At 41.7% G+C, this 109292-nt stretch overlaps 1 protein-coding gene across 8 annotated transcripts; it reads right to left on the minus strand.

Annotated features, from left to right (window-relative positions):
* Positions 1-1124: 1124 nt before the first annotated feature.
* Positions 1125-96469, minus strand: DUSP16 (dual specificity phosphatase 16). 8 transcript variants are annotated; one of them, XM_023643141.2, is made up of 9 exons: positions 95688-96469; positions 95368-95486; positions 73011-73115; positions 41781-42374; positions 40666-40804; positions 23902-24065; positions 12292-12451; positions 6772-6895; positions 1125-4880 (listed from the first exon to the last, which is right to left on the minus strand). In XM_023643141.2, exons 4-9 carry the CDS (start codon positions 42006-42008, stop codon positions 3704-3706), a joined length of 1992 nt encoding a protein of 663 aa, XP_023498909.1. In that variant the 5' UTR covers positions 42009-42374; positions 73011-73115; positions 95368-95486; positions 95688-96469; the 3' UTR covers positions 1125-3703. The 8 variants fall into 8 exon arrangements, with proteins under 8 accessions (XP_023498909.1, XP_023498906.1, XP_023498907.1 ...); XM_023643138.2 differs by lacking the exons at positions 95368-95486; positions 95688-96469 and adding an exon at positions 79905-80676; XM_023643139.2 differs by lacking the exons at positions 95368-95486; positions 95688-96469 and adding an exon at positions 78795-79007.
* Positions 96470-109292: the final 12823 nt, after the last annotated feature.

The raw sequence follows: 109292 nt of genomic DNA on the forward strand, positions 1-109292 counted from the left end.
AGGATGTGCCTCTCCCCCTTCACATCCACACCTTCCCTCCCTGCCCTTACTCTAAGCCTGGTCTGATTGTAGTCGTGCAACCCAAACTAGTCCTCCAGCACCATGTGCTCAGCTGGCCTCTGCGCTAAGTAGTAACTGGCTCGACCCACAGCCCTTCCCAAGACCCGCCCCTTCTCCGAAGCCGCTCCTGCCGCTCCCGCCGCCTCTGCTCCCTTCGTTCTCCCACGCCCACCTCCAGATTTTTGCAAGGCGCTGGCCAACACAGCTCTCCTCGTCTTCGCTCACCCAGTCCAGTCCTGCTTGGACTGACTGCAACTCAGAAGCCTTTCCCAACCAACTTACATGCTATCACCTGTGATTCTTTTTATCGCCGTTATTCCATCTGCTTGCCCTGGAGGTAAATCCTTTATTCCTTTAACGCATAATTCTTTATTAACAAACTGACAAGTTCTAGTCTCACAAATCGTCATGTCCAATGTTACTTATAAGCAGAGAAGTCATGAAGATGTACATGGCAAGGATGGGGAACAGATCTTTAATAACTTTCCCTTGTTTTCCCTACAAGAATTATAAAACCATTTACATATTATATTAAAATGTACCACGAATATGTATCTGGTCTTTTTTCTTCTTACTCTGGACTTATTCTGGATTCAGTCACCAAATATTCACCAAGTGCCTTAAGTTTCTACAGCGTAGTGTGCATCTGGTAGACACAGGAAAGAATGAAGGCTGGCACTGAATTGTTAGCTAATGATCCCACGTTTCATGTGAATAACGGAGCACAATCTGATGACCTCAACACTTCTTTATTTTTTGTGAGGAAGACTGGCCCTAACATCTGTGCCAGTCTTCCTCTATTTTCTGTGTGGGACACCACCACAGCATGGCTTCATGAGCGGTGTGTAGGTCCATGCCTGGGATCCAAACCTGTGAACTCTGGGCCCCCAAAGCAGAGCATGTGAACTTAAGCACTACGCCACTGGGGCGGCCCTACACTTTATTTTGAGCTAAACTCTTTGCTGTGAGAGGAGCAGAACAGGTCCCACTACGGCCTCCTTTCACAACTTGGATGCTGCTGTTCCCAAGAAGTTTACAGCTGCAAAGAGAGGTCCTTTCTCATATTTATGTATAAACAGGTACCAGTTTTGATTTTATTTCATCATATTAACATACATGACACATCAAAATGAGAAATGCACAATTTAACCATTCAACAGCTTGCCTTATTCCCAAGGAACACTATATTCATATTAAACATTTGTACAGTCTTTCCACCTAACTTTACAAATGTCCTAAACCATTTTCCAGCATTTCTCACATAGAAGTCTAGTTTGCTCTTTAAAATCACCATTCTGTATCCTCCTAGCAGACTGCAGGGCCTCCCCTACGATTACGCGCCGAAGCGAGCTGCCCCACGTGGCCTGCGACGCCCGTCAGCTCCAGGCCGCTCTGAGGCCACCCCTTCCGCAGGTTGGTCTTCATTCTGAGAACTGATTGTTGGACGTTAGCAATCAAGGACTAAAGGCTGTAGTGTATGACTACATCACAGTCACAGGAAGGAAGGGGAGCGTGGCCGAGAGAAATCCCAAATGATGGGAGGCAAATTCCTGCCCAAAGATCTCGTGAAAACCACGTCCCCAACCCTCCCGAAACATACTAACATTGGAGCTATTGCTTTCACTTCTGAAACGTGTCTGACAGTTGTGACCAGACTCTGCAAACAGAGAGCTGTTAGCCATTTGGTGTGTGTACACATAACACATCAAAAATTGCTGTGTGAAACCGTGAGAATGTCTGATTACATCCAAAATTTAAATGTACACAGAAAAACCAACTCAGATCATTTAACAGTTTTTTCAGTAAGGTAACGATGCACTCAGTTACCCTTTTTCTGCCCCCCCTCACAGCATGTCACTTGTGCATAACCAGTTCAGTGAAGGTCATCGTCATGATCAAGTCAGTTTTGAATCACGTCATTCTGTGCTGGTTTTAGCAGTCACCATAGGAAACATTAAGTCACATCCTAGTCAAAGGACTGTCCATTTCTCAAACATAGAAAAACCTGAGATATGAGTCAGCAACTAGCTACACTTACAGTAAAGAACAAAGATAACCCCCCCCCACCCCCAAAGCTGCTGACGTGAGTGAAGGTTTCAGAAGAGGACCACACTGTTGAGAGAACTCAAGCCAGGAAGTTTAAAAGCAGATCTGTCCTGTCACTTGTGTACTGGTTCTAATCACCTCCTCTTTCAGCTGCCAGGACTGGTTCTGTACAGTGATTGTAGGTCAAGGGCTGAGCGGCCGTGGGCCCACTCCATTTTGCTATGTCCTTTCTACTAAGAAAGTGCTGGGGACGATTTCTGAGAATAGCTCAGCTGTGGCTTCCCACTCCGCTCACAGCGAAACACAGTCCAGCCGCTCTCTCCTTGCCTCCCACGCCGTTTGATTCTGCCCAGTCCCTGCTCACTCGGGCCCCCAGCCCCACCAGCGAGTCTGCAACTCTAAGGGAATCACAGGCACGCCACCCTCCTCGCGTGCTGAGGGGAAAGGAAACATCCAGAAAACAACAGCTCCCTGCTGCTCCTCAGCAATTTTACTTTCTTCAATCTTTCCTTCGTTTTTCTCCCTCTGGTAGTTTCCTATAAAATTCTACCTTATTGTCACATTTTTACAAAATGTATCTGTGCAGGGAAACAGAAATGGAAAACACCTACTGTGGCTGGGAACCTGGAGGTGCTGCTGTTCTGCTACCAAAAACTCACATCTGGCTTGAAACCAAGTTAATCTCTATTTAAAGGATTAACAATCCCATTTTGAACAATTCTCTGATTTATAAAGAGGGAAGTAAGACTTGTTTAGCCTCCCAACCTTAGCTTAAATCATTGCACTGCCAGATTCCTGGCTGTTAAACTGAATCCCAGATGGCTTCCCTTCTCTTTCTTCATAAAGCTGAGAAGAAGAAAGAAAAAGTGGACTCCCTCCATCCGGGCCCAGCTGGACATCTGTGCATGGACAGTTTAAATTGGTCTGACAAGCGGGACTAGCTCCCTACTGGTCACAATGCCTAGAACATGGGCTACCAGACGTGCGGTGGGAACGCCCCGACTTTCACTCTGAGGTACTGGTTTGCTCTAAACGCGACCTTGGCAAGGCCCCGCACGGTCCGTCCAGCAGAATGATGCTCGCGTCACTCGGCCGTCAGGTGAGCGGGAATTCGTTAGCTTTGGAATTGATCATTTCTCTTGGATTTACCATTAGGTTCTGTCCCTAAAAGGGTCTACCCACCTGACCCTCAAGCTGGCTCAGTCTCAGCGCTAAGGTGCACGATGGAAGGGACTGGACGAGGGCTAGCATTTGAGATTTCTTTGTAGCACAACAACTGGTAGGGGATTCTGTCTCCAACACCAAATAAAACTCGATTCACTAAGAACAAGAGGATGTGCAATTCACTGCATAAAATCGTTTCATCTATCTAGGGGAGAACCTGCCACGTGCCCTTCCACTTTGTTGAGAGAAATATGAGCGGATCTCTCAAATGCGGATGTTAAGAGAAAAACTGTTGATCCATCTTTTGCTTTTACACCATAGCTCCATTTTCCAAAAATATATATGTATGTACATATATATATTTCAGATTTACAGGGAATATTTTTTGTGAACAAGAAAAAAGCTGTCCATGGAAGTCACAGAGGCCGTCCTCTCAGGAGACCTCGATGATCTCCATGCTGCCTGAGAAGCTGGACTGGCTGCCCACCTTCCCCAGCTCTTCCCGCGACCTGTTCTCCGACATGAGGCTCTCTCCAAACTCCATCTGGCAGCTTCTGCGTTTAAACTGCTTTTCAAAGGGGCTCTCTTCGTGCCAGCTCCGCCGTGAGTCAGCTCGGTCGCTTGGCTTCTGCCGCCTGCGCACGGAATAGACCTGGTCGCTGCAGGTGGGCAGCTGGCTGCAGCTGTAGGCGGAGTAACTGGCGCTGCCCCCGTAGATGGCGGAGGCGGAGTAGAAGTGAGAGGACTCCGTGGCAAAATACCAACTGTTGGCCAGGGACGGGGTGGAGGTCTGGGGAGCCAGGATGTCCGAGTGCCAGCCCTTGAGGCCCAGCCCGGCGGCGGACTTTGCGAGGTGCTGCTGGCTGGTGGAAAGGCCGAAGAGGAAGTTAGTATGGTAGTTGTCCTCCACACTCCCGCTTCGATGCAGCGGAGACAAGAGGGACCTCTGGGTGGCACCACTGTTGCTGGTTCTTACTGAATGTGAGCGCTTGCTCTGGCTGTCTGAAGGCCTGGCGGTCTGAGGTTTCTTCGGGACGTTGGCTTCCTCCTTATCTGGGCTGGTTTCCGGAGTCTGCTCCGACACTTCCTCGACCGGAGAGAACTGGCATAGCTTGTTGGTCCCATCCAGAGTGGTGGAAGGTTTGTAGTATTCCAGAGCATCTTCTGATGAGGAGAAACCATGCAAGGATGCTGCCATACTGGCTGAGTACGACACGGATTTGATATCCAGAGAGAAGGAACGCTTGAGCTTATTGCTGTCTTCCAGCTTGTCTGAGGCCAGGTGGAGCCCGTTGAGCGCCTGTACCAGCGGGCTGTCCTCTAGCAGTGATGGCGGCACGCTGGGCACACTGGCAGGATGCACAGGCCGTTGCCCTGCTGCCTCTGAGGTAGCAGAGTTGGCACAGGGTGGACTGAGGGACAGGTCGCTTTTCGGTCCACCCTCTGAGGCTGCAGGGGCAGGGTCATTCGGCTTCTCCAGGTGCAGCAGCTTGAGTTTACTCTTTGGCCCTGATGCTCCAGTCTGGTTCTTAATCTTCTTCTCATAGTCCAGGAGTTGGCCCAGAAAATTGAAGTTTGGAGATATAGTAGGTCTTTTTTCTTTCACAAATCTATGAAGAGAGGAAAAAACAAAACAGTTCGAGTTTTACAACCATACTTTACCTGAACATTAAGTGAATAACTGAGACGAGGAATTATCAGCCCCTCCGCAGTACCTCTGGAAGCTGACTGGTTTACTCAGGGAGACAGCTCAAGGGGGAGAATACAGGGGCCTCTTCCTTGGGGGAGCTTTATAACATGTACCTAGGAAGAGGGGCCAGGTCCCCAAAAGCTCTCGTTTTAGCCCCCTTATTTTCAAGGACCCAAGGCTTCCAAAGCAATTGATAAGACATGATTCTTTCCTCACCAACAGGGACCGCCCCCACATTCCCACGGTGCCACCATCAGAAGCACAGCCTCACAGCCACTCTCCAGCTTCAACTTTCCAATACCATAACTCTCAAAGTCCCACAGTCACTTCCTCAAAACATTTCACATTCTTCATTAACGACCAGAAAACAGGGTATCGAGGGTCAGAGCATCAAAGCATACATTTCCAAGCTCCTTCTCTTTGTGACAGGACAGCCACAGCATGGTCTCCATGTGCTCAGCACTACGCCAACGCGTCAGAAACAGCAGTAGCTCATTCACTCCTCAACACTGCTCTACAGCAGGTGGGCAGAATTATCCCCGTCATCTAGGTACCCAAAGTCCTCAAGTGACTTGCCCCAAATCACACGGCTACTAAGTGATGGTGCTGAGATTCAAAACCAGGTCTAATGTCTGGGTCCATTTTTGTAACCACCATGTTAAAGCAGATTCATCAAGCGATCAAAACTTGTTACAAATGGCTTTTATGTTTCACTGCAGAAATAAAAACTGTTAGAGGCAGTAAATTCTTTAGTGGCCTCCGACCCTCGTGGATACTTCTCAGAAGATGCAGGAGTGAAACAACACTGGAAGTTTCTATTTGAATACAGAAAGAGAAAAATCAAAAATAAACTCTTTGGCAATCGAGTAACCTAAAGCAAATTAACAAAAACAGAAATAACGGGCTCAGCCATCACAAGTGTAAAGTAGGAAGGACCCTGCCCTATAAGAGGACGGCATAACACGACAGGAAGGTGCCTTCTCCTCTGGCTTCTACATGGTGCAAGAGGGCTTTAGAGAGGACAAGAGAACTGGTGCAGACAAACGGAGGACTCATCTCCTCAGTCTCCTTCCTCAAATGAGAGGCTGTTCAGGCAGCTCGTCCTTTTTCCACATTTTCCAATTTGAGAAAAAGTGCAGTAGTTACAACAGGCCTGCTGCATGAGCCTCCATTTAGCGATCCTTTAGCACACGAAAACTAACCACCTCTATCCAACAAGACGCGCAGAGGACTCACATCCACCAGTCACTAAACAGAACCCCAGTCCTTGGTGCTCTGGTCATCTGCCTCCCATCTTGAGAGGGAGGGCAACCCCGTCAAAACCACACGTGGCAACTGCAGAACGCAGGAAATTTTACTCGATGAATGGAGTTTGACGATTATTTGGTTTTAGACTTGCCTCTATTAGCTTCTTTCCTCCCAGTGAAAGAGACACCAGTTTGAGGCAAAGTAGAAACCCTATAAGGAGCATCCTCCAGGAGTTTTTTTCTCATGTAAATTAGAAGAAATGGTACTTCCTCAATTAGGGAAACATACAAACTCACGTAACAGGATAGAGATCTCTGTTTGGATTTGTTGTTCCTTAAACTTAATAAGGAGCTGAGGATGAATTTGACACACGTTAGGGTAGAATTAATGCTAAATTATAAAAATGCCTTCTCCGCTCTTTGAAAGACCATTTAAAAACCCACAGTTACAAGAGTATAACAAAAATCATCACCATCTGCTTTAATTTGGTTTGTCACCGTCATAGCGCTTCAGGTTTCAGGTGAAATGAAAAGCCAACCACAGAAGCATGTTCGCGTCCTCACCTGTAAGCTTCATCTAAGGACATGTCCATCCTCTTCATGATGTAGGCGATGGCGATGGTGGCGGAGCGGGAGATGCCAGCCAAGCAGTGCACGAGGACACACCCATTGGAGGCCTTTGCTTTCTCTGCACGAGTCAAATCCAAGAAGGGTCAGTAGTAAGGACTCTGTTCAGCAGTGAAATCTTGTTTCCATTTACTTACACAATGCCTTTCACCTGCCACCTCAAAGTAAATCTCACGTATTTACATCTTTTTCCTTTCAATATTCTTTTGCGGAGAGGAGGTAGTGGAAGATAATTCCCCCACTGTTTACATACAGGACAACGAGGGTCAAAATGTTAATAAGCCGTCTGTCCCTGACTCAGATCGCCTGACTCTTAGTCGGTACTTTTCATGTATTTTTTACATTATTTACTATTTTAGTAACTTCCCTGAGTATAAATCTTACATTGTGATTACATGATTCTACTTGTTTAGTGTAGAAAATTTCAGAAACACAGAAAAGTATAACGAAAATAACATCCCAAATCCTAAGATTTAGCTAATATTTCGTTTACCCATCACACTTCAACTTTTTTTAGTTATGTAGGAGATACTAGATTTTCCCGTTTTGAGCTATAATTGACACATAACATTGTATTATTTAGGTGTACAACATGATTTGATACATACAAGAGATATTAAATTTCCAAAAATATTTTTCCATTTCAAACATATGTGACATCCATTACTATTTAGAAAGCAGGGAGGTGGGGAGAGGGAGAGACAATCACAATGATACCACATCACGACACACAAAGATGCCAGATGCCAGGTCAAGCTCCTTTAAAATGCTGGCTCAGGGGCCGCCTGGTGGCGCAATGATTAAGTTCGCACGTTCCGCTTCAGCAGCCTGGGGTTCGCCAGTTCAGATCCTGGGTGCAGACCTATACACCACTTGTCAGGCCATGCTGTGACAGGTGTCCCACATATAAAGTAGAGGAAGATGGGCACGGATCTTAGCTCAGGGCCAGTCTTCCTCAGGAAACAGAGGAGGATTGGTGGCAGATGTTAGCTCAGGGCTAATCTTCCTCAAAAAAACAATAAAAAATAAATAAATAAAATTTTAAAAAATACTGGCTCGGGGCCAGCCCCATGGCATAGTGGTTAAGTTCAGTGCACTCTGCTTCAGTGGCCCAGGTTCGCAGATTCAGATCCCAGGCACAGACCTATAACACTCGTCAGCCATGCTGTGGCAGCAACCCACATATAAAGTGGAGAAAGACTTGCACAGTTGTTAGCTCAGGGCTAATCTTCCTCAGCAAAAAGGAAAAAAAAAAAGCCGGCTTAAAGAACCTATCTTCCTATAGTTTCCCTATTTTTCTTAGGAGACTTTTCTGTATGTCATAAACTGGCTCAACTGTATTTGCTGAATTTATGGAGAAAACCACGCATCTACCAAGAGTCAGGTTTAGTGGGTCACTTTCATGAAGACCAAGGAATCTGATCCCTTCCTTTATATCCAGGAGTTACTGTCTGATGGCAGCATGTTAATTCTCCAAAATGGTGGAAGGACTCATGGACGCTTTGTCAGAACCAAGAACCAAGGAAATGCAATCAGACAGGGCTGCCATCTCACTGCTGAGGAGCTTCCAAAGCTTTCTGGTGAGAGTGGATGAAGCTCTCTCACCAGCCTGGAAGCAACTCACATCGTAGCCAGTGCCGCCTGCCTCAGTTCTAAACAGTGATGTGTGCTCACCATGAGCTGCTGCCAGGGAGCTAACGTCTTCCGTTTCCATTCTTGTCTCAGTTGATATGACCACACCTTACGTCAAAATTCTTGTAATTAACGGATACCCAGGGAATCTGCTCCAGCTGCTGAATAATACAAAGCTACTCTAATCTCACCACCTCTGCTGTAAGTGCCACAAATTTCGAATGTATATGATTTATTAGTCACTATGTACAAAACACCTAGAGCTTTCAGACAGTATAGGAACAATCAAGCAGCTTCCTTTTAGATAGGGAAATGTAACACAGTAAAACAATAACAAACGAATACACAGTGACACTGAAACAAAGAAGTACGTACCATACACTATGATGTTACATAAACCTGTGTACACAGTCCCCTCCTTCCTTCCTGGGCCTACACAGTTCTCTTCCTTCTCTCAACTCTATAGTATTTAGCCTCTACTACTCTTGAGTATTTCCCCTTTTGCGTTGGCTGCTAAGAAGCTCAAAGCTATGGTTTTCACGCAATTTCACTAGGTAACTGTCATTCACAGATTTTACCGTATCTTTCCTAGCCCCATATTACTTGGTTCTTGCCCTTTTATCCCATTTTAATGTGTATGTGTGTGAATGTGTCTATCTTCTGATCCCCATCTCTTACTGTAAGCTGCTTCAAATTCTTATTGGAAGGAGGCTGGGTTTAATTTTTTTTAAATGTTGACAATATTCTCTATCTTTAGTAATTATCTCAAAACTTGACTATGAGGACTTGGAAGGGTCCTGCGTGTAAGCCCCCCACTGTGGGTGCACACTGGGTGCACGGTGAGTACCCAGTCAATACTGGCTGGCTGACCAATACCTATTTAAAAAAGCAAGCTTTATAAAAAAATTTAACAGAGGTTGGAGGAAATAAAATGATGATAACGGATGTGTTAGGATGTTCAGGCTATAGGTTTCTTTTTCTCTGTTTTTCAAATTTGCTGCCTCATACTTACACTGTTTTTACCATTAGAACTCTTTTGATGATGTGTTTTTAAAAATCTGATTAAAAAGCGCTTACACTGGAGTGGGGTTCATCAGAACAGACATCTTGGCAGAAGTGAGAGCTAAAGTGAGTCTTAAAGCAAAGGCAGCAACACCCAGAGACCTGGCGAGGGGAGAAGGGGACCGTGTGCAGGAGGGCCCTATGCTGGGACAGGACCAGGTGCACAGAGCAGCCTGCGGGGCTTGAGCTCGTGCCTGTGCGGCCAGGAACCCCTGAGAAGGCGGTGGGGGGTGGGCACGCAGGAGCTGGAGAGTCTGGGGATGTTGGGCTAAGGTCGCGTGGGCAATTAAGGAGCCTCTGCGGGGTCCTGAATAGAGGACAGCGAGGAGGCACTGACAGCGAAAACTGGACATCAGACAAGCAGGTTGCCACCGCAGCAATTCAGGGACAAAATCTAGGTTTCAAAAAAGGGAGAGAGGGCAACAAATGAAAAGGTAAGGGGAGCCAGCGTGGATGAGAAGTTACAAAGGCCGGAAGGAAGGGAGTCGTAACTGAGGGGGCAGTACAGCTCTAAGAAAAAGAAAAGGAACTTCTCAGATAATCTGTCAAACAGCTACTATTTAAGAACCAATGATGAGTCAGGCACTTGGCAAGGTGTTTTACGTATATTATCTATTTTAATCCTCACAATATCCCTACCAGGTAGACAGATTATCTTCAGTTCCCAAATCAGGAAACTGAGGCACGGAGACGTTTTAAGTAACTTACCCCAAATCACTTAACTAATAGCCAAGGAAGGTGGGACTCAAATACAGTTTGGCTCCAAAGTACACACTCTTAATGACCTCCCCATATGGCCCACACATGTGCACAGTCATGAGTGAGGGGTAGGTGAGGCGGGGCAGGAGCCAGGGGGACGGCAGGAGGGAGGAAAGCCCATATAGGTGGCCACCTGGGGCTGGGGGCACCTCGGGAGTGTCCTGTAGCACAAATAGGCAAACCGTGCTGACCACTGGCTACAGTGACTAAAAACAAAGATAAACGTCCAGGACAACCTGAGTCCTTCCAACAAACCCAGCAACTTATTTAAATTTAAGTAACAACAAAAATCACCCCCACAAGCCTCTAAGTTATTAGGTCCTGGTATGAGGGTCCGTCTTCACATGACATACTCTGCTGTGACCAACTGTGGCTTAAAACGCCCCGGAGGAGACTAGCAGCTACAGTGAGCATGGGCTGGATGCCACAAGTGGGCTGGGGATTTTGCCTGGAATTATTTGTGTGGGATAAAGACGGTGGTCCTAGTAAATAGGGCCAAGCAAGTGAAATATTTTCAGATGTTACAAATAAATCACAGTGTGTTTATGTGTGTGTATTTAACCAACTTGGAACATGGTAAAATTCCTTTTGTATGAATTAAAAGTGGCAGGGTGACCCCAATATCTCCCAAGAAAGAAGAACTTAAGTGGGGGGCAAAGTTATTCATATTCTCTCTTTTCACTAACCCTCCTAAAGCTTAGACATTGTCACGATTCAACAGAATCATGTTCTCTTCTAAATAGATTCTGAAAACGCACCTTCAGCTGAAATTAGAGCCACATGTCTGTACTGATGTGACACACAATGGGAACACTAACCATAATTGTTATCTTTTGAAGAGGCAAAAACTGAATGAGATGCTGAATATTTCCTAGAAGTACAATGGTGGGGGGATTAATTTGGGGAGGGTCGTGTGTGATTATTTTAATGTGAATTATCTAAGCCATTTATCTTCAGATGTTTCACAGAAAGCATCTTAACTAAAGATGAAAACTCTTGGCAATCTGGAATCTTGGGGAAAAAAAGAACTGTTTCAGAATGACCCAAAGTTCCAAAAATATCATCTAGAAAATTCCTCTCACAGATGAAAGAATATAGGGAGAGGCTTAATTTACATAACTTCACTTTTTAAAAGGAATTAATTCTTTTTTTTTAATTACAGTAACCAATTCAGAGTCTTTAATTATGGATTTGTGTGTTCACACTTATGTGACTAGGGGACAAAAACAACAAAAACCCCTCCCATGGAGCCCCAGGAGCCACACCTTGGTATGTTGCTCAGGGGCTAGAGAGGATTCTCCTCGGGAACCATGTTTCAAACGCGTGACCAAATCACTACCAGCAGACCTGATCCTGCGGCACCACAATGTCACAACAGCATCTGAAGCTAAAAGTTGGGGAGGCTCAAGGAAATGAGCCTCTGTGTGTGTGGGGTGTGCGTGTGTGTGTGTGTGTGTGTGTGTGAGTGTGTGAGTGTTGGAATTTTATTAGATCCAATAACTACTTGAAATTATTGGCACATGGACTGAGGCTTAGAAATCTTGTGACATAAAGACTTGAAATGTAATGCGATTTGTTTTCACAGGCTTTGACTTTTCTCTGGGGAAAACATAGCAGCAAGGCAAAAACCATTTAAGGAATGCCACCAAAGTTCCCAAAGTCTTTCACAGAATTTGAACAAGTGGGTAAAAAATTCAACCCCAAAAGTTTAACTGATTTTCAAACACTTGCAGATAACATAATCACAGACCCCCTCAGGCTTAACCTTGAGAGTGTTCAGTGAGCTAGAATGTCACATGGCCAGGCCCTTAGGACGGCACGGCACACACACACGTCACCTTGGCAACTAACTGAGATAAGCAGCATCATGTGCTGTTTTCAGACTTCTGAAATCTCTGGGATAGGCTCCTTTTCTCTAAAGAGAAAGAAAGGGGAGGCAGGAAGGGGTGCACCTACACATGAGACCATAACCCAAAGGACCGTGGTATTACTTGAGCGACTTACCGATGAAATCTACGGATTTGTCCAACCACGGCAGGATCTTCTCACAGAAGCTGTCATTCACAGGCACTCGCAGGAAGTGCGACTCGGGGATGAAGTCGGGCTTGGGACAGGTGTTGCTGGCATTCAGCACATAGCCAATCCCATTCTGCTGCATCAGCTCCTACGGAGGGAACGAGCCAGGAAAGTGACTCACAGTCGACACTCTCCTCATAAAATACACGATCGTTGTGAAAGAATAAAGTTGGAACGTAATGATAAAAATTACTAGTTTCCTTGAAATAATCCGAGTTCATTCAATCAGTCAAGTCCAAAAGCCTAGCAGGCACGGCAACATTTAGAGACTTAAGTTCACAGCAATTTCTTTTAAGGGTAAAAAAGGGCTGTTTTAAAATGGTATGTGTGAAGATCACACATCATTAGTATAGTCAACTCTCTAGTATCTTCATGACTAGAGAAGTGGAATGAAGAACACAAAATAAAACCACAACTCTTTACGATGACTTTAGAATATAAGCAGACACAAGAACATTTTCTTCCCAAACTGAACACGCGGGTTGCTCTCTAAGACACAGTCCTGGGCAGTCTTCTCTCTCTCAGTACCCTCTCTGAAGGCTGAATCTACTTCCCCAGCTTCAGTTATCAGTTCTACATGCTGATGACTCTTACAAATACATGCACATCTCCTCTTCCATTTCCAACCCCTCTTTCCAACTGCCTACTGGATGTCTCTATTTGGATGGTCCTCAGGCCCTTCAAACTCAAAATGTCATAAACTCAACATGTTAGCTTTCTCCTTTCACTGCCCCAGATTCCTGTTTCCAAAACTGGTTTATGGTAATAACATCCACTCAGACACCTGAGCTAGAAAATAGGATCATTTCATTTCTTTTTTCTCACAAGCCCCATGCAAAGAGCTGCCCACCCCCTTTGGCGTCGCCTGTCCTATTTCTCTTCTCTCTGCTCCCAGTTGCTGCTTGGTGGTCAGCTCTCACCATGACGACAAAAAAGCCACCACAGAACTCTTGAAGTCTGTGGTGTTTTCCTCTCCAAACTATATCTGAACAAAAACTAGAGTAATCTTACCTAGAAACACACGGGCTAAGTGCTTTATCCATTGTGTCTCATCGCCTGCTCCTGTCACGGACAAGCTCCCACTCCCTGAACGTCACATGTACACCCACCCTTCCATGCTGCTGTTCACACTGTTCCTGCGCTTTGCAGGCGCTGGTCCTCTTCCTGGTGATTCTCTCCCACTTTTCCAACTTTGTTTAAATTAATCTTACTATGAGCTCCTTCCCCCAATGCATAATTAACCAGCCGTCCTCTGTCCTTCCAAAGTACTTTCTCCCCCCTACAGAGAGGCACCCGGCAGACCGTGTTATAATCAGCAGAGAATTCCTGTCTCTCCCATTAGGTGGTGAAGTAGTGAGATCTTGGACTGATTCTTGCTTCTTTGTCTACCGTCAGCACCAGGTGCACAGCTGCGTTCTGCACATGTTTGTGCACCTGTCACCCCGGCCACCCCTCCCAGGCAGGCCTGCCCAGCCCCACATCGTTTAGTCATCCACTGCTGCCCCTCAGGGAGTGTCTAAGCCTGAGCAGATTCTCTTCTAGGCAACCCTGGTCACTTCTTCCTTTTCTTGGAACACCTACCTCCTCTACAAATCTTTTCCAACCACCTGAAGGACAGTGGGTAATTTCCTTCCTATTTTACCCTCCTGAAACACCAATTTCCTAATCCCTTCATTTACCACATTTGACACAATAAACATACTTTATTTTACATAAAGGTAGACAACAAATCCAGATCATGGATGCAGCCCTCTCTCAACTGACATGATAACGTCAAGAAGGGGCTTTTGGACCCAGGCGAGCTTCCGAGTGAGCGACCCTCCAGTCTTCGGACGCCTCGTGTGCTCCTGTAGGTTAATCATCAGGTTGTGAAGATGGTAACAGTGTTTACTGCTACAGCTTTCAGACTTCTGTACACGTAGCAAAGGTCACATCTGTTTTTCTGTGCTGAGGTTGTCTACTACCGTCTGATCGACCCGCGTCTCCCACGTAGGAAGAGCAGGGGGTTAACGGGAGCAAAGGCCTTTCTCACCAATGGACCTTAAAAAAAGGAACCACTTTATAGTTCCTTCCCCTTTCCACCAACACTACTACAAAGACTGATTAAATTAAAAGTAAAAGGAAGTAGTGACATTGCTTTCCACCCAATTCAAAAAGGAAGATAGAAGTTTCTGAGAAAATGGGCTGAGACTAACAGTGTTACCTACCACACGAGAGGTAGTTCTCACTCAGGACGAAACATGTCACAAGTCAATAGTGACTGTCAAATTTCATTTCCCCATAGAAAGACCATAACGATGGACACTTCCAACAAGTAGCCTAATAACATACATTTTGTAGAAATGACCACTTAACCTTAATTCAATAAAAACGTATTTGTTGGGCACCTTTGCTAGAGGCCTATTGATAATATACTATTACAGCACATGGTACATGTTAACAAAATAGTATCTAACAATTTATTTTTTAGGTCAAAATCCACATCCAAGCATAGTCATCTCCAGCATCTCTCCTCTGAATCAGCACACTCGACTGAAGTCCTTTCTAAGGCCAATTAGGTGAAGCAATGAAGTACCTAGCCTACATAGAGACCTTTTTTTTTTTTCAACTAAATTAAGTATTAGAATATCAAGTTTCAATTTCATCCTTGTTTACCCTTTTTAACTATAACAAACTAGAAAGTAAAGGAACACCACTCTGGGCAAGGACTCTAGCAGGAGACTCAGGATGCTAGACGGCTATTAGGGGGCTTATCCAAGTCTTATTTTGCCCCTTTCTCCCCTTACTGGAGCCTCAACTGCAGTCAGAGGCAGTACAGAGCTGGTCTCACTGCCACGTCTGCCCTGGTGTCTGCTTGGGCTGAGGACTGGTTGCCCACAGGCACGTCCACTGCCCACACACTGACAGCCGCACGCGGGCAACTGCAACGGCACAGCCATGGCCGGACAGGAAGGAATCATGGAAAAGGCGCAGCTCTGACCTGCTTTCAGCAACACCAATAATCCAAGCTTACAACGCTGCTCATATCTCAAAAGTATTCGCCACTTAGAAAACAATGCACCACAAAAGATGCATTTAAACAGTAGCTTTATTTTAGATAACTGGCAAAAGGGGGAGGGGGAAAAAAGACAATGTGTTGAAATTAAGTGATAATAATTTAAACACAAAATGAGAAATAAATGGAATAATTTCAATAGTAAATATAACTTGATTTATAAAAATTTTACTTAAAAAAATCTACTTAGTAAATTGATTATCCAGCTGCTACCAGAAATTCTTTTTGTAGTAAGATGGGACTTGATAAATAAAACATGGTCAATTTTAGACACAAAAAAGCAGACGCACATCCTAAAATGTCATCATATAAAATTTAAATGTAATTTAGCTACTAAATTAAATACCATAAATAAGTACCCTCTTCTCATCTGGAAAAAGTCAGTTGAAGAAGGAAATCATTAAAAATGATACATATATACTTGAAACATTTTATTTTTAACTCAAAACAAATATATGTACATTAATTCGCTCATTTCGGATGCAGGACCATGGCTTTTTCTTTTTTAAAATAATTAGCTGATTGGAGTTCTTAAGAAAATCACAACCAAATGCACTGACCACTTATAGTTCCATTTCTTTAAAGACCAGGGACCTGTGAAATGGCATCAGTACGGAATCCTAGATGCTGACTGTCTCCTGAGTATTTTATAGTTGCCTTCCCCACCCCCAGTTTAGAAAGAAAAAAGCATAAAGCAATTTGTCTTTTCCTGAATCTTTCGACAACATTTAACTTTGGTCACAGAAAAACAATTCTCTTCCCTCATTCATATTTCATTGGTGTATGTAATAGTCTGATGAATGTCCACAATTATAGTAACAAGTACACTGGCCTAAACAGGTTTGAGAACAAATACAGCTGCCTCCTGGTGAGCATACCATTCAAATGGCAAAAAGTAGGCCAGCTAGAGCGAGGAGCCTACTGCCAGCCGTGGGGCAGGGGTCACCTGCTGGGGGCATCAGCGTGGAGACATCAGTGAATCTCTGAAGTCAAAGTTTCTGCTGGCGTTTCCTGCAACTATCCATTAACCTGCTCTCCTGGTTATTTTTATCAATGTACGTATAAGCGGTGGAGAGGGCAACCGTGTCAGTGTTTCTGACTGGGATGGAGCTACAATGATGAACAATGGGTCTGTTTTACAGAATAATGATTGCTTTTATTGCTTTTATTCATAGAAGGATGTCAATGACTCTTACTAAATTATAAAGACACTTACGTAATTCATTCAGCTTTGTTTGAGTATGCTGTGTGAAACACCAAGGCTGAGTACTACTCTGTCCCATAATTAAACATCATACTCTGTAAGCTTCCAGAGAGCAGTCATCTTCTACTGTTCAATATTTAGAACAACTTTGTGCTAAGTCTGCTAATACATGCTTTCTACTGATAAAGTAATCTTTCTTCTCTGGCCTTCAAACGTCCTTCCAACACCTTGGCCTCTCAGTTCTTTCAACGACTCACCTTAACCCCTCCCTCCCATGAGACCTAGTGTGGTCTCTGCCATTACCAACAACCACACCCCTCCTTAGTCACCACCTCACACAACCCACTCTTGGACTCCTCCTCCTCTCCTTCCAGGTTCCTCTCTCTCACGCCTCCACTCCTGGAATCCTTCAGCCCCCCGAGCACCCACAATCTGTTATCCTACCTCCTTTTCTCTGTCCTTCATCCTTATGATGTCTGTCTGCCTTCCTTGCCCAACTTAAATTCTGTGGTCAATCATTATAATCACTCCCTTGCTTTCACCCTCAATTCCCCTGTCCCACTATCGCTTCTCCACACTCACTTGCTGAGATTACAACCCTGGTGAAATGGAGTTCTCTGCCTCACCTACCTCTGCACCCACACGGCCAGAGAAAACCACTCTGCCACGGTGCCGATCTCACTCTCAATCCACACGCCTCGGCAATCTTCTTATTCCCCTAGTCCACTCACTTTCCATCTCTCTCAGGTGCCATTCCAACCATGCCCCTTTTCCTTCAAACTTTCTGTATGTCCCCGCTCAGGCTCAGCTGATGGATGATCTTGTTTCCTATTACACTGGAAAAGTTGAAACCGAAGCAAATGTTGATAAACTTCTGCCACCACACTTACCCTCCACCAGGCACAGGCACCTATATACTCTCCCTTCCCGCCTGTTACTATGGATGAACTCAGTATGGAACAGAATAATGAAAAGTATATGGGTCCTCGCCTCAGAAAAACTAAAATTAGAACTACCAGATGATCCATCAATTTCACTTCTGGGTATTTATCTGAAGGAAATGAAAACCCTGACTTGAAGAGACATCTGCACCCCACGCGCACTGCAGTGTTATTCACAACAGCCGGGACGCGGAAGCAGCCTAAGTGTCCATCAATGGGTGACAGATAAAGAAGATGTGGTACATATACAATGGAGTATTATTCAGCCATGAGAAAGAAGGACATCCTGCCATTTGCAACAACATGGATGGACACTGAGAGCATTATGCTAAGTGAAATAAGACAGAAAAAGACAAATACCGTATGATCTCATTTATACATGGAATCTTTAAAAAAGCAAACAAAAACCAAACTCACAGATACAGAGAACAAATGGATGGTTGCCAGAGGCAAGGGGGTGGAGGGAGGGGAAGAGATGAAGGGGGTCAAAAGGTACAAACTTACAGTTATAAAAGAACTAAGTCACGGGGACGAAACATACAGCATGGTGACTATAGTTAATCATACTGTATTGTTTAAGTGGCTAAGAGACTACATCTTAAAAGTTCTTATCACAAGAAAAAAGAATTCTGTGTGTTGACAGATGTTAACTAGACTTATAGACTTAGTGTCGTGATCATTTCACAATACACACAAATGTTGAATCATTATGTTGTATACTTGAAAGTAATGTGAATTATACTTCAATTACAAAATAGCTTGTAAATCATATGATATACAAATCATATTTCAATAAAGCTATTGTCCCCCTCCCGCCAAAAAAACCTGTAATGTGTATTTTTCACTAATTCAAGTTGTCCTTTCTCCTAATTGGCCTTAAGCAGGGAAATCACACTGAACAGAGCAGACTGGATATAAAAAGGGTTCATCTGCAAAGCAGAAGAGATCGCCCCCTAAGAACTTAGAAAACGGATTCAAGTTTCAATATACAATTAAGAAACTTTCAAAAGTAATATTTGTGATTTTTTAAAATCTTAATTTTATTATTGATTATGATTTCCACTATTTTTTCCCTTTAAAAGTTTCTCTCTCCGAAACCATGAAATAAACTTCCCCCTGTGGTTGGACTAATTTCTAAACACAGGCTCTATCATCTGTTGATGTGGACTGTCGAGTAATACGTGGAGTACAGCTTAACACATGGTGTCAATAAAACTATTCTATTTGTTCAGCTAGGCTGAGGACAGAGATCTCATTAAATCACTGTGGGCCCTGCAATTCTAGGTAACAGAATTGTAATTTTTCAATTCAGTGAATAATTTCGCACTTGCCACTGCTCCTGCCTTCACAGCCGCCCTTGAGTCCTACTTCCTCCCTCCAGCATTCCTCAGCCCACCGCACCCACTGTGTCTACTGCTCACGCCAGCATCTGGTACATGCCACCTCGTTAGGACAGTAACGAGGGTCCCTACTAACCAGGGACCGTACTCAGTGCTTGGCATACGTCATTTCATCGGAACCTTACGTGAACACTAGGAGGCAGGAATCATTAGTTTGTAGGGGAAGAAACTGAGATTCAGTAACTTGGCTAAAGTGATACGGCTAGTAAGGTGGGGACCTGGGACGAAAAACTGCCCAGCTCCGAAGCTGCCTCTCAACTGTGACGCAGAGCTGCCTCAGGATCGGGGGTGACACTCTGAGTCCGTCACCTTGTCTTGTGAATTACTGTTCAATGAACAGGCCTCGTCTAACCAACTTGCACCCTGTGTGGTGTTCTACACACAGTGGACAGTGAATAAATATTTTTACTGATAACTGTGATGACCTTTTGTCTTCCTAGGTCTTATGGAAAACCTGAAAGCGGTATTTGGCTATCCAGTGTCTAGGCCATTGCCTAACTCTCCTAAAAGAACAAGAGACAAAGTAGCAGCAGTCCTAGTGGGAGCACAACAATAAGGTCGCACCGGAAAACCAAGTTGCGTGTTAAAAAGACTGAAATAAGAAGCTACATAAAGAAGGCTGACAGCACACGGTTAAAATGGGGACGAGGGGGCGACGGGCCTGCTTTAGCGAAAGAGCTGACGGGTCTCACCGCACACACAGCTCCGCGTTGGTCGCGACTCGCAGCAGGTGATCCGTCACACAGTATGTGTATTCAAGTGTGGGACAGAAGTCCCTACTTGACACTTTCAGTGATACAGGAGAAAAACGATCAAGAACTTTTGTCTTTCACAAAGTAACTAGAGATTCTCGCTCAAATCCCACTCAGTTCAGATGTGAACGGGCACCAAGTATAACAAGTGCTCCTGTTCCGACTCTAGTACAAAGACTAGAGGATCAAAGAGCAGACTGTGCGAAACAAAAGGACAGCTGTAAGGGAAAAGGAAAATAAAAGTATTCTTTTTGCTACCAATGACTTCTCATGGTCTTTCACAGAACAGCCACATCTTTGAAATCTAAAAATTAGGACCCGCTGAGGGGCCAGCCCCGTGGCTGAGTGGTTAAGTTCGCATGCTCCAGTTCGGCGGCCCAGGGTTTTGCCAGTTCGGATCCTGGGCGCAGACATGGCACCGCTCATCAAGTCATGCTGAGGCGGCATCCCACATGACACAACTAAAAGAACCCACAACTAGAATATACAACTATGTACCGGTAGGGGCTTTGGGGAGAAGAAGGAAAAAAAAAAAAAAGAAGCTTGGCAACAGATGTTAGCTGAGGTGTCAATCTTTAAGAAAAAAAAAGAGACACTCTGAGAATGTTGACCTGCACTGTCCAACATGGCAGCCGCAAGCCACAGTGGGTACTGAGCACCTGAAATGCGGCTAGTCCCCACTGGGATGTGCAGCGACTACACAACACACATGAGATTTCAAAGACTTAGTCCAAAAAAAGTAAAAATAGTGATCATTTTTTATATTGATTGCATGTTGAAAGTATAATATTCAGATATATTGTGATAAATAAAATGTCCTTGAAATTAATTTCACCTGTTTCTTTTCATTTTTTTGTAGTGAGACTATTGGAACATTTTAACGTATGCATGGGGCCCACATTACATTTCTATTGGACAGTGATGGTATAGAATATGCTGTGGAAAACCAGGGAAAGAAAATCTCAGTTGTGATCAACATACTGTTAAGATTTGTCAGTCCTTCCTAACAGCCTGTTACAGAGAGTTCCCTTTTCCAGAAGATGAGTATTTCTGGTGTTATATAAACACAGGGCTTAAAGCCAGAGTGGCTTGGGTTTGAGTGTGATCCCTGCCACTGACCAGCTTTGAAGTCAGTGACTTCCCAGCCAAGAGATCTTGGGTGCATGACTTGACGGACGGCTCAGGGCCAACCTGCTCCTACGCTATCCTGAGAGTTAAAGGCAGTAACATAAAGAACCCAGCACTTTAAATGGTAAGTATTATGATCTTCCTCAGGAAATATCTGTGACCTGCTTTCAAGATATTTTGGTGGCACTTTATTAAAAAAAAAAGTAATAAAATTAGTGGCTTTGTGGTTGCCGTTTTTAAAGACTTCGGCTTTTAAATTTTAATAAAAAGGAATGTACTATTAGAAAGGTTACAAAATCTTCATCTTTGGATATCTTTAAGAAAAACAAGATGCATGTTATTTCTTCTAGAAAGCGTAAATCAGAGTGTGGGACAGGAACTGCAGTCTATACTATCTGTGAAATGGAGGCAAACCTGGGTCTGAAACTCACCATCCCCTGGGAGATGCTGCAGAATTCACTTAACATTTCTGGAATATCGATTTCCTCATTCATTGAATATAAGAGGCTGACTAAGTGCCCTCTAACATCCCCTTCAGCACTGAGACTCTCTTCAACCATGAATCTAGAGATTAAATATAAATTGCTACTCTCTGCTTTCAAAGCCGCCAGCCTATGGGTGCCTTCCTATCTCACTGTCCCATCACCGCACCTGTTTGACAGAAGCTTTCTGACTGTGTTCTGTAACAACTCCTCGTCCAAGTTGTCTTCCCCATGAACTTCCATAAACCCTACAACCATTTCCTCTCAATGCATCTATGGATGTATCCTGTTTAATATAATTTAAAAGCCAATTAAAAATAGACAACTATCCTCCCCTCACTCAACTCCAGGTTCCGGTTGAACTGCTCTCACCTTGCAGGCGCCTAGGGAGTTGTTAATTGACACATTTGCTAAACCTGGAAAAAGTATATACCAAATGAACGTGCCATTTAACTTAATGTCAAAAGTAACAGAAATGGGGGGCCGGCCCCATGGCCAAGTGGTTAAGTTCACGCGCTCCACTTCGGCGGCCTAGGGTTTCGCCGGTTCAGATCCTGGGCATGGACACGGCACCCCTCGTCAAGCCATGCTGAGGCGGCATCCCACATGCCACAACCAGAAGAACCGACAACTGAAAAAAATATAGAACTATGGGGCCGGCCTGGTGGCGCAGCAGTTAAGTGAGCACGTTCCCCTCCGGGGGCCCGGGGTTCACTGGTTCAGATCCTGGGTGTGGACATGGCACCTCTTGGCAAAAGCCATGCTGTGGTAGGCGTCCCACATATAAAGTAGAGGAAGATGGGCATGGATGTGAGCTCAGGGCCAGTCTTCCTCAGCAAAAAGAGGAGGATTGGCAGCAGTTAGCTCAGGGCTAATCTTCTTCTTCAAAAAAAAAATTACAACTATGTACCGGGGGCACTTTGGGGAGAAAAAGGAAAAATAAAATCTTTAAAAGAAAAAGTAACAGAAATGATCTGTAACATAATTATTTGTAAAATCACCTGCTAACTAGTTAAGTTTGACTGGGGGTAATTCTGAACAGGATCCTTAACTAAGAATTTGATTTCATTTTATTTATTTTTCTGATATGAGGATTAAATGAAGCAGCTCCAAGGGCTGGCCCCGTGGCCGAGTGGTTAAGTTCGCGCGCTCCACTGCAGGCGGCCCAGTGTTTCGTTGGTTCGAATCCTGGGCGCGGACATGGCACTGCTCATCAGACCACGCTGAGGCAGCGTCCCACATGCCACAACTAGAAGAACCCACAACGAAGAATACACAACTATGTACCGGGGGGCTTTGGGGAGAAAAAGGAAAAAATAAAATCTTTAAATGAAGCAGCTCCAGCTTTGTCCCAGGGATGCATGTGACTTTAGGAAATTAATTTTGCTTTCTGTGACACAGTTTGCTTATCTCTAAAAGAGAATTAATCATCATCACATGCTTGAGGCATTGGACCCCACCACAGGCTCAGCACAGCCATAAGCTCTCAGATGTCAAACCTGACAGTGAGAGCAGACGTGGCAACAACAGCGTCGAGGCAAAACTCTGAAGAGGCAGGAGTTCTGAGAACAAAAAAGAGGGAAAAAATGCCTCATTGCTACCCAATGATAGGGTACTTTTGCTTTCTGTGTGCTCAAACCAGCCAATCTGGCAGCTTATTTTACAGTCAGCCCAATTTTTTCGGTGACTCAAGGAGAAAATGTTAAGGTACTGCCCTTCACACAGGAAAGAAAGCAGCACTTGTAAATCATCAATAGCTGAATTAAGATCTACAATTGCTTTTCCAATTAGAGGCTTTAGAGAAAAATCACTTTTCCAGGCAGTGAGAGCACTGTTCTCCAGCACTGCTGGTTAAGAGCATGACAGCGCGGAGGCAGACGGATTTCAGCTCTCCTGTTACGCTGGTACCGTTATACACACGGGCCTCCATCAGTATTGGTCCTGCACTGGGCACACCTTATTTAATATAGCCCACGTCCTTTCAAGCAAGAACCCATGCTCTTCCCTCTTCTTTCTCCACTAAACTGCTCTGACAAGCTTCAGACAGGGCGGCCTGCAGTAACGACTCAGCCCCTGTCCTAACCATCTTCTTACCGCCTCCCCCTGCCCCGCCGCCCCAGCCAATGGTCATCATGAGGTCCTCCTCAATCCAAGCCCAATGTGAGTCCGTTCCTAGTGCGCTGCAGTAAATAAATACATTTCTAAGTGTGAAATAACCTGGGAAGTATCAGCCTCGGCAAGTGTGCCGACTACTATAATAGAACAATTAATACCCTAAGAAGATAAGGCTAAACTTCTGAAGAATCCTGTCCTACTCCAGGTGTCCTGGACCTATGAGGAACAAGCAAATACGACGGCAGTTTAGGTTTCCGATGGCAATCAACAGCAGCAAACAAAACAGACTCCAAAGGATGATGCAACTGCCCACTGGGGAGTCACACTGAGGAGTCACACTGAGGACGGTGTACTTTCTCTCTGTGAGCCAGTGTGTTTGCAATGACAGCTAATGGGCAAGCGCCGTTTCTCCAGCTGCTAACAATAAACCTTGCAACGAAGGATATTTTCAAAGCACCCACCTTGTTGAGGACATCTCGCTGGCAGCCAAGATAGAGATTGGGAAGAATTCGGGTTGGCCCAATGTTGGCAACAGGTAAGCAAGGCTGAGAGATGCAGGTGGGGACTAGAGTGGACTTTCCTTCACAGAGGCCAGGGAAACAACGGGAGAACTCGGCAAACCCACCTAAGAACAAACATTATAGAATTATGCCATGCACAAAGATAAGCGTCACCCTTCTGTAACTACTCAAATACAACTATTTAAAAAGAAAAGCCAAAACCCACAGATGCAAGTGGACACCACTGCACACGTACTCCTGTCTATGGCTGCCAGCTGCCAAGTGTGACGTATAATCCAGCGCCGAGTCCTGGTGGCAGGGCCACGACAGGAGTACGCAAGCCCTGAACGCACTTAAAATGACTCCCTGCCTCCTCGCTCTCTTCATCTTCCCACATCCTACACTTTCTCCCTGCTCCCCAGCCCCCATGTGAATGCTTGCTCATGGAACTTAGGATTTAAAGTAAGTGGCAAATAACCAAGTCAAGACAACCAGGCATAGAAGCAAAATGGGGATATAAAAAAATGTGAACTGAGACCAGATGTTATTTTTTCAAAATAACATTGAGCAAGTTAAAAATTCTCTCTAGGAGCTGGCCCCGTGGCCGAGTGGTTAAGTTCACGTGCTCTGCTTCGGCAGCCCAGGGTTTCGCTGGGTTCAGATCCTGGGTGCAGACATGGCACCGCTCGTCAGGCCACGCTGAGGCAGCATCCCGCATGCCACAACTAGAAGGACCCACAACTCAAATACACAACAATGTCCTGGGGGGCTTTGGGGAGAAGAAGGAAAAATAAAATCTTAAAAAAAAATTCTTTCTAGTATTAACCTTAAATGTTGCTACTATATAGGTTTTTTTATTTCAAAGGTATCACACACAAACTCACCCCTATTGTATAAATATCCTCTATATCAGAGTTCCCGCAATTACCACTGATTCCTGGGGTCTCCTGCTCATTGTGCTGAGCACTACAAAGAAGTGTCAACACACCCTAATTGCTCCGGGTGTGTGAAGCCCTAGTGGCCAGATTCCTAGACTCGGAAGAATTCCGTTTTTTCTAGTCCTGTCCTTGTAATGATCTGCTCTACGACTTTCATGAAGTCACCATCTTGTCACTTCTAAATGAACTGGCCACTCACCTCCTTTGGGGAAAGAAAAGATGAATAAGGTCTTTGCTGGGTTTTCCAATCTAAATATCCCTTGCTATCCAAACCCAGGAACTAAGCAGATGCTGATAAGTTTTCAGATAAATCCCTTGCAGTCCACACCCTCACTACTCACTAAGTTCAAACTCAGAAAGCAAAGAGATTTGGGTCAGAGAGAATACTTGTATATTTTTAATACTATTTCATTAAAAAACAATTAACACGTTGTCATATCAGAAGACAGGGCAGCCCAAATTTTACCTCTTCAATCAAGCCTTAAACAAGACCCTAAAATCTCATTAAATATTTATCTCCATCTCCTTGAGTTACATTCTATTAGCCTTTAGGCCACTTCCAGAAGCACACAAAATAAATACGCCCTCAAAAACTGCAGGGGTGCAGGGAGTCGAGGGGGAGAATATCATCCCTTATCATCCTGTGTTATGTGCAACTCAAGCATAAGCCGCTAGACCCTGTGTCTATCGTCTATGCTCAGTACAGGTTCCGCAACGCAGCAGGCTGCGATGGCAGGAAGTGGGTGACAACTGTGCCACCTCTGAAATGTACAAGTGTGCATCCTAGCCTCCAACCTGACCAAGCGTCTGCATTGTCTATTCATCAGCAGCTTGCTTCCTGAAGTTCTCAAGGTAACCTGATGAAAGAGCAGGTGGCTCCAATATAGAAACCCCAAATTCCTTTGTGTGACAGATGAGGCCCTCGGGATCTGTACATGTACACACTCATGGTTTCATTTCTCATCATTGCCAAATATGATCTCCAGCCACACGAAACTCACTGTTATTTCACACTTTCACACTGTTCTCTCATCCAGGAATATGATGACCACCACTGCTCCGCCCTGGGCGTGCACACACAGCATACAACTACACACACACAGCCCCACGATCATGCAGCAGAGAAAGGAAGAACACAGGCTCCTGGACCTGAGTTCATATCCCGGCTTCACCACTTCCCACTTGTCTGATTTGGGCAAGCTATTTAAGTTCTCGGGCTATTAGTTTCCTCGTCTATAAATGGGGATAATGATCGGACCTATCTCACAGAGTTGTTAAGAGGATTAAATTAGTTAACATGTCTGAGGGACTTTGTGCATGGCACACAGTAAGCACTCTATAGGTATCAGTAATTATTATTTCAAGAGAGTGATCATATGCTTAGGACCCAGCCTCCTCTGCGAGGCCTTCCTCCATCCTTGATCTGCAGCTAATTGTGTGGCTACACCTGTTAGGATTCACCAGAGACACAAAGTGAAAGAGGCGATGGTTCTAAGGGTGCATCTTCCAAAGTGTGCTCCAGACCACTGGTGTCCAGCAGGAAGTGGACAGCTGAGATGCTGGTCCAAAAAGTCAGAAAAATACAGTGTGTTGTATCTCCCTGGGAGAGCCACAGCAGACATCGGCATATTAAAGGCTCTGAAAAGTATCTCCAAAGAAACTGGTTTAATTTCATTTAACTCAAGTAGTTCCCCGACTTATTTGACCATGGAGTACCCTCTTTCTTTTTCCCCCCTAGAATCTGTTAATAGCTAACGGAACTCACACTTAAGGGAACGCTATGCTAGGGCCACTGCAACTACTGACATGGAGTCAGAACTCCCACAGGTTCAAGTACAAGCCGCAGACAATCTCAAAAAGGGGTCAGCCGATACTGGCACATGTATATGAGTGTCCCTGTTTAGAGTTTATCATTTTGTTTCTATTAGTGTTTTGTTCCTTTTCAGTCTCTCTAATTGCATAATACAGATATTTAAGGTAAGATTTTTCTCCCCAAAGTAGTTGTTCTAACAATCAATGTGCCCGAGTCTCACTGTTCTCTGCCTGTCTTACGCCTACCCAACAAAACACCTGACAGGCACTACTGTGATTACAATTTAATTGTATGCGTTTAAATTTTAACTTTTATTAACTTCTGTGGTTCTGGTGTTTCTCTAAAGAACTGTTTTCATATTTTTTTCTATCCTGGCTCCAAAATAGTTCATGGGATGGTCTCTCATTTAAATCCAACAAAACAATATTCTAGTAAGTGTTCTCAGAGAAGAGAAACCAGACAATCCAAGGAAACTCCACTTGAATTCCATTTTAAATGTAAGTAATCAGAGAACTCTTGAATGTTTACTATGTGACAAGCACTGCTCTAAGCACCTTGCAAGTATTTATTCAATCTTTACAACTGCCCTGTTAGGTAGATGCTACTATTATTCCCATTTTACAGGTAAGGAAATAGAGGTTCAGAAAGACACAGGCTAACAACTGGCCAAGCGGGCATATGAGCCCAGGAGTCGGCTCTGGAGACGGCACCCTCCATCACTGGGCTCTATCACTTCTCTAAATGCCACAGGATTAACTCTCTCCACGAAGTGGGGACAGTCCTGCTGATACCCATGGGGTCCCGCCCTCACCAGCCGTGACCTGCCAGGTCTCAATACCTGGCAGAAGATGGCCGTGGGCCTCTCCCAAATGGAGAGAAGAGCCTGGCTTCCCCAAAGCCATCTGGTTCAAAAGCTTCAATGGGAAAAAAGGGAATGAGGACTGACCCGATTAGAGACACACACTCTTAAATGCGCTTTGCACGAAACCAATAACGTTTACAGAGGAGCCAGGTGAAATGTAACTACAGTCACTGGTTTGTTCACGACCACAGTTTGCAAGTTGGTAGCGAAGCTGAAGGTCTGTCTGGGCGACCGTCAGGCCATCCCCCACAGAACCACTGTCAGAGGGGATGCGATCCTGCGACAATCGCACACTGAGAGCCAGCAGGCCTGGGCTGCCCCAGTCGGCTCTACCGCTAATTAGCGCACAGATCTTCGATCACTTTAAGTCTGCTGGACCCAGAAGTGAGTGTGGCTCTAGAAAGTTCTCAGAGCACAGAAATAAATGAAAGAAACTAGTATTCAGCTTCAAAACCAAAAAGCCAAACAAAACAGCAATAACACATTGTAAAACATATTATAAACCAAAAAGAAACTTTTTCACAAATCTTTTCGACTAATCTCTACACAAACCCAAATAGCCTTAAAATATTTAACAGATTTCGTTGAAATTAGACCATTCATATAGTGCTCAGTCTGGCTTGAAATGTCCCAAACCATGGCTCCTAGTCACTTCCAGAAAACACTACCTCAGCCAAAGAGTATATCTTCCCTGATCTTTATCTCTGACAATGTTCCACTCTGCTGACATCCTCCTTCATTGACAGTTTTTTCCATTCGCTGACCTTTCATTCGCTGCTGTACTCTGGTGACCCCAGTTTCATTTCATTAATTAACAACAGATGAGCCTCTGCCTGATTTCCCCGAACCCTCGAACAACTATCTGTGGCCTCATCAGCAACTCAGTTTTGAAATATGTCTAAAATGTCCCTCTTCCTCTTACAAACTAGATCTAATAAGAAGAAAAGTGCAATTCACTTATGTAAACTTTTTGCTACAAATGGCTGACAGATACCCAGAAGAGAGTCATCCTATCTGCCCTTGTCATGACTCTCCACTCTCCCAGGGACTCCAGGTTAGATGCCACCACAAGAAGACAGAACATCAGTTCATTATCCTCCTCTGTTTACTGTGAAAAACAGTACTGAAAAACTGATAACTTCTTGAAAAAGTTTTAAAATATTTTTTAAAGTTGTTCAAGGATTTGACTCACCGTCCAATCATGCCAAGTTTCTCCTATCCCTGGGTTTTATGCTGTTTATCATCTGGGAAGGTAGAAAATAGAAAGTCGTATAACCCATATGCACATCCCTAAGATAGACCTGAATCTAGGAACGGTTGTATCCGCTATTTCCCCTCACGCTGGAAGCATTTGTTTCTAAGAGGAAGGAAGACACATCCGCAGACACCCTTGGTCTGTAAAGAAATGTGGATGGGTAGACTGGCAACAGAGACAGCAGACACCTCTGGCCTCTACCAATTTGGATGGACAGGCAGAAAAACTGCATTGTTTAAATCCATATTTGTCAGTCTTCCACAAATCCAACCAGGAGAATGCATGTTTATAAATAAAAACATATATATTACTTTGGACAGAGAAAATACTTGGTATAGCTTAAAGGCATTCCTAATTTGTATATCACTTTATTCTAATTCAGCCAAGAAAAATTTCTTCCCTTAGGAGCATCTCCTTCACAATTCCAATCATAAATACCATTTTCTGTAAAAGCCAACGTGAACCACCTTTCAATTTTCAGAGAAAAAAAAATCTGCCACATAAAATAAAATACATATAACTCTACGAAACAATTTCCATTAGTCACTCTTTTCTCTTCCCTCTGACTTTTGCAATCAGTTACAGATCACAGTGTTTCTTTTTAAAATGAAAGAATATTTACATAATAAACAAAAGTAGCACTTTACTACAGCTTAGTGACATCAAGAAATTTTTTTAAGTCCCAAATTCTAAAAATGGGTCTGCATCCTTTTAGCCAAACTAGAGATAAACGTCAGCTCCATCACTTTAAAGATGGTTCCCCACAGGGAGAATCAGGACTTCTCCACCGAGGCTTCAGTTCAAAGAGGTAGCACGCCATTAGAGCTCCTCCAGTTGACAGGGCTGCCCGAAGAGGGAAGGAAGAATTCAAGGCAACTCCCTCCCGCAGTGGGGACGGGCTCCACGGCTCCATAAAGAAACAGTATTCACACACAGTTCTACTTTATGAAAGACATTTTTTCTAAAGAGTCATATGGAAATTTAATTTTTGTATATTAAATCATTTTCATAGTTTATATAGTTTCACAGTTTTTAAATATAGTTCTCATGTAATTTAATACTTTTGTAAAACAAAGGCTCCCTATTTATGACATAAAAACAACCCGTTCAGTTACGTATTCTAGAACGTACGTGAACGATTTAAGTGGCAGTCACCTCCATGCTGCAGAGGACGGTTCTCCCCACACTGAAAATAAAATCTGCTGCTTTGCTATCGCACAAAAGAGAAACTCCAATATTAAAAATTGAAATGTTGAAATGTATATTTCACAATAAAGTATTTTAATTGCTCCTAAGAGTAATTATTTTATGCTTTAGTGTGAAGTGACTGATTCAGGCAACTTTGTTCTCTAGCCACTTAAAAATAGACTCAAGGAAGATGACAATTCTTCCAGGGTCAGCAAACTGTTAACATGGAGAGTTGAAACTAGTTAAACAAAATGAAAAGAAAAATAAAGGCAACAATTCTGTAGCCCCTCAAAAGCAAACAAAAACATGTAACTGTAATATTCTAGTGTATACAGGTTGGCCTGGGTAAGCCAAGCCACACAGGTTTCATAAGATCATTTCTGGGAAGGTGGAGGGCATGGCATAGTTTTCTCAACAACATTAGCAGCGTTCCATCTACATCCTGTCTAAGCAACTCTCCGCTCAGCAGCACTGATCAATGAGCAGCACTGAAGAGGAAAATCCCAAATGATATAAAGCATTGATTTTAAACTCTTATTCCATCCATCGGAGAGGTAAGTGGACAGACACACATTTCTGTGGAGACCTTCCAGGAAGCCTGACCAGTAGCCTACATCTCATAAAACTTGTCCCGTAAATGACCCCTTCAAAAACGCTCACTCTATATTGAACAACTCTATCACTTGGCGCAGTTGGGGAATGGGGAATTCAATCTAATTTTTGGATTAACACAGTAATCTCCCACACAACAAATGAATCCAAATTTTTCAAAGCCCTAGCATAAAAAAAAAAAATCACTAAATACTAAAAATAATGCAACTCGCCATTTCTTGTGATTCATACATCTAGATCTTGCTATTCCTCAAAATAACGTTATCTAGATCAATTCAACTGGTAAAATCCAGACGTGTTGTTTAGTAAAGAGTTCTCAGAAAATGTAGAGTGATATCTTTACTATTTTATTGATCTTTCAGATGAGCAACACATAACCATGCCCAGAAACAACTCCTCTTAAAATACACAAAGGCAGGCGGGACTCTTAACAAATGCCTTCAAACAAAGATTGTTTTGAAGATCGCAACCAGAATAACCAAACAAAAGGAACAGCTGAATAAAATGAACAAGTGCGGTAGTAGGAAAGCCAGATTCCCAGAAGCAACCTGACAGGTCCCCCAGTGACTTTATGAAGCTATGAAGACAACAGCCAAGCGAACAGCACCCTGGGACTTCCCGAGGAGGAACGATTCAGAAGGCCTCCACTTCCATCAGCATGGAAGGGGGAGGTTATTAAGGAGATGACATTTGCTCATTTTCACCCGAAAACCAAAGATTTCCAAGTTTGTATATTCGGGCTTGATGTCCCAAACTCCAATCTAACATTTTCATTTTCACTTGAAAGACTTACTGATACTTTAAAAATAAATTTAAAGCCAATATTTTCCTCTCTTTCATTCCGCACCCCTGTTCGTGTCAGCCCCATTCTTCCAGGCATCTCACCAGCACTCAGTCGGTACGCCAACACACTGATTTTCCTTTACGCATAATATATGTAAAGTCTCTTCCATCTGTCCCTGCCTTTCCACTCTCCTGCCACCACCCTAGTCCACGATCTACGCACCTCATTATTACATAAAGTCAGTAATAGCACTCTCTGATCCACTTGTCCTTTTTCCAACTCGTTTCCACTCTGCAGCCAGGTCAAGCATCCTAAGATAAAGTTTTGACGTATTTTCTGCTCCCAAATACCCACAGAATAAAATCCAAAACCCTCAGCGAGACATTCAAGACCCTTCATAATCTAACCCCAATCTACTGTCCAACCTCATTTCCCCTACCACCACCCTACGTGGAACAGGCGCATCAGTCTTCTTACTGCTTTCCTAATACACCTGTGCTTTCCTATCTCAGGCCTTTGGCAATTCAGTCCTTTGAATCCATTTTATAACTCCTTCCAAACCACAGGCGAGCACACGACACACCTCTTCCATAGCAGGATAGTCCAAAATTTTTCTACCATAACCAAGAAAATACATTTCACATCAAAACCTTCTGAACACCTACATACACTCACCACCAAATCAAGTTTCAGGACATGGTCTTCTCCTACTATAAGAGCTGCTCTCTGACAGTTTCAAATCTATTCTGTTGCACTAAAAAAAAAAAAAAAAATCTTCCTTGACCAGGGTTTCTGGATATGGTCTTGCTAACTTAGAACTTCTATAAAATTTATAGCAATCATTTGGCAATGAGCATTTAGCATTGACTTGATAACCGTGAATTATCTTTGCTTGTTTGTTATGACCTCTGATTTCTCCAGCTGTAATACATGTGAACTGCCTGTGGGTGAGAATTGTGTCTCATACTCCTTTGTAATCACCTCAGCATTTAGCACAGTGCTTGGCACATAACTAGAATTCAATCAATGTTTACTGAATCCTTCCTTGTTACAATGAATAGCTGTTGATGGACATAAGTCTTGCATATTTTTGGTGTTCAAAGGGATTTCCGGATTCCATTCAAAGCTGAAAGCTATGTTGGCATGGGTGGGGGCCCAGAATCTGCTTCCTATTCCTAGACCACAATGCCCCAGAAGACTCTGAGGGTGAGAGAGCCCCTACATTTTTCTGCTACTAAAGAAAAAAAGGTAAAAGTGGTAAATGCTGCTTTGGTCATCCAAAAGCAACACTGAATCCTCACTGTGCTTCTGTGATATCCAGGGGACTTTACACAAAAAGTGGAGAGAAAACCTTCTCTGATGGACACTTACGGACCTAAGTGGCTCAGAATTCCATAACGGCCTGGAGAGTCCAGCAATACCTCCATGGCTCAGGGAATCGGGCACATCCCCAAGGAAACTAGGCCAACTACAACCATCCCCCAGATGAGGACAAAGTGGCTGCTGGATACGTCTATAGCGACCATCAAAGGGCTCAATGAAATGACATTATCCATCAGGAGATAACTCTATGAGTCAAGAGGAAAAGGGAATATGAGTCTGGTGTCTGGAGAAAGACTCTTAAGAATCAAATCTGACTAACGTGTGAACTGTCCATGAATCACCATACAACTCATTTCTCAGGCCTTTCTAGGCGAAGCTCAAAGCTTTCTAATCTATCCTGGAGCAGGCTCTCCCCTAAGTCCACTTCTGTGTATTCCACTCTACCAAACAGTCCTCCTCTTCGGCCAACTGCACAGCTTCCCTGGAGACTTCAGAGAGCAGTGAGGAAGAAAGGGGTATCTATCTGTTCAGTCAACCAAACAATACTAGAGACCACCAGGGTCACACATAAGTTCAAAGAGACAGTGAATGAGGACCTACTGTGAGCTGGACACAGTGCTAGGTAATAGGGACAGCAGTGACCAAGACAGAGGCCCTCTTTGGAACTGACAGTTTAGTGGACAAACATTAAATAATTAGATGAATAACTAACTCATTATGGTAGGTGGCCATAGGAGTGTGTATAACAGAGGAAACCAACTTTGCCTGGTAGCTCAGGAAGGCTCGACGACTACGGTGAGTCCAACAGGAGACACCCAGGTGAACGAGGGGGAGAGGAGAGCCTCTGTCCCGGTCCAGAGAGATTGATGCTGGAGATTTAGAGCAACTGAGATCAGGCCTAAACAGCTGAAACAAAAAACAAACTGAAGACTTAAAGTGGCGTTAGATGAAGTTCGAGGGGTAAGCAGGACCAGATACCACAGGGCCTTGTAAGTCGGCTAGGGTTTTGGGAATTTATCCTAAGAGCACTGATGTGTATTAAACTGAGGAGTGATATAATCTGGATTACATTAAAAATATAAAATAAAAATATAACTTTGCTATAGTGTGAGTAATGGATTAGAAGACGGCAAGACAGAGGATATGAGAACACTAGTCAGAGGCTCTTGGAGCCAATCCAAGGGAGGGAGGATGTTGGTTTGACTCAGTTGGTAGCAGAAGAGGAGGAGAGCAGACAGACCTGAGAGATCCGAAGAAAGATCTGATGACTGAGAGATGACAGGCTCACAGTACCCACCACAACAAAGCACGAATTTGTCCTCTTGGTGTAATGGGCTTGCATAATTTGATTTCTTTTCCTCTCAATTCCCATTTCTCCCTTTCACAAAAAATCTACTCTGGTCCCTTGACTGCCCCCTAAAATCTTTGTTCATTCCTGACATTTTTAATCATGCTTCGCCCCCCTCAGTTAGAATACCAAGGACCCTCCCCACCAAAATCTTATTCATCTTTCAAGGTTCGATTAAAATGCCATTGCTGTAAGGAATTCTTCCCCAGTTTCTGCAGACACCGAATCATCCCTCACCACCATATTACGCAGTTTAGCACGTACCGCATGCTTCTCTGTTTCACTCGCTCTAAACGTGTTTCCCCAAATTAACCGCTGGGTTCCCAAGGGCAGGGGCAAGACTTTTGCTTTTCCAGTACCCTCTTCCCCAGAGCCCAGCCCACGGTGCAACCACAAAACTGCCCATGAAACAATGAGAGGCTGATTGAACGAAAAGGCCTGGACCTGGCGTTCCTCCAAAGCATACCGGTGACACTACTGGGGCAAAGGAAGACTGATGTCACCGTTGTCGTCTAAAGTGCTTTTGTTTGGCTTGTGCAAAATATCAAGATAAGGAACCAAGGAACTATCTTTAGTCTGGTCAGTAGTCCATGTTTTAAAAAGACACAGCCTCAGGCATTACGTCTTAGCCACTGGTAGCTGGGAAGTGACATAAACTGGCTTACTACATGGCAGGTAGCAATTGTAGAAAAGATGATCCAATTTGGTTAGCCTCATGCAAACCGAGCTCAGCAGCAGAGCCAGCAAATACATGGCAACCAGCGGGCAAAATAGTACCTATTTTTAGTCTGTTTTCAGTGGCTCTCAGTCACTGCAGCTTTTTAAACACAAGAACAGCCAATTCCTGAATAACTGCAGTCCTTTTACTGAAACCCATTCATTTCAATCTCTTTCACCAACTACTACAGAGTTTGAAACGGAATGACTGAAGACTTCCCTTCTCTAGGCAAGGGACAGAAGATATGCCAAACTAGAGAACAGAACTGATGATAGCAATAGCACATACAGCTAAATCTGTAAGCAGGGAGATCAGGTTCTACCACACCTCCATAAGGAAGGACAACAACTGACGCCGTTAAGTTATATGCTTATTACACAGACCTGTTGACTGAATCCAGGTCCCTGTTAAATCAAAAACAAAACTTGACTCTAGAAAGAGTCAAATGCATTTTTATTCACCCCCAGCTCTAACTACACTAGCAAATCTAACTCAAAACAAAGAAATATGTATTTGGCCTCTAACCGTAGCAAACACTAATCTAAGACCTACCTGTGATCAGAGACTAAATGTTTATGAAAGCCTTGAACGCTGTACACAACATTGTATCAAATAACACAGAAACTGCTTAATAAATGGCATCTCCTATCATTATTCAGAGCTATACTTCAGCACAGAACAGAGTAGTCAGACTTTTATTTGATGACCCCCCCAGCTAAGATACTTTAATGCTTTACAATGTTTTATGTACAGTATATTTTTATTTTGCTTCTTCCATAAAATGTGAGGTAAGAATATGACACAAGGTAAGAATATCCACAAAGAGGCTGAGAAAGAGCTACCACAAAAAGAGCCTTTCGGGATAAGCCTGATCTGAAATGGGTACCCTGGATTCCCAGTCCAGCCCTCCTGGTGAAATTCCAGAAGACTCTGGGATTATTGCGGTTGTGGGCCTGGGCGCACAGCGAGAACAGGGAGAGCTTGGGAGAGCCTTTCAAGGGCTCTGTTATTTTCCTCATTTGTAAATGAAAGGGCTGAAGTCTCTGATCTATTTACGGCTGTAGCGTTCTAACCTGTGCCTCATCACAGGACAGAAATGGGTGTGATACAACGAGTAAACTGTTGTGGGTCCCTTCTGCTTTTACTCAGTTACAATAGCGAAGAAAGAGAAGGAAATAATAGCACAGTATTTTTCATCTGTAGGTTGATCTTCATTTCTACTAAATTAACCCATTTATTCTCTTTCCTCTATGTTAGCACAAAATAAAGGTCCAAATTCAGCAGTTCTTCTTTTTTCTTCTATATTTATTTTCAACAGGCACCTTAGAAATATAATAGACAAAGGCAAGTAGAATAAAGTAATACATAATGAATAAAGTGAAGGCCAAGAAACAAGATTGTTTTTTAAAAAGAACTAGTTTTCTGAAAGTTAATGAGACCAAAATAGTTGATGAATAAGTCAATGTCGGGAACTGTTTGTTTCCTAACTCATAATGATAATAGTTTTTTTAAAAAAGACTATTGATACAGAGACTTCACATGCGTTATCTAATACGATCCTCACAATTGCATCCTCAGTTATAAAGTCCTTTTTGTGAAACAAATGTTTATGTCACACCCATTCCATCATTCCATTAATTTAAATTCTTAAGTCTTGTGTTCTTCCTAAAAATCTTTTTGTAAAAAGTTTTGAGGTCTCATTGGTTTATAACACTGTAAATTTCAGGTGTACATCATTATATTTCAGTTTCTATATAGATTGCATCATGTTCACCACCAAAAATCTAGTTTCCATCCATCTTAAGTCTTGTTTTTAAAGACCGCTGCAGGAGCATATGTGCATCTTTAAACTGTGCTTACTCAATAACTGACTTCAAATTGGAAAAAATGGTTTTGCTATTACCTATCAATCAATGATGACGGAGAACTTTCCAAAGGGATCCAAATTCATTCTTTTTGGCTAGGATGAGGCTGCTACTGATAATTAAAACCCTTTAATCTTCTGTGGGGGAAACAATGCTATGGTCTGGTTTGGCTTGGTTATTGAGAGACTTACTAATGGCTAAATGAATAATCAATTTACATTTACATTTAAAAATATAAACGTAAAAATATAAACTATTTCAACCATCCTTAATTCACATGGATTCAAGGACGTATGTTCCTATGAGTGGAGCTAGGTTTCTAGAGCTGTTAGCTCCTTATCAAAGTTCAGTAGTTAAGCATCACACAAAATTAGCACTGTTTAATTGCAGCAGCATTTTTATTAGATCTTAAAAGCATGTTTAAATCTACTTAAACAGATGGAAACATTTTCATATCAGATACTCTTCCCACAGCAGCTACACATTTGCTCTATCTGAGCAAAGACACTGCAAATCATTTATTTCAAAACAATCTCAAGCTTTCACACACTTTCAGGTTAGTTTTGTCACTGTTTAATACACTTATATTCTAAACTAATAAATCATACGAAATACAAATGGTATAAGCCTACATATAAGATAATATATATATCAAATATTTATTGAAAACTTAAGAAGTGCTAGGCCTTGTGGGGAACACAAAGATGAACAAGACATAGTCCTCAGCTTGGAAAAGAGAATCCAGTAGACGAGGTAAGCTAACGAATGAGAAAGTGACACTATAAAGTTTAAATAACATCTTAAGATAATAACGAAAGACTTGTGACAGGATGGTATATGGTTGTCAAATATTAATCATTTTGTTTAGAATACTGACTGGACTTAGAAAAAGGGAAAGTCGGCAGGCAGGGGTCAAGGTTCCCGGCCGTGGAGGCCCTCAGATGTGGCCCATAGAGGTAGAGCTCATTGCAGAACTGGGTTCTAAATTTCAGGATCAGAAAGCTTGGGAATCTGGTCTCACTGATAATCAGCTGTCAAAGTGGTTTAACAGAACCCCTCTTAAGGCTTACTGGGCTAGCCACCCCCTCAAAGCAGGAGCTGTTCCACACTTAAGAATTAAGCCCAGTGCATTCCAGCATGGCTCCCCCTAATCCAATCCCCACTTCCTTCAGGAAGCCTTCAGTTTTTATGCCGATGTAACTGGTCCTATAGGTAAGTCTGGGTTTCCTCTTGCTTGAGGGAAAGAGCTCATTAAGATGCTTCGTCCAGTTCCTTGGAGAAGTCCTCGTTTCCCTTCTTCAAAGTCATTTTTCTCTGGGTAAGGTAGTCCTGAGAATGTGAATGGAATCTGGGCCACAATTCTTCACTTCCAGACACACTGACCACAAAAAACCATCTCACATATCTGACGTTTTTTTCCTGAAAAATCTCCAAGTAGCTGAAAGCTCTCAACTGATGGAGAAATTATTCCAAGAGACCACTTAGTCTTTCTATTATCACACACATCCACATGAGGCTGATGAGTGTCTCTAACTGTTGCAGCACATTTAAGAAACATTTGTCGACATGTCCTTCTATCCCTCACCCCTGGAATGACCTCTGAGCAGCTAAACCTTGACAAAAAACAGGCTGCCAAAAGTTGATGGCCATAACTTCCCCAGCACTCTCTTCCACTTACTCCACTTTTCTGTCTCTCCAAGGAACAGACTCACTAACCAAGGGAATTTCCAACTGGTCAGAGGCTTTCGGATGGCTGAGAAGGCTTTTAACCATCCAGAACCCTCTCTTCAGTGTCATAAGAGAAACTCCCAAACAAGGCAATTCAGTCCCTGAAGCCACCTCTTAAGCTAAAACAAATACAGGATTCTCGAGGGTGGATGACGATATGGTGCTATCAATACCTTCAATGTGGTTCTTGGTGCTGCCTCAACGGACTTTCGTTTAGGCCTAGGAAACATTTCCTGTATGAGCTAGGGATGTCAGGGTGTTCTGACTCAGTGCGTCATTCCAAGTGTCCCTAGGGTGGATCAAGATGATCACACTGAGTCCTTTTTCTTCCTTACTGACCAATGAATGCCCCTCCCAAAGCCACACATGGCTGATAAGAACCTTCCAGGTAACAAAGGAGTGCTCTTTGGAAAAGGGGAGAAAGGGCATTCCAGCAACTAAAACACCTGTGCTAGAAACACAGCATGACCTCACTCCTCCATGGGAGTGTCTGCTTGGCCAAGCTGTGAAGTCAGAGCCCTCCAGAGGGAAAACTGTCTCAAGCGAGAGCGAAGTGGGATAAGCACTTTGCCATGAAGCACATCTGGGTGTGTCCTCGAGAAAAACCCTGGTCTCATTAAGAGGATTCCAAGGTTAGTCCCTCACAGTGGCTACAAGAAGCATGAAACGAGTTCCTAAACTCACCCACCTGGTTTAGCGGAACTCTAATAACAGCTGTCACATTGAACACAGACTCCCAATAAAAGAACGTGCCCATCAACAAGAGACAGACCCTAATATTTTAATTCTCATTACAGAATTCTGAGAACTACATTCTAAGACAAGCTGGCTTCACTTAAGGATACTAATGGGAGATCAGACAGAATCACAGCATAAACAAAAGGTGCGGCAATAGATGATGTGAAAAAAAAACAGGAAAATACGCTTGTTCTTTGAGAACTGAAGCAAAGCTGACGAGAGAGAACTGGAGACATGGAAATCTTACTTAAACCTGCGGAGTTTAAAAGCGTTAACACACCAACAACTGATTAACCCTATTCTCTCTCTTTTTTTTAAAGATTTTATTTTTTTCCTTTTTCTCCCCAAAGCCCCCCAGTACATAGTTGTATATTCTTCGCTGTGGGTCCTTCTAGTTGTGGCATGTGGGATGCTGCCTCAGCGTGGTTTGATGAGCAGTGCCATGTCCGCGCCCAGGATTCGAACCGACGAAACACTGGGCCGCCTGCAGCGGAGTGCGCGCTGTTAACCACTCGGTCACGGGGCCAGCCCCTTAACCCTATTCTCTTAAAAGTGAATTGTTTATACTTCTAATAATCAATTGCCAATATATCAAGTTCACTGTACCCTCTTTGCAACAAAAGATTAAAGGTGTGAAAGTGATATCTATCAATATTTTGTTTTTCTTAGGCCAAATTTTTAAAAGCACTCATGCCTATCACTGTGGCAGAATCTGCCAGACACAGCAGCTTTGTGTTAAAGGTTACGGTGCATCGTCAAACCATATTCCCCACTCTGAACCAGTGTGAGTGAAAGGGTTTTAGTAACGTCTGCAACACAGGGGAAGCAAAGAATGAACACTTTGCTTTGGAATTCAATCGATGGAACTCTCACACTGCCCTCCTTTAGGGCAGATATAAAATATTTAGTCCTACTCATGCACTTTATAAAATCATCTGGTTGCTTAGCATTTGCAAGTTGAGACTTTTTTACTTATTAAAAAACCACCCAGAATACACATGTAAATAAGTTTTAAAATATTCCCCCTAATTATTAGAAGAAATATTCTACACACATTCTCTCCCTATCTCATTGTTCATAACGTGCAAGACTGGTGATCTGACTGCTGGAGTTCACTTTAACTATAAATGTTGAATAAGAGCTTTACATCGGAATGCTGGTCTGCTTCTTGCCATAAGGGGTGGAACTAACAGCAGGAGCTGAGATGCAGAACATTTGGTGTCTTATCACAGGTGAATGGAAAGATTCCTGGGCAGAAGCAGCTGGCTCTGAGCTATTTCTATGGGCACACAGATCCATGTGGCACTTCCAGCTAGTAAATACCAACTGAAGGGGCATTTGAGCCAAGTCAAAACACACTGACCAATGTGCAAGAATGATGGCATTCAAGCTGAGGAGAAGAGTTACATCAACCAAAAGCTATAAATAACTCATCTTACAGAATAACCTCAAGGTTGTGATGACCTACTGTACTTTGAGCTCGCTGTGAAACACTGCTTAATCACAGAACTCAGCGAGGTTCCGAGTCCTTTCAACTCTCCCGCGAGCCTCACCTGCGAGCAGGTGAACTGAGCTGAAGCTCTTCTCCAGTTTACCCAGAAGCACAGTGAGAAAACAGTCTGAAGACAGAGAGGCAACATCTTGGGAGCTTTGATCGTAAACTACGACCTTCTGACTGCAATCAATGTCGACCTAAAATGCAAATGTGAGCAGTTAGGAAGGCAGGCGAAGAAAATAATCCCATCGACTACTGGTGCTGAAGCAAATACCCGCTTCCCGTTTTCAATTAATAATCTGAATACAAATGAGATGTGGGTGACTTACTGGATAAACCGAGCATAAAAAAGGTTTAAATTTTGTAAAAAATCAACTTTTAAAAGGCAAACTTGATGCTATTTCTGTGTAGATGTGCTCAAAACTCCTTGGTTTTAAATCCTTCACACTCTAAAAGGGTAAAACATGTACAACAAAATAATATGCAAAATAAACACAATGACCCTTGAACTAAAGAAACATTTAAAAGATGATTTTTACATAATAACAAAGAAATCAGTTGTTTGGTAAAATTAAAACACGAACTCATTTTTACTCCTGAAGAAAACAAACAGTCTTACCTACCACAAAGATGACAGTGTGGTACCCTAAGGATAAATTTCCTTGAAGACAATATCCTGAAGTCTTAACCAACCTCACCTTACATTCCCACAAATAAAAGCACTTCTAATGTAGTTAGTTTCTACTCTTTTTTCAAGGCACTTGAATACAATGATTTCCTTTCAGTAAATTTGTAGATAATACAAAATAAGGTATTAATTATTAGTAATACACATACTATATATATTAACACAATTACTAATAATAAAATTTATTAATTATAACTTTTTATTACTGTTTAAAATAATAAAACAATTTTAGCAAGACATTAATAGGAAAATATAGCCCTTGACCAAACTAAAACAAGTCAACCTTTCTGTATAGTTTAGAAATATTCTTAATGGTGACAATATGGTTAGTAAATTATTTTGAGGTATCATAAGGTACCAAAGTTTAAAAAGCAACCAAAACTTCCTCAAATTACTTTCTCCCCTTAAAAATGAGGCTTCATTTAAAATTATTCCCCCTTCAGTGTGTCCATTTATTTTAAAAAGGAAAAAAATAAAGCCTTTACCTTGTGTTTCGCTGAATGCTGGATGAGCTCTGTAATTAACACTTTGTCCTGTTGCAACCTTCGCTTCATAAGCTTGGAGCAGTTGATATTAATGGCTTCCAAAATGTGGGATGTATTGTATTCCACAAATGGCCGGCTATCAATTAGCAGCACTTTTTCCGTTCCACTTTCCAGCAGAGCCACCAACCTCTCAGTAACAATTTGAGTTCCAATCATCTCATGGGCCATGACAACAATAAGTCCTCTTTTCCCACCTCCCTCTTTAATTTGCCACGATGATGTAATGGTGGTGTGCTCAAAGGCTCAGCCACTCCATTGTACTAGAACTGTATGAGGTCAGGCTGGTGGTGACTGGCAAAAGGAGAGTTAAACCCATTTTCAGCAAGAGCCCTCCAAGTGAATGTCTCTTTCTCTTTCCCGCTGATGTGCTCTTGCAAAGGACTCCTTCCACAAAGCAGCCCCTCACATCTGATTCATAAAGAGATGACTGGAATAACCATGCCACAACAAAAGATGCTTTAGGGCGGCCAGTTCATTACATCATTCTTTACCTTTGCTCCCTCGCTCCGACAGCTTCACACTGAACTGAAAAGCCTACACGAAGGGAGAAAGACAGACAGAAAACAAAACATGGGGTCAAAGAAAGAAAGAGCATCAGATTAGAGTGAGTGTATGATTCATAATATTTACTCCATTAATCTAATTCCACGCTTGATGCATTGTTTTCTTGGAACAAACAAACAAAAAGGACAAATAGGTATGGTTTCAGAAAAATGTAGTCATGATAATTCAGTTTTAACTCAAAATATAAAAACTCAAAGATGAGAAAACAAGACATATTTATGAATTATAATCACCTGGGGCCCAGAACTAAGTGACTTGTAGTATGAAATTAAAAGAGCTATAAAAAGCTACTTGAAGCATTATATTCCAAATGGGTTTCCTCCATTTTATTTGCTTATTTCTTGAAAACCAGCACAAAGAACAACAGCCTAGACCCGGTTAGCAATCCCATATTATAGGGACAAAAAATCTTTTCTGATGGCTTGAGTATTCCCACGATGGTAGGAGTGTGTGCATATGTGAGTGCACACATGCATGCACACCCACCCAGCCCCCTCCCGCTGCCAAGGCGCAATAGCAGCCCAAGGAGAGGCAGGAAAACAAGAGGTTCAATAAATTTCAGCTGCCTTCTAAGGAAGAGGAGGGACAAAAATGGCTGACACGCTTGTCATACCAACTGCTGAGCTAACTGCTGGGGCCTGGGATGTACCCAGTTCCACCCAAGGCAGTTTCACAGCTGTGACCCTGGCCAGCCAATCCCCTCTAGTCCTTGACCCTCCACAGGCTTACCTCTCACTTTCTTATGTCTTGTTTTTTTTGTTTGTTTGTTTGTTTTTGGTGTGGAAGACTGGCCCTGAGCTAACATCTGTTGCCAACCTTCCTCTTTTTGCTTGAGGAAGCTTGTCACTGAGGTAACATCTATGCCAATCTTTCTCTATTTTGAATGTGGGACACCACCACAGCATGGCTTGATGAGCAGTGTGTAGGTCTGTGTCCAAGATCTGAACCCACAAACCCTGGGCCACTGAAGCAGAGCTTGCAAACTTAACCACTACACCACCAGGCTGACCCCTTATGCTCATTCTTAATGATTTTTTTAATGATTTTTTTTTTTTAGGAAGATTAGCCCTGAGCTAACTACTGCCAGTCCTCCTCTTTTTGCTGAGGAAGCCTGGCCCTGAGCTAACATCCGTGCCCATCTTCATCTACTTTATATGTGGGACGCCTATCACAGCATGGCGTGCGAAGTGGTGCCATGTCCGCACCTAGGATCCGAACTGACGAACCCCGGGCCGCCGAGAAGTGGAACGTGCGAACTTAACCGCTGCGCCACTGGGCCAGCTCCACCCACACCCCCGCCCCACCCCCCCCATTCTTAAGAGAATCACTGACTCCCAGCCTTGGAAAATCTCGCACCTTAAACTAGGACTCTAGGTCAACAACCTAAACATACAGAGCCCTTTACACTGGATCCAATGCTTCCCTAGTCTTGCCAAATTCCTATACTTCACCATCTCCTAATTAACACTAGTCAGAGTTTGGTGCCCATAGCTTGGACCTCACCCTGGCCTTCGATATTCTCTGATTCCTATCTCCCCTGGTCCATTGTTGCTTATATGAAATCCTCTACAACATAAAACTAGCTGTCTACTGTTGGCCTCCAACTTCTGGAGGATAAACTATTTGATGGCAGAGGTTTTGTATATATTTCTTACCTTCACAGTGCTCTGCACATAAGATACTCAGTTTACACTGTTACAAGTAAGTAAAATCCTCCTTGTTCCAAAAGCGCCTTAAGATACTGAATAAACAAATAATTAACTGATTTCAGAGCAGGATGGTAGAACCCTCAAATATCTCTGGGTCCTACTTCCCAATTTCAGACTTACAAGTTAGAAACTCAAGCATGGAGAAGAGAGAGCAGGACATAAAGAGAAGTGGCCTCGTCATTGGCCTGTTATGTAACTTTGGACAGATCACATAACCTCTCTGAACCACACTTTCCTCATCTATAATATGTAGACCTCATCTATAAAATATTGGCCTTGTCTCCTCACAAAGTTTGTTTTGAGGACAAAATTATTTAAGTTATCTAAAGTGAGTAAGTAAATAAGCACCTACTCATCAAACAGAGAAAGGAAGAAAAATGCTCTAAAGACGCCAGTGGTGAACACAGCTGCCTTCCATCTGGAACCTAAAAGCCATCGCTCAGCAGATAAAAACAGAAGCAGTTCCATCCTCCTATAGTCCAGCTTCAACCAAGCTGCGCCCTTTCTCACAGAGCCAGACACACCCAGAATTAGAAGGCGCCTGAGAAATCATCTCATCCACCCCCACATTTTACAAATCAGCTCCACATAACACATTATTTGTCCATTTCTTGTCTTCATTACATTAATGCATTTGTTTTAGTATAGCTTGATGGCAATGAAGTACAAAAGTCATCTCTATCTGCAACTGAAGAAACTAGAGCAGAGAATTGGTCCTAGTCAATCGACAATACATTTTTGCAAAGCACCTACCAAGGATATAGCAGTGACTCAAGTCCTGACTGCTCGGTGACACAGCTCACAGAAATGTAAAGTCCTGTGCTCAGACCGTCTGATTCCCCAACGAGAGCTCCTGATACTGGGTCACCCTGTTTCCCCTAAGTATCTCTTCCCATAACGAAAGTGGACTGAGAGAGAATGACGTGACTTGTCCATGAGGGTGCCCAGGTGGCACAGAAAGTGGAAATCCGAGAACAAGAGCAAGCTGATTCCAACAATGGCACTGAATCTCCGAGTCTGATTGGCTCCTCTCAATGATAAAATCCGGATGGGACAAAGCAGTTATCTGGGTTAGCAGATCGCGGGACAAAGGGAGGGAGAAGACAGCAAACATGCAAAAGTTGCATTAGAAAGTTCTCATCTTTGCTTCCCTTCAGCCAACTCTCCTAAGCCCAAATCACTGAAACCAAAGACAGGCTACGGCCAACAGTCCTACTGGGCAGAAATGGTCATTCTCACCCAGAGCACCAGAGTCATAGTTCCAGACACAAAAAGACCCTTCCCCGTCCAAGAAAAGGTCTGGTCCAAGTGCCCCTAATGTACGGATGTAACTGAAACAAAAAGTGGACGCGAACTGAGGATAAAGTGACATTTTCATGCTGCAGGGCCAGCTGGAGCCCTGCTCTTATCTTCATGCCCAAGGTCTGATTTTCTGTAATCCTCAATCGACTATGTGAGAGGCAGAGCCCTGCCAAGGGGGTGTGGAGGGTGGGGTAACAATAGCCTTAAACCTTTTTCTTTTACAGCTAGAGGATTTTGGTTAAGTCCTCACTCAGACTACAACTCTAATCTAGAAATTTCCCTGCATTTACTGTTCTTCTGAAGAATGTCAATACCCTGAGATGAGGGACATGTCTGTGACAGTTTTGTTTTAAAAAACTTTTACATCAGATAAGATTGAAAAGATGAGAAGAGAGTATTTTATGGTTAGCAAAACCACCAAGCTACTCTTACCCAAAATTTCTACAGGAAGTCAAAAGGAATAAAAATTCTTTGAACCACAGGGGTTCAAGTGCCTATAACAAAACCCAGGAGAGGCTGGCTTTGCTATTTATCTATTTACTTTGCCAATTTTTAAAGTTTTAATTAATTTCTTTCCTTCCATTTTTAACAAGCAATATATCACATGGCTCATAAAAATAAAAAATATAAAAATGTATATATACTATGAGTATGTACGGTTTATTGTGTGTCCATTATACTTTAATAAAGCTGTTAAAAATTGCTATGATATTGCAACTCCAACAAATATATTTAAATGAAAACAATGAACACATTGAAAATCCTTCTCCATCCTTCGTCCTCCAACTGCCCAGTAGTGCTGCCTGACCCTCGCAACTGCTAATCACTGTTGATAGTTTCTTCTGATTTCTTCCAAAGATTTTTTTTTTTAATGAATACAGAATAAAATACAACTATATATTCTTCTCCTTTTCCTTCTTTGTTCAACTGGTTATACAGTATATACACTGTTGTGCATTTGCTTTTTCTTTCACTTAAAATACCCCCAATTTGATTTTTTTTCTGTATTTAATTAGAATGTGATACAATCTATATATGTATGGGTCTTTCATACATGCACTTCTGGAAAGCTAAATAAAACAGGTAGTACTTAACCTTAAAAGACAACTCCTCCTTTCCCCTAGCATTACACCTATTCAATCAGCTGTTTGCCTGAGGATCTGAGAGCTGAAGAGGAATCTCTAACAGTGTGCTTGAAGGGTAGCAAGTTGTTTCACAACATCCTATTGGGGGAGTGTCCTCTGTAACTACTCTGACTTAAATGTGACGGTGCACACTCACGGAAGGATGGAATCATCTTCTAAAGGGTACCCCGCTGTGACTTTGGCTGTTCCTACTCAAAGAGAGGGCAGCATCCTGAGTTCCTGGGGGAAGGAGACACCTATATGATGACTGTTGGGCCGCTGAAGGTCAAGGAGCCACCAGTGTCATGGATTGAAGCCTCCTGCAAGACACCGAAGGACTTGCTGGCGGCGGCGACGGCCACCGTGTCACTCTGCTGCTGATGCTGAGCCAGGCCCTCATGGCCTTCCAGCTGTGCAGCCCTCTTGGGAAGATGCTAGGGGGTCCCTGGCCCACCCCACAGCCCAGGAGATGGGCCGGTGGCCAGGGCAGTGGAGAGACTTTCTTCTGAGGAGGAGACTGATGGCGTGTCCCAGTTCACCATGGAGCAATCTGGGAGGGAGCAGGCCCTTCAGAAGACGACTAGACAACCCTTCGAAATACATACAACAAAGTATGCTATTTCTCAAAAAAAAAGTCAATAACCAGTATTTATCATAATGAAGACTAGTAACTTTAACTGGGGCCACTAAATAAATATTTGCGAAGTGTCTCACTTTCAGAAATAAAGGTTTTAAAAGACTTGATTTACGAAGGGAAAGAGATAGGCTGAGACAACATTTTAGTATAACAAAATGACTACACAGATCAGGGAACAAAATAGGCAAATTCCCTAAAAAAATGCCAATTTTGGTATACTTTACATGTCAGAAATTAATTTACGTTTTATATTTTGTAATATTTAATATTCACATAAGTTGTACAAGAACCTTCCCCTTTAATATAGAATTTTTAAAGTTTTTTTGTAGAATATCATTTTAGTTTCCATTTGCTTACCTATGGAAATGTATCTACAACTTTACAATAGAAATCAGTGGAGTTTTATTTATTGAAATTCACTCTACAGCCAACTTTGCAAGACCATCAACAGAGTAAAGTACACTACCGAATGAGTTACGTCAAAGAGCCGTAAGTCTAGGACTATTTTAACGATAAGGTGCACAAGGGGAACCTGTTTGAATTGGAAGAACGATACAAAGTCCAACTGTATAAACCAATATTTGCCATTAGAGAAATTAGCTAAAAGGAAAAATGTTTTATTTTGATTTTCTTCAGGACCTGTAGCCTTTAAAGCTAGTGCCCAACCAGAAAATTTTTTAAAGATTAAGGTCATTTTTAAATGATTCTTTTAAGCTTCTCCCTCCCCTTCCCAGATGAGGTGTGATTCAACTTTCCAGACACGATCCTGGCTTCCGGGTCAGTCATCCTGACACTGGGTATACCCCACCAGAAACAAGGTGAGAACCTCTCCCACACACAGTTTTCCCCGTCTTCCCATGGGTTATTTTCTGCCAACACAATAGTTCTCTGTCACCAGGCACTGCTGCCCCCAAACACCCCTCCTGAGGCCCACATCGAGGCCTAGAGCAGGCAGGGTCAGGCACAGGCTCCATGAGCAGGCCCACTGGTCTGAAAAGCAGAATCCATGAGGAGGCAGGGGCCACCCTCACAGGCGTGTTTCCACTTTAAACACTTCTTTTACAAAGAACATCTCAGGAGAAAGAAAAGGATCTTATGGCTGTGGGGCACTTAGAAGTCCTGTTCAGTGAGGAGAGCAACTGAGCCTTATTTGGTTGGGTTTGAGCTCAAGTTCAGATTCTCAGAGAATTTATGGAAAGGACATAATCAGGTGAGAAGTTTAGTTTTATTAAACAACAAGCCAGTCTTAAACTTTTTTCCTCCAATAAAAGTAAAGAAGTAGGCAACAAGATACACCAAACAGCCTTTCAGCAGAGCCTTCAACATAGCCTCTCAGTAACAGAAAAAGTGAACAAATCAAAAGGGAAAAAAGCAGGCTACGACGTCTGGAAGCAAGCTAAAACATCTTAAGACTTTGACCATCTTGATTCTACATTGATTAAAGCAATTCTGCCTCATATGCTGTGGGTTAACCCTGACAGAAATTCTGAGGCCTGATATTTGGTAAAAAATATTCAATTTTAAAAAACCCAAAAGCCACTCTCACCAAAGCCAAGAAAGCTATCTGAGCTTAATGTGTTTTTTCATTGCCTATTAATGTCGACCATATTTTCTTACCCCAAAATAGAGGACACATTCTGACAAGTGGTGGCAATAACGGTACAGACCGCAGGAAGCATGTCAGATAATCCTGGACACGGAGACAACACTTGTTAGCACCGTAAAATCCAGCCACTGTCACCAGTTTACAGCACTGCTGAAAGAGGCCACTCCTATCAGAGGCTGAGGCTGCTCACACACATCTCAAGGAGCCAGAGACAAAGGCTAGAAGAGCAGCCATCCTTCAAAGACTGAATACAATGTCTTTGCTTCAGGCACAGAGCAGCCAGGCAGAGTCCAGCTCTCAGAGAAGCCTTCTTCAAGCTCCTCCTAAGGAGGAGCACTGCATGGCCAGTACTGGCTCAACCGGAGCCACGGTCCTCCCTTCTCAGCCCTGCCTCCTGCTGATGCTCACCTGTTTCACCAGCTGCCCTTCCCCATCCACCTGACTCTTCTTTCCCTCCCCACCTCCTCTTTCCTTCCACCACACCATGTATCAATTCTAGACACACTCCTTGCCCTCAAGGCTCCCTCACTTACCCCTCTAAATTTAATGCTTCCTCCTGGCACCCAGCCTGAAAACCAATGACTCTACAGAAGAGGAGCCTGGATATGAGGTGGTCTTGAGGGAACGGGAATGGAAGAAGCTCTGGGTGGAGTCGCTGGGTGAGAGAAAATGTGGCCAGGGGTTGGTTTAATCTGAGAGTTGAGGAGAAAACGTATTGGAAGGATATTTGCAATAAAGCCGGGCTGGAGGCAGGAGAGGAGAGATTGAGAACAAACTGGACAGAGGTCAGGTTTGTACATCCTGGTTTTCTTGAGCATCTGTCAGGCCTAGCGTAACTTTACAGTCAACTAACAGCTATGGGGCCCCTAGTAAGTTCCAGGCACTGCTGTGGAAATGCAGCAAGAATGAACTAGGCCCAAGTTCCTGTCCCCCTGGAGTTTCTAATTTAGTGATGGGTGATGCATAATAACAGCAACAACAAAAACATATACACTGTATATAGGTGGTGATGTGCCATAGAGAGAAAATAAAGCAGGGGAGGAAGAAGGAGAGTCGGGGTGGGTAGTTAAAATTTTTAGAGAGTAGTCAGAGAAGGCCTTCCTCTGATGTTTAGTAGAGATCCTGCAGGAGGTGAGAGAGCGCTATGTGGATACCTAGAGACTGCGGCTCTCTGCCCACGTCAAAGGTTTGAGGTCAATGCACGTCCCAGCCAAGGTAATACCAAATTGGGCGAATGCCAATAAAATATGTGGCAGGTGTTCAGTCTTTCTTCAGAACTATGCTTTTATCTATTGGAAATAAAGCATTTCCAGGCACTTGAACTTTCAACTTCAGTGTGAAAAATATACATATACAACAAAGTTTAATATAGTTTCTTTCTTAAAACTAGAAAAGGAGAAGCTATGGTTCCTATATTAGTGCATTACTTGGCAAAGAAATGAAAAGAAATACTGTAGTAAGAAAGATTACTATCAATGTTAATTTAATACAATTCTGCCATTTCCACAAATGTGTTGTACCTAACAAGAGGATCTTGGCTTTATAGCAGAGAATGTAGTAAAATATCAAAGACATGTTAAATGAGATGTATGCTCGAACAGATACATACAACAAGGAAGAAGTCTAAAGGATATTTACACTAAAATAAAGAAAAATGCTTTCAAGGAGCTCTCCTTGCCAGAAGATGTATGAAACACTTACCACAAGGACTCTACAAGTTAGATTACTATATTCGAGGGGTTGGTAATACTAACACGGGTTTATAATCTTTATCCACACACCACCTTTAGTTCACTCCACCCCCAAAACAACAAAATTCTACTACATGAAAGATAAAGTATACTTTGCTGACAAAGAGCTAAACTACAAAAGATGTTATAACTAGGGTAAACATCTGGACAATTTGGAACACAGTCTAATGGGAGAGAGGATATAATTTAATTTTTCCAAAGATCAGAAGGCTCTAGGAACAAGTAATGGAAAACAATTAGAAATCATCAACATCAAACCTCCCACCACCCCCACTTGAGCCCAAGTTTGTAACAGCAGTATTCCAGAATTTTATCTATGCTAAATCTCTTAATAGTAAAATAAGCAAAACTAGAATGCCAAACTAAATTCTCTTGAAGATAATTTCAAAATGGTTTATAAGGCTCTTTTCAAAGTGACTTACAAGAAACTACTTCACGTTTCAGTGAAAACATGTGAAAAATATTGGAAAAATCCTAAATGTGCAACAGAGGGGGACTGGCTAAGTAACTTATAAATTATGATGAATTCTGCAATACAGCATCATGCAACACTTGAAAATGATGGTGGTAAAAGAGGACTTCTTGACAGTGAAAGATGGTCATGATATATTAAGAGAATAAAATCAAGTTACAGAACAGTAGGTAAAGTAGGACCTCAAACTCCCACATACATACAAACATTTAGGACAGATATATTAAAATGTCATAACAGTTTCACTTGGGTAATTAAAGGTAACTATTTATTATATTCTTTTCCGTAATCTTGGAAAATACAAGAAAAAATATGAGAAAGAGGGCATGACATACACTCAGAGGTGGGTACTATGGCTGCAGGAGTCCTGCCCGCACTCCTCTCATCAGGACTGTCAAGAAAGTGTGGGTTCAGGTGAGGTCAGAAGACGGGCAAAGACAATATAGGGAAATTGATGTTTACCCCTCCCCAGGTAAAAGATGAATTTCTGCTTCACAAAAGGACTTAAAAAGAATTATTTTCAATAACAATAATGTTTGAGAGGGAGGGAAAAAAAATGAGAAAAAATAAATTTAAATCACACACTTGTGACTATCAACCTGGACTTTTAAAATAGGTCAGTTAGGGTACGACTCTTTTAATGAAAAGGTTTCTTCTGTATACAAAAAATTTATAGCTAGTTTTCTTTTTAGAATTAATATATTCCCTAATACTCTTAAAATGTATTTCAATTTATAGTTTCCAAAATAAACTTGCTAAATCATCGCAAATGAAACACAGTATGACATTCATTCCTCTCACTGGAGAAGCACAAACTCTTTTAACAAAGTATATACAGCAGCCTCATCACTATTCTCAGCTCCTAAACAGACACGCACAACAAGACTTGAACACATTCCAGGCATGGCCTTCAAGCCTGGACCACACCTGCTTCCAAGGCCCGAGGCTAAAAATAACTCTGGGGCCTCAAAAACGGGACACCAGCCAGGCCCAGGGGTAGCTGCGGGCCCCTTGCTCAGCTCCACTAACAGTAAAAGCAGGAGCTACAAAACTCGGCAATCACAAAAGACTCCACCACAGGCTTCTTTCTGTCTCTCTGTGCCAATCACCTCCATCCTAGGCCGGCTCAGTTTCTTTGCTCCCTGGTGCCAAAACTCATCTTAGGAACTTAGAAACAAGGGAGGTTTGATGTTGTATTGTTTTTTGTTTTTTGTTTTTTGTTTTTAAAGATTTTCTTTTTTCCTTTTTCTCCCCAAAGCCCCCTGGTACATAGTTGTATATTCTTTGTTGTGGGTCCTTCTAGTTGTGGCATGTGGGACGCTGCCTCAGCGTGGTTTGATGAGCAGTGTCATGTCCGCGCCCAGGATTCGAACCAACGAAACACTGGGCCGCCTGCAGCGGAGCACGTGAACTTAACCGCTCGGCCACGGGGCCAGCCCCTGATGTTGTATTGTTTTAAAAAAAACTGTGGACCAGGACTCAGGAGACCTTGTTCCTAATTTCAGCTCCTCTATGAAGATGCTAAAATGTCATAACAAGAGTCACTTGGCAACCACAAGCCTGTTTTTTTCCTCACCTGTGAAAGGAGGAGTCCCATGATCACTGACCGTCTTAAGAATTATTTCACTAAGAACATGATGACATCGCTGTCAGTGCATCTCAGGTGCTGTACTAGGGACCAAAGACCAGGGCTGATTTGATCATGAGCAGTCATGCTGAGTCAAGAGTTTATATCCTACAACACACAAATTAAAATGGGTAACTGCCGGGCAATGGCTCCACAAACAGCATGGCAACTGTTCCAGATAATTTCTTCTGTGGTGGGGGATTTCCGAGGTTTGCTGAGATAATGACTTCCCCTTCTCTGCCGGCCCATAGTACGCAGGAGCCCCCTCTGGGAACGAATCAAGAACGCCAGGGAGGCCCGGGGGCAGAGGAAGACGTGGTGGTGGCAGCAGCAGCATCACTTTCAGTCTGGGCTCCTTGGCTGTGCTAATTTAAGTCACTGCATCTGTCCTCACACTTGACCTCTGGGCCCCGGGAGTTGGCAATATCAGGAACGGCAACACAGGGCAAAGTGGGTGACAGGGCCAGGACCCGGGCCGAAGAACCACAGCGCCACAGGACAGCAAGGAGACAGAGTGCGGCAGAGCAGCCGAGACGGGAGTCAGAGCATTCCCTGTCCTCATCCCACAGTTCCTTTTTCCACTCTGTCCTTTTCACCTTCTCTCTTCTCCCTGTAATTTGGCTCCATGACGTCATCTAACTGCCGTGTCGTGCCCTTGTTTGTTCTTAGAGGCTTTGCCAGTTCCCTCTCTCCTCTTCTCCTCTTCATATTCATCTTAGTCTCTCTCTCCATGACTATAACCAAGCCTCTTCCTTTCTGAGCTTAAGCCCTTATCACTAATCCATTTTCTGTTTTGGGGGGAACTGCTGAGCCCCTTGACGTGGTGCTACTATAGTGAGTAATCATAACTGTGACACAGTCATCCATGGATTCAGGTGTTTTATCAACCTGTAAAATCTTTGGTTATTTATTACTGTAAAATAAAAAGTTTTATTTTGGAGGAGAGAGGTAAAATTTCTCCAGTTTGGTATTTCACACGTGGGCACAAGACTGAGTAGAGATGATTAATGCAGTATCTTACGTTTTCATCAGCCCTCAAATGCCCTGATGACCTAGATACTGAAGGCTTAACCCTACCTAAACCTCAGAGGAAGACACAAATTCTCAACGTTTTCACACCAGATTATTTAGAAAACGAACAAGAGCTGAATTATTTTATAACCTAGTGCTCAGATTCTTACAGCAGAAGCTCTGCAGGTGTAGACAAAGTCGCCTTCATCAAGAGTCTGACTGGCGAGTTCTAACGACACCTGTGCCAGCAGCGGCCCTGCCCCCACCACCACCAGCCTGGGAGGGGCGGCCACCAGCTCTCTTCTCAGCTGAGCACAAATGCATCCAGAGCACCTTCCAAGAGCAATAAGGAAAGGCAGAGTGGAAAACTAAATAACTACAGGCCCTTATCTCAGCTCTCAGTAACTCTACTGGCGAATTTTTTAAAAAAAGGATCTCCCACACAATTTGAATAGCAAAATAAATAGTAATGGATTGTAGCCCACAGAATAAAATAAACACTCATGAGTCCAAAAAAAAGAGATTTACCACAAAACAGTTGTTCTAAAATCAAAGTTCGAGAGGATGGTGTTTCCATTTGCCATTTGGGGTTTTTTTCCTTTTTAAAGAGGTTATTCCGTCATCTTTGGATGGGACTGTACTTTGCTCCCTCTATAAATTCTGGTGTGATGTCAGTCGGGTTTGGGCACAACACACACAGCAGGGAACACCTTCCTATCAGTCTCAACTTCCCACTCTGAAAAATACCAATGAGTGCTTTTGGTCACCAGTGAGTAACCATACCAATGAGTGTACTGGTTTAAGTTAAACTAACAGGTTTCTAAACCAATATGGAGCACTGTGGGAAAAAGAGAATAGACGGCAGGTCCCTGATATTAACTCGTTGAGTAAATAGTTGAAAAACGACATTTGGACAAACATAAAAAGATAACGTGCTAGCAGATGCACAGCAAATCAAAGGGGAAGGCTTCCTAGGGTTTTGAAGGAAAAGAGGGGCGTGAACTGCCAGAGAGAAGAGGGAAGAAAATTCCAGAGGAAGAAAACGCTCGAGCAAAGACAGAGGGATAAGTTGTGTGCAGATTTTCCTGGCTAGAGCACAGATTGTATCGGCGAGTCACAAAATAAGCTGGTGGAATAGACGGGGCCAGCTGGGGAAGTATTCCGAAAGTCTAAAGCCGTCTAGGCCACCGTGAGCTTTAGGACGCAACGTGAGAACACCACCGGGGGAATCCCACTCTGCTAACTTTCTATGGATTGAAACGAGGAGAAAAGGGAAGCGAGGAGACTCACCAGTTATAACCCACGCCTAAGGATGGGCTCTGCCTAGAATGGTGACTATCAAATCTGACAGGAAAGGAAAGATCCAAGAGACTGGTGATGGTCTAAACCCCAGGCAGTGTGCTGGCACAGAGTACTCCCTTATTAAGTAACTGACTTCTTGACTGAAAGTGCCCATGAAAATGGCTATTTAGGCTGCATTATTAAATCATTCCACCGTAAAAAAATCTGAAAATACCTCAGTACCCTATCCTGTCCTGCTTCAGATGAACCGATATCCAGCACAGTGAGCAATACGTCCAGGTTCAAGTTTTACTAGTCAGGTCATTGTTTATAAACCAGAAGAATCAGGTGTATTAAAAGACTGAAATACAGTAAAGAAGAATGTAAACAGAGGTAGAGTCTGAATGTTGGCATTATGGTGACTTTCTCCCATATAGTTTTCAGTATGTATATGAAACACACACACACACATATATATGTATACATATGTACATATATATAACTTTCGCAACAGAACACTAAAGTTAATATAGAGTTGCAATCAGTTATAACTCGTGTCACCCACATACTGTTCAGAGGAAGAAAGAAAGAAGATTTGGAAGTCAAAATACTAGAGCCTATTCTCTGCATTGCTAAATAAAAATTATTTTGTATGAATCATTAACCAAAGTAAGTTTTAATGCAGAATTATGGGATTCATCCAGCAGTGACTTAGTAGTGTGCAAACATTAAGGAGATTTTAAAAATGTAATTACATATCCCTCTGACAACCATGCTCCAAGGCATGAGGCATTCCAAACAAAGCAATGTAAGTATATACGATGTAGAGTAGGGCAATGTTCGCTTTCCAAAAAGACCACATATTCAAAATTAGAATTAAAAGCAAAATCATTACAAATACAATAAGCTTGCCACAAGTGAAATTTAGTATAAAGCAGACCACAGGATTGTCTAACAAGAAACTTAATGACGTAAACACCAAAATATCTAATTTCACCATCTCATCTAAAATGTAGTCCACGGCACAGAGCCTAAGAATAATGTTCACAAGGGTCTACTGTTTGATCCCACTGCACAGATTCTCAAATAGGTTCAAAAGAAACCTATCACCATTTGCTATCAACACATTTAAGCATCACAGCGAACGAGGTATCAGAGACTAAAAAGGCCCTCTAAGTACAATGCAGTAAAAGTTCAGTTTTTTCTCTTGCAAATAGTGTTTGTTCTTCTGAATTCTGGGGTTGTGGACCTTTGCTTAACTCCAGGAAGAGCAGTCAGTGAGTCAGTGGAACAGACACGAGTTCATTATTGAGCACCTACCATACTCAATTTTCTATAGCGCAACTTCCCACGTCTGTCTAACCACAAGAATTACTTAGGGACTTGATAAAAAATAGGATAAAAATGACCACCCAGGCCCAACCTCTGCAGACTGATACTTGGGGTCTGGAGTGGAAACTGTGATTTTGCATTTTTAACAAGTGTCCCAGGAGGTTCGTAGGAACAGGCAAGTTTGAAAAACAGTGGCCTAAAGACATGTTTGGTTCTCTCAATGTTCAGATTCAACCAGTTGTCAAGACCTACTGATTTTTGGTCTCTCTCACCTCAAGGACACTAAGGTTCGAAAGCTGTGTTTGAATTGAAAATAATGGCAATGGGACTTGCCAATAACGGGAAGAATAGGAAGTCAGGCAGCGACAACTCAAATCTCATAGCTGAAGCAGGGTTTCCATTTAGTCTAGTGCCTGCCTCTAGCAGGTTAATAATATTCCTTTTACAAAACGTTAAGTATTTGCCCAAAGTGACAAAATTCGTCTGTGGTGGAACAGAAACTAGAGCTTTTATAGAATTGAACACAACCTTATAGGGCTTCCCACACCCCTACAGGGCTTACCAAACACTTTGTAAATTTTAATAGGCTCCTGAAAGGCACAGAAAGCAACAGATTTCAAAAGATAAGATGTAATGCACCCTTTTAACACTTGATGTGTGTGGCTGTGACGAGATGAGGCCTCAGCAGAACGCAGCCTGCCATGAAGTTACAGGTAAATAGCCATGTATGAAATAGGGAACAAAATGAGGAGACAAGCAGCCCTCCCAGAACACTCATGAAGAATAAGGAACCCTGGAAGCAGAAGCTTGTCTGCTTCACTGGGTCACTGTGGGAATGCAGTAAGTATGGAGAAGAATACTAGTTTGTAAATTATAACATTCACTAAAAAGGGAATAACTCAAAAAAGGACTAATGGAGGGGCGTTTGGGCCACTGCAGTAGTTCTGAACCCCGGCTGCACATTAAAATCACCTGGAGAACTTTTAAATATCCTGATATACTCAGACTAATAAATCAGCATCTGGAGAGTGGTACCCAGGCATCAGCACTTCTTACAAACAGGTAAAGGTGGATTCTTTACCTCCTCCCAAGGAATGGTCACAGAGGACAGGGCACTTGGAAAGCAGAGTTTAAGAGGGAGCAAAGGAGAACTTTGGTGACATACACAATACTGTAATTCATCTGACCTATTTCTGAGGTGTGTGTTTTATAATCTTTGCTGGACGTCTGGGGTTCTGAATACATTAGCAGGTAACAGATCAAGTTCTCAACGTCACAGTTTCTATACTTCCAATAAAAATAACAAAGGAGCACAACAATTCACTCGTGACACCCAACAAAAGACCACAAGGATATGCTGGGGCACAGAGCTCCATCTGGCTTAATGAAACAGTCTGTGGTTGAAGCAATCTGGTTTGCAATCTTTCTTCACTGTTTTTTAGATGTAGAGGTACCAAGAAAAGATTTTTAAAGGTTGGGAGGAGATAAGATAGAGCTCAGTGTTCACCTGTGTATGAGTGCAAGTTAAATATAAATAAAATAAATATCTCCACCCAGGAATTCCCCATTGCTAAGGGCCAATCACCATTACAAGGGCATATAATCTTTTCTCATTCCTCCCTCCAATCCGACACTGTGAAACTTCATTTAGTAAACTGATGATGGAAACCAAGATTTGGGCCTCCAGCCAAACAATCTATATTACATTAAATAAAGGACATCCCCACCCTTCTCAAGGTTGTGCCAGCAGTTACCTAGGGGGAAAAAAGGTGCCATTCAACCAGAGTCAGAAGTTTTTACTCATAATACACTTTATTAACCTACAACAGAAGAAATATTACACTAGAAAATGCTCATTTTGCTCTCTCCCTTGAATAGCAGGTCGAACTTGTGGCTCATTCACTTAGACAACAGTTTTTGAACATCTATTTGGTACAAGCCTTTTTGTTCAGGAAACTCAGGAGGACACAATCTAAGACAATATCACAGAAATAAAATTTGTACACAGGTACCTGCAAGGCTCAGTATGACAGGAGTGCTCCAAGAGTGGGAGAAGGGAAAGCATTTCTAGTGATGATGTCTAGAAATGAGCAAGGAGGTGATAAATCTCACCAGCATGTATTTACCCTGGATGCTCTCCTATCCCAACTCCTTAGGGTGCTACACAATCTCTTTGTATTCATAAATAGCTCTGGCCAAGGAAGTTTGGAGAGACTGGGAACACCACTAGCCAGCAAACTCTTCTATGAATTCTGGAGGCAACTGCTTTTCAACTGGTCCCTGAAGGCTGGCCACTTCCTGCCAGGAAACACTTAACACAGATTCATCTTCAGGAGGCAGACAGGGTGCTGATTCTCATTGTGGCACTGACTTCGCAGAGGGAAAGGGGAAGGGGGAAGACACTTCATCTTCCTTCAGACCCCAGGTACACACAGTCCCTTCCCCCAACACAAATACAAACATGAAGAAGAGAGGAATAAAAGGGAGGTACTGGCTTTACAACTCTGACAGTCATCAGACAAAATTACTGACATTATTTCTGCCCAACAGCATCTCTCACATAGCGTAAGCAGGAAAAATAAGAGAGGAACTCTTACTTAAAGTTGGTCCATTTTATCGGAAGGCCCCATAAGGTAAGCAAAAGACATAAGCCCTCATGAGCTACACAATCTATAATAGTTGTAGACAGGAGAAGTCAGCGGTCTAGACGCACGGTCCTCAAGCTTTTTAGTCTACAGACCACTTCAGAGCGGCAAAACTGTCCTGGTCCATGTTTTCCCAACAACTGTTCCCCTGACTACTCTTGATCTCCTACAAACCCCAGAGGAAACAATGGCCAAGAAAGTTCTGCAAAGCTCCATAATGAGATACGAAGCCTAGATCAGAATTTAGATAGGAATGTTGGGGCCGGCCTGGTGGCGTAGCAGTTAAGTTTGTGTGCTCTGCTTTGGTGGCCTGGGGTTCGTCGGTTCAGATCCTGGGTACAGACCTATGCACCGCTCATCAAGCCACACTGTGGTAGGCATCCCACATATAAAACAGAGGAAGATGGGCACAGATGTTAGGGCAGGGCCAATCTTCCTCAAAAAAAAAAAAAGATACCAGTAGTGTTGAAGGCATGTGCACACAAAAACTTGTACAAGAATGTTCACAGCAGCATTATTTATAATGGCCAGAAAGTCCATCAACTGATGAATGGATATGCAAAATGTGGTAAATATACATACAATGGAATATTATTCAGCCATAAAAAGGAATGAATATTGATACCTGCTACAACATGGATAAATTTTGAAAACATGATGCTAAGTGAAAGAAATCAGACTCAAAAGGTCACATATTATATGAATCTGTACACATGAAACGCCCAGAATAGGCAAATCCAGAGAGACAGAAGGAGATCAGTGGTTGCCAGAGGCTGCTGGGCGGGGGAGAGATGAAGAGTGACTGCTAATGTGTACAGAGTTTGTTTTGGGGTGTAACAAAAATGTTCTGGAATTAGATAGTGGTAATGGTTGCCCAGTTTTGTGGATATACCAAAACCCACTGATTTGTATACTTTAAAAGGATGAATTTTATAGTTGTGAATTATAGCTCAATTTATTTAAAAGGGTAAATTTTATGGTATGTGAATTCTATCCCAATAAAGTTGTTATTAACAAAAAAAGACAAAGAAAGGTCAAGGAACTATATGAAACAAAAACAAAAAAGATACCTGACACGTAAATGGAGCGTCTGATCCTCACCTGGATCCTGTACTAGTGGGAAAAAAATGCTATGAAGAATCTTGTTGGATCAAATGACAAGACTAGAATGCACATGGTGGGCTGGACAGAGGTATTAAATCAATGCTAGGTGTACTGGGGTCGACAGCTCTGCTGTGGACAGGAGAGTGTTCTCGCTCTTTGCAGACCCACTGATGTGCTCAGGGATAGAGGCCCATGATGTGTGCAACCTACTCTCAAAGGGAAAAATATATCATATACATGTGAAGAGAGCACAAGTGATAAAGCAAAGGAAGCAAATAGTTAATAGTAGATGCTGATCTTTTATCTTTTCTGTAAGTATAAAATTATTTCCAAACAAAAAGTTTAAAATAAAATATACTCTAAGATCCCAAAATTCTACTTCCAATAATTTGTCTTGTATAAATATTTGCCCAAGTATATTATATGTGAAATATTGTTCACTGAAACATTTGTAATTGTAAGAAGTCAGAAACAGAAACAATCTCAATGTCAATGAATGATGAATGGGCTAAATACACTATTATACCAATGTGGTATTATCCCACATGGCTGTGTAAAAAGAAAGATGGCTATCGCTGTATGTACTGATGTAGAATGGTTTCCAAAAATATATTCTTTGTGAAGAAAAAAGAAAACAAACACAGGGATACAGGAAGAATGGGATAATCCCCAGCAACGAAGGCAATAAAGAACTCAAGAAGCCTAGGAATGTCTTGATTTAGTTAGGAAAGAATTTAAGCCTGTTCTCTGTATTTATTTATGGAGCTAGTTATTTGTATTTGTAGATACAAATACTTTTCTGTCTCACAACATTGATAATATAAACTTTACTACAGAAAAAAGAAACTAATACAATCTCGAATGCCATTCACTCCTATGGTTAACTCAAAAAATGTCTTTAAATAAAGTTGTGGTTTTTTTGAGGAAGATTAGCCTTGAGCTAACATCTGCCACCAATCATCCTCTTTTTGCCGAGGAAGACTGGCCATGAGCTAACATCCGTGCCCATCTCCCTCTCCTTTCTATGTAGGACACCTGCCACAGCATGGCTTGATAAGCAGTGCGTAGGTCTGCACCCAGGATCCAAACTGGTGAACCCCCAGGCCACCAAAGCAGAGCACGCGAACTTAACTGCTACACCACCGGGGTGGCCCCTAAATAAACTTTTTTTAATTTAAATATAACATATATACCAAAAAGCATACAAATCATGAATGTACAGCCTAAAGACCTTGAACAAAGCTAACATACTCATGTAACTACCGTCCTGATCAAGAAACAGAAGAGTCCAGAAGGCGGCCTCATATACCAGCCCAACAACTAATCTCACTCCCTAAAAGAGAACCACTATTCTGCCTTCTTACACGACAGAGTAGTTTTGCCTGTTTTTGAACTCTTTTGTGTCTGAACGCTTTTGCTCAACATCATATTTGAGCCCATGTTGTCGTAAATAGCAGTTTTTCTGTTCACTGCTATATAGTATTTCATTGACGATACGACAATATACGTTTATCCATTCTTCTACTAACAGACCACTTAGGTTGTTTCCAGTTTGGAGTTACCATGAATTGTGCTGTGAACATTCTTGTACATGTCTTTTGAAGAACTTAAGTACACACTTCTGTTCGGTATACACCTAGGAGTGGATTTGCTGGGTCAGAGGCATAATGAGTATGTACAGCTTTAACATAATACTAAGAATTTTCCAGAGCAGTTGTACCAATTTACAATTCCACCAACAGTGTCCGAGAGTTCTAGAGTTCCTCTACATGCTTGCTGATACCTGATATCCTCAAGGTGTTTTTGTTGTTGCATTTGTTTGTTTTTAAATTTTAGCTCTTCTGGTCAGGGTGTAGAGGTAATTCATTGTAGTTTTATTCACATTCTTTGATGACTGATGTGTTGAGCACCTTTAGAAGCCTTTTTAACCTTCCACATTTAGATTCTACAGGTGACCTGGAATTTACTTTTGTGATGTGAGTTAGGGGTCAAAATTAGTTTTTTTCAATATGGATAGGGAATTGATCCAGGATCATTTATTAAAGGGATTTTTCTTTCTATATTGTTGTATAATGCCATCTTAATCATAAATTAAGTATGTGTATGTATTATTTATGTACATAGAACTATATATACACATATATATTTATTATACATATATACACATATATACACATATACTTATATATACATATATTTGTGGGTCTGTTTCCGGTTTCTTTTCTATTCCACTGATCTACCTGTTTATTCTACACTGTACATCCAATAGTGTAAATCCTCTAATTCTGCTTTTCCTCAGTATTATTACCTTGGCTGTTCTTGCTGTTTGTGTTTCCATATAAATGTTAGAATCAGCTTACGTAACGGTTTTAGACATCTTTCATGAGATTTAGTCCTGGGTATCTGATATCTTATGATGCTTTTATAAATGTCATCTTTCTTAAAATTTCGTTTTCTGGTTATTACTGTTATACAGAAATATATTTCGTATATCGATTTAGTCTCTAGGAATATTACCAAACTCTTTAAAAAATATTTTTAACTTACATAAAGTAAAATTCATGTTTTTTGGTGTACAGTTCTCCAAGTTTTGACCAAATGTATAATGTTACCATCACAACTAAGATACAGAACAGTTTCATCACCCAAAAAAACTCCTTCCTGCCATTCCTTTGTAATCAACACCTTCTCCCACCCTCAAACCCTGGCAACCACTGACCTGTTCTCCATATCAATAGTTTTGCCTTTCTAGAATATGAGTTCACTTGAACGATACAGTGCATAAGCTTTTAAGAAGGGCTTCTTTCACTCAATATAATGCCCTTAGGATTCATCCATGTTGTTGTACGTAGCAATAGTTTGTTTATAGGGACATACCACAGTTGGTATACTCATTCACCAGTTGTAGGACATCTACAGTTCCAGTTTTTGGTGATTATGCACTTACTATATTTTTACTATGTGCTGTCAAGTTGACTCCGACTCCTGGTGACCCGATGAATAAGTGATATCCACAAAACATTTGAGTGCAGGTTTTTGTGTAAACTTAAGTTCTCATTTTTCTTAAGTAAACACCTAGGAGCAGGACTGATGAGTCATATGGTAAATGTACATTTATCTTTATAAGAAACTGTCAAACTGTTTTCCAAAGTAGGTGTACCATTTTGCACTCCCACCAGCAACATATGAAGGTTCCATTTGCTTTGCATCCACACCAGAACTTATTGTATTTAGTATGTCCCTATTTTTGTTTGTTAAGAGCTTTTTATCATGAGCAGATACTAGACTAACAAATGCTTTGTCTGTACTGAGGTAGTCATATGATTTTTCTACTTTTTTACAGTTAATGTGGTGAACTATATTAATTGATTTTTTAATACAATCAAAATGTTTTTATACATATATTCTCTAATTAGAAAAGCTTGCTTACTTATTATTACACAAATCATGATCAAATCTTAAGTTACTCTAATAATAGATAAGAGGGTACATGGATAAATGGAGTCTAATAATGTTCTAAAAGCTACCATCTAGCCAAAATTGAATGCTCGCTCAGTCACACTTCCTCGCAAATCTTTCCCCACCAAATACAACGCAGATCAGAGAAATGGTGACCAAATCACCGTCATAGAGCTATCTCTACTACTCTAATGTTTAGTATGTGGACTCTGAAGCATCCAAAAGGAAAAAGAACTTCCATTACAAACAATATTGACGTTGTAATAATAGTAACATTATATACGTTTAGAAGCCAGAAATGAAATTATAGTATAGAAATAAGTTATATTCCCCATGCAATATAAATAAAGGGATAAATAATGAAAACATGATAGCTTTATATATTATAAATTTATGAAATGCTATCATTTGGAGGGGAAATCTTACACTCTCTTGATGACATTAATTAATTCTGGCCTACTAATTACCAACCATAAGTAAGTTTTATCTTTTCACTTTACCTGTGTTCTAGTGGTTGTGTTTTTTCACAATTTAAATAACCAATCTATGATCAGAGGGAAGGTGATGAGGAGCCCCACAAGGCCTAGATAATCTTTTGCAATGAAGCCGTCATGTTACCAAATGCATTTTCAATCCTTGAGTTGACTGTATAACTTAGGTTAAGAATGACCTAGGGCGGCTCTGAACATTTTAGCAGCTTCTCACAATGTAGCCCTCTGAAGCTGCCTCAGTCCCCTGCATTACCTCCCCTGTTTACACACTCAGCTATATTTAATATTTTGGCAAAAGAAGGGACCAGCAGTGGTCCGTCAAGACCTGGCAACATGCCAGGAAGCAATGCTGATGTCACAGAGCGCCAAGCACAGAGATGATGCTGGATGAGGTATCTTAGGTTCTATTGCAAGCACTACCAACAACTCACTCTTTCTGAGTCACCATGCAGATTCCTCACCCACCCCTATTTGGTTTACTGGATTCTGCTTGTTTACCTTATTACCTCATAGAGCACTGTTGGCCTTAGAGCATTTTAAGTCATGCCACCATATGGCGATAACATATATCTCCATATAACTTAGACAAGCTCCCTAAAGATTGGTTATGTCAGATAGTATCTATAAGACGCAAAAAATTAAAAATATCAAGTACTTGAAATCTAAAAGCACATCATAGTAGAGTCCAGAGTACCCTTCAACCTCAACCACTACAACCACATCACTTCTTTCTTTTAATTACTACCATAATATCACTATGCACAGGGAATAAACGAATCAGTTGGGTAATATTTCTTTAAAGCTGGCATTTAACATAGCTAGTTTTACAGAAATAAAAATTCCCTGAATTTGGACTGGTGGTTGTTTGCTCCACGTATTTAAAACAACAAATACACTGTCCAATGAACTTTGGCTTCTATTTCCTCACAACTGTAAGTAGGTTTTAAAAAAAACAACTGATGTCTATCTCCAGGGCAAAGTACAAGCTCCAGCGCACGCCCACCCACACACACACACCCCCACGGCCGGACTTGTGAGAGCGGGCAACGAAGGAGCTAACCTGTCGGCTCAGGATCTGAAGGTGACACCGTATTAAAAAGAGCAAAACAAGTAAGATTAAAAGTGAGAAAACCAAAGACCCAAAGGAGCTCCAGGTGCAGGGCTTCTTACTAGCTGTCAACAAAGATTTCTCAGTCGAGGGGTGAACTATTACTGAGGTCTCACAGAAATTTTAGATACTAAAGGTCAGTTGGTAAAAGGTAATACTCTCAAAACTCAGAATTTTAGAGTGGAAGACAACTCAGTCATCATCTCGTCCACCCCCTGATTTTATAGGTAATGAGGAAGAGGAGGGAGAGGAAGAGGAGAATGAATCTGAGGCCTCAAGTCCTCTTTGGAGTACGAAGCCCTCCACTAAGGAAGGTGTACCGGTAACGGCTAGAGATGGGAGAGACAACTCTGCAGTTACTATACTCCACTCATCCCATTCCTGCATCCCAGTGCCATGTCACACCTGAGCTGCGAGTAGTTTTAAGTTGCTGATTCATATTTTAAAAAGAAAATGGCATCTTACAACTCAAAAACAAAAATCAAATCACCTGATTAAAAATAATAATATAATATAAATTAGGTTATTATTGTTGTTAATCTCTACTGTGCCTAATTTATAAATTAAAATTTATCACAGGTAGGTATAAATAGAAGAAAACATCATATATGTAGGGTTTGCTACTATTTATGGTCTCAGGCATTTACTGGGGGTCTTGGAACATATCCCCCAGAGATAAGGGAAGACTACTGTAATGTAAAATTTACCATCTTAACCATGTTTAAGTGTACTGTTCAGCAGTGTTAAGTATATTCACACTGTTTTGAAACAGACCTTTAGAACTCTTTCATCTTGCAAATATGAAACTCTATAACCTAACGACAACCTAATAATAAAATAGAATTATAACAATATACTATAATAAAAGTTACTGTAGATCTTAGCAACCTCAGCATACAATCTTTTTTCTTTCCTTCTTAAGTTGAGAACTTTCACCTTTTCGCTGAAAGGAAGCAATTTATGGCTTCTCTATGGTATATCTGAACTGCCAGCATCACTACTCTTGCACTTTGGGGCCATTATTAAATAAAACAAGGGTAACTTGAACACAAGCACTGCGATACCTCGACAGTCAATCTGAAAACCCAGATGGCTACTAACGGGCAGGGAGCATACACAGTGTGGATACCCAAAGGGAGGAGTCATGTCCCAGGCTGCACAGAGTAGGACGGCTCAAGATTTCATCACGCCACTCAGAACAGCGTGCAATTTAAAACTTATAAGTTGTTTCTTTCTGGAATTTTCCATTTCATATTTTTGTACGCGAGTAAACTGAAACCACAGATAAGGGGGGACTACTGTACTTGTTTCTACCACAATTAAAAAAAGAAAACGGCAATAGATCTCTTACTTTTTCTTGCTGTGTCCCTCCCAACCTTTCACATTCTAAAGGTGCCAAGAACTGCTCCAGGACACTGTCTTTCTTCTCCCAAACTACCCTACAGAAGCAGCCAGCTAGCACACTGCTCTTAAGAGTCAAGAGGTCAGGGCTGCAGTCATATGAGAGATGGGGAAACTGCTAGGAAAAGACATCAGGTGAACTGACCTCCACGTCTAATTGTGACGGTATCGCCCGGCCTAGGAAAGTGAAGACTGGCGTGCTGGACCCTCAGCTGAAGGACCCCTAGAGCAAAGAATGAGTCGTCTTTTACGGGATTTGTTTAAACCACGAAGAGGAGATAATCAACAGAGATGCTGGCAACAAACTCCTTGATGACCAAGGCCACATGCCATCCTTCTTTGCATCCCTCTGATATCTCACTCTTACAAGTCATTCAGTAAATACTTGTTCACACTGAGGACAATGACAGGCTGATGACCACTGGCAAAAAGAATGGATCTTTTGTCCAGAAAAAAGCCTACCAGAACCAAGCCTCATGCTTATTTTAATGAACGAATTAAGACCATTTCTATAATAAAAATTGCCACTGATCTCACAATAACTCTTATTAAAAAGTTGTATAAAACTACGTTTTCCTTGCAAGCGGATACCATACTGTCTAACACTTGGTACTTGGAAATTTCCCCTCCAAAATACTGTATCTCTTTAAACTAACATCACACTAATTACATGCTATAATGAGATAGCCACTGGCAGCATCTAAGATCCTGCCACACAGGTCATTCATTTGCCAGAAAAAAAATTGCTTGTCTTTTGGTCGAGTCTGTAGACAAGAGAAGGGGTTTCCCGCTGTACATGATTTTTATTGGTGGTTATAAAACCAAAAAGCTATAAAATCAAGCTTCCTGAATATTTACATTAACAGGCTCTTAGCCATTCAGTTAATGAAAACGAAAACAACTGCTTTAATTACATACTTAAAAGGGCTTCAGCAGAAGGAGAAGTCTCTAACTGATATTTGTATATTCCATGGTAATGAAATTAGATGCTGCCTCTAAGCTGTTTAAAGCAGCTGTGAAATACGTATACACACATGTATTTTATTCTTAAAAATACACCCCACTTGCAGATGCCTTTTGGCTCCTTAAGTGCCACAGTTAATAACGTTCATCTCCAGGATCTCCCAAGACCAATAAACTACAAAATAAAATGCACTGGGATCCTTCTGTAAGATTTTTGTTGGATAGAAGATTAATACTTTTTAGGTTAACATTTTAATAGCCTCTTTTATAAGCAGTGTAATTGCTTTGTAATTGTTAGAGTTGGGAATATCATTTTCCACTCACTGTATATCTAAATTTATATAATCTTGACAGGATTCTGTAGGAGGAACCAGATCATCGTTCTCTCTGAAACACAAGCAGAATCTCATTGTAAGGTTCTTGAAACACCAAAGGTTCTGCCTCATTCAAGTAAAGTTTGGTCGCTAAATGCATGAAGGGAATCACTTTCCTTTAGTTGTCCTTTCATTTTACCTAAGGCAAATACGCAGTGTGCACACTATTAACAAGTAAGAGCTACCGCCCAGCAAGCAAAAGGGGATGTTCTAGCCAGTTTTTAACAAGAGTGCTTAAAACGCCGCCTCTGTTGGCACAGAGGGCATTTTCTCAGAACATTGTACTGAGGGCATTTTGATTACAGACTATACATGTGTATGTTCCCCTACTAAAATAAAAATGCAATTAGTTTTCCATTTTCAATGGAAATTTGGGGCAGAATATGCGTAACCGCCAAAAAAGGCAAAACCTAATGTTACCTTTAACCTTCCATATCATCAAGATCTTTATTAGAGATACTATCCAGCTATCAAGAAGCCTAAAAAACACCATTCCTGCCTACTTTTTTGATAATAAATAAATAAATTGTGAAATGGTCAAAAGACAGGAAACGAAGAGAGAGAAGAACCGTAGAACTGGGAAGTTCTCTCAAAGATTATCTAATACAATATTCTTATTTCATAGTTGAGAAGACTGATGCCTAAGTGTCTCTAAATTAGCTCTCCAATGAACTGGGACACAGGTCTGTACGCCTTCTACTAAAGTAAGAAAGAAAACGGATATGGCCTCGTTTAAGGGGGACACTTACAACAGCCTCTGGACTAAAGTTTTTTTCACAAGTTACTTAATACTCTTTGTGCTATCCTGTCTGCAGAGTTGTGACAGACACACAGTTAGCTAGCCCCGCAACAGACATTTCCTCTCCCTAACTCGCTAACAGAAGCCCAGTTTTTCCTGGGCAGCTAGCAACGTGCCTAAGCCTAGGTTAGCCCCACTCCCCTTAGCCATACTTATTGCCCTAGTCTCGCCAGTGAGTGGGGGCAGTCTCGTGAAACAGGTCAAGCAAATGAGACTTAAGAGAAAATCGGATGGAAAATTCTGGGAAGAATTTTGTTCCCTGTTAGGCAAGCCCAGGAGGAGGAATTACTTGTTCTGTCCCCTTCTTCCTTCTTGCCTTGAAAAGGCATGTGATGCCTAAAGCTGAGGCAGCCATTTTGTGACCTAGTGGCAATAAGTGAACATGCAAAAGATGGCCGAGTTGAAGATTGGAGAGAATTCGGGGCCTCAAGGACACTGCTGAGCAGCTGAACCAACCCCGAGACCACCTACCTCTGAACTTCTCTGAACTACATAATAATAAATAGCTTTTGGTTTAAGCCTCTGCTAGCAGCTTTCTCTTAACTACAGCTGAAAGCAGTCTTGAATTTAAAAGATTCTTTTCTGTGGCATGCTATGATTTTCCTGCCCAACCTCACTCCCGTTACAAACATACATTCTGCTTATACTACATGCAACTAAGAGGTGACAGGATATTTCTCCTGCATAGTTAATAGAGACGAATTCAATTACTTCATAGTTATAGTACCTCAACTCTATGACCCTATTAAAAGAAACGTCATCAGTAGAGAAAACATTAGGGAAAAAAACATGATTTAGAATCATGTCTGTTCTTGATTATGGACTTTGATCGTTCCTTCTGCCATCTCAAATTCTTTTTGGAAATAAGTACCACATAAATAACAAGCTGATAAATGCTACCTATTTTAATTAAACTCTTCTCTTTTAATCATAACTGCCTGTTAGTAAAAAATAAAGTATGAAAATTTCATTCTTGAATTTGCAGCCCCAAACCTGGCCCAGTTGATATTTTCATACACTGATGCCTGTAACCAAAGTTCAGAGACATGGCAGCTTAAACTCATGGCCTTGCTGTTTTCTCCTACTGTAACTGAATATATGGGTTATAACAATAGAATTTGAATATTGGTAAGACATTAAAGTCAGAGCATCCAGCACAGTTACTTAAAAAGTTATTTTAACAATATTTTGACACACATTTAAATATATGTTCATCTCCATGCCTCCTGTAGCACCCATCTCTGCACTTCTCTGGGCCCCATTCTTCCTGTGTCCAGCGTCCAGGAGAATCTAGTACACCCCACAGTCTCCCTCTCTGCCCTCCAATGCTCGTCTCCACCGTGTCCACAGCCCAGTTCTGCCTACAGCCGTTCCCACGATCACTCATGTCTGCTCTGTTCACTCTTCGTCCACAATTTCTTCTTTCTAACCTCACTTGTCTTGTCACCCGTCAGCTTCCTCAAAAAAAAGGTCAGCAGCCTCCCTAGGTGGAAGGAACAAACAACTGCCAGGAGCATCTGCCGTTTCCTCTCAAGTATGTTGCCATCTCTCCCCTGTTGTCATACAAGGAAAAACTGGCTGAGTACTCCTGATTTTGAGCACAGATATAAATGAGTATGGACATATGTATATGTGGGCCCAGTGCTTTCTTAGTTTAAAAAGAAAAAACCCAGGAAGAGCTAATGCTCCCTTTTTAAGCTGTAAAGTGATTTTACCGACTCCTCCCTTCTGTCTACCCTTTATCCACCACTCTCCGATGTTATGTGACCTTCCACCCATTATGGTCTCCAGGTCACACAGCCCATCCCGCACACTAGCATTTTCTCTTCTTCCTGACAAATTAATCAGTTAAGATGGAAACATCACTTTATCGATATAGATGCCTGTGTTAGACTGCTCTAAAAATCTTGAGACGGCACTAGTTTATATCAGCATTTTCTTTTTTTTGTTTAAAGATTTTATTTTTCCTTTTTTTCTCCCCAAAGCCCCCCAGTACATAGTTGTATATTTTCAGTTGTGGGTCCTGCTAGTTGTGGCATGTGGGATGGCGCCTCAGCATGGCTTGACAAGCGTTCAGGATCTGAACTGGCAAAACCCTGGGCCGCCAAAGCGGAGTGCGTGAACTTAACCACTCGCCCATGGGGCTGGCCCCTATATCAGCATTTTCAAAGTGTGATCCAGAGACTCCTGGGGGGGGGGGGCGTCCCTGAGAGCCTTTCAGGTGATCCGCAGTGTCAAAACGATTTTTAGTGATCCAAAGATGTTATCTGTCTTTTTCGCTCTTGTTTTCTCATGAGTGTACAACACTGAACCCAGAGGATACATGGCATTTGATAACGGATCACTCTGACAGCTAACAAAAAACATTGTCTGCATATTCTCGTGTTTTTTAGAATTTCCTAAGGTAGCAAGTTTAAGCAACAAACATCTCTGTTTTCAGAAATTAAGTCAGTGTGTTCTCACTGAGAACTTCTATGCTCCCAGTGATAGCCATCTTTGGTTATATCTGCTATAATCTTCATAACCTTGTTATCATCGAACGAATTCACTGAGAGTTTACAGAAAAAAAACCTGAATGTTTTAAACACTGACATGATGAGCTCTTTAAAAGAAAAAGGTCATTTTCAAATTAGAAAGAAAAAAGCCACTGAAGCATCACAGAGGGTAAATTATGAGACTGCAGTGGTTGGAGCAGTGCATAACATAGCTGAGAAACTAACAAAGCTTTGTATGGTTAACCTTGCCGAGTGTCTGCTGGATGAAAAGTCAGTAAAAGAAATCACAGCAATGCGACTTACCAATGATGTGGTATCTTATCAAATTAGAGATTTTGCTGCAAACGTGAACTGCAGGTTAGTATCTCACCTGAAGGACTGTACTTTAGTGTTATAAGTGGACAAATCCACAGACGTGGGTGGACTTTCTGTTCCATTATTCCAGTATCCACATCCACTAATCACCAAAAGGTCTTCTTTTATGTGAATGCTTGGCCACAAATACAAGTGCTGAATTACTCATAGTAATAAATAACTTTTCTAAATCTCATGATTTATCCTAAAACAATCATGTTGCTATCTGCTCTGATGGTACAAAGCAATGGCGGACAGAACTGCTGACACTTTAGCATGAATCAAGGCAGGGGTTAGTACCAACAATCATTATATTCTTTGTTGTCTATCAGTAATTCTAAAAAAGCAGTTTCACTTAACAGTGTCCTTGATAAAACAAAAAAGTTATTAATTTTATTAAATCGCACTCGTGAGAACGTGGGCTGTTTAATATTCTGTGCGATGAAATGGAAGGTACACAAAAGCAGTTCCACTACGTGCCTAACACAATGGCTGTCTTGAGGAAAAGCATTTATGCCATTGCTAGAGTTGGGAGCTAAACTATACAACTTTTTTCAGAGAGTACAATTTTTGCTTAAAAGAATGACTGGCAGACAACTTACAGTTATTCAGACAGGTATTTGGCAGACATTTTTCTCTAAGATGAATAAAAAGAGTCTGACACTTCAAGGAAAAAACGGACAGTATCTGTTCCCAATGTAAAATTTGAACTTTTGAGGAGAAACTAGAATTTTGGAAAACTTGAACTCAACACCAAAATCTTGACCGCTTCCCAATTCTTAAAAACTTTTTTGATGACATGAATGGTCATATCAACAAATGTGACTTGTTACATATTGTGTAATCACATGTGTCAACACTTAAAAGATCTGCATAACTCAGTAAACCGTTATTTTTCAAATGACCAATGTACAACATTACAAAACCACGCAGAGGACGAAGATCCATTCAAAGTACAAGATGGACCAACAGACTTTTAATGTTACAGAGTACAAAAATTTCAGATATGGTTTCAGATTCAATGTTACAACTAATCTTTAAGAATCTATCACTTGTTGGGTTTTGACATAACAAAGAATATTCACAATTACATGAAAAGATATTAAAATACTCCACCCTTTTTCAACTAGGTATCTGTGTACGGCCGGGTTTTCTTCATACACTTCAAACAAAACAACATATCACAACAGATTGAATACAAAAGCAGTTATGAAAATCCAGCTGTCTTCTATTAAGCAATACATTACAAAGAATGGCAAAATACAAAACAACGTCACGCTCCTCACTATGTTTTTTGTTTTGGAATACTTTTTTCATAAAAGTATGTTATTTAACTTTTAATGAGTTTATTTTTAAATGAATAAATATTTCAAATATTTCTCAATTTTAATTTCCAATATGTTAAATATTGATATAGTCCACATAAACAAAAGATCTTTGGAATCCTCAATAATTTTTAAGAGTGCAAAGGTGCCCTGACAACAGAATGTTCAAAAATTGCTGGTTTATAACATCACAAAAAAAGAGCACTTATATGAATGTTACATAAGAGAATAGGCACCTGAAAATGAGTCAGCAGATCTCAGCTCCAGTTCTGGCGCCACTTCTTGCTTGCTTTGGGATTTGGATCAATTACTCAGTCTCTCTAAGGTCTCAGTTTCCTCATCTGTAAAATGGATAATTCATGTCTTGTTGTGAGGATAAAAGACAAAATATGTCAAAGCAATTTATATACTACAGGTATATTCTTATTACAAGGTCTCAAAGTTAAGAGTTTTAAACACTGCTTACGACCGTATTTCTACAAAATTCTCCCTATTCTTAAAAATTTATTACAAACAGCAGAATTTACAGAAAATGCAAAGTAGAGATTTTTGATTAGCCAAATAGCTCAAATGTCCAACCATATAATTTGACTGTATTAAGTTTCTTCCCTACAGTTATAATTGGTAATGTGTATTTTACCTAATTATCATGGATATTTCCAAGTATACACAAAAGTACAGAAAACAGTAACAATCTCCAATGTACCCATCACTCAGCTTCAACAATTATAAAAAATTCGCCACTATTGTTTTATTTATTTCTCATTTGTGTGTGTTGGTGCATATCCTAAAGTTTTTTAAAACAAATATTAGGCATCATTTCATTTTGCCTGTAAATACCTCCATATGTATCTTTAACAGATGATACATATACAGATAATCACAAGACCATTAATATAGATAAAAATTTTATGGTTATAATTCTTAAATACCATCTAATACACATTCCATGTTTTAATTTCCTTATTATCTCCAAAAAAAGATGTTAGTTAGTCTACAGTTGGTTTGTATCATCAAAATATCATTCTTCCCAGCTTCATTTTCAAGTGAACACAAGATTTTTACCTAAAGCTAGGAAAGCAGAAATAATACCATGCTTTATATACCATGTACAGTTTACAAAATGAAGTCAAAAACTATCTTCCTGAGGAATGTGCTTCTCCCCCAACCAAAGAGCAAACAAAAATAACAAAAGATGGGGCCAGCCCCCTGGCCTAGTGGTTAAGTTCGGCGTGCTCCACTTCAGTGGCCCTGATTTGGTTCCCAGGCATAGACCTACACCACTCATGGGTGGCCATGCTGTGGTGGTGACCCACAAACAAAATAGAGGAAGACTGGCACAAATGTTAGCTCAGGGCCAATCTTCCTCAGCAAAAAAAATAATAACAAAAGAAACCCACTACGAAACAGGCTAGACTGGTGACACTTCAGTATTCTAGGAAGTAACCAGAAGAGGACACAGCTCAGCTGCTCAGGAAGAGAAGGAGACAACCACCTGCCATTTCGGAAAAGATGAGGTCAGGTCAGCCACAGGGTCAGGCAAGCTGGAGGTAAGGTCAGGGTCCAGGTTCTAGGATGAACAGACTGCTGAAACAATCAGGTGCCCAAGGCCGTAAGGCGACCTCCTGCAGACTTCAACTCAAAGCTCAAAAAACAGTGTTCTAAGCTCGAGATATAATGGAACCACAGTTAAAAGTAACCGTTGTGAAATTTAATTCAATTTATTCAGCAAACATTTATCAAAAGCCTAGGACATGAGTTGTATTTTTGTTTTAATTTATACAATGCAAACAATAAGTAGCATATAACTCTCTCTGTCTTTCTCTATTAATTGTAAGGGAAAGAATGGAGACATTTAACACTAATTACCTTGCCATATACCATTTCAATTTACGGTGCATCTTTTTTCTGTAGACTGCAGTTTGTCCCACCCCTCACCAAGACACTAAAACAAATCTGAGTTCTACCGTCCCTCCCAAATATTTCTGAAGGCTACATGTCACATTAGTTTTTATCTCACACACCACAGACCCCTGGCATTTATATCTACAATTCTTTTCTAAATGGAGTATTTCATTTAGAAGGAAATCAATGCAACACTAAAGAATTTCCTACCTCCTCTGAAAATTGTTTTCTTTTCCATAGGCTTATCCCAAATACATCAGAATGTATTGTAGATGAAAATTGGTTGGGTCTATATAGACAATTTTTTGAGAGATTTGGTTCCATAGACACACACACACTTAATATAAATCATTTTTGGAATCCTTTACCTCAATTTCACCCGTAAATTTTTTTAAGTTTAAAACCGCAGAAAGAGTAGAGAAGGGGAGGGAACATATTTCTTAAACGATGCTTGAGAAGTATTTCATAAATGTGTCCAAAAACATGAAATAGGCACTAAGAAATTTTTGGTTAACATCATAAAAGACATCCTCTCAAAAACAAAAAAAAACCTGGCAGTCAGATAACTAGAGTACGAATCCAGACCTCACCATTTCACGCTTTTGCTTCAGGTTTCTACTATCTGTAGAAAAACTAAAAACTCTAAGATAGAATTTTAAGATAGCATATCCAGTGAGACCACTAACTCCCCTACCAATCTTTAAGGAGACACAACTAAGCACACAGAGCCCAATGCCGTGCAGATTTACTATTCATCTCCTGTACCATGTGGACAAGACCTTGGAGAGGTGTCATCCTTTACCCAACTTCACCTAGCTGGTCATCAAGCTGAATAGCTTACTTATACTGTGGGTACCTCTTTTGTTGTACGTGTTCTCATACGAGGAACCATCAAAACAAACTTGGAATTTAGCTTAACTTTATAGCACTATTGTGACTATTGTTCCTAATGGAGAATCTAATCTAAGTATACAGCCCAGTATATCACAAACCTAAGAACACTGTAAACAATGATATAAACCTCACTGCAAAAATATGAGATTCTTAGCAAATGGCAGCAAAAGAACTGTAGATAAATTAATGAGAAGTTAAAAACTCAAAGCTTGCAGGCTTCAATCTAAAAAACATTATGTAGGTTTCTTTTAAAAAATTGGTTAAAGATGAAGTTAATGTGTAGACTTCAAATTGATTTGGACTGCAAATAAATATTAAAAAGTTCTATCATTAACATCACTCATCAGGATATCATAGGCAAAACAGGTTATTTACAGAATAAGTGCGACCGTAACTAGCCCTCCATAATTTCCTTGACCTTAAGCAGTACTATCTTCACAAGACATCACTATTTGACATCAAATTTTCCACGCAGTGTTTACTTGTTTATTGTTCTTCCGTCTTCCCCCACTAAGATGTAAGTTCCATAACAGCAAAAACCTTACTTTCCTTTGTATGCCCAGTTCCGAGAACTGTGTCTGGCACATAGTAGGGGCTCCAAATACATTTGCTGAATGAAGAGTTGGATGAATGGTCTCCCCCTCTTCCTTTCCTCCATACACACGTTAACCATCTTTTAAGGCCAGGGTTAAATTCTATTATCTTTATGAAGATTACCTCCCCAATCCTCCAATCTCTTTCTCCTTTACACAATTTGGCACTTCCCAGCTGTCCAGTAATTGTTTATCTTTGCATATGTACATACCTCCCATAGAATTCTTATACTCCTTCTCTCCTTGTTAAGGGCATGGACCCATGTCCCGAGCTTTTGATATCCACCTCAGTCCATGTAAATAGTGTACCACTAATAAATGTTTTGCTTGATTGATTATATCTGTAGTTAATCCAGAAATCAATTTAGTTAAGTTTTAACTTTTTATAACCCATCCCTCCCTTTCCAATAACTCAACTGAAATTGCAGTGGGTCCCCCTCTATTTTAAATTGATCGTTGGCAATTTCAAGTTTTACAATCTCATGTAATTATAACTTATGCCCATAATTGACTTTATCTATTCCTCTCCCCCAAGATTAAATTTTTTATGTAATAAAAAATCATGTGACTTTTTGGTGATACCTATAAGGAGGTATGTAACCCCAATCAAAGAGGAGGTAAAGTTTCATTACCCTCTTTCTTGTTGCGGAGTTATTAGAGGGTATTTTTTCCCTTTACACCTTCTTCCTTTCATAGCAAGATGTATCCCATTTCCTCCTTTACTGATCACACCCCTGGCAAGCTTTTATTATTTCTTTGTACCTGTCCTTGGTAATCTGCCTTGGATTCTTCTTTTTGCGCCACTCCTGTTTCCTCCCCTCATTTATTTGATTACATTTTTAACTCCCTTTCTCAGTCTGCGTACGAAAACAGCCTCTTCTTAAAGCATGAGCCTACTTCTTTAAATCTAGCCAAGCTTTGTGAACCCCATCCCTTCATATACTCAACTCTTGATTATCTGGGCTAATGAAATGTAGAAAAATATCAGATTATCCACAACACAAGAAAATCAGGAAAAAAGTTGACAGCTGGCTTTGGAATGTATCATATGTAGCTCTGGGCAAGATTTACGTTCTTAATTATGTTTTTGCTTAAGCCAACATTAATAACATTTTCTTTTATGATGGTGGATATCTGTCTCAGTTTTAAATTTTGATGAAGTTAATTTAAAAAGAGCCAATCAAGTATCAATTGTGGCTTTTCCTATGAAACTTTTTAAACAAGTTTTTTCAATCTGTTGAAATCTGTCAGAAAATCTGATTTCTGTTTCTCCTGTTTCCTCCCTTTTCATAGGATTTCTGATCCAAATCAGCTTACCCTACATTAATTTACTTCTTCAGTTTAAAGTAGCATTTGCTTGAAAATGGAAATCCTTTTAAAAACATCAGGCATCCAGTGAAATTTTTACTCCAAATAACATAGGACAGAAAACTCCACTTTTTTTTTAGTACTCCAGGAAATGTTGGATGTCTAAGACAAATTACACTGGTAATTCTGGCAAATTATATTTAGTAGGATATTATGACTGGCTGAAAAACAGAAACACATTAACACTGGACAGCTCTGCGAGTCAGCTTCATCAATATATAATCCCATAGGCCAAAACCTCTATGGAATTAAATTCCCAGTAGAGGCATTTATAGAAAACAGCATCAAAACAAACTCACACATAAACCCTGGCCGTTCTCCTGACCCCAGCCTAAACGCTGCTCCCATCTCAGACCTGATCTCAGCCTCACTTCCACAAACAGGTTTTAAATGTATAAGAAAAAGGAAAGGAACTGGGTTAACAGGATCTTCCCTTTTGCCCCCTTTTCAGTTACTGCCATCAAGCTTCTGGCCAGAGACCCCCCTAATCCTCAATTTTACATGACTATTTTTACTTATTATTCAATTATTTTACATCCGAATGTAGGTTTATAGGGCTTGAATTGACTTTTTTTCATACGCTATTCACCATACTACCAACAGAATAAGAATAAACTCACTTTTAATTTTTCCCTCTTGTGGAACTTTGATCAATACAAATGATTTTACCTAAAAAACAACTTGTGGGCTGGTGTTATTTAGCCCAAATTTTTACGAAGATGTTAAATCTTAACCAAAAAAACCCACAAAACTTTTAACAGTAACCTTCCACAGTCCTCAAACTCAGTCAATTCTACTTTATTTTTTTTAAAAAACAACTTTCACGATGCCTCGTCGCATTTGGACTAAAATATCTAAAATAAAGCCACAATTCTTAGTATTTCAATATACTTCCCTAGGTTGCTGCCTTCACCCAATACAGAACTCCACAAGCCTCAATGATCTGCTCCCGAGCTGCATGTCCACCAATATCCATGATTCTCAAGGAAAAGTAAATACTTTAAGTAACTAATTCAACTGGCAAGAATTCTTTTAAAAATTTACCTTAACTTTGAAAATCTCTTTTCTTGATGGAGTTCGAAATCGTATAAATCCTGAGGAAACAGTTGTCACCTTTGTGTACTCTCAATCAGCCCCATAAAATGAGTGGTAGAAAGAGGTATTTCTCTGACAGTCTTAAGTTCCCCAAATAGTAGTCAGAAGGTCACGGATGGTAAATTTCTCACACACACACACCGGAAAGAAGGAAAAGAAACATACCTGGTCATTTTCTAAACAGGTTTGATAGGTTGGCTCACTTTTAAGAGCAGAGTATTTACTTATAATCTTTTAAAGCAGAAGTGGCAGCCAGAGCACTGGGTAAATAAAAACTTCACAGAGTTTTAAAAACCCTGCATCTCAACTCACTTCCCCTTGGTTCAAGGGGACGGCACAGCAAACCCCACGGCAAATGAGATTATGCAACAGGTTTTTCCTCTCCACTTTATTCATCACAGGCTGCTTAGAAGGTGTGCTTTCTCCCAACAATTTGAGACACTCAGAACTTTAGGCTCTTTGCAGCTGACGTTTAATAAACTTCTTTAGGATTTTGCACTATCCATTCATTTTCCTATCTACTTGCATTTTCTCAAGTTAGTTACCAGGATTTTTAGGAAATAAACTCAGCCTTTGGAAACTTCAGGTTTGCATAAATATTTTCCTCCCTGGCGTTTTATTACATAAAACTACACATGATAAACAGACCCTCGGTTGTCTGCCTGGGCTTTTTTTATTTCTCACGTTGCACGGCTGGTGTAAATAAAGAAGTCACCGGCGCACCGGGGCCCCCAACACCATGCCCCGGGCCCCAGCATGCCAACTGAGTTTTTGGTTGGCTGGTTTGGTTTAAGAAAGCAGCACCGTCACCACCCAGGTGGCCTCGCTGCTCACACCAAAGGCGAATTGGGGATAATGGGAACAGTCAGGCCGGGGCCCCACTTGGCAGGCGTGTTGGGTAACAGCCGCGCCTGGAAGGGAGCAGCTTCGGCCGCGAAGGGAGCGCGCCCCGCGGCGGGAAGCGGCCGCTGGGCCCCCCTCGCCGCGGCGCGGCCGGGGGCGCACGCACCGAGACCCCGCGCGGGCCGGCCCCCAGCGAGGCCTACACCCCCGCCTCCAACGCCCGTGCGGCCGCGGGCCGCGGGGGCCCGCAGCCCGCCTTCCGCAGAGGGGCCCCGGCCGCCGGGGCCGGCGGAGGCGGCGGCGCAGCGCGCGGCGCCGGGCACCCCGAGGCGGGCGCGCCGCGGAGCGTCCATGCTGCCGGCGCGGGCGGGCGCCGCGAGCCCCGCACCCTCCCGCCTGCAGGCTGCGCGCGGCCGGCCGGAGGCCACTTACTTGTGGGGCTGCCGACCTCCCGACTCCGTCTGGGGGAAACGAGCGTTGTCACGGCGTCTCCCCTGGGCCCCGCGCCTCCCGGACTGGCGAGGCGCCGCCGCCGCGGAGCCGGGAGGGAGGCTGCGCTCGCGCCCGCGCCCGTCCCGTCGCGCTCTCCTCCGCCGCCTCTTCTTTTCACTATATTATCTTCTCCGTCTCTGCGAGGCGGGTGGGGGCGGGAGGCTTAGGCAGAGAAGAGACGTTTGCCACTTTTCTTCACTCTTTCTCTTCCACTACCCCCCCATCAGCCTTGAAAAAACAATGCTGAAAGTGGTGAAGAACTGGGGAGGTGAAGGTGGGGGGCCGCGTGGGGCAGGCGGAGGGGGGAGGCAGAGGTGATAATAATCGTTGAAAAACTGGTGAAAGCCCCCCAAACAGGGATACGCAGAAAGAGGGGGAAAGGCGGGGGGGTGGGGTGGGGGGTTGGGGGGAAAGAGAAAGAGTCGCTGGTCAGGAAACTTCAAGCGCGGATGAGGTCATTGGTTTAAAAATAAAGAGATGGCGTCACTTGAAACCAATCCCAGTGAATGAACTCAGCGGAGCCCGGGGGAAAGGAGGAGACAGGCGAGGGCAGGGCGCTGGGCGCCGGGCGGGGCCGCGGCCGCCGAGCCCCGCGCGCGCCTCCGCGCCTCGGCCGCGCCGCTCGGGGAGGGGTCGGGGCACGTTCCGCTCCAGGGTTCGGCGGCTCCGAGGCAGGTTCCGCAGGCGCCGCTGGGAGGAGCCGGCGCGGCCCGAGGAGGCGGCCCCGCGGCCTCCCCTTCCGCGCCCGCCGCCGCCGCCCCCGGCTCCCGGCCCCGACCCCCGGGCCGGGTCCGCGCCGCGGCCGCGCGCCGGCAGCGCTGCGCCCCGACAGGTATTTCAGGGTCCCCCGGCCCGAGATGCACAGCCTGCGCCTCCTCCTTGGGCTGCTTCCAGCTGCCTCCCCAGCGCGCAGAAACGCAAACAATGATTTGAGAGAATTACAAGCGCTCTTGAAATCGTCTGACGAATCCCAAATGCAGGGCACGGCCGTCTGTTAGGAAAGAGAGGTTACAGGTACTTCAGGAAAATCACACCAGTGCTGTCAGGCATTCGGCCATCTGGATGTGTTTGTCGTCGAAAGCCCCCACTTGAATGTTCCTAACTTTCATTATTTCACTCTGCATATATTTACTTAGTTATGCTTACGAGTTTAACGAGTAGGGGCAGCCTAAAATTCTCTTTAAAAATGTTTTCTACTTCGGGCAGCACAGAATCATCTTTAAATCGGACCAGAGGTTCAGTGCCTCTTGAGAGGTGCAAGACCCTGTTGATGTAACGCCACACACTTCGTGCGGTTTTTATTTGGATTCATTAAAACAGCTTGCTTTGGAGACTACATTACACACTTTGGAAACCTGGAGACCTGAGGTGGTGACAAACCAGGACTCGGAATCACTGAATAGGACAATCGGAGCTTTATCCTAGTGTTCTTTGAGCATTTGAGCATGAAGCTGCTTCTACTGAGAAGTACTCACGTGGATATCACATAACAAAGATGTGATTAATGACGGAAAAGCACACTGCGAGTGGACTGCTCCGTGAGCCTGGATTTATGTGTAGGAATCATCTGGCTCCTAAACGATTCCATTTGTAAGGTCCTGGATTTGGGACATTGGTCCCTAAAGGCATCTTTGTTGCGGAATGTCCATTTGGACACCGCCTGAGGAACTTTTTTTTAATTGGCAAGAAGCAGGTTTGGGGTGGGTTAGAAAGATGAAAACACCCCCATACTCCTTTTCTACCTTTAAATCCCGCAACTCAAATGCGTTCGTTAGTATTGATAATCGTTTAAGGTTAGTATTGGGGTAAGCCTCTGGGAACTTCTGAGCCATCTTTTGGAGGAGGAGAAGGAGCCCACCTGGAGAAGGGAGGCCGTTGAGCGCTTAGTAAACGCCGTCTGAAGGCCCTAGATGCCGGCCGATGCTCGGCGTCTGCCTTTAACCTCTTTAAGACTTCTGCTGAGGAACCCCTCTCTACCCTTGGTCCCTGTCCTCTGGTGGCCAGGGATGTTACTGCAGCTTCAGTGAGATTTCCTGTGCTCTTTAATAAACCTCTGAAAATCTGCTAACCGTAGACCTGGTGTTCTTAGAACAATTTCTAAGGCGTAGTTGGAAAGGATCTGCATCTCAAATCTGCTTAGTTGGAGGAGGTGGGATTTGGGGGCTGGAGGGGAAAGAGAGAGAACCCTTCTCCTAGAGGTGGAGAGCATGGATCTTGCCTGGAGGAGAGACTCCCAGAGAATTTATGGAGTACCCTTTCCACGCTGCAGCTTCCTCACTTTAACGGACACATCTTGACACCTCTCTCCCCTTTCTTCATTTATACAATTAAACTGGAGTGTCTTCCATGTATGTGGTGCTATGATAGCTATTATGGGAGCCTCCCAGTGTATATAATCTAATTAGGGAAACAAGACATAGATTAAAACTAATTAAAAACTAAGTTAATGATTGAGTGGCATACAATACTGGTGAAAAGAGTCGAGCAGAGACCAGGAGCATTGTAAGGCTAGGGTTGTCAGGGAAGGCAGCTTCTGAGGACCTTTGACCTCATCCTTGAAGGCTAGTTAAGGTGTAGTTTCGGGAAACTATTCCAGAAGGGGAATGCCATGAGCAAAGACAGGAAAGTGGAATGAATAAGCTGTATTCAGGTGAGGGACCAGTAGACCCTTCTAATAGTAGTAGAGATTAGTGGTATCAATTAAGAATTAGGCTAAATTTAAGAGATTTAGAGGCACATTATGGATATACTTGAACATTAGGGTAAATAGCTTGTTACTAGTCCAGCAACTAACATTGAACAAGTAAACTTCACTAAAGAGTCCATTTCTCCTTGTTCTACTAAAAGAGCTTCTCTTTATGCTAACAACAAACACGTGGAAACAAATAAAAAACACGATAAATACCACTACAGTTGCTCCAAAGAATATGAAATATTTAGGTGTAAATGTAACAAACCATGCTCAGGATCTATATGCTGAAAATTATAAGATGCTGATGAAAGAAATTAAAGAAGACCTAAATAATTGGAGCGACTTACTACATTCATGGATTGGAAGAACCGATATAGTAAATATGCCACTTCTTCCCAAATTGATCTATAGATTTAACCCAATTCCTATCAAAATCCCAGCAAGGTTTTTTGTGGGCATAGGCAAGCTTAGCCTAAAACTACTTCCAGCACGTTTAAAGGAGTGAGTGAGTGCTAGATTCTCCAGGGGCAGACAAAGAGCTCATACACTTAGGGCACCAGCAAAGCAGGGGCTCCAGGGTCTTACAATCAGATAATCTAGAAAGAAACTGTTTTCATTTCAGTACGTCTAATTGTATGGTTTAGTATCGTTTCTAGTTAAGTTAAATATGGGGGAGAAGCACCAAAATTTTTAGTTAGAATTAAATATGAAGGAGGAATGCCATAATCGTTGGTTCTGAGAGCTTCTTAAGGTTTTAATCCATCCCTCGCTGAAGTCTAATCATTCATTCAACGATTGCTAATTGAGTGCCTCCTACCAGTATGTGCCTGTGCCTAGCTCTGAGAATACCATTGTAAATAAGAGACGGAGGCCACTCCCTCATGGAGCTAACGTTCTAGTAGGTAGAGAAGACAATATGCAAATAAAATCAATGGCCAGGACTGTGACAGGACCAACTATACACGGGGACATTTGATGTGAGGCCTGCAGGATGGCCAAGTGACTTGTAGAGAGTTGGTGTGTTCCCAGAGCAGAGGGGAGGCCAGTGGGGCTCAAAAGTCTAACACGAGGGCAGCAGGAGCCAGACAATGTAGGACCTTAAAATGCACAGTAAGGAGTTTGCGTTCTATTCTAAAAGATTTAAGCAGGTCAGTACATGATCTGATTATGAAGAGGATATTTGTAAGTTTGGCTTTGTAATTTGTAATAGTTTGGCTTTGAAAAGAGAGTTTTAATAATTTTCTATAAATATTTATCTTAGCAGCTCCCTTTTCCATTAGGAAAAAAGCATTTTTGATAATTTATTCTCCAGGGATCACTTTAATGTCCCCAAATCAAGTGTTCTTAGCCTAGGATTCATGGATTCCTAGAGAGTCATGGATGGGTTTCAGAGGGTCTAGGAGCCCCCTAAAATTTTGTGTGTATATGCCTATGTGTGATTTTCTGTGAGTGGGTCCCTAGCTTTTAACACATTTTCAAAAGATTTTCTCACACACACACAAAACAAAGACCTACTTTACATTTGTCTTGGCTGTGCTTTTTGGATGGTAGTTGCTGCTACTGTCCTAGGGCTCGTGGCACTGTAAAACAAATCACAGTGCTGGAAAGAAGCTAGTTCTGCCTCAAAGAGGTGACACTATGTTGGAGGAGAGCAGTATTTGTGACAGAGTAGGGGGGAATATGCCAAGAGTTTGCCTTCAAAGGAACTTCATGGAAGAAAAATTTTACGTATGTAATGTGAGAACCAGACGATACCTAAGACATTATCTGATACCATTCCATTCACTTTACATATAAGAAAGTGAAGGTCCAGAGAGGTTAAGTGGCTTGCCCAAGGATGCACAGCTAGTAAGGGATGAAACTGGGATTAGAAACAGCTCTCCCAACTCTCAGTACAGCGCTCTGTGCTCCTCATTTAAAGGTTTACAAAGATACTGGACCAAATATAGTGCTTAAAGTTCTAATAGGATTAGGTGTTCCATTTCATTCAATTAAATTAACACATGCATGCTCATTCCTATGGAAATGGAAGGAAAGAGGAAGGTAAAGGGGTTCAAAAACCTAAAATCCTAGCTCTGAAAGAGAGGAAAAACCTCAACGTCAAATTAAGACGTACAACCAAGAAAGAATAAATAGCAATAACACTGTGTTATCAGTGCATATCTGATCTTTCTGTGGCAAATATGTAAATAGACACAAGAAGTTATAAAAATTGGATGATTTTTCACTTATCAACTTGTCAAAGACTTTAGAAATGGGTAATCCCAGGATTGGGTCAAGAGTATGGAGAAACAGGCCTTTTCAGTACCACCAGTGGGAGTGTCAATCGATGTAACTATTCTGCAGGATGGTTTGGCAATATTTTGAAAAGTTTTTAAAAATGCATCCCCAGCAATTCCACTTTAAGAATTTTTCTTAAGGAAATGATAATACTATTTCCCAAAGACATATAAATAAAGATGTTAATCATAATTTACAATTATAGCTAACATTTATTGAAAACTACCTCATTTAATCCTCACAACTCTTATTACCTCCATTTTACAGTTAACTTGCTCAAGGTCGCACCGTAAATGGAAGAGCTGGGATCTGAATAACGTGCACTACACATCTAAGCCGAATCAAGATCACAGAGGCCTTATAAGCTATGCTGAAGCGCTCGGACTTCATCCAGGTAAGCAAGGGGGGAGCCACTGAAAGATTTTAAGCAGGAGAAATGACAGGAACAGATCTACATTTTGCTTTGTAAAGAATGGTTCGGTGGGGAGGGCATAATGCAAGATAGGAGACACTTGTACAACTTAGAGAATTAAATGTAAATGGAGAGAAGACAGATTCACGAGATATTAAAAAACTAGAATCAAAAGGGCCTGATGACCAGTTAAATCTGAGCTGTTAAGGGGAAAGGCAGTGTCACGGATGTCCCCTAGGTTTCTGACTCGAGCAAATGGTTGGATGGTGGTGCTGCTTAATATGGTGAGCAGAAAGATAAGAAGTCGAATTTTAAGCATGTTGAGTTCAAGGTGCCTACGGAGCCTCAAGAGGAATAGACTCTTGCATTTATGGGTCTAAAGCTCAGAGGCCATGTCTGGGCAAGAGGTAAAAATTTGGGATTCATTAGCCATATTTAGTTGCAGTCCCGAACAGTAGATGAGATCATGCACGAAGAGTGGAAGAAAAAAAGGTGCTGGGAATCAAGGGAATACTGATGTTTAAGGAAGAGGCAGCCCAAGAGATGCTCAGAGGGAGGCTGAGAAGGAGAAACTAGAAAAGAAGAAAGAAAAGCAGTGGACATGGCTGTTACAGAAGGCCAAGAAAAGAGAGTTTCCAGCAAGGAAGGGCTGTGTTTCCAGTGAGTTAATGCTCAGAGAAGTCCCGTAAGATAAAGTCTACAAAGTCTTTCTTTGATTTAGCAATAAAGTGCTCGTGGAGAAGGTGGTTTGACCAAAGACAATCTTGCAGACGCAAGATTGTGGTGAACTGAAAAGGGAATGAGATGGAAGACAAGGGAAACAGTGGAATAGAAACTACTCAAGAAGCCTGACTGTAAAGAGAAGGAGAAAGAAAGGCTAATACCTAGCTACAGACAGATACAGGACATTTAAACCCTACAAAGATCCTGATGACCAGATAACCAAACTGTTTGCTTGTTTTGTTTTAACCAAACAATTCATAACAAACAAGTATTAGAAAAGTATCTGAGAAATGAGAATTTCTCAATTTCAATCTCAGAAAAGTGGCAGTTGGACTTTGCTATCTACAGTCCAAACTTTATTTTCAGTATTATGTAGAACACACATTTGGTGTTTTTGTCAAGATTGTTTCAACAAGTCTTTTAATAACTGTGAAATAAAATTTTAAGAATAAAAGAATTATCATTGCTAAGATCAGATAAATTTATCTTTCAAAAGGCTGAAAAATTCTTTTATAACCAGAAAAAAAAAAAAATGATGGTGGTAGTACAGGGGGAAAGTAAGTAAATAAAAGCCTAAAAAATGTTTGTGAATTTTGCTTCTTTTCATGTGACCCTGGAGGAAAATAATTGGAATGAATACAGTGATGTCCTTTTCTCACTGACATAAAGAACATGAAAAAAAATGGTGTCTGTTTTTGAAGGCCAGTGATTTTTAAATGGTTTTTCCATTTTCCAAGTAAATAGAGGTCTCAATGAGCTCAGTTTTAAAATTTGCAGTGGCTTTTTGGACTAACAATGACAACATTCAATAACAACATTCATGTTTATAAATGTAAACATTTACCTTCAGAAACAGTCTCTAACCAGTAACTGAACCTGTTGTTCAATGTTGGTTAAACAGCGAGATAGGATATTCTGACCAAATAGCAAAATACTATTTTGATTCAAAAGTACTTTTTAAATTTATGTATAGTCAGTTTCTTAATGTGCTGAAGAAAAAGCTCTAGTCCTCTTTGGGTCACTGAGTTTTAGGAATACCTTAAACCACTACTATAAAGAAACTAGAAATTAAATGGAATTTGAAAATAAACTGATATTGCCATGTTAAGTGAAATACACAACTCTCAGCTCTTTTGTACAAGCTGTATACTGGGTTTTTAACTCTCATGACAACCTTAAGAGTTAAGTATTATTATTATCTTTCCTATTTTACAGTGGAAGAAATTGAGGCTGAAAAAGGTTAAGGAGTTGATGCAAAGACACATAGCTAGGAAATCACAAGTTAGAACTCAAACCCAAGTTTTCTCACAGGACATTTTGTTGAAAAGATAATCAAAAATACACAATGTAAGTATTCAAAATAATATTTTAGGCAATGCTTCTATCTTAGAACGTGCTTCTGTTGATGATTAGTCAAACCCACTCAGATATGTGCTACAAAAGTTGGAAAAAATGAGAGAGAGCTCGCTGAGCCGGGGCGGAACAGTCAGCCAGCTACAAATTCCAGCTCTGCCAATACTGGCTGAGTGACTTGAGGGAAACTGAGTTTGCACCTCTGTAAAATGAAGGTAATTAATACCAAGGCTCCAGAGCTGTTGTGAGGTTCAAATGAATACCACGTAAAGCCCCCAAAGCAGTGCATAGCCCACACGGTAAATGCTCACTACATACAGATTCCTTCCTTTTTTAGGAAAGGCTGTATGGAGAACTGACTTAGATCTTGAACAATAGATTGAATTGGGATATTAAAAGAGAATGGTGAAGTTCATTCCGGGAAGAGAAAACACACAGCAGGGGAAAAGTGTTTAACTGAAGCAGAACATTTGTATTGAATAGTATATAATAAGCCTAGAAAGCAGTTGGGGGCCAGATTACATAGGGCCTTAACCAAAGAATTTAGCTTTTATATTATAAGTAGCAAAGAATGATGGAAAATTTGGTTCCTTTTAAAAATTATCCTCTATTGGCCTTATTTTCTATTATAAAGCAATATATGTGCTGCAAGTCTGTAAATTACAGAAAAGTGTAAAGTGCAAAGAAGAAAATACAAATCACTTTATTTGGTGGTTACCCTTGGGAGAGAGAGAAAATTTTTTTATTGTTATATCCTTTGGTGGTATTTTGATTCAATTTTTCTTTTACTATGTACATTTACTATTTTAATACAAATAATGAAGTTTATAAATAGATGGAAAACATTAAGCAGATTTACATAACTGTTTTTTGGTTTTTTTCTAAAGAAGATTGGCCCTGAGCTAACATTTGTTGCAAGTCTTCCTCTTTTTTCGCTTGAGGAAGATTCGCCCTGAGCTGATATACATGCCATTCTTCCTCTATTTTGTATGTGGGTCGCCACCACAGCATGGCAACCAACAAGTGGTGGATGTCCACACCCAGGAACCAAACCTGGGCTGCTGAAGCAGAGCTTGCCAAACTTAACCACTAGGGCACAGGGTTGGCCCCCATAACTCTTTTTTTATGCAAGGTTTGTCTCTAAAAGATGGAATTGTGTATTTGGGATGGTCTGATGACCAGTGAGAGCTCCTCAATGCTGGAACAAATAAACTTTGAGCTACACAGTTATAGGGTACATGTTTACTTATCTTTATTATGTATCTTGTCTTATAATTTCAACCTATAGTTGTAACATTTTTTTCCTTTAAATAATGAAGTTTTTAATTTTTCAAAAAATATTGCTACTATCACATTGTCCAAGGATAACCTCTGGGGACATTTGGCTATATCTTCTCTAGTTTAAAGGTTTGAACTTGGCAATGGATGGGATAAAAGTGGGCTTTTAGGCAGCTTAGTCTGACCAAAGCATATTAGGAAGATTGAAGGAAGGGGGTCATGGAACAAGAGAGACCATATTGGGCTGTGGCAACAATTCAGGCATAAGTCAAAAAGGGCCAAGATGGATACAGTGGCAGTGGTCAGGGAAAGAAGGCAACAAATGCGAGAAATAGTACAGAGGGAGAATTGAGAGGACTTGGTGATTCATGAGGTACGGAGGGTGAAGGAGCTGAGTTATGAAGGATAATGCCAAGGTGTCACCTTTGGCAATTTACATAAGCTTCAATTTCCTCCTCTATAAAATGGGGTTAATAATTGTACCTTCCTCGTAGGGTTGTTGGGAGGATTAAATGGATGACGTCTTAAACACTTAGCACAATAGCTGGAATGTACTCTCCGTAAGTGTTAGCTATTATTGTTTTTACAGCTGTTGAATCTAGATGACTGGGTTAATAATAAAATTCTGAAAAGAAATTGGAAAGTCAGGGTGAAGCTCTGACTGAGGTGGGGGAGGTGGGGTTGAGCTGTATTTTAGACATGTCAAATTTGGGTTCATGGTAAACAGTCAATTAAAACTGTTCACCAAGAAGCCATCACAGGACAGTGATGTTTTGGACAATAGGTACGTTCTAGGAAGAGTCCACATTCACAAGAACAGACATATGGAGAGTGGATACTCACTGCAAAGTATTATCTGCACTTCTTCCCACCACCTCCCCACCACCTCCATTTATTCGTAGACATCACCCTAACTAATGAGCAGCCTCTGCTGTGCTGACTTCTGGGCTGAGTGGCTCTCCAGGCAGGACAGATATGAGAACAGTGAAGTGCCTAGGCTTTGAAACACATCTGTCTGAATCCCAACTCTTCCACTTACTATTGTCTGATTTCAGGAAAATTAACTCACTAAGCTTCAGTTTTCTTGTTTACAAAATGGAATAATAAAAATTTCCACCTCACAGGGCTGATGGGAGGATTAAATGAAACTATTTAAGTGAAACCCTTGATAAATATAAGATGTGATGTAAATACCAAGTATGGCTATTAATCCTTTCTCTCCTGGAGGTTATGAGTTATATGTATCTTTCTTCTCCATCATTTATGGTGCTGAACGTGGGAAGCACTCTCTACTAACTCCTGATTACTTTGCCCCTTGACAGTGGTCTTCAGCCTCTCGCTATGTCTCAGTCTCTTTGGGGACTTTGTTGCCCATGATGATATGAAATCCCAGATGCCAGGCAGTGTCTTTGGGGCAAGACGCTGTCAGCCTTTGTTTGGAGAGACCCTCTGTACTAGTTTTCTGTTGCTGCTATAAACAAATTACCACAAATTTAGTGGCTGAAAATAACACAGATTTATTATCTTATAATTCTGGAATTCAGATGTCTAAGATGAGTCTCAGTGGGCTACAGTCAAGGGGTCAGCAAGGTGCATCCCCTCTGGAGACTCTAAGGAAAATCCATTTCCTTGCCCTTTCCAGCTTCTGGAGACTGCCTTGCATTCATTGGCTCACGGCCCCTTCTTCCATCTTCAAAGCCAGCAACAGTGGGTTGAGTTCTTCTCACATCACCAACCCTCTCTCTGGTCCTCCTCTGCCCCCCTCTTTCCCTATTTAGGACCCTCGTGACTACATTGGACCCACCTGGATAATCCAGACTAATCCCCTTGGTTAAGGTCTGCTAATTAGCAACTAACTTTAACCCCCCTTTGCCATGTAGCCTAATCTTCACAGGTTCTGAGGGTTAGGACAAGGACTTTGAGGACCATTATTCTGCAGACCACACCTTCCAAAAGAAAACTTCCAGTTTGCCCCTGCTTTATCCCTCTGCACTGTCGGACCTAACTGCTTCACCAGGTGATAAACCATCAATCATAATTTGACAATTCTAATAGTCCCTACTAGGAAGTATTTCATGGTAGGACTTTTCTTCTGGTCTAATCCTGATTCTGCTCCGTGCTTAGAGATATATTTGCAGCCAAACACATTGAATATTAACTAACCAAAATTTTTAAAAGAAATAATGGTCCCGGTAAATCTTCTCCAGCATGGGAAAGAAAGGTTTATCATTAAACATTAATTTTTATAAGTGATATAATGTTCATTTTATTTCTAAGACTAAACCACCCCACAAGTCCACCATGGTCATTACCAATACATTTCTTATTTCTTTAAAAAAACCTCAACAGCATTGTTTTCATTTTAGCTCCACTGATGATTAATGAACAACAGGATATGTCTTAAGAAAGACAGGTGAAAATATCAGGTTGCAAGGCAGCATGTAAATATGTCAGAGACCAGAATTTTTTTTTTTTTAAGGGGTAAAAGGCCATCAGTACTATTTTAGGAGTACCAGGAGTTTAAATACTGTAGTTGGAAATGGGTAAAACCTCAATATCTTTAAATTTCACTCTGAAATTCAGAATTCCTGTCTTTTAAGTTCTTTTATTTCTGAGACATATAAATGTGCTCAAAATAAATTGATTCAAATCCCCAGTTAAGGTAATTACAAATTTTTTTAATAGTTGATCCTAATTTTCTAGTGGGTAGGAGACTAGTCTTAGTATGCCATTGAAAGAATTATTTAGCTTGAAAAACAGGAGAGGTTAGCACTAAATTGTTTTATGATTTTGGGCAGGACCCTCAAGAAAAGGAAAGGAGAGGAGGCTTATTGTCAACCCTATATTTGCATGCATTATCTCACTTAATCCTCACAACAACCCCACTAGATAGGCATTGTTATCTCCACTTTAAAGGTGAGGAAATTGAGGCTCCCAGACATAAAGAGACTCTCCCACAATCACACAGGTAAGAAGTGGCAGCACTGGGAGTAGAGTCCAACTCTACCTGACTCCAAAGTCTATACCTCCTCTTTCCACCGCCCTCAACTGCTCTTCCTTGAGCCACAAGTTTCCTCAACTACAAAATAAGGGAGGTGAGTCACACAATCTCTGATGCCCCTCACAGCTCTCACCGTATGGCCCTCGTGGTTGGGAGGGGAAAGAGGAATCGGGAAGAGGTCCAGGCACTGGACAGAACATCTTTCTCTCCTAAGTGAGGAGGCACTGGGACCCTGTGTCCTACCAGTACTGTCTTGACTTCCTGACCTGTGAAACGAGGCTGCTGCAGCTGACAACACCACAAATGATGATGGCATTCCCAGTGCCCAGCACTTTAAAAGGAAACAGGTCTTCTAATTCTCCTTTGTGAAGCCACTTTTCATGAATTCACATTTCCAGAAATAAATCCATCAACACTTATTGTTGAGAATCTTTAATTTTTTTTTTTTTTTTGAGGAAGATTAGCCCTGAGCTAACCTGCCAATCCTCCTCTTTTTGCTCAGGAAGACTGGCCCTGAGCTAACATCCATGCCTATCTTCCTCTACTTTCTATGTGGGACACCTACCACAGCATAGCTTGCCAAATGGTGCCATGTCCGCACCCGGGATCCAAACCGGAGAACCCTGGGCCGCTGAAGCAGAACGTGCACACTTAACCACTGCACCACCAGGCCAGCCCTATTGTTGAGAATCTTATTGTGCCCAACACTCAGTTAAATAGTACTGAGAGCTCCAGAGGGACCACAAAGAAGTATAAGAGACGGTCTGTGTTCTCAGGGAACTTACAACTAGCTAGGGGGCCACAACGAACACATAAAGCAATTTTTAGAAGGCAGTGTATAATGCAGGACTGAAGTGTGTAGTCTGGACAATATGTGCTACAGGAGTCCAGAGACAGGGGAGACCAACGTAGGCTGCAGTACTCAGAGAAGTCTTCGTGAGAACTGGGGCAAAGACAAAGTTCTTTACCTTGCATTCTGGACTAGTCTTTCTTGGCCTTCTCTGTAATTGTGAAATCCCGGTATGAACCTTTTACATAGTTCAAACATTCTCAGTTTTGGAGGCTGCAGTGGTGTCCTTCATATCACGTCATCTGAATGCCACTTCATCTTTATTGGCACATATGGGAGGGGTAAAACCCCAATGGTATGCAAACACCGTCATGGATACTTGCTTCAAGCCATGGGACGTTTCATGCAAAACCAGTTTCTCAATAGGGCAAATGTTGTGTAAAGGTGTAAGCAGCTTGAGAAACTAGTTAAAGGCAAAACCTGTCACAGCAAGAATCGTATTTGAATGGGGACACTTTCCTGTCTGTGTCAGCTATGGTATGCTTCGAGCCCCTCACCCGTGGAGACCCTCTACTTAAGCATTACTCCAACACTTGGGCCCAGAGGCCAAAGGACCGTGTCCCTTACCCCAATGTCCCCCTCATCTGCCCACCCCCATGTGCCACTCTATTGATAAGAGACTCGAAGTCTGAAAAATCGTTTCAGAATTCTAGATCCTTCCTTACCCTCAGACAAGTATGTGTCCCTTTCTCCAAATTCCACCCTAAATATAATCTGGGACTACAATCCTAAGAGATAGTCGGAGTTGATAAAGTAGTCTAGCAGGTTAAATATCCACTATATTTACTGTGTATTCTGAAACAATGCTAGACTGAGGAATATTTCCCAAACTAATTGAGGACACAAAACAAATACACAGGAAGCAGTATCTAAGTGTACCTGATGCTAAATCAAGGGAAAGTGGTTCAGAAAAGTGAGAAATCAGTAAGTAGGGAAGTAACGAGGGCAAGTTTCATGGAGGTAGGGTTTAAAATATACTTTAGAGAATGGGAAGAATTGGATAGGCAAGGAAGATAAATTATGACATTCTAGAAAAGAGAAATACCATAACCAAAGACAAGAAAAGTGGAAGACGTGTTCATGGAAAGCCAAGACGCTCAGCCTGTCTGGAGGAAGGGTGGCATAAGACAATGCATAGCAAGAATTAGTGGGACATGAGCTCATATGGATAAGATGAATTCATCAACAAACTTAGCAAACATTTCTTAGGTACTGATTAGGTGTCAGGCACTGTACTAGGTCTCTTACACATAATAATAATAGCTTATACCTATTAAAGCTTACGATGTGCCAGGCACTGTGTCAAGCACTTTACATATTGTCACTACAGACCTATGAGGTATGCACTGTTGCTATCTACATTTTACAGATGAAAAAGATGAATTCCAGAGAGGTTAAGGAACTTGCTCCAGGTCACACAGTTATTGAGTGGAAAAGCCTGGATTTGAACCAAAGGAGTCAGCTCCAGTGGAGGTTCTGAGCACAATGCCAACCTGTCTCCACACATATTATCTCATTAAATCCTCATAAAATTCCTTGTGGCTTAAGCATTTTATTTCCATTTTGCAAATGGGGAGCCAGAGTCAGTGAATTGCCCAAGGTGGTTCTGCTGAGTACAGAGCTGGGATTTGAAAGCAGGTCCACTAATTCCAAGTCCATTAAACTTTCCATTACAAGATAGCTGCCTGAATGAAGGACTGTCTAGAATGGGATCCAATAGGGGGAAACTTTAACAGCCTATTAAGGGCAAGAAGCCTAGACGATAGGAAAAGGGAAGAACTTGAGGGTTTTGAACAGACATGACATGATTAATGAAGACAGCTCTAGGTCTCGCACAGGAAGCTGACTCAGGGAAAGAGTGGACACAAGCACTAGATGATGTTAGAGGTGGTAAGGACCCAAAAATGGGCTCAGGAAGGGGGAAGGAAGGACAGCGACAATGATCAATGTTTGAAGGAAAATCTGATTGTTCCGGGAATGAATAGCTGAGGGCAATGAAAGGAGATTGAATCAAAGAGGACTTTGCCTCTTGTCTAAATGACTTAATGGACTATTGACGGGGCCTGAGAGGTTATGAGAGCAGCTGGTTTGTGGGGGAAAAAATGAAGGTTGTTTTGGGACATGTTGCAATCTGTTTGGCAGAACAATGACTGGCACATTCCGGAGGAAGTGACCAGTAGGCAGTTAGGGATGTGGGACTGGAGCTCAGGTAGAAAGCAGAAGCTGTCAGTCATATCTGACAAATAAGCTACGCAGGACCGCTGAAGGGGCAGACAAGTCAGATCCCAGGAAAAATAGGTTTTTCACAGTCAGAATAAGCCAGGAGTCAGCAGAGGACAAAAATAGAGTATAACAAAAGAAAGCAGGCTCAAGGGCAAGCCACAGGTCTAGGCAAGTTTTTAGGGCCAAGGCAGAGATAAAAATTAAAGGAACCCAGCTGCAAATGGGATCTCACCCATATCAAGGAGAAATGACCGCTGAATAATTTCCTGTCCTATTTGTGGTATTTTGGGATGTTCTCCTATTGCAAGAGCCAAACCTAGCTTAACCCATGGGATCCTGCCATCTGACCCTGCAGAACAATCAGGAACTTTATACGAGGGAGTACACAATCTACATCAGCATAGGGAGAGAACTGAAGTCATCAAAAAAGATCTCTCCACTGAATTGTACACTTAAAAATGGTCATAATGGTAAAATTTGTGTTGTGTATATTGTCCCATGGTAAAAGAAGGAAGGCCTCTCCATATAAACATTTAGGAATCCCACAAAAATCTCCAAAAGCCCATCGAATTTATCATCTCCTAGACTTACCCCTTTTTGTCCAAAATCTTGATTTTCTTCCCCAAGTTGGTGGCTGTGCTGCTGAGGGGATGAAGGAACTGATGAAGCCAGGGATGCCCTAGTTACCTGGCTCCCGTGTCCCTTCCACTCTGGAAAGAGAATGGGATAGTCAATCGTAGTCAATTTGCAGTGGAAACTCCTCTTCTGCTCTTTCTGCTACCTCTGTCCCTTCTCCAGAATGTTGAGAACACAATCCATTGGCCATAGCCCCACCCTCGGTGACCTCTTCTGCCTGAGAGAATTAAGAAAGTGAGACAGAGCAACTCAGCCAATACGTGGGAGGGACTTACCTGGGGCAGAGACCTGGGAGTCCAGTGATTCCAGTTCTTGCTTATTGCCCTCCGGACACTTCCTTTTAAGATTCCAGGGTCCTTCTTCTAACTGGCTTCACAGAGATCGTCTCCAAGCCTATATACAATTCCCTTCCTGCTCAGTGTATAACCTGGTCCTAGGTCAGGGGTCCTCCATAAACCAGGGCAGCCTAAAGGAACTCCTACACTCTTGGAAGTAGCTAGGTGGGGTTATTTTACAAGTGAGGAAACAGGGGCCCAGGGTTGTTGAGTGGTTTGCCCAAGGGCATGCACCTGGTTAATTGCAGAACTAGAAGGAGATGCAAGCCTTCTGCTCTACTCTCTAAATCTCCTTTTGCTGCACAAAGAGATCCCAGCTGAAAATTGGGAATTCTATTTTTATTAAAGTGTTTCTTTCCCCATAACTGGTCTCTTTTGCTGCCTTTGTCTCAAAAGATGTTTAAAATGCCTGAAAATGCCAGATTAGGGGTCCAGAAGAGAATGGTAGCAGCAGTGATAGAGGGGGGACGTTCACTGGTTACCCACAAAACCATCGCAGACTGCCCGTTATGCTGTGGCTGAAACTCGGATCCATGCCCTCCCTCAGACCTCATACAGTGGAGCCTAGTAAGGGGGGCCTGTGTACTAGAGCTCTCTAGTCCTTTCTGTCATTGCTTCATGCTGACCTTGATCTCTGCCTCTGAAATCCTTGATTACCAATGTCAATTGGCAGCTAGTCAGCTTGGGAGGGGCCCTCCAAGGCTATGGCAAGATAGAAGAATGACAGTACAGCTCATCATAAACATATTTATCAGGCAAACTTCAGGAAAAACTAGTTGCTCAAGCTTGCCACCTCAAGAAAAATAGTTTGGTGTAAAGCTTGACGTGGTACGAAATAGACGTATGCAAGTTTATTACTACACTCATTTTGGGAGGCATCTTTAGGTCACTTCAGCACACAAAAAGATTCCTTTTTTTTTTAACCTGGACATTATTCAAGTCGTAAAGATAACCAGAGAAATGGATTATCTGTTTTCATCAAGCCTAATATCTTTTCTAGGGTCATTTCCTGAAAATGTAGGAATTCGAGTTTAGAACTTGAAAGTCATATACTCATAAAGTAGTAGAGCTTTCTGGGACTTGGAAATCATCTAATCCAGTCCCTAATTTTGCATATGAAGCAACTGAAGTTTCCCATCATTAGGATATTGTACTTCTACCTCGCAGCCTAAGATTACATTCATTTCTTTACAAGCCAAAATTGCACCATTGGCTCATGGAGCTGGCGGTTAACCTAACACCCGTGGTATTTTTCATGTAAACCACTGCTCGGCTAGATTTTCCCTATCCCAGGTTTATGGCATAAATTCCCTAAAATTTTCTCCAGGACTTTACATTTCCCCTTTCCATTCCATTTTGCTAGTTTTAACTTCATATTCCGGACTATGATTTGAATTTTGGTTCTGTCTTAAGCTTTATAAGTGCATTTGAGGAAGCGGAAGATCATTTGCTAATATGCATCTTACAGTGTTCTTGCTATCTCATATTTAATAGCTAAAGTGTTCTAAATAAAACTCTATAAAAAGCATTTAATTTGGAATTTCACCTCATTTTTCAGATCCTTAGGAAAGGTGGATAACCTTTATTCCTTGTTACCTGAAGTTGCTCTAGAATGAGCCTTTTCTCTACAGGGCAGAAGAATATTCTCACAGCTTGTCTCCTACTGGGAACCCGTGTGACTGGGGTAATGTGGTGAAAGGCCACCTACTAAACTCCAGAGTGGAGGAGTGTTTTTAAGTTCATTTTGATATGTCGCTTAATAGTTTATCTTCCATTAGCCATGAAAGCTGGAGGGGTCAAGAAATTTAGGAGTGAAGAGGAAAGGAAGGAGGATTTCCTAATCTCTTCTGTACTCAGAAGGGTATCTGCAAAGGGAGAATTAACTTGAGTGAAATTTGTGATCACTTTATATATTGTTAAGTAGCCAGAAAGCGAAGAATTGCCCCTGACTTATTCCTCTCCTTCACCCTCCCCATACTAATGAGAATAGCTAACATTTATCAGGCATTTACTGTGTGCCAGATACTGTGCTAACTACTTATAAGCCTGATTAACTTAATCCTCGCAGCAATTATCATGATTTTACAGATGAGAAGACTGGTACTTTTAAGGGATTAAATTTACTTGCTTGAACTCACATATCTAGGAATGGTGGGGCCAGATTCACACCCAAGTTATTGTGACTCCAGAGCCCAAAAGCTTGCCCACCATAAGTTTAGTCCAGGTTCTCTGGGACAGCCATCAGATCATGATGTAGGTCTGACCCTTGTGAATCATGAAAGGAAGAAAGGAAGGAGGAAAGGGAGAAAGGAAGGAAGGAAGGAAAGCAGGAAGGAAGGAAGGAGGGAAGGAAGGAAGGAGGGAAGGAGGGAAGGAGGGAAGGAAGGAAGGAGGGAAGGAAGGAGGGAAGGAGGGAGGGAAGGAAGGAGGGAAGGAAGGAAGGAGGGAAGGAAGGAGGGAAGGAAGGAGGGAAGGAAGGAGGGAAGGAAGGAAGGAAGGAGGGAGGGAAGGAAGGAAGGAGGGAAGGAAGGAAGGAAGGAGGGAAGGAAGGAAGGAGGGAAGGAAGGAAGGAGGGAAGGAGGGAAGGAAGGAAGGAAGGAGGGAGGGAAGGAAGGAAGGAGGGAAGGAAGGAAGGAAGGAGGGAGGGAAGGAAGGAGGGAAGGAAGGAGGGAAGGAAGGAGGGAAGGAAGGAAGGAAGGAGGGAAGGAAGGAAGGAAGGAGGGAAGGAAGGAAGGAGGGAAGGAAGGAGGGAAGGAAGCAGGGAAGGAAGGAGGGTTGCTTGAGTAGAAGAATCTTAGACTGCAGTGCAGTGCTAAGAAAATTCGGCAAAGCTGATGGAAAATCTTGGAGCTACGGTTACACATCACAGAAGTCCCACATTTCTCAAGAATGGAACTGCCTTAGCATCCCTTCCACATTTGGTCATGAAGCACCCTGCAGGAAACATAACCTCAGCAAGAAGCTGTGATGGATTTCAGAGCACAGAAGCTGGGGTTATCAGCCAATTGTGATCCTTTCTGAGAGGTACATTTTCAGTGCTGCCACATTATATCACATTATCTCTTCAGGCAAATCTGCTGATTTTGTCTTCAACAGATGTCTCTGTTCAAGCCTCTATCATTGCTTGCCTAGACAGTTCCAAAAATGCTTTAACTTATTTCCCTACTTCAGCCTCAATATCCTTAAAACAATTTCCCGCAGTGCTACCAGGATGATCTTTCCAGTACTTAAATCCAACTACGTCATAACCCAGTTTAAGAAACTAGGTGGAGACTTCTTTTTGTCAATCTTAGAAAAGGTATGATGATCCTCTAGCATATGAATGACAAGAATCTCACCAGCTTTCATTAATTAGGCTAATTTTAAAGTTGCATTGTATTCTTTTTGGTAAGGTCATCATTATGATGTTTATATATGGGGTTATCCCAGTTACCATATGGCATTCATCTGCTTAAAAAGTCTTCAAATATTTGTAAGATAAAACCCAAGCTTTTGATCATGGTATACCAGGACTGGCCATTCCCTACTGCTCCAACAGCATCCCTGCCACTCCTTACCTGGCATTTAATACTCCAAAAATACAGTACTGAATTGTTTGTAGTTCTTACTATGCTGTATCACATCTCCATGCCTTTGTTTATATGCTTCCGTCTACCTGGAATGCTATTTTTCTCTTATCTTCTTTCCCTTTTTTGCCTATTTGAATCTCATTCTATGTTTGGCTCAGCTGCCAACTCCTTGGGGAAGTTTTCCATGACTGATACACACCCTAACTCAAAGATCATTTAGTCCAATCTTTAGCCCAATTCAGGAAGTCTGTCTAAGGCATCCAGGCAGAAGTTCATCAAAGGAAGAGCTCATGACTTCACAAGGCAACTGGCTTTGGACTGTGTTCATGGTCACATAAAGCCATTTCTTATTCTGTTTAGTGAGGGAGTCTATCAGTTCATGACCCCCTAGCTTTTCTGTGGGTGATGGTTAAAATAGTACCCACCTAAAGCTTCGAGATGAATAGAGAGTTAGAAGTTGGGTGCCTAACTGAGAAATTCTCTTGAAGGTCCTATAGCTGTGATGTCTAGCTTTGAACTTTCAAATCTCGTAGAGGGGAGGGAGGGAGGGAGGGAGGGAAGGAAATGATGATGAGGAAGAATAGAGCTTGTCAACAAGCCATTGGTCATTTCCTTCTGGTTGTGGTTTCTGAACTTTCTGGCTTTTCATTTGTGAACCCCCTACCTGTGACTCACAGATGTTTCAAGAGAGCTTCAGAATGCCTGTGGACTTCAAGAAGGGCGAGGCATGGGTAGAGGGAGGATGTAGCCTATGGTAAACCACATAGGGGTTGGAATTCAGCCACAATGACTACAGTTACTAAGATTCCAAATGCTTCCTTAGTGCTTTTTGGTAAATCTCTCTTTTTCCAAGACTGAAAAGTTGTGTCTCTAACTAAATGCGTAGATGGGAGATACCTGGTATGAAGGGAAAGATAGTGAACAAAGGCTGATTCTGGGACCCTACACCTATTGGGATTGTGGGATGAGAAGCATGATGAACAAGAGCTTTCTTTATCCACTTTCTAGCAGAGGCCTGTTGTTTCCAGTTGGCACTGCCTGTTTTTGTGCATCTTAGAGAGTTCAGTATCATCACTGAGTAAATGCTGGAACGTTGTCAAGTAGTTTTCAGCCGAAAGTTTATTTTGGAGAAGTACAGGAAGATATTGTAATATATATGAACAAATCAGAAAAATAGATATGAATCAATGTTGTTTATGCTGCAATATTAGAAATGAAAACAACAATAAAAATCATACTGGCTATTAAGAATCATTAAATTGTCTTACCAGCCATTGTTACTCTGTACAAGCAGAGCGTACATTTGCATTTTTTACTGGCACTTGATAAAGATAGTCTGGAAATACAAACATGAGAATAGAGTGATGAAAGGAAATTAATTCCATTAGATTTTTATTTTATTTTTTTAAAAGACTTTATTTTACAGCAGTTTAAGTTTACAACAAAATTGAGAGGGAGGTACAGAGATTTCCCATATACCCCCACCCCTATGCATGCATAGCCTTCCCCATTATCAACATTGCTCACCAGAATGGTACATTTTTTACCAAAGATGAACCTACATTGACACATTATAATCACTCAACATCCATACTTTACTGTAGGGTTCACTCTTGGGTGTTGTACATTCTGTGAGTTTGGACAAATGTATAATGATATATATCTGTATGTCATAATATCACATATATCATAATATAGAGTATTTTCACTGCCTTAAAGCCATTAGATTTTTAAAATGTATTCTAAAGCTACACTAATTAAAACAGTTGGTACAGTGCTGAAACAGATAGGCAAATCAATGGAAAAAGGTAGACAGTCCAGAAATGGACCCAAGTGCAAACAAAATAAGTTTCTGATAAAAGGAGCATTCCAAATCAGTAGGAAAATATTTAATAAATGGTGTTAGGATAAGTGGTTAGTCTTTTAGAAAAAAATCAAAGTAGAGCTGTATTTGTCTCTGCACAGCAAAAATAAATCCCAGGTAGACAAAAAGACTCAAATATAAAAATGAAATCATAAAAGTACTAGAATAAAATAATGAATTTTTGAATAATCTTGTCATGGAGAAGGCTTTTTCTAAGCATGACATAAAATCTGAAAATCATAAAGAAAAGGTTGATAAATATGACTACTTAAAAATGGAATCTTCTGGGGGCTGGCCCGGTGGTGCAGCAGTTAAGTGCACATGTTCTGCTTTGGTGGCCAGGGGTTCCCCAGTTCGGATCCCGGGTGCAGACGTGGCACTGCTTGGCAAGCCATGCTGTGGTAGGCGTCCCACATATAAAGTAAAGGAAGATGGGCACGGATGTTAGCTCAGGACCGGTCTTCTTCAGCAAAAAGAGGAGGATTGGCAGCAGATGTGAGCTCAGGGCTAATCTTCCTCAAGAAAAAAAAAGGAATCTTCTGAATAAAACTATACAATCAATAAAGGCAAAGGCAAACAACAATCTGGGCGAAAAAATGGTTAACATATACTATCAGTAATAATTCCTTAAATATATATGGAGCTTTTAGAAATCTCTAAGAAAAAGACCAAGCACCCATAAAAGAATGAACAAAGGACATAAATTGGTAATTCACAGAAAAAGAAATATAAACGCCCCCAACACATGCACAAAGAACTCCCAACCTCACTGTTAATTCAATAAATGCAAATTAAAATATCAATAAGATACCATTTTTAACATATCAAATCGACAAAGCTTTAAAAGTTTGATAGCAAAACTTGTTGTCTGGCGAGTAGGGAAATGTGCACTACTGGTGGAAGTGTCTATTTCATAACCCTTTTGGAGGAAAGTTGGCAATATCTGCCAAAATTCAAGTGCATGTCTACTTAATCTAGAGGTTCTTCTTCTAGGAATCTGTCCTACAGATAAACTCACACAAGAAGAAAAAGATGTATAATCAAAGATGTGTATTTCTGCATTGTTGAGTAAAAATAAAAAGTAAAACAAGAAGTAAATTCTGGAAGAAAGCAAAGAAAGACAACACTGAAGGAAGGAGATAGTGTTCCATATACAGTGATGTAGAATGCTATCCAATACATATTGTGAATTGAAAAAAATGCACAACAGTGTGTATAATAAAATACCATTGTGTAAAAATGGAAGGAAGATACCTATACTCCTTGTAGTGCATAGGAAATTTCTGGAAGGATATACAGTGGTTAACTGAAGAGTGAGTCAGAGACATGGGGTAGAGGTTTTACTTTTTAACCTTCTTTACTGTTTGAATGTTTTGCCATGGGCACATATCACTTTTGAAATAAAAAGCTGCTTTCTTTTACAAATGAAAAAGAGAAATTCCATTTGGTTAAGGAAAGTTTCTACAGAGAACATCGAGCTTTCTTTTAGTTTGTCACCTTTCTTAATACATTTTCAACTCTGTTGAATAAATGGAAGATTCTAAATTGGATCTCTCTATGTATCATCACCTCTGTCTGCCCAGCCATCAGTTCTTGGCAGTACTTGTTAGAGGCAGGGCATCGGGAAATGAAGGCCACTGAGAAGTTTTAGTCTGTCCTCCTTATATCCAGTATAGGTATCACTCACCTTGCAAAATGGATATATTTCAGCAAAGTTGAAAATAAAAGGCTTCTCTAGAGTGGATTCCATGTCTTACTAACATTTTAAAATGTGATGTCCTCTCTCCAAGATATTACAGTAGGTTGAATTAAAATTCTGGGTGATGGAGGAATTAGGATAATTTCTGGAACATATATTGGGCGTTGTCATGTAGATACAATGCATACTTATGGAGACATCCCAACAGTTCCTTTGTCACTTGTTGCTTGCGTGTAATAGCAAGAGCCTGGAGAGGAAGGAAGTCAGGAGGCTTGGCCTGTGGTCCTGCCAGTACCATCAACATCTGACCAAGGGCGAGAGACTTATGTCAGAGTCTGTTCAGTCTCAGATATTCAGTAAGAGCTTAATATAGGCCAGGCCCTTCCACTATAATATTAAATTCCGTATACCATATACCATACCATATATACCACAGCATATATTATAAGTAGGACATAATATAGTATAAGAAATACTACAAAATAAGATAAAAAGTATGGAGGAGCTGCCAGCTGCATGTGAAAGAGCCAGGTTCCCCCAGACTTAATTGTTACTCTCCTGCTTAAACTCTCAGTAGCTCCCAAGCACCTTCAAATTAAGCCCCTCCTCCTAAGCTTGCCATTCAATGTGCTTCATCATCTATCTCCTGTCTACTTCTTTGGCCCTCGCTCTTGACACTGCTCTTCCCATCTCCTGAGATGCCTGCGTTACAGCCAAACCAAATTATTTGCAGTTTCCTGTTATTTCATACCAGTATGCCATTGCAAATGTTTTTTTTCTTGCTTGCTTGAAAAACTTGTACTCATCCTTTGAGACCTAGCTCCGAAATCAGCCCATCAGGAAAGACTTCCTCTAGATCCTCTCTGTATTTTATGTATACCTTGGTCATCACACAACACACTATCCTGCAGTTATGCATTTACATACTTAGAGAGGCATGCAAATGAATCCCCCATTAGTGTGTAGGCTCCTCGAGGGCAGAGACCCTGGCTCATTAATCTCTGTCTAGCGTATAGCATGATGCTTGGTGAGAAGGAGCTGCTCCATACATTTTATAAATGAATGGATGGATTAAAAAAATGAATCAATCATACCACAGCTAAAGGATTTCTTTGTAGTATGACATTTCTTAATATAATGACAAATCTGGTAAAACTTGCATCTCTCTTGGATTCCATCTCATCTCTACCTCATTCCCAGGGCCACAGGCGCTACCCAAGGCGTTATAGTGAGGTTCTTGTAACAATTACTTGAATGTCAACTGTGCTGTTGGTGCAGTCTTGCATAGGGAAAGGTTAACTTCAAAACACACCAAGTCATCGAACATATATAATTTTAATCTTGACAGTGTACTTTTAAGCAGATGCCTCAGTTTTTCTTCCTTCACACAGCTAGCATCTCTCCAAACAAGCTTCGATAGCAACCTCTTTTCTTTGGCAAACTGATTAATGGGGACATTACTCATATGCCTGGTTGTATGACATGTCCAATAACATTGTCATTTTGTTTATGGGGTGTTGGGTAAAAATATCCAGGAATTTGCTACCAGCAGAGCAGCCACCTGTTTGCTGGAAACATTAAAGAGGGAAATCTGGGGAGGCAGCTCCCTTGAAGAATGCCAAAGGGGTCTAATTCCATCGCCAGCCTCCCACACAACAAACTGCTTCCTCCAAGCTTAGCAATGGCACCTGTGGAAAGAAGAGAATAGCCGTGCTGGGGACCCGGGCACCTGGAGAAACTTCAGAAGGAGCTCTTCCCAAGCCTAAAGGATGGCGAGCTGAGGGAGCTGTCAGCACAGTATCAGTGGCAAGGAGAGAAGTAGATCTTGATTTAGGAGTAGGAACAAGGGAGGAAAGAAGCATGAATGAGAGAAGGGATGGGAAGTGGGGATGAAACACAACTGTAGGGCAGGAACTGGGCAAATGTGCCTAGTATTACTTTCACCTTCCCTCAGGGATCCTAGAGTGTAGGTGGGGCAGAGTCGGGAGGATGGGGTTCCCATGAGGAGGAGGTATGACTTATCCTCTGGAAGCTATGAGAGGGCAGGAAGGGAGCAGGCATGGACTGGGGCCTCACCTGCAGCAGCCAGAACAGAGCACATCACCGGACAGGTTCTGTGCTGCCTGGGAAAGGAGGCTATCTAAGGGAAACACACCAGAAGGCCTGAAGTTTTCCAAAACAAAACAGACTGGAGAAAATCTTACAGGATTAGGGAAAGGATGACCCCTTCCCAGGACATGCTGCCTGAAAACACGAAACAACAAAGACAACAGAGCACACCACCAGAACCACGTGCAAACGGGGAAAGGGTGGAGGAGAGGGTGAGAGAGAGTCCAGGCTGATGACCGAGGTGCCAGCCTCGTAGCACAAGATCAACATTTCTTGCACAACCCCTAACTGCGTGTGCGTCAGCCAGCACAAGGCCATCTTGAACTGGCCACAGGACAACTCAAGAAGCTTAGTTGAGGAAGGCAGCATTACTTAAGACAAAATGACTTTCTATTCTAGTTTAGAAAAGTATCTAGAGGCCAGAAATTAAATGTAAAGTAAATTGATAACATTCGCAATGACGTGTGTGTACTCCCGGTGAGAAGTGGAAGGAGGGTGTTGCTACTTTTGTGTTTTGAATCTCATAATCATGAGGGCAGCAGGAGTGTCAAGAGAGGCTGTAGCACCAAACTCTTTAGACTTTTACATCCCTACGCTGCGTTATGAAATGAGTCCTGGAACAGAACAGCGGTTGTATAAACTCTCAGTTCTGAAAATAAATACTGTCTTGTTGAGAAAACAGTGTGACTTCTAAAGATCTAATTTAAAGGGAAAAAATGAAAGGAAGAAAGAGCTTAGTAATTGCATATATATATGTGTGTATATATGTACATAAGCCTATGCAAAGTTCCTATAGATCTGTGATTACGTCCCCCAAAAGTTCTAGTAGAAGCCACCAGAAAATGTCGGTCAGCATCAAGTCCAGGACAGAAATGTAAACAGAATAGTGATTTCACTCAGATTAAAACACAAATAGAACTCTGGTTCCTCCACAAACACGGGTGATGTTACTGAGGCAGTTCTGGTGACCGCCCCTGGAAAGAGAGGTGATGTGTCAGAAACTGCTCAAAAAGGCCACTGCAAAATTTTCCAGGGGTCAGGCGTGGGGAAAGACTTTCTAAAACAGTGTGTTTCATCTTGGATAGATAAAGGCTGAGAAATAGCATGACATGAATCTCTAAAAACCATATACAGTGAGAGCAGAATCAACGTAGGCTTGTTTACAAAATAAAGATCAAAGGGTGTCCTTTGAAACTTGTTTGAGATAAACTTAGATTACATATTTTTAAAGGACTATTTCGCATAGCAAACAGAAACAAATCTTTAAATGATTTGGACACATTTATGAATGACAGAGACAGAAATTGCTGCTCAGCAGAACTCTGCTATCTAACTTTTCAGGATAAGGCTGGAACAACCAGGCCATTCTCCCAAAGACTGTTTTTGGAGACAGAAATACTGTTAGCACAACTGGTCAGATTCCAGGTGGAATCTGATACTTTCATTCTTACAAGATAATATTCATGCAAACACTTTTGGAAACTGTCAAATGGTATTGCTACTAATAATGTTATATTTTTTCACACAAAATATTAGGTGCTGTACCATTCAGGTGACATTGTATTGACCAAAGAAGATTGATGTTAACCCACCTTCAGACTTAAATGTCTTTGGAAACAATTCTATGTATTGGCAAAAAGGTTTAAAGATATATCCTGGGATGGAAGTCTTCTTATGTAGCTGAGGGAAGCCCTTAAAGTCAAAGGAATTGAAAATATGCTTTAAAAAAATTCTTAACCTCAATATGTAAGTGAGTCAAAAATAAATGAAGATATGTGATACCAAATAGAAAAATCAAAATATCCATGATATTAAAAAGGAATGGCAGAAAGAAGGAGTCAAAGGTATTTACATCTAGCAACAGATAGCACCTAACTAGAGGCAGGACATATTGTTGACTTAAATTCTCATAAATATTGTGGCTTTTTGTAAATGTCTTTAGGGTCATAAGTAGGTCTGATAGTGTCCCAAGAATAAATTTTAGGTTGCATTTTTTTTTCTTAGAAAGAGAAGATTAAAGCAAAATTTGGAGCAGTTAATACTATTCATAAGATAAGAAGTGGTTTCCCTGCTGCTCTCCGGCAGTCTCCTGGTACCAAAACCACACTTCCTCCTTAATAACCCAGGATTCTAGTCTTTTGCTCCTTAAAAATGTAAGATCTGGAAGAGGAGCCCTGTCAGATTTCCATTCAGCAATGGGTTTACCAAACCTTACACTGGAAACAGCAACCTCCAAAGTAAACTTTGAGGGGCTGGCCCGGTGGCATAGTGGTTAAGTTTGTGCCCTTTGCTTTGGCAGCCTGGGGTTCATGGTTCCAATTCCCGGCACAGGCCTATACACCGCTCATCAAGCCATGCTGTGGCAGCGTCCCATATACAAAATAGAGGAAGATTGGCACAAACGTTAGCTCAGCGACAATATTCTTCAAGCAAAAAGAAGATCGACAACAGGTGTTAGCTCAGGGCCAATCTTCCTCACACACACACACACACAAAAGAGTAAGCTTTGATGAAAGGAAGCTGCTTTTTTAAAAAAAGATTTTTGAGCTATAAATGCAGGCTGAGTTTTTTTTACTTACTCCATAACACGTGCCATGGTATGTTTAAACTTCTTCAGGCCTGAGTCAGTAGAATAAAATGCGCCTGCCTTATGTGTGTCTGTTGGGTAAACCCTCAGGAGAATTGTGAAAGAAGGTACCTGACCACTTGTTCCTTCTTCATCTCTCTCTTATCTCCCCTACCCTAACCCTCACAGGTAGGCAGTGTCTACTTGCTGCTCTTTAAATGCTCAGAGCCCCACCACAGCAATCAGATCTACCCAGATCTCTCCCTCTTTTATAACACCTATCCTTGAAAACTATATATTCCTCTTTTCTCCCACTCTTAAAAGATTAGATATTAAACTAATTTTTAGGTAGCAAGTAAGAGGAAAAAAGACACATTCATACTAAAGTGTAAATGACTAACAGTGATGCTTAACAAGCCATCTTTTACAAAGAGTAGTTAGTTTTCAACAGTTGCTTATTGGCCAAATAAATAAGTTCCCTATTATTTCCTCAAATAAGGGCACACTTTATTCTTTCCTACTGGGTGAGGTATATAGATGGCTTAGGAAGTCAGCAGTATTTTAAGTAGAAATGGTAGTTGAGACAATATTAAGAAAAGCTGTTGCTATGTTTGAGGAGAAGCTTTCTGCATGGTGGTGAAGGGGAAGAGGTAAGGGAAAGTTTGAACACTGAAGGTTTTGGTTCCTTGAGCTTCATTTTCTCTTCCTTATTTTTATGCTGATGGGGTCTCTTTTTCCTTCCTTGTCAACAGATTGTTTCAGTTGTTCTTGGCATTATTTATTTATTTTGCTCCTGCTGACAAGCTGGAGGCTGAGTTATGTGCTCACTCTGAAAATGTTCCTGTAGGCTCTTGCCTCCGAACTTTCCAACCAATGCAGAGAGTAAGTAGGTACTGTGCTATATGCAAATGTAGGCATATTTGTCTGTGTAGGCCAAAGGAGGGGAGGCATTTCGCAAAATGCCTTTAGAGCAGAAACAGACTTTCGAGATAGAATCTTTTGTAGCCTCGTGAAAATAAGCTAAACTTTTCAGAAACAACAAGTACAGAGGAATACTCATCTATAAATTGGAAAAAAACCACACACAAAACAAAACATGACTAATACTTCAACAGTGAGTTCACCTCAAGCATTTCATGAATTTCACATGACCCACCCACTTTTTCTCTGTACCTCTGAAGATTACCATATCAGCAGCAATAATGCTCTGTTGTTTGAGCGCCAGATTTACATATCAACGTAGCCATGGCATTCCTGAATGTAGAATATTGTACTGTTTGCCTTGTTTGTGGTTTCTCTAAGAAGGTTAATTTTTATTCCTTAACCCTCCTCGCTTAATCTCATGCCACCCCCTACCTCTCTTCAATTAGTGGTTTGTTTTTCTCTTTGAATTGTTTTCCTCCTTTCCTTTCTCAGCCCCTGCGTCATAATTTGAACCATCCACAAATTCACTGTACAGCCATGCTGTATTTTAAACTCTTTATCACTCAGCCAGAGATGATCAACTCTTTGAAAAGACAAGCCAGGGACAGAAGTGATGACCGGTCACTTCCAGGATGATTCTGGGATGCCTTCTTCCCCAAATGGGTGATGTGTGATACGGTGGGTCAGAAGTTACCATGGTAAATTTCATGGCCACCTTCGTTTCTTCTTTGACAGGCTTTCTTTTTAATTATTGCTGTTTCTAGATTGGAGATGGGTCTAGTAAAAATTTCCATGCCAGAATTGAATCAAACAA

This window comes from Equus caballus, chromosome 6 (genome assembly GCF_041296265.1).
Source record: "Equus caballus isolate H_3958 breed thoroughbred chromosome 6, TB-T2T, whole genome shotgun sequence".
Taxonomy (NCBI): domain Eukaryota; kingdom Metazoa; phylum Chordata; class Mammalia; order Perissodactyla; family Equidae; genus Equus; species Equus caballus.

Coding starts and splice junctions, on each gene's coding strand:
- DUSP16 (XM_023643141.2), bottom strand. CDS start 42,008: ATGGCCCATGAGATGATTGGAACTCAAATTGTTACTGAGAGGTTGGTG. Junction 40,805..41,780: donor AGCATTCAGCGAAACACAAG/GTAAAGGCTTTA, acceptor TTTGCATTTTAG/GTCGACATTGATTGCAGTCA. Junction 24,066..40,665: donor CTCAGTTCACCTGCTCGCAG/GTGAGGCTCGCG, acceptor GTTTGTTCTTAG/GTGGGTTTGCCGAGTTCTCC.